The sequence below is a fragment of the Podarcis pityusensis genome, assembly GCF_964106645.2.
Source record: "Podarcis pityusensis genome assembly, chromosome: 3".
Taxonomy (NCBI): Eukaryota; Metazoa; Chordata; class Lepidosauria; order Squamata; family Lacertidae; genus Podarcis; species Podarcis pityusensis.
In genome coordinates, this window is record NC_138026.1 from 29,095,330 (window position 1) to 29,239,508 (window position 144,179).

The 144,179-nt window shown below is 42.9% G+C and overlaps 3 protein-coding genes across 4 annotated transcripts; 1 reads left to right on the top strand and 2 right to left on the bottom strand.

Annotated features, from left to right (window-relative positions):
- Positions 1 to 17,658: 17,658 nt before the first annotated feature.
- On the bottom strand, positions 17,659 to 60,517 carry NOL10 (nucleolar protein 10). The gene is made up of 21 exons (XM_080999095.1): positions 60,393 to 60,517; positions 57,965 to 58,010; positions 57,298 to 57,396; positions 54,811 to 54,888; positions 51,572 to 51,609; positions 50,632 to 50,768; positions 49,909 to 49,974; positions 49,270 to 49,330; positions 47,733 to 47,818; positions 47,478 to 47,556; positions 45,399 to 45,548; positions 39,749 to 39,815; positions 37,350 to 37,402; positions 29,030 to 29,156; positions 28,291 to 28,370; positions 28,106 to 28,204; positions 26,955 to 27,041; positions 24,870 to 25,043; positions 22,919 to 23,166; positions 19,050 to 19,152; positions 17,659 to 18,019 (listed from the first exon to the last, which is right to left on the bottom strand). Exons 1-21 carry the CDS (start codon positions 60,456 to 60,458, stop codon positions 17,900 to 17,902), a joined length of 2,064 nt encoding a protein of 687 aa, XP_080855221.1. The 5' UTR covers positions 60,459 to 60,517; the 3' UTR covers positions 17,659 to 17,899.
- A 3,871-nt stretch (positions 60,518 to 64,388) lies between these two features.
- On the top strand, positions 64,389 to 88,009 carry ATP6V1C2 (ATPase H+ transporting V1 subunit C2). 2 transcript variants are annotated; one of them, XM_080998479.1, is made up of 14 exons: positions 64,389 to 64,999; positions 66,738 to 66,877; positions 67,017 to 67,189; positions 68,714 to 68,781; positions 72,454 to 72,539; positions 77,670 to 77,764; positions 78,447 to 78,538; positions 79,634 to 79,732; positions 80,922 to 80,990; positions 82,390 to 82,482; positions 84,361 to 84,454; positions 85,709 to 85,806; positions 86,391 to 86,520; positions 86,713 to 88,009. In XM_080998479.1, the coding sequence occupies exons 3-14, from the start codon at positions 67,061 to 67,063 to the stop codon at positions 86,806 to 86,808; spliced, it is 1,149 nt and encodes a 382-aa protein (XP_080854605.1). In that variant the 5' UTR covers positions 64,389 to 64,999; positions 66,738 to 66,877; positions 67,017 to 67,060; the 3' UTR covers positions 86,809 to 88,009. The 2 variants fall into 2 exon arrangements, with proteins under 2 accessions (XP_080854605.1, XP_080854604.1); XM_080998478.1 differs by lacking the exon at positions 66,738 to 66,877 and having other exon boundaries at positions 64,390 to 64,999.
- Positions 88,010 to 88,189: 180 nt separating this feature from the next.
- PDIA6 (protein disulfide isomerase family A member 6) lies at positions 88,190 to 105,681 on the bottom strand. Its single transcript, XM_080998477.1, has 13 exons — positions 105,527 to 105,681; positions 102,628 to 102,769; positions 100,644 to 100,701; positions 99,028 to 99,154; positions 98,275 to 98,381; positions 93,021 to 93,157; positions 92,281 to 92,395; positions 91,822 to 91,962; positions 91,511 to 91,595; positions 91,331 to 91,403; positions 90,627 to 90,785; positions 90,121 to 90,217; positions 88,190 to 88,699 (listed from the first exon to the last, which is right to left on the bottom strand). Exons 1-13 carry the CDS (start codon positions 105,558 to 105,560, stop codon positions 88,625 to 88,627), a joined length of 1,350 nt encoding a protein of 449 aa, XP_080854603.1. The 5' UTR covers positions 105,561 to 105,681; the 3' UTR covers positions 88,190 to 88,624.
- Between the last annotated feature and the right edge of the window lie 38,498 nt (positions 105,682 to 144,179).

Below are 144,179 nucleotides of genomic sequence, written 5' to 3' on the forward strand. Positions count from 1 at the left end.
ACCGTTTATATGAGGAGAGATTTGTACTAAAATGCTGGTGAATTTTCATGAGGACGTTGTTAAAAAAATGCAAACTGATGTGGAAATGTGGAGGAATGAACCCGAGACTGGAAAAATGAACCAAAACTGACATATTCAATTCATCCCCCACACTAAAGGAGCTCTCTAAAAGCTTCCCATGAAACATTCTGAAATCAGTACTTAGGAGAGATTCAAAAGTTCTCCAAGAAGTGGCTGACAAGCACCAGCAGACCAATGCAAAGAAGCTTCCATGGTTGCAGATTGCTTCTGTAAAGAAATCCTAATCTCTTGCTTTCATGAGCATCAAAAGGCATAAAAAGGCTCTCACCAAATTCACCGAAAAGAAAACAGTAAATTAAAACTGAAAAGGAGAAAGAGATCCTGAGGTTTGGCTCAACTCTGTACACTGTACATGTATTAGCTTTGATGCATTATTAGAACTGAAATAACTTTCACCCGTTTCAAGGAAAAGGGTTTCTTTTTTCAGGCATGAGATCAAAGCGAAAGGGGCTAAAGGGTATTTTGGATCTCAAGCACAAGGAACTTTCAAACAAGTGAGTCATGATTGTTTATGTACCTAGAAATGTTGTGATAGAGAAAGCTCTTTTTATGGGGTGCAGTAACAACAGCGTAAATCAAGCATTAACCAGAAGTAGACAGCAAATTCTCTATATTTTTCAAAAGACCTCTACGGGAGCAGAATTTTAGGGAAGGCCCAAAGTAGTTCTGTTTTTAGTAGCATAAAGGCAGTCAGACAAGAGGCGCCACTGTATCTTTGTCCCAAAGCATAACAGTGTTTAATATAAAAGAATAACCAAAACAATACAAAGCAGCTGATCAAGCCACTTGCAGGAAAGTGGCCATGAAGTACAGTAGGTTGAAGCTCACATCTGACATTTGATTGGCTCTTCAAGTCCTTGCATAAGGAAGTAACTGGGCTAAAAAATTAACACCCATATACCGAGCTGCATGGGACTTGTCTACAAAGCAAGTCAGAGTGCAAAATTAATGTGTTCCCGTTAGACCAACAGTTCAATTTTCAACATACCCTTTGGTGACAAAACTTGCAGACCCATGAATCCATAGCAGTGTCCAGCTAAAAGTTCAGAGCCAATCAGTCTCTGACACCCAGCCGATTCTAAACACAACACTGCACGCCGAATGCCTCCACAATAAACCAATTGCCACTTTTCTTGAAAGGCCAGACTAAGTATTAATCATTTGTAAATTATCTTTTATTTTTAAGTATGCACATGTAAAACAACCAACTAACACCGAGACCATGCAAGAGGTAAAAAATATGGATGGCAAACTCATGACACATGGAGGGACTTTCTTAATTTGCTGAACATGAGGAAGCTTTAGATTTTCAATTTCATTTTAAAATGAAGGACACATGGAGGGGATGGCAGCTATTCCTTCGATATACAGTGGTATCTCTGGTTACATACTTAATTCGTTCCAGAGGTCCATTCTTAACCTGAAACTGTTCTTAACCTGAAGCACCACTTTAGCTAATGGGGCCTCCCGGTGCTGCCGTGCCGCCACCACACGATTACTGTTCTCATCCTGAAGCAAAGTTCTTAACCCAAGGTACTATTTCTGGGTTAGCGGAGTCTGTAACCTGAAGCGTATGTAACCCGAGGTACCACTGTACTGGGAGCCATTCATCATATACAGACAAAACATAGAAACAGCTATGAGAGATCACCGTAATTGTCCACAGAAGCTTCCCCTCTTCTTTCTGCAATTTCGTTAACTTGTTTGCTTGATCCCATTCTATCTTCCCCTTTGTCTTCTATCATTCATTTGGTTTTAGTTTCTTTAACTCATTGGTCTCTCACTTTCCAGGTGAATTTACTTCCATCTTTAAGCCTGAAACTATATCTACCCAGTTATCACTGTGTTTCTTTTCCTTCATTCCCCCCCCCTTGCATATATTTTATTCCTGTTGTCTTGGATATCTTACTACTTTCTAATTGATTGATAAAAATATTTATGTACAGCAATGTCATGAAAATATTTCAAAGTGTTAACGGAAAAATCTGAGGGCTCCCTTGGACAAAAAGTAAAGACACCAACCAGAGCAATTGGAAGCAAAACAGCAGCCTGTAGGCTTGGCCTTTATTGAACTGTTGCAACAGGGTGTTCCCCTCCCTTGCAGGAGAGAGGAAAAGACCCAGAAAGATGGTCTGCAAGACCTTATAAAAACTTTTGAAATTCCCCTCCTCCAGTTCAAGCCCACCCCCAGAAACATCATACATACATTACAGAAAGGAGGGGTTGACATCATGCATACATTACAGAAGGGGTTGACATCATGCATACATTACAGAAAGGAGGGGTTGAGGGAGGACTTGTGGTGGTAACCTGAGTGTCCTGTCACCTGGCTTTCCCCCTGCCCATGAGTCACTTCCAGGAGACAAAGGGGAGTTTGCAGTTTCCTGCCCCCAGAGGGAAGATCTGATCATTGTCCTTTGATTCAGTCCATGCTGAATCCACTAACATATGCAAGTTCTTTGTCATTTTGATTGTCTTCTGTCTGGGATTATCAGGGCTGACATAGCAACTGGGCAGGGCTCCTGTGGATGTGCTGGTATGCTGAAGGGATTATGGCTGACCAGAACCAAGCCACCCCCCTTTGATAGTCCTTGTCACATGGAGTAAAATAAAATGGAACAGTGCAAATCCGATGTATGGTTGATTTTCTATGAATTTATAACAGAAATGTGGCGTATGTAGTGTGTGAGTGTGAGTGTGTGTGAAGTTTGTGCAAACAGAATGATTGGGGTGGGGGGTTCCTGCTACAGTTCCCCCCTTCGGAGATAAGATTGCAAAGGTGGCTACTTTGCAATCCTTTTCTCCGCACAATTTAAGGTGATAAATATTAACCTGCTATTCTCCGTCCCAGATGCGTGTGCCCATGTGAACCTGAAAGGGACTTGGATATCATGCTTCTTAAGGATATTTGCATAGAAATATAATGGTGTAACAGTGCACATAGTTAGACATAGGATGTCACGTAAAATTAATATTTTGTTGCTCAGTTACTTGTGGTATTCTAGCACTTTGGAAGAAATATTTTCTCAATAGTGGTCTATGCTTTACATTTAGCAGGAAGATCCACTAATGACTGAAAAGTGCAGTTTGCTTTCCCCCCCGCCATTTTTGTGTTCTCAGGTGTCAAGGTAGCTCTTCTGTGGTCTCACATCGGCATGGTGTCGCAGTAGTGGCAATCCCTGGTGAATCCACTTAGGGCTTTCATATTTACTATGTTGCCTGGCACCCACCACAGCTGGCACAGGTTTTGGACACGTCCTGAGAGAAATGTCTTCGCCTTGGCCATTCCATGGGATTTTTTTATTATTATTATTATTATAGGCTCTGGTCTTGCAGTCATGGGAAGTTGCTCACTTGCAGTTTAAGGACCAAAAAGCTAATTGCAGCCTGGATACACTTGCCCAATTCAAACTGAGTCCAATTTGAATTTATGTGCCCATGGTTCTCAACCTTTCAAACCAGTCTGTTAAAGGAAAACCGTTCTTAAAAGGGCACTTGTCCAAATAAGTCAATTTAACTCTCTAAGGGATCATTCCTGCTAAACCAAAGCATATGCACCTTCATGTATCTTATCAGCTTCTCTTTGGTAAAGCGAGTTTTAGCACATTTTAAAATGGGTAGGGAAGTTGGCAGAGTGCCAGGTGGAACAACGAAATGTGGTTATAAATTTATCTAATTCTAAACATTGGACTACATAATAGCCTGATCTGTTAAAAAGCATAAAATGTATGAGAATCCTCCACTGGGGTGTAAGGAATAAGACATTAAACATAAAAACAATTTCACACAAAAATAGCCCCCCTTTTGTGGAAATAACACACTGTCAGACACATTTCAACATTCCTACGTAATAACACATAATACGAAACAAACTAATTAAATATCAGTTGCATATTTTGACACAATTGTGATCTTTTACGCATGTATCTTTTGAATCCTGGAGCACAGAGGCTTGAGGTTCAAGTGAAAAAATGTCCTTGTAATTCAACTCCTCCCCCCTTTGTCAGCCCCACTCCCCATCAGTCTATATCCTTTGAAAGAGATAGCTGTGGCCACTTTGAAACTTTGGTGTCTGTTGTTGTTGCAGGTCTTGTGATGGCGGAGAATGAGTTGAGGGGTTGTTGCTGCTTTACATCATTGTACATCTGAATAAGTGATATCCTGTAAGGGGCAGGGTTTTGGGGGCTTAAAGACAGAGTTAGGAAAAGGAGGGGGCAAAAGGCAAAAAGGATGTCCTTCGGTTTCTGTTGGAAGCTGCAAATAATAAAAATCTTAGCGAATTAAGCATTTCATTCATTCCAATATTATTATCACATTTTCATATAATTACTGTTATTATCTGCCAAGTTCGTTTGGTTTCCTTCACTTTGGAGAGAAAGAGAACTGTAAAAAATACAAGGTTAAAATAATAATGAAACACACACACTGACTTATGAGGAACGAAAATAAATAAATGCTAAGACACACAATTTTAAGAAATCTGAAGAAACAATGAAAATAAAAGAGTGTTTCTTGATGTGACAACATCGGCTAGAATGTTAATAGCAAAATACTGGAAAGTGACTTAATACGAAGGAAAAATGAATGGCAATTTAAAGTTGTGCAAGTACCTTGCACTAGCCAAAATGACAGAATTAATAAGAGATGCTCAGGCCAAAGGTAAACAAGTAACATTCCACAAACAATGTTTGGTTGTGCTTCGATTAACTTCATAGACATCATGGAGAAACGGATTAAATAAATGAAAAACAGATTATTTGTAACTTTAAAAAGTGTCAAAGCCACAAAGAGATGGAAGTCACTAATATAGCAGGGATTCAGACTTGTTTCACAGAACAGAAAGAAAGTTGCTGTGGGAGGGGGAAAAAAGGGACAAACACTTTGTTATCGGGGTTCACATATCCTGTTAAAAGGGAAAATTATTTCATGTGAGAAGCCTGTCAGGAAATGCTGTTCCTAAAATTCCCATTGAGGGGGGGAATGCTTTGATATTTACCTGTGAAAAGAATTTGGCATGTTAAGATTTGGAACCTGGAAAGCTCCTGACTTTTGATGGGCTAGTTTTTTTAACCCTTTTGTCTTACGTAGCCCCTGGAGCAAAGACACATTAAGGATGATTTCCCTCAATGGTTCCAAGTTTTTACATAAGGAAATTTGGATAAGTTTCTCTCTGCAGTTCTCGAAGAAAACCTCTCCCCCGCCTGTCAGGAAATGCTGTTCCTAAAATTCCCATTGAGGGGGGGAATGCTTTGATATTTACCTGTGAAAAGAATTTGGCATGTTAAGATTTGGAACCTGGAAAGCTCCTGACTTTTGATGGGCTAGTTTTTTTAACCCTTTTGTCTTACGTAGCCCCTGGAGCAAAGACACATTAAGGATGATTTCCCTCAATGGTTCCAAGTTTTTACATAAGGAAATTTGGATAAGTTTCTCTCTGCAGTTCTCGAAGAAAACCTCTCCCCCCTTACAGTTCCCCCCTTCCTCTCTCTCTCTCTCTCTCTCTCTCTCTCTCTCTTTCTCTCTTTAGCTGATCTAGCCTCTGTGCATGTGCAGAGTGATTGTGTCTCAGCAAACCTTTTATACTATTGAAAATGTTGCATCCTTTGGCTAAATTACGATTTGAATAAGGGAAGGGAAGGGTAAGGAGTAGATTTTGAAAATAGGGTTTGATTTTAAACAAAAAAGAGAAACTCAGCAATTTAAGTATTCACCAAAACTAGCAATTTCAGCCCAAGCAAAAGAGACTGCTTCCTTTATGTACAGGAAAGGGCTAATATCCCTCTGGCCATTCGCGGAACAATGCCACGCCCTTATATATGGGGGAAATGGCTTTTTTCAACATTCTCAGTCATTTCAACCTTACCATTTGCAGACAAAATTTTTTTTTTTTTTCTGCCCTTTATTTACAGGATGGATGGTCAAGGCTAATGCTACTTGACTATATGAATTTTATGTGCTTAAACTTTGAATAGACTTTTAAGTTTGATTTTTTTTTTTTTTTAATAGTAGACAAAATGATAAATAGTGTAATCACTCAAATGCTTGATATTACCAGTTGTGCTTCAAAAACATCATGGCTTTCACCTCTCTCCTCTTAAAACCAAAGAGCAAAGCTAGGCTGAATTTCAACTCATCACCTCACTAGAATTTAAGAATTACCCTCCAATGCTTGTAGACACATGGCCTTCCACACAGCCACAAATTGGGAGAGTTGAAAGGGACCCTGGGGTCATCTAGTCCAACCCTCCAAAATATAGGGTTCACAGCAAGATTTCGCAGCAAGATTTGTACTATCAAAGAGACATACAAATTTAAGTACAGATTTACAACTGGGAAAGGAAACATCTATGCTCCTATCATGTACTAAGGAAGAGGAAGATCTCGAGATAGTTTGAGTGAGTTTGCTTCCTTAGACTAACGAATGCAAGTTCCTATAGAAATATTTAAAGGAAGACTGAAGTGAACAGATTTGTTTTTCCCCCCCTTAACTTGCAGAGGAATAGTAAGCCTAATTTAGATTATTATTATTAATATTATTATTATTATTATTTTAATAACTGCACATTGGAAAGTGAGATGCGGGGTGACTTTAGGAAAGATTCCCCCCTCCCCTCTTTGCAGTTTCCTTTAAAGGAAGCTTACTTGGGAGTAAATTTACCTGGCACAGAAGTAAGAAGGGGAAGAAAACTGAAAGAGGCAGAATGAAACAAGGGGGGCATTTTCTAACAAAAGAGGCCAGGAAGTCTTATAGAGACTGATATCAGGAGCCTTACAATAACTCTTCTGTCCAACCAAATCAAAGTAAAAAACTGGACTCACATATTTTTCTTAGAATGAACACCATACTTTCATAGGCATATGCTTAATGAAATACATACACTGCATTTTAGCTTGGGAGAGCAGTTGGCTCAACTAGGCCTTTGCAGCAGAAACATTAGGTTAACTTCACCTTCCAAAATAGACTGGAACAAAGGTGTACTCACAAACTCAAAAGTTACAACAAAACATCATTTACCATTAGACTTAAAATCAGCCTCCTCACTTGAACTAGAGGAAGGAGGTGGGGTAATCCCCCTTTCAGAACACAAGTAGCACGTATACAGGATTTTACCACTTGGGAGGAAAACTCTCTTTTAGAGCCTCTCTCAAATAACAAACATTTGCACACTCCATTCTCCATTTTGTTTTGTTTAAGATTAATAAGTTGCAACATGGCTTCCTTAGATTTAAAATTTTGAAGCAAGCTTGCAATTTAAAACTATGTGCATTTGAGAACAGTCTGTGGATGCCGAGGCCAATGTAAATACAAACCCTTGAAATATTTCTAAATCTTTGAGTACATCTCTTATTCATTTTTTTATTTTTATTTTTTAAGAGAAACTAAGATCTCTAATGCGTGGGCTCTCAGGCTGGGCTGTTATTATATCTACTGCCTTCTGAGCACCATTAAGTTTACAGTTTCATGTTCCAGCTCTAGGCTACAGTTTAACAAGACAAACTTGACCATTTTTCCCCCTTTATTTTATTTCTATTTTTCTCTAATTGGAGATGACAAGCTGGAGGGGCATATTAGAATCCTCTCTGGGGCAAAAAGGCTTCATGGAAGCTTTGTTGCCAGGAGGAGTCCAGCTAGGGTGTTTAGTGGGCTCCCATTCTCTCATATGTTATTATTGGGCTTTTTTTCGTTAACGAAGTACGCTAAAGACAGAAAGAGTGGAAACACACACAAGGGAGGAGGGGCAATGGGAAAGAAAGGGGGGACAGAAAAAAAATATCCTTTCAGTGTTTGGAATCTCTTTGACTAACACAACTCTCACCTATCTTCAAGCTACAAACTCATTTCAAGAAATCTTATACATGAACTCAAACTTCAGCCACGGGACACCTCGGCCCGAGAAACTTCAACCACGGGACACCTGGCCCGAAAACCTTTACCACGGGACACCTGGCCCGAAAACCTTTACCACGGGACACCTGGCCCGAAAACCTTTACCACGGGACACCTGGCCCGAAAACCTTTTACCACGGGACACCTGGCCCGAAAACTTCAACCACCTCTTCTACCCTCCACAACAGCCTCCTGCCTAGCCTTTTGGACTAAGTTCAGAACTCCCTACTGGACGCTTGCGTAATGCAATGCCAGATCAGGGTCCGAGAAAATGAAGGTTTGGAAAGGAAACAAACGACCTTGCGTTCTCACATACCCGGGTCATCCCTAACAAAGGTCACCAGGCAGGAGGGGCAGCTTCATTTGCATAGTTAGGGTAGGTGGAGAGTAAGAGAATACTTGAAAGACTCCTCTGGACGACTCCGAGAGAGGAATGTCAGAGAAAAACAGTAAAAGAGCCACGCTTTCCCGGACTCAATTCCAAGACGGAAAACGGGGGAGAAAAGGGATAGAGAGATTAAGACGTTCCTGGACGACCCCGAGAGGGAACGTCGGAAAACAGCAATAGTACCCCAATTTTCACGGTCACCTTCCGCGTAAGGAATTGGGGGAAGGGGAAGGGAAAGGATTTGACGTTCCTGGACGACCCCGAGGGGGAACGTCAGACAGTAAGGTTCCGCAACCTCCCTGGCCACTTTCCGAAAGGGGAGAATCGGGGGAGAAAAGGATAGAGCTAAAACGTTCCTGGCCGACCCCGAGAGGGAACGTCGGAAATGAAAGAAGGAAAGTCTGGCTGTCGTGGAGATGTTCCTTTTCCACCCCCCTCCCAATGTATTTACTTCAAACCATACTCACGTTCGAAGATGTCCCCTGCGGATCTCAGGATCCTTTCCCCTTAGCCGGCTTGACCGCGCCTTTGCTTCCCCTGGTTGGGCTTTTGGTGACGATTGATTACCGCCCGCAAAGAGGAGGCAGGGAGAGGAAGAAGGATCTCTGGGCTAAGGTTGCCCAGTGGCGCCTGATCCCCTCTATCTCCCTCCTCACCTCTGCAGGAGAACCAAGTGTCCCATCTGGGGTGCCAACTGTTAACGGAAAAATCTGAGGGCTCCCTTGGACAAAAAGTAAAGACACCAACCAGAGCAATTGGAAGCAAAACAGCAGCCTGTAGGCTTGGCCTTTATTGAACTGTTGCAACAGGGTGTTCCCCTCCCTTGCAGGAGAGAGGAAAAGACCCAGAAAGATGGTCTGCAAGACCTTATAAAAACTTTTGAAATTCCCCTCCTCCAGTTCAAGCCCACCCCCAGAAACATCATACATACATTACAGAAAGGAGGGGTTGACATCATGCATACATTACAGAAGGGGTTGACATCATGCATACATTACAGAAAGGAGGGGTTGAGGGAGGACTTGTGGTGGTAACCTGAGTGTCCTGTCACCTGGCTTTCCCCCTGCCCATGAGTCACTTCCAGGAGACAAAGGGGAGTTTGCAGTTTCCTGCCCCCAGAGGGAAGATCTGATCATTGTCCTTTGATTCAGTCCATGCTGAATCCACTAACATATGCAAGTTCTTTGTCATTTTGATTGTCTTCTGTCTGGGATTATCAGGGCTGACATAGCAACTGGGCAGGGCTCCTGTGGATGTGCTGGTATGCTGAAGGGATTATGGCTGACCAGAACCAAGCCACCCCCCTTTGATAGTCCTTGTCACATGGAGTAAAATAAAATGGAACAGTGCAAATCCGATGTATGGTTGATTTTCTATGAATTTATAACAGAAATGTGGCGTATGTAGTGTGTGAGTGTGAGTGTGTGTGAAGTTTGTGCAAACAGAATGATTGGGGTGGGGGGTTCCTGCTACAAAAGTGATTTACAACAATAAAACAAAAAAACTGCAATAAAAAATATTACAAAGTTTTTAAATTTCTTTAAAAATTGCTCTTCTTCTCTCCGATCTGAATTTTATTCTCTTCAGTCTAATAACATTGCCCTTACTAAATTATCTAACACACAAAGAAAGTCAAACCCCTCTTCCTTCTCCTTTTCCTCCTTCTCTTGATAGTATTGACTGTTTTCTTTATAATAATCTTTTTCTGCTATCTTCCACAGAAACAAGTTTAAAGGTAAAGGTACCCCTGCCCGTACGGGCCAGTCTTGACAGACTCTAGGGTTGTGCGCTCATCTCACTCTAGAGGCCGGGAGCCAGTGCTGTCCGCAGACACTTCCGGGTCACGTGGCCAGCGTGACGAAGCTGCTCCGGCGACCGGCACCAGAGCAGCACACGGAAACGCCGTTTACCTTCCCACTATAAAGCGGTACCTTTAAAACAAGTTTAAAAAATGCTAAAATCCCTCCAGACCGGTGCTTTATTCTGTAACATTGTGTGCTAATGGTGGATTTGTGCTGGACTACCAACACATCTTTCTACTTCATTAGTTGTTCTGTGATGCTTCCCCAGTGTCACTACATTATTGCTTTCTGAAAGGTCACTCCTGCACTATAGTGCAACAAAAGCAAGCCAATACCTCCCACCCCCCAACCTGGAATGTTTGTGGTATTAAAAAACCCCGCAGGATTTCGGCAGGAAGCTACAGTTCATTCACCAGCTGGAAATGAAACCTTGCTATGTTTAAAAGTGCAGTGAGATAATAGGTTTTGTTTTTTTCTTGAATGGGTCAGTAAATCTTTGACAAAAACAAAAGTCAAGGATGAGATGAGCTCTCGTTAGAAAAATGAGATTGCAGGAGAAAGTAAAAAAAAAACACACCACGCAATCCCAGGATACTCCCCTTAAGGTCATTAGCTCAGGTTCATGAAGTGTGGCCACAGATTTTAAAAATACAAATTGCAAAAATACCTAGAACACACACAAGCAAAATATACGACGTGAGCACGTACCCAAAATATAATCCGAGTGCATTCACAGCCCGTGGGTTATATGTCACCCAAATCCACAACATATAAATAGGTTATAAGTGACCATGTATATTTTGGATTCAGCCGAGAGATCATAGGATGCAGCATAAATAGAGAAAGACCTGATCTGCCATGAGATGGACCCAATGCCATTGGAGATCCGCTGATACACCTGCAGAAAGCTCCTGTGGTGTAGACAGAAGTATTCCATTCCTGGTGGGGGTCAGAATGGGGCAATATGGGGGTGGAGGTAGCTGAGGTCCTCCTCCGCGGGTTTTCTGCTGGTTCCCTCACTGCAAGAAGCGAAGTTACAGGGAACCAGCCAGAGGGCCTTCTCGGTGGTGGCACCCGCCCTGTGGAACACCCTCCCTTCAGATGTCAAGGAGATAAAGAACTACACGACTTTTAGAAGACATCTGAAGGTGGTCCTGTACCAGTAAGTTTTTTGGCTGGGGAAATGCAGCCAGATGGGCGGGGTATGAATAATAAAATTAATAGTAGTAGTAGCTTTGGATCTGCAGACTCCCAAGCTCCCACATTCCCTGACATGCCCCTCCAGAAAAATATACTAGTGAGGATCGGGAAATCATCACAATGCACAGATTTTCAGGGGATCCTAGTTGTTGCCCCTCTTTTATTTGCGTATTTATATCCTACTTGTAAAGATGAGCCTTCACAAAGCGTCAGGCAGTAACTTAATGAACACAAAGCGATAATAACCTGCTTTATTTTTCTTTATTTTCATGCTGCCACAGGCAGGTATGCTGATTCGGTTTCAGATGAATAAATGCTAGCAATGGTTTTAGGAAACATATGTCCTCTTGTTGGAAATCCCCGTCCTCCAATACGGAATGCAGTTATCTTCCCTGGACACTTGGTATGTGGAAACATCTTGAGAAAGGAAGCGTGATCCCAGCTGAACTGATAAACAGCTCCCTTTACCTAATTTTTAAAATACACACACACTCACACAATCACACCGTCATCATCCCCTTCCGATAGGATTGCCAAATTTTTAGTTTCTTCCCTGATTTGTATATCCTGCAGATGTGTCTCCTTGAATTCCCCACTCTATTAAACTTTTGGCATTATATTAAAGGAAACAAGTATTTACCTGGACCAGAAAGCTAACCCCTTTTTTACATCAGTAAGAGCTGACCTAGTTTTTGCTGAGGAAGTAAGCCTCTCTCAGGGCTGCGCCACTTCAGACTGAAGGTGTGGCCTAGATCAGAGATACACAACCATTTCCTTGCCCCACATGCACCCTGCACATAGAAAAACGGTACGTCTGAGAGAAGGTTACACACTGGAACTTTCCTCCCAAACGTCTAGTTTATTATGTGCAGCAAAATGTTGCATGAAGGACAGTCCAGTGAGCCTCCACAGGCAGCCTAAATTGGTACAACCCAGACATATTTGCTACCTCTCTGTGAAAGCTAGGCCACAACTGGAGGCATCAAATGGACGAAATGTCGCACGTGAAATGCCAGAAATGAGCAGGGCATGATTTAGCCAAAGCTAAGCACATTTATATCCCACTGCTTTCAGTCGGAGAAAGCGACACATGTGCTTAACACTTCCATTGCAATTAATGGTGCTGAAAAAGCTTAACTTGGGACAGGCTCTTGTCCGCTGTACCTGCAGCACTTCAGTTAAGCCTGTTAAAAGCTGGAACAAAGCCTAAAATATACATGATTATTGGCCCATGGTTATTTGCAGCACAGTCCTGTGTGTCCTGCTAAGTTCAATAGGAATTACTTCTAGGTAAATGTGTATAGGATTGGCTGCCTTTTGGTGCCTCAGCTGCCACTGTTTTGCTCTCTTATCTAGTTCTTACCTTTATTACAGGGAATGGGGAACTAAGATCATGTTATGTAAAAAGAAAAATGAAAACATTTTTCCCAATCCCATCTTTATTTTCACCTCTCTACTTAATTCTGAATGGAGCTCCATCAATTTGTTGTTTTTTTTGTTTAATTAAATTCTGGCCAGATCAGTGAAATTCAAGCTAAATCTTATTTCCAGGCTGGGGTATGAACAAAAAAAAAAATGATCACATGTTTGACTCACATATTCTGCATTTCCAGTACTGTTAAATTCCTTATCCACTTCTGATGTCACCACTTGGTATGCTTGGTAGGCAGGTGTTTACTATGTTATTCCCTGAGCCCAGCGAGACGCCTCCCAAAAGTGATTGTGACTAGTACCCATTGAAACTGGTAGGCCAGAAGGTAGGAAGAGCAACCGTAGGTGGCGATAGAGCCAATGAAAGGCAGACTCACTCCATGACTGATTGTAAATAAGAAGGCAGGAAGGTAGGGGTTGCTGAGGGCAAAGTTTGATCTGGCAGTGCCCCTTTCCTCTAAAGGATCAGCCCCCACTGCTCAATGGGTTGGTTAGTTGGTTTTTGTTTGTTTGCTTGTTTTTTAATGGTCCAGGGATACAACTACTGAAACAGGAGTGAGGTATGCTTTCTTCATACTGATCATCACAGAAGGAAGGGCAGGAAGAAGAGGGAGAAGTCTCCCTGAGCATAAAAGCATCTATTCTTGCTCAGACTCTTCATTTGCAAACTAGCACCCAACCTCTTCACCCTCGTCTGTTGTCCTCTTAACCCTCTACAAAGGACAGTGAAAACTACCACAAGTTAATTTGTGACTTCACTGGAACACCATGCATTGAATTATTGAAGAACCACATCCAGTCTCCAAAGTGCTTTTCTATATGATGTGGTTGTGACACTTGTGATTTCCTTCCCTGCCATAAAAGCCGGGTTTCTCGTTTTTCAAAGAGTGGTGATCTGCAATTATGTGGCTTTAACTTCAGATAGATTCTCACATGCAATTTAATGCTGGAAATTTCCAAATGGCTGACATTAAAAGTTAGCAAGTCTGACAAGTTGGTGGGGAAGAGAACAGAAAATGCCAGAGCTGGATACTGCTGGTGGGGCAAGTGCTACTGCACTCTGATCTTGCTTTTGAACTTCCCATGGACATCTGTGTGTGAGAACAGGATGCTGGACTAGGTGGGCCTTTGGCCTGATCCTGCCGGCTCTCTGTGTGTTCTTATGATGTGTGTATTGTTCTGGTGCAAACAAAGGCTAATCCCTGGAAATGGAAGCATGGAGGCATTATCTGGCATAAACTGTGAGCTAAGTGGCAGCTGGAAAGGAGTATTTCATCCCCTCACGTTAATCCAGCCTTTCTCAACCTGTGGGTCCCCAGATGTTGTTGAACTACAACTCCCATCACCCCCAGCTAGCAAGGCCAGAGCTCAGTGATGATGGGAGTTGTAGTCCAACAACATCTGGGGACCCACAGGTTGAGAACCGCTGCCGGTTAATCCAACATCTTCAGGTGTGTGTAACATAAAGGTGCCGTTTGGGTGGGGCAGAGGGGTGGAGATTTTTCTCCTCACATTGACTCTACATAGTAGGAACGGTCTATTATTGTTTGCTTCTCATGTTTGAACCACAATGGTGTCACCGTCACCACAGTTCTGGCCCTACCATTAGGCAAAGTGAGGCAGCCATTTCAGGGAGCGGCTGTTATTCCCACCCTTCCTGAGTTGGTGCTCCACTTGTCTTGGTGCTTCTGTTTGCTTGTATCGGGATTATATGTGAAATCTGTGGAAATATCTGGAAAAATGAAAACAGAATGGCACTGAGCTCCAAAGGTGGGGGGTGGGGCTTATAAAGGAGGCACCTACCCCTTTCCCCTTCTGTAGTGATTCACAGGAGACCCATTCTGCTCCCATTTGCAAAGGGGTCCCAGGGCCTAATTTGGCCTGGAACAAGGCTTCTTATTTACAACAACCTCAAGGAAGATGCAGCTCTCTCTTTCTACAAAAGAGCACAGCTCCTTCCTAGCCTGCCACTCTAAGCAGCTTACAAGAGTCATCACACTATGGAGAGATCATGGCGCAAGGTGACAAAATAGTGTCTTAAGTGGGCCAGGCTGGTGCCTGATGCTTCACTGGATAGCTGCCTCACGTGGGTGCTTATAACATCACACGGTCAACCAGCCCTGTGCTTTTCTAGGTTACGGAATCACTGTGACCAATTAATCATGACTTGGAATTAAAGCAGATAACGGGTGATAATCCACACTGAGGAAACCATCAGAAAAGGAAAAGAGGAGGGATAAAGAGAAGCGAAACATGGAAGGAGAAGTGAAGCAGCAACTTGCATGAAGATGTTAAACACAGAACGTGAGGGTTATAATTTTTGGGAAGTATCTTAAGCACAAAGCTCTAATTGCCCATCAACATGCACAAGAACCGCAAAGCTGCATCATGACCGCTGATTTGACACAAGTGTTGGTGTTGGTTAATGCTCTGGCGGAAACAAATTCATTTATAAAAGGAACACTACCCAGAGTCTTGGGGCTATTTATAGCATCACCCAGAAGCATTGCAAACTGGGACTGAAAATAGTTTTAACGCCAGTCATTAACAATCCATCTCCCACATCACACTGCTCCCACATCACATAAAGGGGGCTTCATGCCCCTTTGTGGGAAGCTGATCTATGGGCCGTTAGTTCTTCCCACATAAACATATAATCATGGCCACATCAATCTGTTAGTCACAGATTGCCCATGGCAGCCAAGAATAAAAGCTATATTCATTGATACAAATCTATGACAACTATGTTAAAACTCTTAAATGCATGCAGAAATGAGCATTATGACTATTCACAAGGCTAGTAACTGATGATATCACAAACATCCTAGCTTGTTAAGTTACCGGTAATTAACTCTGGTCATCAAGTAAAGCCCAATGAGAACTGATCACAGACACTTTGTAGTTTTCCTCTTTGGAGTTCGTGACACAACTACATTTTTTAAGTTGTTGATGCTCATTTTATTTCACCCCGTCTTTTTTATTTACCTTCTTTTATTCAATTTGTTTGTCTTGTACACATTTGGATGATTTATTTTATGTGCTTCTTATTTTGTTTGCTTGGCGCTGGTCATTCACCATATCAATTAAATAAGATGTGATTTAATTTGAGTCACCTGCTAGCAGAGGGATAAAAACCCACTGGCACAATTCAACCCAGAGGTGATAAAATTGAACTTATCAACTGGTACAAAACCATTTAATTACAACTTGAGGCTACCTTTGAATTTCTTCTGATTTGAGAATGACCAGATTCAGGCCAGTGATCCGAGTGTTCTGGGCCGGCTGTGCTCTCCCTGCTGGTTTCTGATTACTGTTAGACAGTTACACTCTAAATAATGCTAACTCTGGTTTTCTATTTGCAAAGATTTGATTAAAAGTTTCTGATTGCAGTTAAGGGGGGAACCGAGATCTGTGTTAGCTGTGGCTAAGATAGTTACTATACCCTTTTTATTATTACCATAAATGTAGAACACACACAAAAAGCACATTATTTTAAGTGGCGAAAACAACACTGAGACCGTCATTGTCCCACAAGTTCTCATTTCAATGGTTTATGAAGAAAAATTTATCGCTCTGTAGATGTAACCAGTGACGTTACTTCTTTTATAACAGAAGTAATGTACACACAGAATGGTGAACACACATTTTTGAAATTACATGTTCCGATTTTTAGTTTGAAATCTCTTGCCCAGGGGCAGGAATGCCTTCTGAAAGCATTCTGGTACTAAGTGTCGCTAATAAATTCCAATAAATAATTCTCATAAATGTCTCAGCTAAAGGGGGAAAGTAGCGAAATGGAAGGAAAAGCACCCATTGCTTGATCAGCAACAATCCACAACGATGCACTATTTTTAAGGGAGCTATTTCATAATACCTTGCACTTTTAATAAAGACCATCTCTTGGCTCAAGGTGCCATAGGCGACTTCATGTGTGAAGTGAGCCTCTCTCCTCATGTGTGTGGGGCAGGAAATTGGTTCAGTGCCAAGGACTGCTCTGAAAACTTACCGTGATACAGATTGCTATAGCCCGTTTGATTACTTTAGCGTACCTCTTAAAAGACCTTGTTTTCATTCAGACTTTTTGCAGATATACTTTGGTGGTGGTGGCACATCGTAAGCGTGCAGGAAACCATTCCTGACCTGTGGAATTGTCTTTTTTCTTTTTTTTTATAAGAAGTCCTCCTGTTTGCTGACTCTGGGTCTAACATACACATGGATCGCTTGCTATCCTTCACTAGGAATGGAGAGCTGATGGCTTTCCCAGCTGTTGGTGGGGCTGCAACTCCCATCATCTCTGACTCCTGGTTGGGGCTGATGGGAGCTAATTAGAATAATTTATTTTTTAATACAGTGCCATCTATATGCGTGGAAGTTTTCAAAGACGAAATACAACAGGGTGAACTGAATGAGAGTGTACGTGACAAGAATGAACATGCAGAGAGGGAAAACACTGCGAGGCCATGGAGGATTCTGAGGACAATAAGCTTGGTACAGGATCCAGGAGTTAGCTAGGAAGCCATTGCAGGGATTTAAGGAGGAGTCACAAGACAAGAGTTTGAGAATTTGACTTCTCTTCATAGAATTGTAGAGTTGTAGGGGGACCCTGAGGATTCATCTAGTCCAACACCCCTGCAATGCAGAAATATGCAGCTGTCCCATAGGGGGATCGAACCTGCAACCTTGGCGTTATCAGCACCACGCTCTCACAAACTGCACTGTCCAAGCTGACGATAATTAATGATCTTTTTTATAGACTTCGGAATTTCTTGTCATATAATTCCCATTCCCACCCCTCATCATCTTGTTAAAAGACTTGGCAGATCAAAGTTTTTCAGTCCTTGAAAGCTGGAGTCTTTTGAAACAGCACATTATTATTAAAATTTATTTTTTTAAAAGGTGAAGTCTACTCAGCACAGGAATGGTTGTATCTGAAACAAACACCAGGTCTACGATCAGCAGTTTAGAAACATAAGTATCTCCATTCCAAATCAGCGGCTTTCCCTGGTTTTGTTCTTTCTTCGCCACCCAGTTGTGCCATGGACAGTTCTTCTCTGTCAAATGTAACTTGAAGAGTTTTTACTTGTGTCTATGAAAAGCAGAATTGTCCAATTAATGGAAGGGCCGCCCTCTTCCTCTTTTACTTTTGAGATGGCCAGCTGAACGCCTGAGTTTTCGCCTTTCTTGATGATGGTGTTTCTCTGCTTCCTGCTGCTTTTTCTGTTGCTCTGACTGAAAACAATGCAGAAAATACCCACGTGAATACTGCACTTCCAAACCATATTGATGTACCAAGAGAGATGGAGAAAATATTGCTTTATTCTAGTCAAATCCAAAAATGCCACAATTTACTAAGTGGTCACCCAAGAATTATTACTGCAACGTTTTTCTTGGGTGTATCAACAAGCTATTAACTCTATCTTCTAGTTTCATGTACAAGCACATTTAATTATATTTAATCCTGTGTACCCCTTGTTTGTTCTGATTTTTAAGAAAGAAAGAAAGAAAGAAAGAAAGAAAGAAAGAAAGAAAGAAAGAAAGAAAGAAAGAAAGGAAAGAAAGAAAGAAAGAACATTTGGGGGGAAATCTAATAAAAACAACCATAGATAGATAGATAGATGATAGATAGATAGATAGATAGATAGATAGATAGATAGATAGATAGAGATAGATGATAGATAGATAGATAGATAGAACAAGCTCATTTAAGGGTGCAATCCTGTGCCCCCTTATTTGGGAGTAAGCCTTATAGAACTGAGTAGACATGTACAAGATTATACTGCAAGGCACTTTGTTTAAAGACACCCGTGTTTCCATTTGTTCCCAATTTCCTTCTCACCACCAGTGTGTAGTCATCAGTAGGTTGGGGATACCACTAGAAAAATATTTGATGCTGGGTGGAACATTCTTCCGCCCCCAACTTGTGCCTTCAGTTTGTGCTAGAGCTGTGCTGGGTTCAAACTAACCCCCCCCCACCATCCCATATAAATGACTGAATAGAATTCCTAGCTTCCTAGGAGAGTCCTCCAGCAGCTTACAGAGATTCAGCAGCTTGCCTAGCTCACTGCTCCTACCCACAGCCAGAAGCAACGAAATAAATTATATAAAGCAAGTAGAGGTATGCAAATCTGCTGAAGTTGCACAACGCAAACACAGCCCAGCCCTTGAAACAATCCAAGTTGTACCAGAAGGCTGACTTAGCCCTTCTATTGCATTGCAATTAACACCGCATTAACGTGCACCATTAAGACTTTAAGCTTACCTTTTTTAATTTAAAGGTAACTTGTTTACTTCCTACTGTGGTGTCATGTACGCTAAGTGCACCAACTCTCTCTTCGAGCTGCAAACGATCTCCGAGTGTTTTTCTGCAGACAAGAGGGGGAAAGTCAGTTTCTTAGTATTTCTAGTCAGCATATTAAAAGCACATAGAGGGGGGAAATAACCACCTCTGTGTGCACAGAAGTTATTTCCAAATATGATCACTAAAATTTTTTCTGAACATTTCACTCTTATTTTCCCAAATATTACACACATACAAACATGAGATTTGTATGCTCCACACACACTGTATGTTTAAGATCCATTTTTACAGAATGCATAGGTGCTCCAGCAGAACTATTATATGCAAACAACAGTCTACAAAATACGCTTTAAAAACCCCAGAGCTCTACATAACCACATTTCTAATCTTTTATATGCCACATAAAATAAATCTCTTTTGTTTGGACAAAACGCAAAGCAAATTTTAGGTGAAAGCGAAAAAAGCAGGTGAAGCAGCCTGAAGCGTAGTTTATATATCAACATTTGTACCTCAGATAAGAGGATACATTAGCACTAAGCAATTTTTGCACAAATCTTTTAACAGGGGCTCTCACATGTAATTTATAGGGTACAAGAAGCTAAGACACTGCAATCCTGCATTTCCAAATCCAGATACAAAGTTTAATCTAGGAATACCCCTAGAATATGTACATTCCTGTTTCTCCAGATGAATGCAACCCTATCAAGAGCTGGCCATCTACACAATACCTAGATCCAAGAATCACCAAGAACACCCCCATGCTGCTATCTGAAAGCAGTGGAACCACAGTAACCCTGTGACCCTTACTCTTCACCCACAGAGCCAATTCAGTGAAATATTATAGCTGATGGTCTCAAAAGGTACTGAGAAGTCCAAGAGATTCGATAGGATCACACCTCCCAATTTCGCTCCTGAAGGAAGCAATTTGCCAGGGCGACCAAGGCGAATTCAGTTTCAAAATGGAGTCTAAAGCCATGCTGTGTGTAGATAATCTGTCTTCTCTACGAGCATCTGAAGTTGGCTAACCACCAACCTCTTGAGCACTTTGCTCAATAAGGGCAATAGTTTTGCAAACTGCTGGAATACTGGATACTTTGCCATTGCCACTTTCCCCTCGTTTTCTCCCCCTCCATACCGCTGTTTACTGTTCAGTGTGTGTGTGTTTTACGGTTGTTAAGGGAGAACTTAATACAGTATTAATAAAAGCTTGGAGCAACACTGAGTCAGGAATATGATAAAGCAACACCCAGTCTTATATAAAAGAGTCATAAATCTCTTCAAAATGCCATAATAAAAAGCAAAATGTCTAGCCATTAGGTGGATTGGGGAGACATTAAGACAGTCACGATTCGGGGTGGGGGGCTGAGCCCTGTTAGCACCTTAACAAATTTATTGTGCCATAAGCTTTTCTGGATCAGAGTCTACTTCATCAGATGTGAAACTTTATGCCACAATACATTAAATTAGTTACAGGACTTTTGTTGTTTTTGCTACAGCAACTAATATGGTGGCCCTTCTTGGAGATTGGGGAAGTTACGTTACATATGCTACAATGAAAAGAAAAAATATAGAAAGAGGCATATATATCTGGCATCAACTAGGTATCTTGAAGATTACCACATTTTACCATTCAAGAGTGGCATCCTCAGCTGGAGTAACATGATTTTATACACCTGAAGATGGGACTTTACTCTCTGAAGGGACATTCCATGCAGCCACTAGGTAAAGGTGTTCTCATTTGGCTTCCACTGACTTTTTTAAAAACCTAAGTAGACCACATGAAATTAATCTCCAGTTTTGCCAATACAGTGGTACCTCAGGTTAAGTACTAAATTCGTTCCGGAGGTCCGTTCTCAGCCTGAAACTGTTCTTAACCTGAAGCACCACTTCATGGGGCCTCCTGCTGCCGCCGCGCCGCCGGAGCACGATTTCTGTTCTCATCCTGAAGCAAAGTTCTTAACCTGAAGCACTATTTCTGGGTTAGCGGAGTCTGTAACCTGAAGCGTATGTAACCTGAGGTACCACTGTATAAAAATTGCCATGTTTCTCTTTCTTGCTGGTTTTCAGCCACAAGAAACCTGTGTGTTTTGCTTAACTTTTGAGACAGATATAGAGAACTCTCTAGATTTTATATGTTTTAAGAATGAGGAATCAGCCATTGTGTATTTCTTCATCCCAATATCCCTAGATGTAACTGGAAACCTGCACAGCTCGTAGCAATGCCTTAAGACTGATACTAAAATGCAGACTTTAATGGTTTCTAACACCAAGCCAGTTTTTCTACTTCCCTTAATAGCCAATTTGATGAAGAGTTCTAGAACTTGAAAGCGTTCTCACTATTTTGTGACATTATGGTTGGTCTAATAAAAGTAAAGCCCTCTTGTGAATCCTGGAATTATGACTAACCAGAAATTCTTCTTTTTGTGTGACAGGTTTCATGGACAGCAGACCAACTAATTAGCATCTAGTTTTTCAGGTAATTATTTGGCTAGCATAAGTATCACTTTTCCGGGGGAGTGGGGAGAGAGAGAGAAGGAAAGGCCCATCTAAGTTCAGCATTCTGTCACCAACAGTGACCAGCTAGATGCCTCCTGGGATGTTCCCAAGCAGGGCGTGTTTGCTCCCAGAGTTTGTAATTACAGGAAAACTATATATGGTGGTTCTGTTCTCGAGTACCATGGCTAACAGGCACTGAGACATCTGTTTTGCCGTGAATTTGTCTAATCCCCAAGCTAATACTCACCATTACACCTTGCAGCAATTAATTCTATAACTACAGTAACCGCGATATTCCCTATTGTATCTTTGCTATTTAAAGCAACCATATTCAGAAGCTGTTTTCTAGAACAGCCTAAACCTGTTTCCCTCAAAACATGCAGGTGACCTGAAGAATACTAATAAAATCCTTTCACTTAAAAGATACAATTCTTAGGTTGATCAAAGGTGCTATTATGATAATATGAAACAGAGTAATGTAAGATATTACAATCATAGGTAATAAGTTGGGGGTACACACACACACACACACACACACACACACACACACACTTCTGTTAATAATGATTATACTCCAATATAAATAATTAAATCTACTGAACTTTCTTCAGGACAAACTTCACTAAGAACTATTGTTTAATGCTAATAGCAAGTTCCTGCAGTAGACGAAACCAAGAGTGAAAATGGGGAGTCTCAAAATGTACTTATCTTAACAACAAAGGGGAAAAAAACTACCAAGCCCATGAGGTGAAAGACTAAAGGTCAAGCCCTGTTCTAACAAATGTATAAGCAATTCTAATCTCCAAGGGTTGTTTTTTTTGGGGGGAGGGGGCAACACTGGTAAGCTTCTGGTGTAGAGAAATTAAATTAGCCACCAGTTCTTGCAAAATTTTGGATATGGGTTGCAAAAATTTGATTGCCAATTATAAACAGAACAATATGAAGTTGGTTAATGAGGCAAGGGATGCAGCAAAGTTTGGAGATGTTCTTTAGACTGGTTCAGACAGGCTGACAGCTAGCTGGAAACTGGTCTTGTGCCCAATCAGCATGGGTGCACATTAGGGTTTAAGGGGCTGCAATCCATGCACAATTATACCACACACTGCTGAGTCTCTCTGAGTGTAGCCCTATGTTGTATTTTTAGACAGTGGACTGGTGTGTGTCCAAGAGGGGCACCTCCTTTGATCCTTCCCCAGCACCATGTCTGTCTGTAGAAACAACCATCCCCAGAAGAAATCAGTGCAACATCCAAATGAGCCTCTCAAACACAATTCAAGGGGAGGGGGTGGAATTAACTGCAAGCCCGGTGAATGAAACAGAGGTGTTAGCCTTACTTCATTAACTTTTGCCTTTTGGCGGTGTCCTTGAAACTTCTAAACTCTTCTCCAGCTTTAATCTCAAAGAACTTAGGTTCCAGGACTGTTTGCTGATCCTCCTTGAACCACTTCTGGTGTTTTAATTTTTCCTCTTGGCGTAGAAGTCTGCGCTGTTTCCTGACCTCTTCAACCCAACCTTTTTCATCATCTGAAGTCTCAGAACTTTCTGCATCACTTGGTTTTCCTTCTGGTTCTTCCTCTTCTTCCTGCAGACAAAAATAACTACTTAAAAAAAGAAGAAGAAGAAAAACAGCCACAAGCCACCCCTCCCCACAACACACTAGTTAATGTTCCTTAGAAGAACAATTTATCCAATTAGAGTACGTGACACTCTACAGATGCACTATTTGGAGAGGGCTATAATTCTAACGGTGGGGGTCGGGGTGGTTAAATGGCATGGAACACAAGGAAACAGAATGCATTTGCCACAGTGTTCTTCATAAAACTATTGATGTTGATACGTTATTAAATAAACAGTTCTAGATCGGATATATACAACTCTCAGAAAGATAAGGAGCAGAATAAATTTAATAATTTGGATGCAATCTTCATAGAAGAGAGGAACACACAGCAACAAAATCTCTTTTTGTCTAATATTCACTGATCCCACCCCCAGTCTCACCCCCACACCCGTAGCATGTGATTTAGCCTGGCCCCATTTGAACATCTCACAACAACAACCATTACTACTGGGTTACAAAACCACTTAGATCACAGTTACACAACTACCTATTTGCCTGCTTATAAGAGGAAAGGGACACTGGCAACCAGCTGGTAATAATTAAGATCTTCTGAGTCCAGAGTAGGCTTCTTCAGGAACAACTGAACCACTGCCTCTTTTAAATTAAATGGAACTGCTCCCTTGCTCAAGGAGACACTGAACACTTCCTGGACCCAGCTGGTCAACCCCTCCCTGCTCACTGCAACAAGCCCAAGAAGGACAGGTAGCCACAAAGTGGGCAACACTTGGTCAAGCATATTTGTCCACATCCTCAGGCCTCAAAAGCTGGAATTTATTTAAAGACACAAGACCAGATAGAAGTAATCCAAACATGAAAAAAGAGTTGGAGTAAAACCCCCAGCTTGACCATCATTCTCATGCATATTGAGAAAAACAAATCAAGAGTTGGTCCTGCTACATAGAGATTAGGTCAACAAAATGTTGGGCCAGCTTCCAGAGTCCTCAGCCTCCTCTGTCAAGGTAGCCTTGGCATGAATGCTGAGGTCTTTCAGGACCAACACCCTGCGGTCCTAAACATCAAATCAGAGATAACCTCTATCACTTCAGGCTGAGAAAGGCAGAATCTCTTAGCGGGCCCAATTGCTCAACATACCACACACAGAGTGGAGACTGTGACCCATCTCAACAGGAAATCTGGAGAGGGAGAAGGGATTCTTATACATGACAGAAACACCACCTCCTAAGCTTATCCTGGTACTGAATGGAGCATCCAGGTGAACACAACTGAAAGATCAACTCCACCTAACTCATCCACCCAGGTTTGGGTGATCCAAGCTAGTTCAAGCTCATCATCCATAATTTATTGAAGCACAGAGTTTTTAGTATGTATAAATATTCTTGCATGCTCATAGACATTTTAAAGCAGGGCTGACTTGCACCCCAAATGCAGTGCCTCTCATATCTGTGCCTTGCATGTTATCTGTGCTCAGAGTATAACTATGGAACATTCCGCACATGTTATGTGAGGGAGGCAAATACTCCCCTTGTTGGATTGCCTGGATGTGTTCCTTAAGGCAGGGCTAGGTTGAGAAAATAAGGCTATACGGAGTCCTATTGGGAATCCTCTGTATAAGGGCACTGAGCCCACAATGTGATTGGATGGTGTTCACATTCTTGCAAATGTATGTTAAAGAACAGAAGGCAAATCCTAAAACCTCACAGATTTACCTCTCCCAGGGTTTCTTGGTGCTCCAAGATCTTTAATTTCTGTTTCCTTTTCTCACTTATTTTGGAAACAAGTGGATTAAGCAGTCTGAACTCTTCACTCTTCTCATCCACCTGGAAATCTGGGTTCTCAAACATGACTTTGAAGCGATCATCATTAAGAATGCTAGGCATTTTCTAGAAGGAAACAGAACAATAACAAAGTCAAGAGCTGGTTATAAAACTTACAATGTTCTAACAAACCTGGTTTTCCATCGGGTTTCACAAAGCAAGAAGGCCTTCTGTGAAATAAAGGCTATATTTTCTTCACCAGAAGGGGAAGGGGAATAATTAAAATTGCCATTCTGCCAAGAGATTCCTTTGTCATTCAATGAGCAACACTGGACACCACACACTGAACTTCATATTGCATATAGCACATGTTTCATATACTGGACATAACTATTGAAGTTAAAATACCCCAAAAAAGTTTAAAAACATTGGATGGACACAAAATGTGACCAAGGATGACTCACCAACAGCATCTAAATACTTTTCACCTACCACAGAGCCAAGTCATGGGAAGGGTAGGAAATATTTTGGATGTCTAACTATTTTAAGCTGTTGTCTAGAAATGTGAAATCAAAATTTTCCAGACTTGCTTATGATATGATCACAAGCTACTAAAATAGGATGGCAACCAACACATGGAATGGAAAATACATCTGCCCCACAAAGGATGTCTATTGTAACTCTTCATGTACCTGTCAAACACACATGTATCCATGCCTGTTTCTGCATATGTGCATTTCTGCATAGCTCATCTTAAATATTTCAAAACGAAATGACATTTGAAAAATCTACAGCAGGAAGAAGAATAGCTATGTAGAACATATCAGTTAGACATGGTGTTGGCAGCCTGCACAGACTTTTTTGAGGAACATGAAAAGGATGGAAGTCGATGCCCACCTGGTGCTTGGCAACATGTCTGTGTGAACCATTAAACAGACATTACTGGAAAGTTTGGAACCAAATCTTTTAGTCACAGACACCATTAAATTAAGGAAGCCCAGTATGGGAAAACTTGGGCAGCTGGAATGTCTCACTTACAAACTTCAGCAAGCGTGGCAGCTTTATCTTTAAAGTGAGCTATATTTTTAATTAAGATTATGACGCTTTAATGGGTAGCCTAGTAACAAATGCTCATTTTTTATTAGTTAGGAAAATGCCATTTGACTGCTGCCGTTGGAAAAGCACTAACACCTGGGAATCGATCTGGTCCAACAGCATGTTTGTACAGCTGCCCAGAAAGGAAAATTCTTTGAGCAGCAATGGTAGGTCTAAAAATATGCAGAAAGAACAACTAAGAGGAATATTACTAAGGCCAGCTGCTTTATGGCCCATCGGGGAAACAGTCAGGTGCTGACGCCATAATTTATTTTACATTTAAAGTGAGAAAGCTGTAAAGGCCAAGTTTAAAATGTCAGACCAGCCAAGGACGTAATGCTTATGTGATAAAAGCTGTTGCTTCTCCCACCCACTCCCACCCTGCCTATCACAGTCATGCTGCCTAGGTTTTGACTTTCCTCTGCAGAGAAGTTGGGTTGGAGTTAATAGCGATGAAAGCAAACTCAAGCTATCATGCATGACAATTTGAGTTAACTTTTATCACAATATTAACTCCACATCAACTTCTGCATAGCGGGATGCTCTTGGTACTCTTGATAATTTCCTCAATTATACAAAATTTTGCCTTAGCTCAATGGTAATATGCTTAATAACAGGCTCAGATTAGAAATATAGTAACCTATTAGTACTATTCAAGTGCTGATTAACTGCAAACACGTTATGTTCCGCCAAGTCAAGTGAGCATATGAAGTGACCTTATACCTGACTCTTATAACCAGAGTTTGAACCAGGGGCAATCCCTGCAAGGGACATTCTCTGTCATGGCTCTACAGCTCCCCACCCAACTGCATACAGAAACACGCTTACCCTGAAAATAGAAGCAATGATTCAATTTGGCATGTCTTAATATCTGAAGGCCCCTCCCATTTTACTATTGCCGTACAAAAGCAATGGCAGAAACAGGGAAGGATATCCTCTTACCTTTTGCTTCTTTTTTCTTGCATTTTGTGGCTCTTCTCCTTCCTCGATCAACTTCAGTGCAAGCTCTTTATTAACCTTGGGCAGTTTCTAGCGAATGAAAGAAATGTTAAAACTATGGGCTACTGAACAAACTGCATTTAAGCCAAAGGACATTCTGCAGCCATGGTTTGTTTCAGCATACTCTGCTCTGTTTCCACTGCTGTCTCATTACCCTTAAGACTTTACGGTGCCCAAATACTGGCACGGCCTTCCATGTCCCCGTTGCCCTTTTTGTTGCTGGCTGCAGGACCAATGGTGTGAAAACCTTCTTGGCAGTCTTATAAGGCTATTGTCAAACAGCTACTCTCCCCTTCCATTCCTCCAGAAAGAAACACCCATACTCCTTTGCAGCTTGATTCTTTCATCAATTTACAATCTGTTTTTACCATGTATTTAGACTTTTGAGTTTAGTAAGCATTGCTTAAGTTGGTACCACCTTCTACCTGTTCCCCCCTACACTCTGTGCTGCCAGGGGCTTTTAATTTTAGTAATGCATTTTATTAATGCACACTTAAGCAGCTTCATCTGTTAGCAGCTTCATCTGTTAGTTGTAATGGCTGTCAGAAATCGAACCTCTTTTAAATTAGATGCTTTGCTGTCTTTAGATGCTTTGCAAGTATTTACTGTGGATATTTCTCCTCACTTAATTAGAGTTACATATTCTGACAAGATCTGAGAGGGTGTTGATCACATGTGACATCCAGCAGCATCCTCCCACCAAGGTGAAAGATTTCTGCTTGGGCAATAGTAACCTCCTTTCTTTTTCTTTTTCTTCTTCTTTTTCTTCTTCTTTTTCTTTTTCTTTTTCTTTTTCTTTTTCTTTTTCTTTTTCTTCTTTTTCTTCTTTTTCTTCTTCTTCTTCTTCTTCTTCTTCTTCTTCTTCTTCTTCTTCTTCCCCCTCCAAAGCTGCTCTGGAGGGTTTGGGGACCCTTCCCAGAGGAGATATGTGAATGTGCATGGCAGGGAGAGGAAAGGGGTCCGTGGAACACTAAATATCACCCAGTGTGTCTCAGGGCATCACAAATGTACAGGAATGTTAGGGTAGCTTCTCCATCACTCCATAATGGACTGTTTATGGAAACTTCCTTGAACAGTTAAAACTGCACCTTTACCTTTAGTTGCACTCTTTGTGCCCGCGTTTCTTCAATCTTCTGCCTAATTTTCTCTCTTCTGTATTCCTCATAGGCAAAAGGATTCACCATCATTTTTACCTGCAAACACAAAACAGTTAAGTGGAGAAAAGGAAAGAACTCATAAGATGCCCTGTTTCTAAGCAGCCTTATTTTGCCCAGTTCACCTTGTGATACAGTCGTATGTCCATGAAAAAGCCATGCATATATGCTCGGAGAAGTGGCGATCCAATCAGATGAGCCAGCCCTGAGGTGGAGAGGGGTGGGGGGAAGAGAGAGAGAGAAAGAGACACAGACAGAAAATATTAATGTATCAGGAAATATTTTGGCTACATCACAGAAGGTTTTTTTTTTTTAAGTAAAATAAAATTGGGGTTGTAATTTTCTTGGGGATGGTTGTACATAACCATTTGCAAAAATTTTGAAAGTTCCTAGTTTATAGCCTTCAGACATGTTCAGAACACTGGACAGACATATTGGAATGTATTTACACCTTCGCTGCATACAAAGGTTCGTCCATTTCTCCAACTACATTATTGGGAGTATGCCATGTGTGAAAGGACCCCTTTGAATGGGTTGCTTTTCCAACATGGGAAGGAAATGTACACTTAATATACGTTGCCAGGTGAAAAGCTGCAAGCTGTCATGTAAAATTTCTTGCTAGCTTGATGTAGGCTTTGTAGACAAAAGGAAAAAGACAAGGAATCATGTGTTGTACCCACAACTCCATCATGTCAAAAAGAGATGGGCTAGGACAGGCAAACCATCACTGCTCCCTCTCTCAGCAGCAGGAGGCAGCAACTATAGCAGCATGTAAACAAAATGAGTAACTGAGAGCAGAATTAATGAAAAAGAACAAGAAAGAATAAAGAAATTCTTGCATCTTTCAAGGCAGCAATACTGTACCTAAATTGTCAAGGTCTTTTCTTGTTACGAACTTGTAGTCATCATATACAGTTGTCTCTGGGTTTTCCTCCAGCTCTTCTGTCAAGTTATCAAGAAACGAGCACCATTTTGGAGCAGGACCTAAAACCTGTAAATGCACCAAGGTTAGTCGTAATCACTGTTTCTGTGACATTCCAACAGCTGTTATTACATAATTTGTCATTACTTTAACCAGAACACTGAACTTCTAACTTTGCAGACAAGAGGACAGCCAGATGAGTAAGCCTGTTAAGACTGTACAAGTCCTGTTAAGATGCAAGTCTGAACAGTGTAAGTGACGTACAGTCAAACCATTAAACTATAGTAATTGTGTGGTGAACTGTGGTTCAAAAACAAATACAGGGGATTCAGTCCACCCACTATATAATGGTGTTTCAATTTCTCCCCTAAAAAGAAAGAGAGAGATTGCCAAGTAATTAGTGAACCTAACGAAGCTGTTCCAGGATTTAAACATATGAAGGATCACGGAAAACTACAGCTTTGCTGGAGAAGTTGTGATAGTTGTAAGTGCACCCTGAACAGATACAAAAGTGTGTAGATACCATTTCTTAAGGCTAGGTGCATTAATGAAGGTATTCACACAGACATGGAAAATTCATGCAAATGGCTTTGCCACATATTGCTAAAAGAGCAACACAATTAAATTAAAAATAAAATTGATTTGTAGGTTTGTTTTTCGGTCGTCTACTAGACTCATGTAAATCCATGTCAATCAGCACAATATTTATTGCAGCACTCCAAACCATTTATGGTGATGAAGCGTTTGCTGATTTAAACTCCTCCCCCCCTTGCTGGAATCAAATAGATTCCAGTATGTGCAAGGTGTTGCAGGGGGTGGTAGGGAGGTCACAGAAGGTTTTCAGCTCCCTGATTTTAGAGGTCAGGGGGTCTTCCATAAAAAGTCTGCCATCGCAAGCCCACCCACCCAACAATACATATACAACTTTCTCGGGATCCCAGTCAAGCCTACATGCAAACATAGGCCCTGCTGGAACTAGGTCAGCAACTCTTTTTTTGGTAAAACCTTCTGAAGGTTGTGTGTAGATATAGAGACAGATAAAAGTAGTGTACATAAAGATCCTGTTCACCTGGTCAAATGCACTGCTTAATAAACAGATATGCATCAGCTTCAGACATCCACACATAACCAGTTTCTGCAAGCAAGTGAAAAACCCAGGAAACTGCAGGTAACCATAGCTTCCTGTTACACCCCAAACCGAGAAACTGTGATGAATGGCTTCTCAACAATCCAGAATATATTAAGCCATGGTTTTAAATTTGGTTTCAAGATTCTGGCTTGCTTGGAAGCCATTACTCATAGCTTCCCTGTTTGGATGCAAAAGGAAGCTACAATGTTAACTGCAATTTCCTGGCTTGTCTGAAGCTTGTGCATATCTTGACTGATTAAGCAAAGATTTGACCATGCAAACGTGAAGATTGTGGCACTAAATGCACATTTTCATTGTGCTGACCTTAAAGCTGATCCTCCATGTTTTGGAAATGCAATGTTTCATTCCCCTTTCCTCCACTTTTGAGACTGATGCTAATGACATTATATGCCGAAATACTAAAATTAAACACAGGGGACAGGTTGAATACCACAATAATGCATGGAATATGGATGAAAACATTGTATGGATTCATATAGCCCGGGGGGGGGGTCAGTTATGACCCCTGATGCCACACTACTGATGTATCTCAAAATTAGGTTTCCATTTCCTCCAAAATTCAGACCGACTGAACTCTTTTCCACTGTTGATATCAATCTCTCTCCCACTTCATGCGCACACAGTCACACCCAGTGAAGCTAGATTATTTGAGTAACCGGAGAATGCATCAAGGTAAACATCAAAAGCCCTCTCTCCAAGGGAAGGAAACAGGAAATAATGGCAAGTTCAGAATACCCAAAGCACCTACAAAATGGAACGTTAGAAGGTCTGCTTCCTTTTTAAAAATGTTATCAGTGGTGATAATTTAAGTGAAAACAAACAAGGAATTCTAAAAGGTCATGGTCACTATCCAAATACACTACTTGATTAACCAAAAAAAGTATATGTATCTTTGCTGTGCTGTACATATATGCTCTGAGTACAATGACTGAGACAATGTCCACTTGAACTACTGTATACTATGCGAACAACTGTTCTACATTGGGAAGGGGTGTGGATTAACAAAAATGTCAATATTATAACACGTGGGGAAAACAGTAATCACAAAATATTACAGTACTTTAAAAACAAACATGGTTTCTGGATATTGAATGTCAGCTGTTTCTAGTGGACACATTTTCCAATTCCGAGCTGTTTAAAAATATTTCCTTGTGATCATTAACGTTTATTTATTTTGTGCATCCACACAATGTTTGGGGGAGAACTACCAATGACTAAAGATGAGTTGCATTTATAAAACAGGCTGAGTTAAAAACTACTCATCCAAATATGCTACGTCTGTTAAATTTAACTGCTGACATTTCTTGCAAAGCAAGCTGTTGTATCTCAGTGGACCACAATTTATGGGATTTTTTTTAGTGTGTCGTTGGTGCAATCTTAAAAGAAAAAGGTAACAGGGGGTACTTGCACCAGAGTTGCAGAAAACTGCCACAACGGAGAGCTACGCATATAATGAAATGGGAAGATTCAGACATATCTTTGTCCCTTTCAGAATCAGAAGAATCTTCAGCCACTAGCCATAGCAATAAAATAAAATAAATAAAATAAATAAAATAAAATAAAATAAAATAAAAGTACTGAAGATAGAGGTAAAAACTTAACTATGCAAAATACATTTTGGAGGTTTGCATCAATAATCAAATAATAGATCTTATTCTAATTGCCCCTGCTAAAAACCTTTCAGTCTTTGTCCCTTTTTTCCCTTTGCTAAATATCCTTAACTGCCTACACAAAAAACCCCTACTCCTCATTCTTTCCATAACAACGTCCTTGACATTAAATCCACCCCACCCACAAATATCCTGCTATGAGAAAGTGCCTGAGCCAAGCATATTGTAGTTCTATTAAATTTATTTTTCAGCCTTATATGATAACCAGCACAATTAAAGCTGCCCATTCTAGCTTTATACTTTCTGGGTCACCCTTAGATCTCTTTGAGTTTGGTTGCATGTGTGTATTTTGTCCTCTTCCAGTCACTGCTAATTATCTAGAGATCAAACTTTTTTCTTTTTCTTTTAAAGGATTATGGATGCATTGCTCATCGTCTGAGCAAGCTGCTCCAAGGAAGAGGATGCATTAACAATTTGTCAGAAGCTGACAAAGTAAATTGCTCCTTAGAACTCTAAACAACACATAAAGGTCTTCCATAGACAATTTCCACTCATTTCCTTCTTGCCGGGCATCTTTTATTTCCCTTCTCTACAGCTGTCCTAAATAACCATCTCTGGAAGCCCTTGAGTGTCCCCATTACAAGATTCCTGCCCACCCCCAGTCCAAACACTTAATAGGCATTGAGACATAAAGGTTTCAAAAGAGTACATATGGCCCACATCCAGCTTGCCAAGGTCTTTCTTCCCCTTCTTCATGATAACCTGCCTGCAAGTTGGTAGGTCTGAAGTAGGCTACAAGCCATACATTGGCTCCCCAACCCAAGACTAAAGGGCGAAACCTTCTACAGACTCACCAGAACTCAATATTTCACAGGCATGCTAGACTGGCTTATTTGGGTCTTAAGTTATTCACATCCATGCAGTGCAATATCACATGTTTACTCAGAATATAATAGGATTCATTGTGAATAAATAACTTGCCAGAGTTATACAGGCCATTACCGACCATAGGCCATTTACATGTGGGAAATGGCACTGGATTTTTTTTAAAAGGCAGTTTTGCTGAGCTTTGGGTGGGGGGAAGAACCGGAACGGGGGCGGGGTGGAGATGAGAGAAGGATGTTTTGTTCATTATCTTATGCAGATGTCCCATAAAAAAAGGTGAGCAAACAAAAGTATAGTTATTCCACAGTAAAGGCGCGGGTGGCACTGTGGGTTAAACCACAGAGCCTAGAACTTGCCAATCAGAAGGTCGGAGGTTCGAATCCCCGCAACGGGGTGAGCTCCCGTTGTTCGGTCCCAGCTCCTGCCAACCTAGCAGTTCGAAAGCACGTCAAAGTGCAAGTAGATAAATAGGTACCGCTCCAGCGGGAAGGTAAACGGCATTTCCGTGCGCTGCTCTGGTTCGCCAGAAGCGGCTTAATCCTGCTGGCCACATGACCCGGAAGCTGTACGCCGGCTCCCTCGGCCATTAAAGCGAGATGAGCGCCGAAACCCCAGAGTCGGTCACGACTGGACCTAATGGTCAGGGGTCCCTCTACCTTTACCTTTAAAGGCCCAGTTTGGAAGCATCTCAAATCTCCAATACCTTTGTAAACAGAACAAGACCTTTCACTTTAAAACATTTAAGTGGAACAAATGAATCCCATGGGCAGTATGAGGTCTGCCCCTGAATGAGGCTGTTTGGCATCCCTTGGAAGTAAGGCAATGTAGCGTTTTTAACACTCTGCAGGCATAAGCAACCCATTTCCTCTACTTCCCAAACTCTAGAGCAGGGATGGGGAACCTGTGGTCCTCCGGATTAAATGCTGGACTATGGTTCCCATCATCCTTGACTACTGTCCATGCTGGCTGGGGCTGATGGAGTCCAACAACATATGGAGGGCTAGAGTTTCCTCATCCCTGCTGTAGAGCTTTCTACTGTCGTCTAGGCCAGAGTTATTCTACTTGAGCCAAACTGTAGCAGCCATTTATGAACTGGATCATATTCACTAATGCAGTGCCTCACTTCTAACAGCAGTATCTGTGCTTCACATCCGCTTATCGGGCGCACAGACACTTCCCAACGGAGCATCCAAATGTGTTAAGAGATTCTACCGGATGGCCCCCACAAAATTACTTCCCGAGTGTCACACATTGGATGGTTTCCGCACCTATGCCCACACGCGCGCATTTCCTTTGAGGCAACCTGTTTTGATGGGAAGTGGAGGATTTCCTTTGTTGTGAATAAGCCCAACGTGCTACTTTTGAGATTGAAAGTATTTATCTGAAAACAGATAGGAAACCCATGCTTCCTGTTTTGAGAAGGAAAAACAATCGTCCGACAGGTTACACTTAAAAATACTAGCAGAAAAACCACAGCCTTTCACTTGAAATCCATACAGTATTACTCTATGCAGACACAGATGCAGAAGAGAGACAGAGACCTAATATTGTATGAGCGTAATTTACAATGTTCGTGATATTTTAAAATCTGTATGAAAATGCCCTTAGGATACACCCATTAAATGGCGCGTCCATTAAATCCCACATCTGTACCTCCTTTAATAGTTTATGCAAGAATTCATCTAAGTTGTGGGTGGAAAGACTAGGGTTTTAAATGGGGGGCGGGGGGAGAGAGACATCTTGTGAAAACAGAATTTAAATATTGACTGTTTTGTACTTCACCACTATAGAAAAAGTACAACCAAACAATAACTGTTATCAAGCTTTCCATCAAGTGAAAAGAAGGAAGAGTTATTAACAAAGCCATCAGTGGCTGATACAACTTTTCCCCTGAACAAATTATTTTAAAAACAACCATGGTCCTTCTCAGCTTAGATCTTTTAAAAGCACAAAATAAAATGGTACAGTGGTACCTCAGGTTAAGTACTTAATTCGTTCCAGTGGTCTGTACTTAACCTGAAACTGTTCTTAACCTGAAGCAGCACTTCAGCTAATGGGGCCTCCCGCTGCTGTCGGAGCACGATTTCTGTTCTCATCCTGAAGCAAAGTTCTTAACCTGAGGTAATATTTCTAGGTTAGCAGAGTCTGTAACCTGAAGCGTATGTAACCCGAGGTACCACTGTAATGTCCTGCAATTCTCTTTCACTGCCCTATCATAGCCTTTCCCATCCTTAATATGAGCTTCACTCAAGGCATTTGGCAGTTCAGTGCTCTTGCAATACTCAAGAGATTCTTTCCAGAAGTTGCAGGGCTGTAATTCCCATCATTCATGACCATTAGCCATACTGCATAGAGCTTGTAGATATTGGGAGTCCAACAACATCCCGAGGGCCTGCCACACCTTCTGGAAGGCTGATTTCAGCCATTTTCCAGCATCCTGTTTATGGAAAACAATTCAGGTTTCCACAGCCAACATAACACAATACCAACCAGAGTTGTTCTCTAATTTTCAGATCATTACTTCCCCATGTTGTGCCCCGGAATGAAGTCCAAGAAACAAGTTGACAAAACATGCAACTAATTTGTATTAGTTTGTCTGCAGTTTCTCCCTTTTAATTTATATAACTGTGATCTTAAATTATTGTAAGGCATGTACACAGGCACTACATGGGCATGGCGGAAATCGCGCGATTCAAGGGAAAACCTTTCAGCTATGCAAATTAAAGTGGAGCTTTCTGCAACTTGAATCCACAAGTAAGCACCTTTATACTTTTGCACTTTCTAGCCGGGGTGCATAAATCAAAGTTTGAGGGGGGTTTTGTATCTGGTGTAGGAGGTGGAAGACTGGATTAAGTTACAAACCTAGGAAAGCCAAGAAATGCAAGTACGGCTGCAGGCAAAATAAATGCAAACCTATCTTGTGGAACTTGGGGGATTTCACAGCACTCCTCTTCCTCATAATCCTAAAGGGAGGCTGTGATTGGCTGCACTAAATTCTATGATATGCTTTCAAGTTCTATCGAAGTTCAGCAAAGTAAAAAAAAACCCCAACCCAAGTCATTAACCATTTACGTTAATGTGAACTGGAAATAAAACAGCACCTTCTTCCCTTTCTGCACATGCCAATTTGCACTTACTCTGTGAAACCAAAACTGAACGTGGTCTTTATTTTATTTTTCCTCCTCTCCTCTGGCATATTTCATTAAGGCAAAAAACCTATGCTTTAAAATATTACCTGGCCACAATTGCATGCCCTCAACCACGCTTTGGCCTTCTGCTTCTCAAACAAGACTCCCAGTTTATGCCACGACACAAACCACTTTTGAAACTAGGGTGGCTTTCAACACCAGTTTGTATTGTGGAATGGGAAAACTTGCAGCCTGGCCAGTGCAATGGATGATGGGAGTTGTAGTTCAAAACATCTGGAGGGCACCAAGTTGAGGGAAGGCTGCCTCAAGGCTTCTGGGATTAGTGTTTCTCAAGAACCACCTCCTGCATCCCATATGAAATGCAGCAGGTGGGGGATCTGAGACAGGCCTTTTTGACTATGATGCTCAAATTCCGAAACTCCCTTCCAAAAACGGCCATTTTGTCATGCTTGCTCCTCACACTGGCTGCATTTGAACACCATACTATGCCCATTTTATCTTGATGGGAGTTAGCCATAGCGAACCTTGGGCTCACCTGCTGTCCCCTCTCAGGCATGGTTGGGAGGAGAATGGAAGCTTCTGTGACCGTTTTTGATTAAATACATCTTAGTTTTATATTAAAACCTTAAACTGTGGTTATAATCTTGATTATGGTTTGTTGAAACAATCCAGTTTCGTAATCAGTCATTTGAAGCTGGCTGGTTTCTAACAAATCATAATTAAGATTAACCAGAGTTTTATGGCTTCAGAGGAAGCAACAAATTGCAACTATATATGGACATTTAACCTCCTTAATGTCTTGTGGCACACCAGAGGAGAAGGGTTATCCATGGTTTACCATGTCATCTGAACACAGATATTTGAAGCTTTTGAAGAAAGTCTTTATTGTAAGGCTCAGTAATAAATTGACCTTTATTGTAAGGCTCATTAATTAATTACTCTTTCATGAGCTTCTTTCTTTTAATTCTGTATACTGCTGGTTGCATTATCATTGTTTTAATGATATTTTCATTTTCTTGTTTTTAATTTGTGAGCTGTGTGTTTCAATAAACTATGATTAAAAAGTGACTGGCTTGATCCCAGAAGTAATATTTATGCAGGTCTTAGATGTGCTTCATTTTAACAGAAAACTGATACTTTCTTTCTCAGTGGTTTTTTCCAGTTCTGCTAATTCAAAACTAAATTGTAATGAGTAAAGAGAAAAGCTTCAAGGTTAGTTCAAAGCAATTCTACTCTTTTAAAACCAATATAGTTGCATTATTACAACAGGGTGAGAATGAAATGTATCCATGATAAATTTCTGGAATATACTTTTCAGTAGCAAGTTTACACCACAGACTCAAACATACGTGTTAAAATGTACTGTACAGTACAAATACAGAACTGTATTACAATCGAAAACAAAGCACAGGGCTATTTCTCAGTGTCCAGAGATCATAACAGCAGAGAAAATGTTTCCTTTACTTACTGGTATGTAGTAGATGCTCATTTTGGGGGCTTCATTGGCCGTGAACAGCATTCCTAAAGATTATAAGAGAATCTTGTAAAAGACAGGACATCCCCTCCCATTTTTAACTTTCAGAAATTTGAACTGAACACACTTGGTGAGAACATGAATTCCAAAGCTATTACTAAAAAGAAATCAGAGAGCACTATAGACATACCAGCTCTGAGCTCAGTAAAAGCTCCACTCTTTTGAGTGCCCAGAGCTGTTCCTGTTTCCTCTTCTTCTCTTACCACATACACCCTCACCCAGTCAAATGCCATTTTATTTTATTCAGAAAGTCAACTTTCCAGACCAATCCTCAATACCATCCAAGTATCTGAAATATGGGGGGTTAATTTTTGTTATCCCTAGAAAGCAACAACAGATGTAGTCCTCCCATGAAATCAGTAGCAAAATGACCACAGATTTTAAGGGAGCAGGAATGAAAATGGTCAAATTTTCTGTTGCAGAGTTAATTATTAGTAGCTCCAGATGGTTTATATGAAATCTAGTCAGCTCTTAAAAGCTCTTGTTCAAGAACGGATACAATCAAGTGGTATATAAATTTTATGAAATAAATAAATAAAATAGAAATGTAAGATAGGGCTACCATACATCCAGATTTTCTTTAAAAAACCTCTATAACTTTTGGGGTGTCCTGGTTTTTACTTTTTGAAATATGGCAACCATATGTAAGAACCCATATGTGCCCATCTGAATTGTTTCAGGAAATCTACCCAGGCATGTGATTTTAGTAAGTATAATTGTTTTAAAACTACTTGTTTTATATTTTTTAAACGTAATGTAACTGGTTTTTAATGTTTGCTTCTATTGGTATTTTTAATGAACACTTCAGATTGTGTTTTGTAACATATTTAGAGGTCTGTTGTTTGAATAAGTGATAGTAAGCAAATAAACTCTGCAGTTGGAGTCACTTTTTTCACCCTTCTGCTATGTCAAAAGAGTGAAGAGAAGAGGGTTTCGACGAGTGGAAAAGCACCTTTGAAATCAAGCCATTTTCTTTTATCTTCTACTCACAGGAACGAATGATAATTTTTTCCCAGCAGTCAGTGAAGAGGAGGTGAAAGGGAGGATTCAGTTTAATAATTATTTCAAAAGTTTCTAATAGTTCTGTCAAGAAAAGGAAAAACAACTTCCTAATGGAAGCAATATTCCCACAGACTGAAGGTGTGCACTCTTTGGGGCAGTGGCTGGATGCAGATATACGATAGGGAGAAATCTGAATTAAAGAGATTCCTAGAGCTCTTTTGTTTAAACACGCTAATCCTGATCACTGTTTACAGGAAGAGGGACACACCTATTAAACCACAGAGCAGACTAATCAGATTACATGAAGAAGCATTTCAGACTTGTTTGAATAACCTCCTCATTACTAAAATACTGATACCTGAAATTATGCTGAGGAATGAGATCTTGTAGGTGTTTCATGATGAAGCCAGAGGATGAAAGAATGAAACATCCAGTTTTGACAAGGATATGATTTTTATGAGAAATGAAGGATTTGGAATGTATGAATGAGCTGAAGTGTGCAAGATAAAACATTGGAGACACAACTGACCGCTTGCTGTTTCTTGGATATAGATATTTATTCTGACAGGAGCAAGCTTTTTAGACACGCACTATTCTGCTTGTTCCATCACAAGCATTTCTGCTTGCCAGATGGAACGATCCCTCCTCTCCACCCCCCACCATGCTGTTCTGGGGGTTCACCAGACCTGCCAGTCGATTTGGGGGTGTGGGATGTGAAGCCACATTGCACTAGCAAGAGCTCTTGTACTGACTTCCACTAGCATGCTGGCTCAGTTGAATCTAGCCCCTAGTCTCGTATAGGATTCCACAAACAGGCCTAGACATATTTCAAAACTTGCAAGGAGCAACCATACATACTAATAGCACTCTCAGTTCTCTTGAGGGCTGGTCCTTATGTAGCCAAACCAACACAATGGGGCAGTGTCAGCTGGTCTGGAGAAACTCCCGAGGTTTGCCGACGTTAACCGGTAAGGGTGGAACACAGCCTGTGGAGAGGCAGTGTTGCCACACATGCACACTATGCAACAACAGAGCCTTGCCCTGGCTGTTGGAATGAGGGGCCCATCAGTGGCACATGAAGTCTGGTGCTGGCTCTGGAGAAACTGTTTGGGGTGGGGCTGGGAGCCAGAAAACAAGGGGAATGGAATGATTTCAGGAATCCTGAACAAAAGCCCTCCATACTGCAATACTATGTTGCAGGTCCCCCTTCTGATTATCTACAACCCAACAGAGGACCAAAATCAACCACACCCAGGTAGGAAAGTTACCAGATGCAATCATGTTTGGACCAGCATGGTTACCTATCATCTGGTGAAGAATTTTCCACATACCTGAATTAGGATATATGCAAACATCATTAATATCATGTTCAGGCTCCAAGGAAGTGAATACCTTCCCCTGAAACAGAAAAATAAGCAACATAAAGGATTAACCCAGCTCTTTTGAAAGAGCCAGTTAGGCAATATAGTAACCTCTCCATTGCATGCAAAAAGCTCCAGGTTCGACTCCTGCCATCTTCATTTGGGCTGGAAAGGACTCCTGCCTATAACACTGGAGAGGTGCTGCTAATCAGTGTTGACGATACTGGGCAGCTTTCCTATGTCAATTAATTGTCTCGCCTATCCAAACAGATTCTGAAGGCAGCTTACTCCAATTGAAAAATACATAGGACCCACCCCCTTTAAAAAACAAGGTTTCAACAACCAAGCAAATATAAACAGTCTGAATCACTCTCACTTTAGCCTGCCTTTACTGAAGACATTCTCAAAGGAATCTTACATAATTTTCACCTGCTAATATTCACTGTTTGTGAAAGTGGTCAGCTCACATGAAAGTTTTATTTCCTGCATGGTAAGGACTGAACTGCAGAAGAGGAACTCTCCAGAGCAGAGCTTTCCAAACTGTGTGTCGCGACACGTTAGTGTGCTGGCTGCACTGTGTAGGTGTATCATGCGAATGCTCCCTGCGCCGGGGCTGGAAAGAGGTTAGTTTAACCTCTGGCTTGCTAGTAAAACTGAATTACCATGTCGCGAAACGATGCATGTCTAAAAAGTGTGCCGCCAACATGAAAAGTTTGAAAAGCTCTGCTCTGGCCAGTTATAACTTTTGCAAATAAGGTGTCATCAGTGGGTCCCAGAAAAAGAAAAGTAGAACAGGAAGGAAGACGAGGACAAAAGAGGAAGATGAGAAGGTGTGTGTCTATCCGTCTGTCTGTGCTGGGAGGCCCTGGGGGAGGAAAGGAGCAGAAGAGAACAGGTTTGATAGGCCCTTCTTGCATTTTGCACCAGTTGCATTAGTGGCAGTTTGCTGCCTGCTGAATAACATGGCCGTCATGCATTGCTTTACACTGAAAATGAGAGAATTTGGGGAAGAACAGTAATTCAGTGGTAGAGTTTATCTGCTCTGCATGCAGAGGGTCCCAGGTTCCATCTTCAGCATCTCTAGGTAGGGATGAGAGAGACTCCCTCCCTGCCTGAAACCGTGGAGAGCCACTGCTAATCAGTGCAGACAAGACAGACTGAGCTAGATGCACCAAAGATCTGGCTCATTATAAGTCACCTTCTTGCACTTCCAAAATGGGAGACGAAACACTGATATTATTCAACTCATACATTCATGATGTTCTCACTAAGAGGTCACCTGAATGTTAAACACCATTATAAAAACACAATATGACCAGAGCCCAAATTCCTGTAATGCGAAATGTGTACTACAGTCATAAGCATAAACCTTCATTGCAGGGCAGATGATGTTAAAAAACACACTCTTATGCCCCATCAATTTCAGTGAGAGAGTGAAGCGTATCAAACTTCTTCCAGTGAAAGCAGCAGGACTTGAGTGCTTAAGCTTTGGCTGGATCTTAGAGAGGACCTTTTCAGTGGCAGCACCCAAGCTACAGAATAGCCTCTTCAGAAAGGCTTGTTGTTGCTGTTTAGTCATGTCCGACTCTTCGTGACCCAATGGACCAGAGCATGCCAGGCACTTCTGTCTTCCACTGCCTCCCGCAGTTTCGTCAAACTCATGCTGGTAGCTTCAAGAACACTGTCCAACCATCTCATCCTCTGTCATCCCCTTCTCCTTGTGCCCTCCATCTTTCCCAACATCAGGGTCTTTCCCAGGGCGTCTTCTCTTCTCATGCCTGCTACCATCTTCTTTATGGTCTTTTCAGCAGCAAATGGAAGATTGTTTTACTCTCCGAGACTTCAAAAACCTCTGCTCTCACAAATCTGATTTTCTAGTCCCACGGATTGTGTGTGTGTGTGTGTGTATATATATATATATATAGAGAGAGAGAGAGAGAGAGAGAGAGAGAGAGATGTATTGGCGATTTGGCTCTACTGCTGCAAGTTTTTTTCCCTATGCTGCAACTGTTTTGAGATATTTTTAATATTGTATTTTATCTTTTTGAGCTGCTAGGAGACCTAGACTATCAGGCAGCCAATAAAAATACAATAAATAAATCAATTAATAATTTCATGGAGTGTATGGCTAACAATGGCTACTAGCCATGATGGTTATATTACCATCTGTGCTCAGAGGTAGCATTCCTTTGAATGCTAGTTGCTGAGGAGCATGAACACTGAGAGAACTATTGTGCTCACTTCCTGCTTTTCAGCCTCCCACAGTGAATGAGTCACTGTGAGCCTTTGGACCAGGCTTCCTCAAACTCGGCCCTCCAAATGTTTTGAGACTACAATTCCCATCATCCCTGATCACTGGTCCTGCTAACTAGGGATCATGGGAGTTGTAGGCCAAAAACATACGGAGGGCAGAGTTTGAGGAAGCCTGCTTTGGACTGATCCAACACGGTTCCTCTCATGCTCTTAAGCATCCTTATTTGCTCTCTAACACTTTCAAGATGTGGGCTACAGTCTTTTCCGTTCAGAAGGCAAAAATGAATGTTAAGACATGCAGTTCTTTAGCCCAGTGCTCTGCAGTTAGGATGCAGCAGTCTGCAACAGGCTCCATTTTATTTTATATAAACTTGGGCGAGGCCACCCAAATCGCTTCAGGCAATTTCCCGCTATAGCCATTTGGGCAGAAACGCTGAACATCCGAGTTCTATGAAGCCTCTTTGTTATATAAAAGACGACTGATGAAAAATAAAATGAGACATTATAAATGCTTATGACCTGCAGTATACCTGCACTTTAAGAGGCGCAATAAATATGATCCAGTTGCAAGTAATTCAAGAACTGAATTACTGAAGCTGTTCTTAAAATTCCAGGATATGTGCTTTGTGTGTGTGTGTTTAAGCACAGACATCCAAGCCATACATACTGCACCACTGGCATAAAATTGCCTTCCACTGACAGCCAGGTCCTGTATATTAAAAAGAAGGCAATCGGCTGATTATGTTGTTGCATATGTGAAAGAAAGAATGGAAATCAGGACCTTCATTGAGAAATGAAACAAGGCCCAAATGGTGCATGTTAGGTGGCTGGATTTGCAATGGAGTTGCAAACTGGGACATTTAAGAAACTTGTGTGTAATGGTGAGAGAAATGACTGCAAGGCTCATACAGTGGCCTCCTCCTTCTAACAGGTGCCAGTGAGGAGCCCCCCCCCCTCCAAATCGCAAACATGCAATCTTTAGCTGAGGTGGGACAAACTTCCTGCCTGCTGCGATAGGAATCGGCCTCATGCTTTTCGTGCCGTGTGTGGACACAGCCTTGCTGGACCGCTAAGGAAAGGACAAGTAATGGATTTTCCCCCCTTCCATGGGAAGTGTGTGGATTTCCCATTCCACTATAACATTTTCCACATATGTATCCCGGGGGGAAATCACTCCAAAAGACTCACGTAGAAAGGAAAAGAAGTTTGGTCACAACCAGCCCTGATTCGCAAGTGGAGAGGAGGGCAGAGGGAGGAAGGAGAGCGGCTGCTTTGAAGCGAGCATCATGTCGCCTGACCCAGTCATTCACTTCTAGGCATTACGGCTTCTGCTTCTTGTTTCCTCCTTACCTCACTTCCACCATCCGCAGCAATGATCTCCCATGTACCAGCAAAATGCACTGGCATTGCCTTTTAAGGCCTTTTTATTGTTTTATCACCTGTTGTTTGCTGCCACAGACTCCTTTGGGTAAATAATAAACTTGGTAAATAATAAAATAATGAATGCTAAATCAGGGCTGGGGAACTGATAGCCTTTGAGATCCTGTTGTTCTCCCAACTCCCATCGGCCAGGGATGATGGGATTTTGGAGTGCAGCAACACCTGGAGGACCGTAGGTTCTCCATCCCTTAGCTGAGTCATGGCTGTTGCTTGCCTGCTGTGAGTGGCACATGCTGGGACAGCAGCAGGAAGGCCCATATCCCTGGCTCAGACATGACATCAGGCCGATGCTGAGCCTCATTAGAGCAGAGGGAAAACCACACCAAAGTCCAGGGGTCAAACTAGCAAAGATTTATCATAACTGTGATAACCTATGTTGGAAATGTAAAGAAAAAGAAGGAACCTTTTATCACACGTGGTAGACTTGCCCCAAGGTGACAGACTTCTGGGAAAAGATTTATAATGAACTGAAAAAAAATTGTTGAAATATACATTTATAAAGAAACCAGAGGCCTTTCTCCTTGGAATAACAGGTTTGGAATTGCCCAAGAAAGATGTTAAATTATTTTTGTATGCCACAACTGCTGCTCAAATATTACTAGCTAAGAAATGGAAAACGCAAGAACTACCAACTGCGGAAGGATGGCAGATGAAGACGATGGACTTTTCGGAGCTAGCCGACCTGATCAGAATGAGGAGGAGTATCAGGAAGAATGGACAAAATTTAATGACTACTTAGTTAAATACATCAAGTTAAATTAATTGGAAAAAGCTTGGCTTAGGGTATAAATAAGTAATATGAGGATTTATTATGTATAATGCTGAATTGGGAAGAAAGACTGATGTTAAGTGATTAAGTTAAGATTTTAAGAACTTTGATTTGGAAAACCGTGAAAATGATATCCACTGAAATTCAACTAGGGGGATACGAGGAAGTCACTTAACAATGTTAAGAAGATTAGTTTTAATAAGGATATGATTTATATTTGTCTGTTTATTTGTTAGTGTGTTTTTTAATTTTGTGAAAATCAATAAAACTTTTTGAAGAAAATAAAAAGTCAGGGGTGGGCAGAGCAGCTAGGCTGTAGAGGCAAGGAAGTACAGACTTAAAGTGGCCATTGATTTGGAGGGGAAAGAGAGAGATCTGGCCTAAACCTGTTCAATGCTGAATCTTCAATGATTCAGCTAATTAAGCAGATAAAAGGGTACAAAGTAGTTTGTTTCCTTTTGCACTCCTCCCTTTTTTCCCCTTGTGTGGTTGACAGCTTCACCTCCCTCCTGGGTGCTTCCTTTCCCTCCCTGTTTAATTTCTGCCACCCCACCCACTTCTGCTGCCTTCCGCCTTGGTAATTAACAGGAGGAAGGGTCTTCCCCCACCTCCGCGCTTTTGGAAAACAAAAGAGCTGGATGCTCCCCCGCTGCAGGCAAGTCTCTGTAGGTCCTCTCTGCCACACACCCTTCCTCTTTTCGCCACTGATTTCCAGCCAGAGACAGTTAAAGGAACCAGCATCAGAGAAGGAGAGGCCAGTGGGAACACATCACCTGCCGAGGAAGAACAACTGCATCTGCCTTGCAGCCAGAAATCTCCTCATTTGGCACTCCGCAAGCCACTTTGAACTCTTGCAGGTGCAATTTGGAGAGACAAAATATATTGATTCTTGTTGCCTAGGACTGCATGACGTTCACATTCCAACACACAATTAAACACATCCTTACAAACATGCACTGGGCTGCAGTCTATGGATTAGAGTCACATGGAAGGGGGTTGGCAGAAAGTGACTACCCTTCTCCCAGCCCCACAAAGGCTTCTCCCAGGGGAGACACAAGTTTTTTGGAGTGATACCTCTGGAAATATTGGAAAAAAATTATAATGGAATGGGAAATCAAAGGAGAAACTCAAAGGAAAGACAAAAGGAATTTGACTTACTGTGTCCTTGTTCCATAGCTTTATGATTCTTGAATCAGCAGAAATAATTAAATCTAATGAATTGTGGAACTGGATTGATTTGATAGGCAGACCATATTGGTGATCCTTCACTATTAATGGGCTGCTTGATCGGAGGTCATAAAAAAGAACCTGGAAACAAGTAAAGGTCACTGGATTACATGTTCAACATTCAAAAGATATTAGAGGTCTAAAAATTATGTTAAGTTTTCAATAGGTGAATAATTATCAGATAAATACAGAGGATTTCCACAGTATTTCTGAAGAGGAACGAGTAACAGCATCATAGAATCATGAGATGTGTTTATTCTGTAAGAATTAAGCATGAGCCTTCAAACACTGAGATCTATAAAAAGAAAAGATCTCTATAGATGAATAGAGCAGAGAAGCAGTGTTAAGCTTTGTCCTGGTTTGCACATCATGGTAAGACAGAGCAAAATGGGTGTGATCTCCTCTTCAGGAGCCAGTACATTCACACTAAGCCATAGTTTGGCTTGTGTGAGAACGCAACTTTTAGCTTTTCTTAAGCATAACTCATGTTTAAACTTACTTAGCATAACTCGCATTTTTCAGCCTGCAGGGCAGCAGCTGTTGAACCCCCAGATCTGGCAAATTCTCATCCCACTGTATGCTTTACAAATCCCCCATTTGTATGTCGGGTGGTTGAAAAGAAGAGGTGTGTGTGGAATTGGTCAGGTTGTAACAAGCTAATCTTAGAATCATCCAGTTATGTCTGGCCTTGCAGTAATGTGCTACCATATTTTAATGTTTCAATATTTTAATGTTGTATTTTAATCTTGTTTTTAAGTTGTATTCATTCAACTTGTTTTTATTATTGCTTGTTAGCCGCCCTGAGCCCGGCCTTGACTGGGGAGGGTGGGGTATAAATAAAAATTATATTATTATTATTATTATTACCATATAAAAAACATTTCTATTTCATTCACTCTTAAACATTTGAAGAAATAAATGAATCCTCCTCTGCAATAATTAATTAAGTTGTTGTTGTTGTTATTAACACTGATCCATTATTTCCACAAAAACACCTCAAAGCAACTTGCAATAAAGAAATCAAGACAATGTTGCTATCAGTTCCCCATATGGGGAACCTTTCTAACAAGAGCACATAGAGAGCAAACCATCACCAAACTGGGCATGCAACAAATTGCTGTAGTTTTCCATGTATAACACGACTCCTACTTTTGGGAGCCCAAAATTAAGAAATCAGTATTTTAAAGTTGTTCACCTTTTTGACGAATTTGCCCAAAAAGTTGTTGAGCTTTTTGGGGGCAATCCATGGTGTGGGAACCTACTACTCCCCAGATGTTACTGAACCACAAGTCCCATCATCCCTGCTCATTGGCCATGCTTGCTAGAGCTAGTGGAAGTTGTAGTTTGGCAATCTCTGGAGAGCCACAGGTTCCCTATACCTGCCCTAAAGAAAAGCACAGCATGAAACAAATGAGCACGAGTTGCACTGGAACTGTAGCTTCCTTGGGAAGCTGAGGCAGGAGGCAATTTCAACAGGGTCCCCCATCACAGAGTGTCTCCCACTTTGATCACATGCACATGCAGCTCAAGATCGATTTGACACATTCCACAGAACGTATGGCCCACAATTTATATGCCAATAGAAGACCTGGACACAATCTTGCACACCAGCCCAGTTTGCACATAATGGTAAACCATGGTTAATGGTTTACGATGAACACATTCAATTGCTCTTGCTTTACTTTTACCCTCTAGCCAGCAGCAGCAACAAACCACAATACCCGGCTTAGCATTATGTTCAAACAAGATTTTGTGGTTCATTTCACCCAGATAAACTTTGGCTTAACCTCGTGGCTTGTTTGGAGTGAAACAAGCCACAAAACTTTGTTTGGATGTAGCACTAAGGCCCTTGCTAGAAAGAAGATCTCAACCATGTTCAGAGCAAACCGTTATTTATGATTTACATGTGAATGCCACCAGGGACATTTAAGAATCTGACTTAATGTAGCCTTTGCTCAGCACAGAAATGTAGCACAAAGCCCATAGCAACTAAGCTGACAGCATAGCTACCTGCCCCGTGGATGTTCCAACAGCCATATTCAATGTTCCATCAAACTTCAGGGCCGAAATAGAGGGCAGACCATCTATCCTGAAAGAATTTGAGAAAAACCTCATTCTAGTTAATTGCCATAATCACTAACGCTTAAGGCTCAGCAGCAACCAAAGGATGGTACGTAATTCTGAGAAGCTGCAGCATGTTAAAAAAAAAAGTTACTTAAGAAAATTTACTTAAGTTAAGAGGCAAGATAAATATATTTTCCATACTCCTTATCAGCTGTCACACTGCTTAAAGCGCAATCCAGCACCCCGACTCTGTTTCTTGTTCTAGGGTCCCAGCATTCCACCTTCCCCTGAGGAAAGCAAAGAAAATACCACTTAGTGCTTTCAAACAATTCACCATGCTTTCATCAGTTTACTCATCTGCCGTTCATTGAAGCCACTTATTTAGCATTCAGCCTCGAAAGATTGATTCCTATGCTTTCTGGTTTTTTTGTTGCATTTAAAAACGATCTGATCTTCACATACTTGCAATGAGCAATTCCTTATGTAACCCGGGGCTGGGGCGGGCTGGGGTGAGTCAACAGCTGGGACTACAGACATGACACATGTTGCAGCATGTGAACCAGCTCTATTACATACCAGAGCTGGCAGAGTCTGCTGCTGGGCTCCATCCAGGTTAAAAATTGGGGACTCATAGAAAACACAGATTCCCAGCACAGCCTCAGCAACTCCCCACAACCATCCACTTGCTTTCTGCCTTTTTGTCACTTTAGAGAAGACGCTGATGGAAGGCTCTCCCCGCCCCCCTCCCAATGTAAATAAGCACTTTGAAAAAGAAAACTTTGACCCTTGGGAAGATGGGGTGAATGTGCCCTTGAATGCCATGTATCCATGGCAGAAACAACATTGCAAGCATGGCAACTATTGCCTCGTTTTAAACAGGGCCCACGTTAAACCAAAGGACACAGACTGGCAGTAAACCATTGTCCCACCCTGCAATGATGCCATGCCCACTCCTCAAAAGCGTGCCTGAGCCTGCTCAAGCAGCATTGTCAATGGTGCACAATGCAACAGCATCACAACTCAACAAGAGAAGGTTTATTCTCCTGTCTTTTGTCCCCATCGTCACAACAACTCCGCTGCACCCTAGTGATATAGCACCTCAACGGAGCCTCACTGTTTTGACCTCCCAAAGAGCTATTCCTCTTCTTCAGTTGACATACCAGATGTCATGATGCCCAACACATCTTGTGTCTTTTGCACGCAGGATTGTTTTCCCTAAACCTACAGAGATATCTGTGCATGTCTACTCAGAAGTAAGTCCCAAGCAAATGAGAAAAGAACTGCAACCTCATATTCTGCTGCATTTTGGTGTATTTTTTTTTTTAATGCCTCCTGTAATAAATTGGCACAACAAAATGTTGCACTGTGAGATCTTTCTATGTAGGATTGCTGTCAGCCAGCCATGCCTTTTCTACAACAAACACTCCATTGCATTACTGTTCCTGCCACAAGGTTTTCCATTTTCTTCCCTCCAAAAGTTAATCTATTTTGGAGTTCCTCCCTTGTTAGAGTCCCCAGCCTTGAAATATTCTCTGAACTATTCCAATGTTGATTGGGTTCTTCCAAGCCTGATGTTACCTCCTCCTTTTTCAGGGAAGGAGCTATTTTGGCTTCAAAATGAGCCCCACACACAGAATGAATTTGCTATTAGTATATAGGATATTGCAGTCCTGTGTCAATGATCTTGTTTTTTAAACAGAAAATGGTGCTATATTTCTTAGTAAGGTGAAACATTTACCTCAACCGTGCCAGTGGCAAATAAACCATGTGCAGGATTTATGTCACAGACGTGATTCTCCCTAGAGGAGAAGGAAAAAGAAATTTAATGACTGACAGGGAGATAAAATATTAAAATAAGCAAGCTAATACCATCTGTGAAATGTTCTAAAATCAACCCAAACCTATAAGGCTACGAAGAGTAAATGCAATTTTACGTGCAGTGTTTCTTTGTTCAATCGCTATATTTTAATCACTATATTTTGGTTCTGTTAAGAAGTATAACTAAAAGCATAACTAACGGCTATGCAAATTTGAAACAAGGAACAATTCATCGCAGATAGCAGGTCTATTGGTTTATCGGTTGTACCTATTTAAAACTATTTGCCATCTTCTTCTAAGATACTTCAAAATATCCAATGAGGTATTTTCTCGACTGAGCAACTTAATGAATGGAAATATTAAAACCTTTGCTTATTAAAGTAGAGTAATTAAAGTAGACATTAAAATATAAACAGAACAAACACCCCCAATTTATAAGTGCAGTCTGCAATGCATTTGTGACACTCAGATTACAGATCTTATGACAATTTTTTAAAAAAACTATCCTGTGGCTCCACCTGCTGGAATAAGATGCACCTAGTGAACTGAAGATACTTACGAAGCATCGGTCTGTAAGGAATTCAGGTACCTTCCTTGTTCCAGATTTAGCCTGTATATTTCAGAGCTGCAACAACAACAACAACTGTACTTACACACTTCCCTTTCGATAAGAGTAAGTGACAATAAGTGTATATATTAACATTCATATAAATGCATGTATGTCTAAATATGCCCAAGTCATAAATAAATCTACTCTTTTCTTACATTGCAGCAGCAAGTAATCAATTCCAACCTCTCCTTCTCCCTATTTTCATTTAGTGTACAGGCAACACCCATTTTAGGCACAAATGTGCCAAACCTGGAAGTGACCTGGGAACGTCATAAAGACATCATTGAAACGTTACTAGAAGGGTGGGGCAGAACAAGGTGTTTGCAGGCTTTTTTCAACGGGTTTTTGGTTTCATGCAATTAAATGCTTTTCAAATGCCTTAAAATTCCTAAAATAAACTTAAAACCATCACTAAATTACAATAAAATTGAAATGGCCCACATATTTTTCAGAACTCAATTGCTTTTTAACAGAGTTTCTCAACAATTCAGCTTAACCACTTCCTACAAAATATTTCCAACAAAACTCATTTGTTTTGTGAACTACTCATTCAGAGTTCTCTCCCAATATATTTATGAATGTTTAGTAAATCTGCTTTTGTAGGATATTCATCATAAACACTAAATAAAAATGTATGCACAGTTAAGGAAGGAATCAGCGCATCTTAAATACCTTGCTCCTACGAAGTATAAGTCACATGATGGATAATGATATGAGAAATCTCTACCAAACTTTGGTATTCTTGTCCTGTAGTAACGGCCATGTTGGGAATGAAATTCTACGTATCTGTCACACAGCAGAAAGACTATCTGAAAAATATAGAGCACAGGATTGAGATCTGGAGGGGAGTAACTCTCCCGCCTTGCTTAACCTTTAAAAGTGGGGAATGATTATTTTCCTAGAGGCGTAATCAAGTGGGCTCAGATCTGGAACTGCTGTTCTGCAAATGTGTCCATTCTAGAGGAGGCTCCCACGCCTCAAACTAGATGCTTTTTGAGGCAGAAGTGAGAAGAGAGGCTATTTTCTCCAAAGCTCCCTCCACCAGACTTCTCAGTAGTGGCACCCTCCCTGTGGAACACCCTCCCTTCAGATGTCAAGGAATTAAACAACTAGCTGGCTTTTAGAAGATATCTGAAGGCAGCCCTGTTTAGGGAAGTTTTTTTCAGTCCATGGAAGTGCAACTTTGGATACATTTGACTGGTGTAAACAAAATAATGGCAGATCGATCATCCATGATACTAATTTAGCAACTATGTGAAGTCTGTTTCATGTGATCAATGACACATCAGGAGAGATATAACTTACACATTGGTAAGAATGTTTTAGTGCTACTTGAGTACTTTTTATTTTAAAAAAAAATGTACCACACTATGGAGGATAATTTTTTGGGTGTTTTTTTTTAAAAAACCAGCTAATTCCAGCTTTTCAACAAACAAACAAGACATTCAAAAGAATGTCAGCAGAAGATAAAGAGCAATTTTCCTTCAGGTTTCTGTTGCTCAAGGAAACGGCGGGTAATTGCACGCTACAGCAGATGGATCCTTTTAAACATTTTGAAATGCAAATTCTTCTAAAGCTTCCTACATGATATAAACATTAAAAGGAGACGTACCTTTGAGTAATCATCTGACAAAATATCAAACGTAATGACTGTGGAGATGAAAAACAATTATAAATAGGAGTCACTAAGAAACTCTTAAATAAACCGCACAACCTCAATTTTCATCGCACAATGCTCCTGTCTGTCTGTCTCTCTTCCTCCCTTAAAACCAAAGACAGAGTGTGTAATGAAACAAGCAAAACCATTAGCAATGCTCTGTTTGCAGTCTGCTGCGAGAACAGCCACCTGAGTGCTGTTTCTGTCCATGCCACTATCTCACTGGGATCCGAGAACCCACTGAAAGGGACAGTGATCAATTATTAAGTCCATCCTCTTGCCATAGGAGGAAGGTTTTCCGCTGTAACACATTTTGGGTTCAAAGGTCCAAGGGAAGTGTTGGCAAGCTATTGCAACCTCCATGGCTAACTTCTATTTGCCTTACAGAATCAGTAGCATACAAACCAGGGATGACCTTCCAGATGTTGTATCCCTGGCTATCAACTATGCTAGCCAGGGCTGATGGGAGTCCAAAAACATCTGGATGGCTACAGATTCCCCATCCCTGTTGGCTCCCATTTCAAGCAACACTAAGCATGTGATAGTGCACTCTTGGCAGGCACTATAAGCTGACCACCATCCATGCTCCAGGTAAGCAACAAACACAAGCCGATATAGTAGCACAATATCTTGCCAAGGACTGATCATTATCTCGATTTCACAAAAGTACAACCCCCAATACACTCCCAAATTTCTTTAGACTATACGTACTAATGTATAACTTTTTGCATTCATGCGTATACTAACATACTTTCCAAAGAAAGGCAAATGGCATGTGCTCTATTCTCAAAAAAACACCCTGATCTACATAGTAAAGGTAAAGGGACCCCTGACCATTAGGTCCAGTTGTGGCTGACTCTGGGGTTGTGGCACTCATCTTGCTTTACCAGCCAAGGGAGTCGGCGTACAGCTTCCGGGTCATGTGGCCAGCATGACTAAGTCGCTTCTGGCGAACCAGAGCAGCGCACGGAAACGCCGTTTACCTTCCCGCCGGAGCAGTACCTATTTATCTACTTGCACTTTGACATGCTTTCAAACACAGAAAGCACAATTGGGGCACACAGGATCTGGTCACTTAGCAAGCAATTCTGTACATCAGTCTTCTCCCGCCCGGTGCCTTCCAGCCCTTTTGGATTACAAATCCCATCAGTCTCAGTAAGCATGGTCAATGGCTAAAGATGGTGGGAACTGTAATCAAAAAGATCTGGAGGGCATCAGGTTGTAGAAGACTGCTACACACACTTATCTGTGAATAAGTCACTTCCGGGTTGGCGCCATCGCCGAATGGCGGACTCCCTCCGAGCTCCGGAGGGAGCCTGCTCGGCAGGGGCTGGGTCCTACCGCACCGGCGATGCGGGGACCCTTAAAAACCACGGCCACGAGGGCCGTGGACATGGAGACTCGGCTGGCACCGTCAGCGCCCTCCCGACTCGTGAAGGAGCCTTTTTAAAGGCTACGGATCGGGTGCCGGGGAGAAGCGTGGTGCTTTGAGTCCTCTGCTATCCCTGCCGAGCGCAGCCGCATGCCATCCGGCGGAGAGCGCTGACTTCTTCCATTGAAAATTCGGACTTTTTAACAACAACCCGTGAGTAATTTGGAAACTGGGTTTAAAAGGAGGAAAAAAAAGAATTTCTTTTTGAATTGGACACGAGCGGGGGGGGATCCAAAAAGGAAGTCAGTCCCCCCCCCTATTGTAAACCTTCCAAGACAAGGACGGGGAAACCAAGGTCCAAAAAGATTTGTATTGCTGATAAAAACTAAGAATTCCACGATGGGAAATTATAAGAACTGTGCTGGAGGACGAACTGAGGGAGAAGAAACGTAACCCCCCCCCCTGGGAACCGGGGTGATTGAAGAGAGAGCCTGGTGAAAAGAGTCGGAGATTTTGACAGCTGTCAAAGTAGCTGCCAAAGTCGGAAAGCAGAGAGGATTTTATTATGAGAACTTTGCTGGCTAAATTTGTTACAATTTGCTACAACTTTTTAAAACTTGGATACAAAATGGCGAAAACATGGATAACAATCGGACTTTTGGACTAGAGAAAACAAAGTTACAACAATCCCCCTAGAGGAGTTTCGGGACATTACAAAGATGGTCGTAAGTGGAAAAATACCATTGGAATTTACAGAACTGGTTATCTTCTGGGAAAGCTGCAAAACGGAAATAATATTTTGTCTACAGGGTGTTCAGCTAAAGGAGACAATAGAATTCTCTATTGAAGAAAGGAAGGGACTGAACGCAAGTTTTTGTTCCTGAATAACAATAATCCCTGCAGACTTACTAAGCTTCTGAATTAGAACGTTTCAGCAGCGGAACAAGAGGAAACTGGACTACAATTTGGAAAGAACAATGGGGGGAGCTTTATTAAAGATCTGAAGCTAAGTGTTTTAAAAAATAATTATGAAAGGAAAAAAACAAAAAACAAAAAAAAAGCCAGCAAGGAGTTGGGGGAAATAGGCGATTTATGGATTGTAAGAATTCCAGGCGGATAACATGGTTTGGTGGTCAGGGGGAAATTAAACCGGGGACAGAGGGGGAGAACTAAAATCCAAAGGCTTGTCAATTTCTTTTTTTTTTTTGAACTGGTTTTGTTTCATCTATTATACCTTTTATTTCTTATTTCTGATATTTCTATTATGTGGGGTGTCTTTATTATTAAAAAAAAAAGGGAAATTGTGGAATAAAAATGGGGTGGGCCCTGGGAAAGAAATTTTTGGTTTTTTATTAAGGGTATTGATGAGGAGTGTAGAAATTTTAAATTCGAACAATGGTCTAAACAAATTAAGTTTTTAATCAGAACTGAGAGCTTGTGGAGCCAACAACATGAAAAAGGAATATGATAGGGGTGGGGGAAGGGGGGAGTCCCAGAAAGTGGATATATGAAAATAAGGTTCTGAATGTATTTTAACTCTTACTTTCTGTATTTTTGAAAATTTTAATAAATATTATTTAAAAAAAAAAAAAAAATATCTGTGAATAAGTCCAGCTTTAATACTACTGAGTTATCGTTTGTTATGTTTGTTGGTTGCTTTTTATATTTTTAAAGTCACAAAGCAAGTTAGCTCAATAAATATTATAACATTGTACGAAGTGGGATTTCCCACCTAATAAAGATGCATAGGATTGCACCATTTTCTACTGCCCTGTTAATATGTTTTATATATTAGTTTCCATCATAATTAGGGTTTACTTACCATCAGCATCTATGCATCTTTCAAATTTCATCGATAACTGGTAAGTATCGTAACATCGAATCCTTGGTTTGTACGTCCCTGTTCAAAACACAAAATAAAATAGTGTATTTGACATGTGAGAAAATTTGCTTTACTACTCTTGAATTGATTTGTCTCACAGAGAAAATATGATTCAGGTCTTGAAAAAGTTTCTGACCTGGACATGAATGATTGTTCAAAAAGAGCTGCAACTCTGCACCTAGAAGTGTGTTTTTTTGTTCCTTCATGACAATAACACCTATCAATCAATATAATTTATTTTTAGGATTGTGGCACAAGCCACTTATACTTCATTCAATTTTTTAAAATTGTATATAAATAATTGTAATGATTTATATAGAAATACACAAATTCACAATGCCTTATGCTGCTGAACTCACAGGAATCCCACCTAACTTCATTTTTAACATGACCCAGTCCATTAAAAAACAAGATTCCTATTAACTGGACAAAATAGCACATTAATAGCAATGAAATACTAACCCTTGCCGAGTCTTATTTCAGAACTCTATGGAATTCTACAGAACAGACAGTTAAAATCCCTTACATTCTTTTGAAAATCATAGGAATCAAGTATGCAACAATGGGCCACACTGACAAGGTTCCTATGGGGTACCCTTCCAATAAAAGGGGGGGGGGAATACAGTCTTATTATATCCCAAAAGATGAAGGCAAAAAAAAAGCACATCGAACCAAGCTCAGATATAGATATCTAGCTAGCTAGCTGAATGGGAAAACCTCTATGTAGATGGATGCTGGCATATGTAACAGACGGATCAAGCAGCTGGAGCAGAACAGGTAACATTCAGCAGTTTGGGAGGAGCAACACATAGCCAAACCCTGCTCCCTTCAGTGTGTTATTTTTAGGATCCTGATTGAGCTGGGAAATCCTCTATTGCGCAGCGAGCCTCTACACGCAGAGGAGGTTACCCACTGAAAACCTTCACTCTTGGATTCATGGAAGACTCTCTAAACCAGGCATGTCTAAAGTCTGTTTCAGGGGCCTAATCTGGCCTGCCGGTTGGTTTAATCCAGCCCCTGTAGCAGTTTATTTCTTGGGGTAAAATCCCAAAAAAAGCTCAACAACTTTAATCATAAAGAACAACTTTGGTTGGCCCTCACGCATGTTCACTACATCAAATCTGGCCCTCTTTGAAAAAAGTTTGGGCACCCCTTGCTAAACCATGGGTAGGCAAACTAAGGCCTGGGGGCCGGATCTAGCCCAATCGCCTTCTAATCCAGCCCGCGGACGGTCCAGGAATCAGCGTGTTTTTACATGAGTAGAATGTGTCCTTTTATTTAAAATGCATCCCTGGGTTATTTGTGGGGCATAGGAATTCGTTCATTCCCCCCCCTCCAAAATATAGTTCGGCCCGCCACAAGGTCTGAGGGACAGTGGACCGGCCCCCTGCTGAAAAAGTTTGCTGACCCCTGCTCTAAACTATGCAGAGATGATACTCTGGAGGGATGCGATTACAACACGCAAGTGTTGTAAATGAGCAAAAGGGGCTAGAAGGTAAGTGAGATATGATATTGAGTCCAGACTCAGTTAGTTGTGCTTTGTTCCAATTGTAATCAATCTAATTTAAGTCATAACTAACTTGTACCACTGAACTGAAGGAGATATAAGTGCAACTAACAGAACAATCCCATACAGTGGTACCTCGGGTTACATACTCTTCATGTTACAGACTCCACTAACCCAGAAATAGTACCTCGGGTTAAGAACTTTGCTTCAGGATGAGAACAGAAATTGTGCTCCGGCGGCGCGGCAGCTGCAGGAGGCCCCATTAGCTAAAGTGGTGCTTCAGGTTAAGAACAGTTTCAGGTTAAGAACGGACCTCCGGAACGAATTAAGTACGAAACCAGAGGTACCACTGTAGCTCCCAGCCTTATGCTGAGTTTGGGAGGGGGTCACCCCCTGCCAGCTGCCAAACATGTTGAAAGGAAGCCCACTGCTGGGATCCCTGTCAGTAGGAGCCTGCAGAAACCCCAAAATGTGGTTGGATCCTGAAGCAATCTCACTACCATTACATGATGGCACTAGGCCCAATTTGGGGCTGATCATCCTGTCCCCATACTCTCTGCTGCTGTGAACAGTGGGCCTGTGGATGCTGCGGTAACACCATAAAGCCTTATCACTGGGAGGGGTGAGCTTGGATTGAGACATAACTTTTCTGAATCTAACTCATTGTTTGCAGGTCCCCAAAGTCCCATTTTAATACTACAAAAGGAAATTTTAAGCCCTCAAACAAAGATATGCTTCCTGCCATGCTATCCTTTGCCAGCTACTAGCTTTGCTGTCCAACAGAAGTTTCAATCTCAGAGCCCAGTCTTCCTCAACCATAATATATCCAATGCGAGAGTTACTAGTGCTTTACAACTCAGTGCAGACACACTGTTACAGCTAGCAGCAGACTGAAAAAACCTGAATGTTCGCATACTCACCAGCTGCCATCACGTACTGCCCATCCCGTGATACCTTGATCTTGGAGCTAACAGCAGGCATGTCAAAATCTTGGATAAGTTCAATTCTCCTAGAAATACCTTTAAAATAAAAAAGTTAAATGAAACATTGCCTAATCAACACATCACAATAAAAAGTTTTCAATTCCAAAAGTACTGCCAAAAGTACTTAAGGGGGAAAAACTGAACGTAGGGATGGGGGAAAGGGGTGTCCCAATCTTGTTGGACTCCATCTTCCTGTTGGGATTCCATTCCACCTTTTGCTGCAGACATGGGATTGTTGCGTGCCACATGTCTGTTTACATTCCAGCACAGATTGCTGGCGTGAGCGGAACTTCCACTCTGTATTGCTTTTGCTTTTCAGTCTGAGAAGATGGCAAGAAGAGATGCCATGTTTTCTTTTTCCTGATTTATGCCGGAATAGGCAATAGTCGGAGAGAATCAAAGCTGTAGTCCAGCACCATTCAGCGTGTCACTAGTTTACCATGCCTGGCTTAAAGTTTAGCATAAAACAAACTGTTCCAGCTTTAAGGCAAGATCCAAGCAACCCCCTTCCAGCTAAGCACCATCAGATGACTCTTTGAAAACAGAAATGGCACCCAAGCTAATCTTGCAGTGCCCTTTACATTGTACAATGAGGGTAACTCACCAACATCTTTCTTTTGCAGCGCTCTCTTCTTTCTATCAGAAAGCCACTGTAAGAAAAAGAAAAGAAAATAGAGGGTTAGTGTTAAATGGGCAAAAATATAAATAGCTGAGCCTGGTGAGTCCAAAGGTTCCCAGACCCCATAGTCATAATTTGCGGGTTGCCTTCTAATCTTATTTGATTTTGATCCGATCTTAAGATGTATTTCAGTCGATTGCTGAATTTTATGTTTTAATGTATTTATATTTTGATGTTAGCCTGGTTATGGCTGGGGAGGGCGGGATATAAATAAAATTTATTACTATATTATTAAAAACTCTGTTTATTAAAAACAGAGATGGTACTATATAGCCTTCAAAATAAGATTGATAATCAAACTATTATGCTCTATAAGCCCTATTTCACATATATTTAAGGAAGTTCAGCCAAAGAGCTCCCAGAGCAGTCCATATGAGGTTAAAAACAAAATGCAATAAATGCAAGCAAACAAACAATTATGCAGCAGGGTAGTTAAAAGTTCCAGTATTAAATCAATATAAAACAGAAAAAATCACTTTGAAGATGTGATAGGAATTTTGAGGTCTTAGATATATGGTAATGTTCATAAGTGTACCAACTAAGCACGTACATAGATCAGCACAGGAAGACTGACCTGAAACCATTTTGATTCCCAAACTGACCAAATGTTTTCCCTGCAAGGCGGGGGGGGGGGGGGGGTCCAGGGAGCCTTCCCACTGACTCAGGAATTGAGTAATCAGCATTTTAATGGGTGACAGACTATCAAGAAAGGCAATCAGATAATGGGTGACAGACTATCAGGGAAGGCAATCAGGAAAGGCAATCAGATAACCTGGCAAACAGGAAAAACATTCAAATTTCTGTTTTAGACCGCCTTTTCTGTGATGTAGGTATGATGTATCTGGGGGGTGGTCTTAGGTTACACCCCTTCTGTGATGTATGTATGATGTTTCTGGGGGTGGTCTTGATCTACAGGGTGGCAATTTCAAAAGTCATAAAGGCCTTGCACGCCATTGTTCTGGGTTCCTCCTCCTTTCCTGTGTGAGGGGAGCACCCTGTTGCAGCAGATCAATAAATATCAAGCTTACTAGCTGCTTTGCTTCTCAATATGCTCTAGTTGGCCTCTGTTATTTTCTCCTACCAATAGGGAACCTACATAAGGACTCTATATGGGCTCTTGGATACCCCGTAAGGGAAAAAGGGCAGAGATTTTGTTTACAACAAAGATGACTGTGCTGTAGCAGAGACCAAAAGACACATTTCATGGGCATGGTTTTGAATACGGAAAGGTGGCATGGCAAATCAAACGATGATGATGATGATGATCTGTGAAATGTGTCTTAGATTGAGCATTCAGATGTACTGCTGAACAGCCACTGACCTAGGCACCCAGGCACACCACTAAAATTCCACAATATAATATTTCACTATACATATAAATATGTATAGCAACCAGCTACAAACAGACACTCCCATTGGTCATGAAACTTTAAGCTCCCCAGCTGTTTTGCTCAGAAAGATGAAAGCAAGCGAACAAGCAACTGTTCCGAGCTTAGAAGCTTGTGCACACTAGGCAAATGTGAATTTTTTTTTAAAAAAATTTTGCAGCCAGCAGACCCAGCAAACTGAGTAGCCAATGCAGGAAGGAGCCGTTTAAAATAAAATAAATGACTGTCCGTCCAACATTAAGGGGAAAAAAACCTTGCAGGATTCTTTTCGCGAGGAGGAAGGGGGTGGGGAACCCACGTGCTTTAAAATTTGGTGTTATGGATGTGACTTGTGCCTCTTTATAAGGGTGCAGAAAACAGAATTGGACAAAATGACAGGAAGGATTTGAAACCTGCGGGACCAGAGATTTACAGAAGATTGGAAGAAGTATATGAATTATTTGAAGAGCAACTGTAATCAAGAAATTACGCTAGTAGGACTACAAGAAGTTTTGTAAGGAGAAATATACGAAGTGTTACAAAGTAGAAAAAGATAGAGATATTGGCTATGAGTTTGAAATGTAATAGGGAAGATAATAAATGCATACTGAGAGATTAGATTGGGAAATTTTCAGACAGTATTGATGGAAGTCAAAAATTTGAATAAGATGTAAAAGTACGTTTAATTACTGTTGAAAATATGTTTTTAAAAAACCTAATAACAATTATATATAAAAAATAAAAGGGTGCAGAAAGCAAGAGGTGCTTAGCAGTCGCTCGGGATCATCTACAGACCCCTGTTGGTACCTATGTACTTTCTGCGCATCCATCGGGAACTGAAAAAGGGGTGGAGGAAGAGAAGGGAGAGAGAAGGGAAGGCACGGGGTGCGTGGGAAGGCGCTCGCTCGTGGGTAGAGGAAGGAGGCGCGCGAGGGGGAACCGACGGGGGGGGGAGAGGCAGGCAGGCGGGGCTCCGGTGTTCTCACCTCAGGCAGGCTCCGTCCGGCGCTCAAGCTGTAGATCTTCACCTCGTTGAGGCTGGAGACCTGCATGCTTCTTTTTCCTCCTGAGCGACGGCAAGAGGCCTTCACTTCCGGGGTCAGAGAGGAACACATCCGGTCATAGAATTCAGAGGCAGGAAAAAACCCCTATATAAGCAGGAAGTTACACACTGGCAGTCTTTCCCTCCAACACATTTACTCCAGAGGAAATAGGGACTGCTCCTTTCTGTAATGGTCATTTTACTGTTTATGCTCCACGCATCTGACTGGGTGGCCTGGGCAGCCTCCAACATATGTTTTCTGCTTGGCAGGGGGTTGGACTCGATGGCCCTTGTGGTCTCTTCCAACTCTATGATTCTATGATATATAAAAACATAATAATACATTAAACATTTTAAAAAACCATCCCTATGAATCAGTCCTTTTTTCCCGGGAGTATACCCCTAAACATTTTGTGAATCTTTGCACTTTTGTCCATTGTACTGTATTTATTGCCTTCAGATAGCTTGGGGGTCGGATAACTCCATACCCTCCAGCATTTCTGCAATGAATATAGGGACATCGTAAGGAAAAATGGGACATTCCAGGATCAAATCTGAAACGGGGGTGCCTTCTCTAAATTAGGGACGTCCCTGGAAAATACAGACACTTGGAGGGTCTGCTATCACTATCACTATAATTGTATTATTATTAAATTTCATCCATCTGAGGATCACAGGGCAGTTTACAGTATAAAAACACAAAAATACATAATATACTAACGAAACAATAACACCACACTGTTTAAAAGGTCATAGATTTGTTTAATTAGCCAAAGGCCTGAGGGAAGATGAAATCTTTTTGCCTGGCTCCTAAAGATACATAAGGAAGGCACTAGGTGAGCCTCCCTAGGGAGAAAATTCCACAAGCGGGGAGCTACCACAGAAAAGGTCCCTTACACGTGTTGCGGCCCTCTGGACCTCTTGCAGAGGAGGCACGTGAATAAGGATCTCATACAGAATCAGAAGTGTAGAGAGTTGGAAGGGACCCTGAAGGTCACCTTTTCTGACCCCCTGCCTACAGCTGTGCCTGGAAGGAGGGGGGAGCTCAAACCACCAACCTTTGGGTTAACAGATGATGATTGCAGGGTCAAGGTCAGTTCATATGGGGAGAGGCAGTCCTATAGGCATAATAAGGTAAAAAATGGGAGCAGGTGGTGCTGTGGTCTAAACCACTGAGCTTCTTGGGCTTGCCGTTCGGTTGGCAGTTCGAATCTGTGCAATGGGGTGAACTCGCATTGCTCTGTCCCAGCTCCTGCCAACCTAGCGGTTCAAAAGCACACCAGTGCAAGTAGATAAATAGGTACCACTGCGGCAGGAAGGTAAACTCTGTTTCCATGCGCTTTGGCTTCTGTCACTGTGTCCTGTTGCACCAGAAGTGGTTTAGTCATGCTGGCCACATGACCCGGAAAGCTGTCTGTGCACAAACGCAAGCTCCCTCAGCCTGAAAGCAAGATGAGCACCACAACCCCATAGTCACCTTTGACTGGACTTAACTCGAAGCTACCAGCATGAGTTTGACCAAACTGCGGGAGGCAGTGGAAGGCAGTGGCATTCTCTGGTCCATGGGGTCACGAAGAGTTGGACACGACTAAACGACTAAACAAGAACAACAAAACCGTCCTGGGTCCTTTACCTTTACCTTATAGGCATAATAATTTAATTGGCCTGCTGACCTGCCTTATATATGGAGACAGACACTACAGCATCTCCCCACCTAAGCCCCACATGACCACAGGATTAGGATTTTCATCAAGGGAGCTTCTCTGGGTTCATATAAAGAAAATATTTGGAGTCACACAAAGCTGTATTTTTAGCTCCCTCCCTTGTACTCCCCCTCCTTTGCAGTGCCTTCTTTCAAATAAATATGTGTGGGGTAACATTATATAATAAACAAATGCACTGCTGAGCATGTAAGGGGTGCCTTTTCTTGCCCGCTGAGTGGAGTTACTGATTTCTTGAAATAAACCTCTAAAGAATTGGTCAGAAGCTGGGGCTGACACTCCAATGGTGGAGGCAGGGGACATAGCCAAGTGATATTTTGCTGGGTCTGGGGTGGAGGAGGCCTGTGGTTTTGGGTGGGTCTGAGAGTGGACCTCAATTCCATAGCCATTCATATTGAAAATTTCTACCAAATCAGTCCATTGTTCCATTAAGCCCAATGCGGTTGACAGTTTCAGGCAAGGGTCCCTCCCAGTCCCAGCCCTGTTTGGAGAAATCAGGGATGCAGCCTGGGTCCTCTAACGTAAAAAATGTGTGGTCTCCTTCTAAACGATGGCTCTTAAAGTGCACAGCTTACATAAAACAAAAACCAGCCGTGCTCTTAATCGACTGTAGACCACAAAAGCTTGTGCAGTAATAAACTGGTTAATCTTTGAGGTGCCACAAGTCCTTTGGTTTTTTTCACTGCAGTGAACCTCCACTGGAAATCGCCATTTTGTTAACTGTTATTCTCTGTACTGTTTCCAGCCAGTGGACAGTGTGACAAGCTAGGACCTGGGAGTACAGGCTTCTAGTCCCCATTTGACCATGACTTTGGGCCACTCAGTGTCTGTCAGCCTAACCTACATCACAGGATTTTGCAGTGATAACATGGAGGCTTGGAAGAAAGGGTCAGATATAAATGTAATAAATTGTTGGCATCTGTCTGTCTTGGGAGACAATGGAAGAGTGTGCCTGCAGGGGTGTTGCCGAACCGTTGGAGAGTTACAGCGCCTGCTGTGGCTGTAGATATTGGTATGGGAGAGATATGTTTTATCGCAGCTGGGGCAGATGAAGGTGTCCGGTTGTGCTGCTGCAGATGCACCATTGCATTTTTTCTCTCTGCGCTCCTCCCAGCGGTCATTCCTTCTCTGGTCACTGTTGTGGATACACAGCCTGACTGTCTGTCTCCAAGCGCTGCAGTCGTCTGCAAGGGATTCCCACATGCAGAGGTCAATGTTGCCAGCCTTCATGTCTCGTTTGCAAACTTCTTTGTAATGCAGAGTTGGTCTGCCAATGGGCCTAGTGCCTGAAGCCAGCTCCACGTAGAGCATGTCCTTAGGGATACTGCCCTCTTCCATTTTGTGGACATGACCAAGCCAGTGCAGAGGTTGCTGAGAGAGGAGTGCAAACGTGTTGGGAAAGTGGGCTTGGGAGAGCACATCTTTGTTTGAGACTCTGTCCTGCCATGTGATGCCCAAAATGTTCCTGACACAGCACACATGGAAGGCATTGAGGCGTTAATAAATAAATATTGTGTTGTGTCAAGTGCACTAGGCGTTTGGGGGTCCTTCCTGTGTGGAGCCCAAAATGGATCCCTGTAAATAGCCATGTACAGTGGTACCTCGGGTTACATACGCTTCAGGTTACAGACGCTTCAGTTTACAGACTCCATTAACCCAGAAATAGTACCTCGGGTTAAGAACTTTGCTTCAGGATGAGAACAGAAATCGTGCTCTGGCGGTGCGGCGGCAGTGGGAGGCCCCATTAGCTAAAGTGATGCTTCAGGTTAAGAACAGTTTCAGGTTAAGAACGGACCTCCAGAACAAATTAAGTACTTAACTTGAGGTACCACAGTATAGCTAACCACACTTCCATACGTGGTATTAAGTTCAGGGAACGTTTTTAGTGTGTGATGTCCTATTGCGCTTTTTTGTTGAGAGCCCCCAGAGTGGCTGGGGCAACCCAGTCAGATGGGCGGCATATAAATAATAATTTGTTGTTGTTGTTGTCGTCATCATTAGAATCACCCACAGTTTTGCTTCCTTGAATAAGTTTGCACACCATCCACATTTGTGTGTGCCCACCACACATCTGAAACCTGACGATGGGACAGTTGCGGGGGGGGTAGAGTTAACCCGTGGCAAGTGCCCCTTAAATTGATACGCCAGATAGGGGGGATGGGGAGGCGGGAAAGCTGCGGAAGGGGGCGGGGCGTCCAGGTAGCACCTCCTGGGTGCAAAATAATCCCCGAGGCTGCTCAAGACATGCAGAGCTCGGAGCAGAAAGAAGCCCCGCCGGCGACTATTGCACGCGAGGCGGTGGAGGAGAAGGCGCCTCCGAGCTCCGCCCGCTGCGGGGGGCTCAGCGGGCCGGCCGTTGGCCGGGAAGGGGAGCCGCCAGCCCGTGCAAATACGCGAAGGTCTTCGGTGGCTAAGGCGGCAGAAAACTTTATCCGCGGCTCTTCGCCGCCGCCGCCGCCGCCGCCCTTGAAGGTGGTTTGCACGCCTTTGCGCAAAAGCCTCTGCGTTTCGCTCGGCTGAAGAATCCTATTGGGAAAAGGCTCCGGTGGGCTCAGCTTTGGATAAGCTCCGAGGGGGGCGAGGCGTCGTGGGTGGACTCCCCCCCCCCGCCCTGCACCTCCGTCTATTAAGTTAAAACAAAATATTCGTGTTTAAGATAGCTGCTTAATGAGAATAGAATGCTCTAATTATCGGACGTTGGGCGCTTGTGTGTGGCTTTGGTCGTTCTCTGGCTCTTTTCCTGAAAACAGCCGAGGTGGTGATGATGGGAGACAAATTGAGCTCCAGCCTTTCCGAGTTTGAAGAGCAACAATGAAAAGCGAAATGTAATGTAAGTTGCAGCAGTGAAACGGTGTTGTTGTTGTTGTTTAGTCGTTTAGTCGTGTCCGACTCTTCGTGACCCCCTGGACCGGAGCACGCCAGGCACTCCTGTCTTCCACTGCCTCCCGCAGTTTGGTCAGTGAAACGGTAGCCAAGCATCAATAGAAAAAGTTATTAGGTAGGGCCTTAAGGTTTGGAGGGAAGGGTGGGGTTCACAGAGCTCCTAAAAGGTGAAGTTGAGAGGCAATGTGCAGTTTATAATGCCAAACTGGAGATGAAAAGGGTCAAGGTTTAATAATAATAATAATAAATAAATAAATTATTGTTTTATTATTATTTATAGCCCGCCCATCTGGCTAGGTTTCCCCAGTCACTCGTGGGACACTTCCAGCAGAATATAAAAAACATAGGTAACATATGTTTAGGTAACAAAATGCAAAATCCAAAGGCTATACAAGGGTGTCCTTTGTGATTGGGGGAGGGGGTTCAGAACAGGAATCCTTACTAGGATAAATTGAATATTGAATTGTTGAAAGCAACACTGTTTAAAAAGTATTTGTAGTACGTAGTAGGTTTATGTCCATTAAAATTAAGTCATTTCCCCCTCCTTTTTAGTGCCTTTGATATGTATTCCTAGAGCAGAAGCTAATTTATCTGATAATGTAATACTTGATGTGTCAAACGAGTAAGTTGGCTACAGGTGTGTTCCTGATGAAAAACCACCTGTTCCTGATGTTGTGCTCTTGACGATTGAGCTAAAACCTGATGGAAGGAGGAAACTCTCGGCTCTGTCCTTCCTAATGGTACTTTAGTGATGTTGTGTGCATGTAGTTAGCTTGATTTTGCTTCAGTTAACAAAAACAGGTTTAGAAATGAGTGCTGGGCATGCCCACTTGGTGACAAGCATCATTTATTATTTGCCTGCCATTTATCCCGAACTTTTAAAGATGGAATTCATTTTTATTCTTGGCTGACTTGGGCACTTCTAGTGAAAAGATGAGATAGAAATGTTGCTAATAAAAAATACCTTATTTGATTACACACCTGCCCTGTGAGATGGGTTGCGATCATACCTGTTTTGCAGTTTGGGCAAGTAGGCAGCAGGGCTTCTGATCCAGAGTTAGGGATACAGGTATGTAAGCCTTACTTGCACACAAGGAGACTGAGGCAAGAGCATACTATTTTTCATTTTTACTGTACTGTTTTATTGTGTTTCATTTTTCATTCTTATTGTATTATTGAGAAGTTTGCCACTGAGTTCTAAATCTGGGACAGAAGAAGAGTGGGCTCCTTTAGTTTTTAATTACTAAATAGACCCCCCCTTTAAGATATCTGTTGGTTACATCTTGTACATTATTTTGCTCACTTTTTTGCCATTTTCAGTTTCCAGTGCCTAACCTTCACTAACCTCTTGCCTGAGATGAACAGTAATAGAATGTCAGTGACCTAGCAGCAGGTATCTTTTTTCCCAAGAGTAAAGATTGGCTTACACTTACATTTTCTCACAGTGAAGTTTTAAATGTCCTAAAATATTATTTGTATTTTAACTTGAAGAAAAGTCTAAAAGGTTTTCCAATCTTCAATGCCATTTTGAGAAGGTTTCCCCCCTTTTTCTTACTCTGATCAAAACCCTTTAGCTTGCAGTCCATGATAGGTTTATTTTAGAATAGTTGTACAGTACTCCAATCAGTGTGACAGGACTTAGAATTTGGTTTTATTACTTTTGCAAATGTTGTGGATTGCTTCAGGCGTCGGTGACCTTGTGACTGCAGACTCCTCCCCATGGACCAGATGAAACAACCCAGAGCAGGAAAAAAAAGGAACCACTGTACTGCCCTATGATAACATTCAGGGAAAGGTCACATTTAGTCAAGATCTGGATTGAAAGGTGACTAGGCAGAAATACTAATCGTCTTGCTGCTTTTGAAAAACTTACTCTACATCGAAGATAATTTCCTCTGACCTGATCTATTGTGGGGCTTTTTTGCTCCAGGGTGATTTTCTTTTTCTTTTTCTGGTTACCTTAGTTTTTGGCTACAGTGATTTAAGAGTGAAGGGAACTGCTTGCACCATGTCAGAATTCTGGTTAATTTCGGCACCTGGAGATAAGGCAAACCTAATAGCCTGGGACAGGATGAACACAGTGACTGCCAAAGCCAACCTGTCCTGCAACAGCAAGTTCATCATCCCTGACCTCAAGGTAAAGATGGGAGAATGGGGGGGGGGGGGGGGACTCAGAACAACAACATGAAGAAAGGGGCAGGGATGGGGCAGATTTTTCTTCTTTCGTGACATGGCTCTGTGCTGCAATATTAAAAATGACTATAAAGGGTCAAGCAAAGATTATATACTTTGTTTTTGAGGTGTCTTGAGATCAGGAATGGAAGTGGGAAGCCATTTTTGTAAAAGCTAATCAATGGATTAATTCTTCATTGGGGGGGGGGAGATTTTAAACTTTCCATCAGAACTGTCATCTCCGGGAAGGCTTGAAAGCCTTTTGGTAAATAATAAAGTTTATGGGCAACTTTTGACTGGTCAAAGCCCTGAGATGAGCAATGTGCAGCCCTCATATATGTTTGCAAAACTGACTTCCATGAGGGTTTACTCCCAGGTAAGTGTTGCAGCACAAACACTTGCATAACAGTAAATGCCGCCAAACTCAGTTGAACTTACTTCCAGTAAGATTGGTTTGTAAAAGGTCTGTTGCAAAAGGTTTCTATACATGTTGAGATTAAGTCCCATTTAGTTCAATGGGAGGCTTCTTCTAAGTTAAGCTTGTTAGCTTTTGTTACATTAATATAGCTGAAGCCAGTTTGAATCTCCTGAATGTTTGAGCTCAACTATTTGCTCTTTTAGAAAGAGGATTGACTAATTTGCAGAAGTATTCAAATATCTGTTGGTGGTTAAAATTGGCTATGTTCCTGACAGAGAAGTCTGATCTCGCCATTCAATATGCGCTATGACCTTGCTGTCTAGATGGTCTCAAATTCATGTGTGGATTTTTCTGTCAATTGGCAAGCTTCTTTCGTTTGACGAGCACTCATCGATTTTCACTTTCCTTGCAGACGTAGACATATTAGAAGGCTATAATGTAAGCATGCAACTATGACAGAAATGCTTGTTCATATCTTAAAAACAGCTGTTCTGTTTGTAACAGGTATTTTTAATATAAAAAAGAATAGAAATCATCAATTTAATTGAAAGAATTGCTCCTCTACAAGTAAGGATCATTCATCTCTAAGGATGAGAATTCAGGCTATAATGCTATACATACTCTCTCACCTTGAAGCAAGTCCCATTGAATTTAGTGGGACTTTCTTCTGAGTAGATATGTATAAGACTTGGCAGTAAAGTCAGTGACAAAACTTGTACTGACTTTAGTGGCTCAGGGAGACAGTGTTTTACATTATGAGCAAGAAGGTTTTAAGGAACTTAAAAACTGGGAAGAATTCCACTATGGCTTTTGATCATGAGACAACAGCATAGAATCTTTTCCTGACTTAGAACAGCCTTTTAAAAACTTCTTTAAAAGTAGGTTTTGAACTATTGCAACCGTTTTCCACTGGAGGAAAACGTTCCCTTGAATTTCCCATGAATATACTTATTTGATAGCAAGAAATTCTCATTTGCTAAAGAAAGGTCACTTTGAAAAATTAAATGTCTGGTAAAATATGCCCTGCGGCTGACTAGCTTAAGCTTAATGTGTTTGTACTCCCTTCTGCAGGTGGGGACCCTGGATGCTCTCGTTGGCCTCTCAGATGAGTTGGGGAAACTTGATAGCTTTGCTGAAAGGTAAAATAGAACTTATTTACTACACACAAAGAGCAAATGGGTGTTGTTTTTACAAGACACAGTGTTCCTGTGTCAACCTAACGCAGGCATCTTTAACCTTAGCCTTAGGATTCAGCTAGGGTAAGTAGGTGTGGCTTTATTTTCTTTAGAAAAGGATTACCCCTAAATAAGGCTTGGTCCTGCATTTTCTCCTTCATCCAGCAGTTATACAGGAAACGTCAGGGATTAGTGCAGGTGGTGGACTTCACATTGGGAGTAGGTAGACAAATCCCTGTGAAACCTGGTACTTTCCCTCCTATATTCTGTGTTCTTTGCAGTGGCATGGAACTGGGACACTTCTGCACAGGCTGGCTCTGGGCAAGGAAACAGCATTTTCCAGCCACATGGGCAGGGAAACCCAGCCAGATGGGCGGGGTATAAATAATAAAGTTGTTGTTGTTGTTGTTGTTGCATTTTGCAATATAAACAGCCCAGTGGTTACAGCAATAATCCTCTTCTTCTTTCGCCTCCTATTTTGTTTAAAGACAGTATCCACTGGCAGGTCTTACCTCCCAGAAAACGTCCTCACATTCAGACTCTACATGTCTGTAGGGCTGCCACTTCTTGTCGGGCCCTGAGGGGCGGAAATATTTTGTCAACCCAGAACCGCAGTAGCATGAACTGGTGTCTTCTACTTTGGCAAAAGCCAGTTGCCTAATTCAGTTAGCCAGAACTAAAGCACAGCACTGAGCTGGAGACGGGTAATGTGGCTTGAGTAGGCCTGAGACAGATTTGTGTATTCCAGATACCAAGGTTGGCTTTGCCAGTGAGCAGCCACTAGCGAAATCCAGTTCTTTGGCAGTGTGTGTGTGTGTGTGCGCGCGCGTGCGTGTGTGTGTGCTGCCTGACCCCTTTCCTGTTTCCAGTTGAAAAGTGTGAAAGGAGGAGTCAAGTAAGCAGGATGAATGAATGAATGGAAAACCCTGACTCTACTTGCTTGCTCCTTTGTGCGTCACCGTTTCCCTTCCCTCTTCTCTCCTTGTTAGCCTATTTAGTGGAAAGTATACTATAGCCTGCCATTTTTCTCCAGGCTTTCAGGCTATCCTGAAGAAGTAATGGAGCATTCGGAGCCTGTTGCTAGGCAACGAGCCCCGATTCTCCCCCCTCCCCAGAGAGGAAGGACACCCTCCACACTAGAGAGTGAAGAAAAGAGGCTTGGGTGTGGTCATGGAGCCTTGAGGAGCCACACAGAAAGAAAATTGAGACACCTTACCCACAGCTGCCACCTTCTCATTGTGGCTCTGTAGCAAAACTATTTTCTGACTGGGATCCTAATACTGTTAGGTGCCAAATTTGGATTACAAATCAATGACATTTAGATGCCTTTTTGAAGGCAATTATTCCAGCAGGTCTTTGGCCTGCTTGCCTTATGATTTTATCATCTCCCATGATGGCAGTTGATCTGAAACTATGCAAATGAGCCAGGCCAGGCGTTTACATTTTTGCTCCGCTGAAATACCCTGCTGGCAGAGCTGTTATTGGATCAACACACCGAGAGAAGTGCAAGTAAACCTAGCTAGGCAGCAGAAACCTGTCAGCACTGCTTCTGGCCAGGACAGCAGAGAAGGGGCAAGAGTTTTCAGGGTCTATTGTTTCCATGTACTTTTATTACTTATTTACACAGGGAGACTGGGTAATTTTCCATGTCACTATAAAGCAGCATTTGGCATTCAGATGCCTTTCTGCCTGGTCATTCTTGATTTGTTTCCTTATCAAGTGGCACGTTCCTTTTGCAAACCCATTTTAAAAATTGCTGGGGAAAGATGTCGGCGAAAGCCAAGGGTTATGGGACAACTGGCAATCAACATAAATCTTCAGAAGGAAGGCTAAAATGAACTCTTGACCTTGGGGTTCCATTTATTTATCGGAGTCCCATTTATTTATTACATTCTGCCTTTCATTCAGAGATCTCGGTATATTTTATTCTAGCTTCAAAATGACCTTTCTGAGGGATACTGATTGGCTCAAAGTCTTGTTTTGCCCATTGTAAAAACAAAAACATGATAACTAAGGCTGGCAAGAAGATTTGGTCTTGTGCACTTCTGGGATTTTTCTTTTCTTTTCAAACAAGATGTTCATGCACAGGTACAGAAATACCTGTGGTCTTGACCAGAACAGAAAAAAGTACTAGAGGATAGGGGAGGCATAGCCAGGATTTAAGTTTTTACAGGGGCAGGACTTTTGTGGGGGGGGGGGGAGGACTGACCTACCGTATTTTTTGCTCTATAAGACGCACCGGACCACAAGACGCGCCTAGTTTTTGCAGGAGGAAAACAAGAAAAAGAATATCCTGAATCTCAGAAGCCAGAACAGCAAGAGGGATATAGAGCAAAAAATACGGTATCTGTGACTTGATTGGTCAGTTAAATATTTTTATTTATTTACTTGATGGGGGGGGGGAGCTGCCTCCTCAGCCCTGGCTAGGCCCATGGCTGAGGGACGGACAAATACAGCTCAGGTGATGATGTTGGGGGCTGGACTGAGGCAGAATGATGGGGGCCATCCCCCTCTTCTCCTGAACCTTTCCTAGAACAGGAGGACAGTATAGATTTAGAACAGGGGTTTGCAGAAGGGCATAGTTCAGAGGCTGCAGTAGGGAGAAGTTGGGAAATATTGGGAGAGGAACAACAGGAAGAAGCACCAGGGAAGAGACAGCGGACAGACTCAGTGTCTTTGGAAAGCATGCCTGACCCCCCCCCCTCCCAGGACCAGGCGAGCATTGAGGGTAGTAGAACAGAAAGCTCAGAGGCAGAAAGCTCAGATTAGCCGACACAGGGGTGACGTAGAATAGTAGAGACCTAGCGGGGTGGGACTTGGAGCAACGCCATTATCTAGGAGAAATTGCAATCCTACGTCTCTCTCTGTGAATATGGAATAAATTACTTGATAAGAACTTTCTATTGTTTATCTGCTTCTTGGCCCCACTGTGGGAGGGATCGGATTCTCCGAAGCCTGAGAGGTACAGTACAATCTGTCACACTGCACCCACTGGTGTGGATGGCAAGTAGTGAATATTCATAACGGGTGGGGTGGGGACAGGAACAGGAATGTGTGGGAGCCAACATGCCAAACAGCAGAGAAAAATCAAAATCTTTACGACCTGTTTGCAGTATAAGGTGCCACCTAGGACCTCTGATAGAGCACAGGTTACAAATACAGTGGTACCTCTGGTTACGTACTTAATTCATTCCAGAGATCCGTTCTTAACCTGAAGCACCACTTTAGCTAATGGGGCCTCCCGCAGCTGCCGCACCACCAGAGCACGATTTCTGTTCTCATCCTGAAGCAAAGTTCTTAACCCGAGGTACTGTTTCTGGGTTAGCAGAGTCTGTAACCTGAAGCATATGTAACCTGAGGTACCACTGTAACTCAAACTCAAGCCCCAGCTGTGCTTTTCTTATCATGATCCTGCACTGATGGGACAAGTCAGGCCTTGTATAGTTCTGTGTGCAACTCTACCTACTATGAAAAGGAGCTGAAGAATTGGCTACTTGGAGCCATCTGAGGATATGGACCTGGTGACTGTAAAAACATTCGCTTTGAGCATCCTGCTGTAAGTTTTTTTTAAAATAATGTATTATTTTTTTTATAACTTATTTGACTTATCTTAAAGGCTTCTCTCCTTGCCTTTAGTGTAATAAAGAAAATTGCCCAGTATATTGGAGAGGTTATGGAAGACTCAAAAGACAAAGTTCAGGAAAACCTGTTGGCAAATGGAGGTAGGTCCTGCAAAGTATATAGATGTGGGGGGGGGGGGGTTGTTTTTTGTTTAATTGCTGCCGCTTTTCATCCAGTTTCCAATGGAAAAAGCTGGACTTAATACATCCATATGCTTACGAGTTGGGTTGCTACTCCAGTTTTAGAAAAGAACCCTTTCAGATAGTCAGCAGCCTCTGTTTCTACCGGCATCAGGGAACATCATTTTTGCTCTTTGGTGAGATGTAGGTGGCGTGGTTTGGTTTTCTTCCTCCTCTGGTTGCTTGACAAAGGGATCTTGTGACTATTCCATCATGAGTTCAGATTTTCAGAGGTGGCTATTAGTCACTTCCTCCCATCATCTACTTCTTGCTAATAGCATGGAGAAATATGCCATAATCACTCTGCATCAGAAGTGGGGGGAACCTCTAATCCACAGGCCAGCCAAGGCCTACCACTGGTCCCATTTTGGTCCATGAGGCCATTTTTTCTCTCAAAATCACAGCCACTCGGCAATCAGCTGATATCACACTGATGGGTGGGTGACATGAGCTGTTGGCCCGTGGGCTCATTTCTGTGTTGGCTGTACATGCCAGTGCCCTGCAGGGAAAGGGGCACATGCAGCCAGTGCAGCAGGATTTAACCCACAGCTCACGGGTTCAGGGTTAAATCCTGCTCAGTTTGACAGAATCCGTTGCTCATCCCTTACTCATCAGAAAGGGGTTTGGGTTGAATGTTTTTACCCCCACTTCAGAACTTCGAAGTGACAGATCTCCTGACATAATTGCGCTGTCAGGTGATTGCCCTCTCTTCAGACTTGGCCCATGAGACCAATCCTGGGAAGGATCTGGTCTATGTAGCCCAGTAGAGCAGGGGTGGGGAACCGATGTGCTTTTATTGTGCTGTATTATATTAGATTATATCTGGCAACTGGCAGCATTTGAGGCTTGATGAGGAAAATCGGCCTGGGTGTGCAATAAACCCCGAAGATGCAGTATTGAGAGCCATGCAATCAGGTAGAAGATCTGCAAGACTCATAACAGGAAGTTAATTGCATCTAATGCGATTTTGGTTGGTGCTTGTGAGCGGAAGCCTTTGATGCCTAATCTATTCAGTTTCCATTTTATTTCGCTTAAAACATTAAAAGGTGCTAAGTTAAGGGGGGGAAAGGAAACAGGGTTGAATTATCTAGGCTTAATAATGCTTAAAGCAGACCTACCGAAATAGTGGTGACTAACTTTAGTCGCATTCAGCGCCATTTTTATAGAAAAAGGGGCACCGGAACTCACCGTGAACACCTTCCCCTTGTTCTCTTAGAATGGCAATGGTGCCCAGCTGAGAGGTGCCGGAACTGAGTTTCGGCTGAAAAAGAAGCCCTGGTTGCATTGGTTTTAATGGATCTACTCTCAGCATGATGGGAATTTAGATCCAAGCCAAGATCTTTAGTCTGTTAATAGACAATGGATGGAGCAACCAGATCTGTCTTCTGTAGTTTCCTTTCCCCACTGGCTAATCAGTTATTCGGTGGGAACAGAAGAAGTACTAATTCCAAAACACTTTCCCCCATCCCAAACAAAAGCTGTTTCTAGGGATCAGGACTGGTGTTGGCACCTGGCATTCTTGGTCACACTGGTGTCTTGTCCCCCCTTAATTTCCCCCCATGGCCTGGCACCCTAAAACAGACTAGATGGTTGGATCAAAAGCACCTTTTAATTTTCCTTGATGACCCTGACCTAACACCCACTTGCCTTCCCACATCACAGTAGGGGAAATTAAGAGAGTGACTAGACCTGGTTGCCTGGTTTTGCTTATAGCATGACTACCATAACCAGGTGAGCCTGCCAGGGACCAGTTTGTTCAGGGCTAGCTGAAACCTAGAGTTGCTCCCGAGTGGGATTTCAACTTTTAAAGGCTAGAACATAACCCCACTCTTTTGACATCCCTCTTATTGTATGCAGTAGGCTTAATTTTAAATCTAACCTGTCTTTTTCATGTTTAATAATCACAATTACTATATTTCAGGAGCAAAGGCTAAACTGCAATGTCTAAAGAGTATGTTGAGCATGGGTGATTGTTGTGTTCTTGCAAGCATGCGCTGGTGTGTTTAATGAAAGAGTTGACTCCACATCTGGTTGTAGGGGTACAGTGATCAGGTTACGATGGATTTCTCTAGTAACAACCTCGTAGCTCGATCACCATCTCCCTATGACTCAGATAACAGCAGGTTTGACAACCTCCCCTTTCTTTTCACACTTTTCCGGGATATATTTTTCTTTCTTTCCTTCTAACCACTTGCTGCATGTAAAACAAGAGGATGTAGGGACTATTGGATTGTGTGAAAACTTCCTATGCATGTCTGTTTTCAGGGGCGTTGTTAGGGTGGGGCCCGAGCCCCAGGACCTGGATCTTCTAGCCCATTAGTCTTCAACTTTTGCAAATCTGGGACCCGCCTTTTACTCAAACAATACGTTTCAGGGAACCCCCTCCCAACTTTTTAACCATCTATTTGTATGGTGGCAGTACTGCTGTTGGGACCCACTTTAGATCACGCCACAACCTGGTAGTGGATCCTAACTCACCAGCTGAAGACCCAATTCCTAGCCTTTCCTGTTCCTGTCCCCCTCCCCTTGCTTCGCTTACAAAGTGGGTGTGATGCAAAGCACGGGGCAAATGAGACTCTAGCTGCCACCATCTTAATTGCCCCAGAGGCAAATTAAGCATTGTCAGAAAGAGTCAGAGTTGGGTTTCCTGCCCCACCTGGAAGTGGGATAAATTTGCATTGCTGCATGAAAATTAGCATATGCAAATTTATGCCATAGGCCAAGTCTTTTAGATTCCTAGCAACGCCTCTGTTTGTACTCGTTGGTCCTGTGCTTAAGACTTCAAATGTTTATCCTCTCAAGACTATTTTGTCTTAGCCCGATTTTTTCCGCTCAATAGACTAGTTTATTAGGCAGTCACCACTAACTGGGGGCCAAACTAGGCATGGCAGTGGCTGCAAGAAATGGCTGTGGTGTGTGGGTGTGTGCACACCTTATCCCCGCCCTGGGTAGCCTAGAGAGTAGATGTCACAAAATTTTGTGTCTTTTCCTTTTATTGGCTACCATTGGCCCAGGGCAGGCAATGTGGGCCATTGTCATGTGACCTGGGGTAAGTTCAACCTGGTATTACAAGGGGAAGAAGAATTAAATGCGCAGCTGTTGTTTTTGATGGCAGCTACACATTTAACATCATGCCTAGTTTGGCCCTGCATTTGTGGCAATAAAATCCAGATAGGAGCTTACCTGGTAGGAGTTTTGCTGTTGACTTTAAAGGGCTATACCACAACTTTGCTCTCAGGGTGTGAGTCCAGGTTCTCTCCACCACTGAATTGCCTCTTGTATTCCTTTTACATTTTTTAAAAAAAATCTCCCCTGTGCATCAAATTCATTCCTTACCTGCAAAAATGGCCAAGGTTGTGTGCTATATTATAGGTGCCAGCCAATCAGCACCGTGCAGGGTGAGCATCTCTGGTGAGCATCGTGAGTGCACTTACAGAGCCTAACAAACCCTACTTCTTTTGTATGGGCTGCTACTTGTTCTCTTATGCTTGTATTGGCTGTCTCACATATACTTTATGGAACGGTGATAAAGATGGTACCTGCTGATTCCAGGACATTCTGCATGCTCTTTCTGTGTGCATGCTACACTTTCCATACCCATGAAACCTAAGACTGTAAGGTGACTCTTTCGAAGACGAGAGAAACTCTAGGGAAGGAAATTCAGATACTCCGAGGGGAACAAGTTTCACGTCATGAAAGAGGAAGCTGCTGAAAAGTGCCGGCTCTGACTGTTAGAAAGAAACAGCATTCTTGTGGCAGAAGCATAGCAAAAAAACTAGACTTCCGTTAAGGATGTGCTTTTTAAAAACATCCTCTCCTAAGATCAGCAGGCTTTATATCAGTTTTGCATTACTTCACTAAGGTGCAAATTTTAGTAAACACGCAAGCCAAGCTCAGCATCAGTGCAGGATATCCAGTTTAAAGTCTGACCCACATTCATGTTGAGTTGGGTGTATGGGACGGGGGGCAGGGAAGATGAGGAGAGTATTACCGGTAGGCATTCAAGCGAGTCAGATAAAAATTAAAAAGCTGAATAGCAATAGACTATTCCCCATCCCCAAGCACTAAGCATAAGTCACAACCAATAGGTGACCATTGGAAGTTTTTCACACCAGAGCCCCATCACATGCCCATTTTTTTCCAGATGCAGTCTAGATTGTTTTTGGGCGAAGGCTAAACATTTTGACAGCAAACAGGAGTGTAAAAAAAGCAGTAAAAATAAAGCATCGGAGAGGTTTCCCATCACACATTATTAGTGCAGTTAGATGATCAAAACCTGCTTTCCAGTGTACTCTCCCATCACAAAAACCCACAATTGCACAAAAAATAGAAAATTGCTTGACAGATTATGTTTCAAGGACTTAATCTCAAAGCAAAGTTTCAAAGGATTAATGAACAGAGGAGTTGTTATATTTTGCTGGGGGGAGGGAAAACACCCCTCAATATCCACATATTTTACTTTTCAAACCAAGTAAGGTTTGAAACAAAAGACCATTCACACACTTGTCAATTGCCTGAATGGTGGTCACATTTAGTTTGGCCCGTAGGCAAGTCTCTTTCGGGAGGGAGTTCCAAAACTCTAGGTGCCACAACTGAAAAGTCCCTACTTCAAGCCTTTGCTGATGGTACCCATTTAGGATACAGTCCATGCCATCACAAAGTCAGCAGCAAAACTCCTATATAGTTAAGGTTTAAAGACTTAAGCTCCCTTGGATTGGAAACCATCTGTGATGAGAACACTGCCTTTAGCAGCTGAGGCAGGTGTTACAGGATAGTTCTTCTGAGCATTGCTTTTTTAATTCATGCAGAACTTTTATTTGAATAGCTAATCTACACACCGTGTCTGAAAATGATCAAGTGAGTTGAAGATGGATTTTAAAACCATCCACTTTTATATGGTGCCTAATAGCATTGAAAATATGGAAATGATAGCAAAAGCCAGGTGTCAGATGGAAACTGTTAATATGAGATCAGCCCCTGAATGGAGAACAATTCATCCTGGTGGTTCTTCTTCTTCTTCTCAACTCATTGGAGTTACTCATATCTTTTCAGTTGACTTGATCAGTTATCTGATGAGGTTTGAGTGGGACATGGCTAAGTATCCTATAAAACAGCCACTGAAGAACATTTCAGAAGCATTAGCAAAGGTAATATGATCTCTTTTGGAAAAGCACCCTCACAAAAGCTAGTTTTCAGGACTTACAATAGATATGATTATTTTCTTATCGGAAGCAGTGAGAGTTTTGTGGATTATTTCTGCAGAAACAAATCTGGGCAACATATATATATATATATATATATATATATATATATATATATATATGGGCTATGAGTTTGATATTAAAGCAGGTTATCATACTATATACAGCACAAAAGCCAAAAGCCAAAGCAATGGCTTTTTCACACTGGCAAATTGCAGGAATCAAAGAATCTTTTCCCTGCATATGTTTTCTTCCTGAGAGGAGAGAGGGATACTTCCTTCTTAAGATATACATTTGGACCTAAGAAATCTCATAAAATCATGAGTACCTCTTGGGTCTAGGTGGTAGTTTTAAACAAATAGCTGTTTTATTCTGTCATTTGTAAAATTAATAATTGATAATTATCTGCTCCATAAAGTTTTGAGAATGACTGAAATACTGTTTGAAACACACTTGCCAAGGTGCTGTGTGCGCTGAAAGCTTGATGGTGGAATCTAGCCATATTGGTGAATTTAGCAATAAAATCCACATTTTGTTGTAGTATTTTGCATTTGTGGTATGTAAAACTGTTAACATATGCAGAGTCAGTTTTGCTCAGTTGGATTTCTCCCCCTCCTTTTATATTTAGCAAATTACACAAATAGAAACAGATATGAAAAACCGAGCAGCTGTGTACAACAACATCAAAGGAAATCTTCAGAATCTGGAAAGGAAAACGGTGTATGTATAGCATTTACATATATATACTTATATATGTATAGTGTGTGCGTGTGTATGTATGTATGTATGCATGCATGCATGCATGCGTGCACTGCATCTAAATATGTATTGGGCAATATTTACTTGCCATGATGATGCCCCAACATGTCAGTGGATTTAGCTGTACTAGAACATAGCCTTACAGACAGGTGTGGCTCTGACAGTGGATGTGGAGATCACACAGGGTCCCCAGACGTTTAACGGTCTGTTGATCCCTGTGCCGCCACTGTGCTTGTTTCCCCGCTGCCACCAACCAGTTACTCTCTTGGTAAAACACTGAGTCCAGACAGTTGTTAAAAGTGAACCAAAAAACCCCCAAGTTTATTTTACAAACATTAACAAGTTTATGGTTTCTCCGATAATATTCCTGTCAGTACCTTAACTTTAATTTCTTTACCGGCCTATACCTTCCTAATACCTTCTGACTGATTATCTCAACTGTTTGACTGACTCCTCTTAACAAATTCTCTCACTCTCTCTCACACCAGACTAGCCCAACCCACAGACTTGACTTATTTGTCTCTTCTAACTCCAGACTGTCTTCTCAACCACCCTAACTCTAACTCTCTCCAAAAAACCCTCTGTGCTTATACACAGTTAACTCTGCCCCCTGGGTTCCCGTTGGTTAGTCATTTTACAATTAGTTAACCCTTTTCTTATGAACCCAGTATGACGTCACACACCTAGGAGGGCAAACGCCACAGTGGGAAAGCAGGATACAAATTGGATAGATAATACAAAACCATCTAGATTCAGGTTAAATACATTTCAAGGAATGGTGAACAGCAAGAGTAAATGCAAGCTTTGGGGAAGTTGAAGGGAGCCCAATTTTTTCCAAACCCACAGAGCAACCATAATTTGATCTTAAGTTGTGGGGAGGCATGGGGGCACAGTGTGTTCTGAAGTCAGGAAAACATTTCCTTCCCCAAAACTCAAAGCAGTGGCTCCTTTTTTAGTTCTGATACAACAAACACCACTGTCACTAGTAAACATTTGTAAAGAATGAGCAGTAAATGCACGAATCTCATCATTTTTGGCTTTTGTATTTTCTCTTAGGGGAAATCTTTTGACACGTACGCTAACGGATATCGTGAACAAAGAAGACTTTGTGTTGAATTCAGAGTATCTCATCACTCTCCTTGTTGTAGTTCCCAAGTAAGATAAATTAAGTCCATCCGCAGCAGGCTCAGTGTCATCACACTTAGCATGTTTATAGAGAAATTAAAGTACATACGATATTGCATTATCTCAGCAACCCTCGCAAGGAAGGCCACTATGACTGCCATCCTCATTTTGCAGATATGAAGTTGAGAGAAAGTAGAAACTAGCCACCTGGAGAGTTCATGACAAAGACATGTTTGAACCAGGATTGTATGGGTCACTGCTCAGTCTCATAGCCACTGCCCTGAACTAATTCACGTAAGCATTTTGGATTTAAAATGTGAATGCAGTGAGAGAGACCCTGAGCAGATGGAAACCAGGATTTGTTTGTTTCAGTGTTTTAATTCTTGAAGATAAAAGGTGTTTGTAGAATTTAAACTCAAAGCAGCAAACATACAGTGCTCCTACATGCGTGTAAAACGGTGAAGGTGTTGCTAAAAAATGAGAAATAGAACTGGGTGTTGTCAGTATATCAGCCCGTATTTCCAAACACCTTTACTCAACGGTTTCATGTAGGTGTTGAAAAGCGGTGGGTGATGGGTGGGCAGATATCAATTGGGAAAAGCCCATGGATGTCACAAGGTCTATTAAATTTGGTATCGCTCAGGCTAAAGGGGCACCTGTGCGAATGGCGATGCCCCATCTCCTAAGACAATAAATGTTGGGGTTTCTAACAGCTCTTGAGACCAACTCCTGTCAGCTTAGGCAGAGATACTGTTTAGGCAGTGGGGTGGACAGCACACCTGCAGAATCCCTATACAAAATGATACGACCTCTGGACCCTGGAAAAGGAGACGGAATTGTGATGGACTGTGGCAACCCTCCCTTCCTGCTTTTTCCTGCTTATGGCAAGAGATAGACCTCACTATCCTGATCCTCCCTGGTTTTGGAGATGCAAGCCAGGCCAGCGTGTTGACTCCGGGTCTAACCCCAGATGCTAGCTGGTTTCCCATTCATCAGTCTTGCATGAAAGTGTTAACACTCAGTGAATTCCAAGCATGCTAACCATAAGGACCCTGTCTTGAATTTGGACCCAATATATAATACTAGGTAAGATACGTAAGGCTTGAGGTTCCAATGTTGTTACTATGAGCAAGGCAGCCAGTCATACAATTTTGTACTAAAAGTCACTTTTTCGTTCATACAGATGCTACCGTATAAAATTTAATCTTCCTCGTTTCAGATCAAGCTATGTACAATGGCAAAAAACGTATGAATCTCTCTCTGATATGGTGGTTCCTCGCTCTACGAAGTAAGTGAGATTTCTGGCTCATTTCTCTGGTCAGCTTTATCTTAAGCCTTCTCCTCATACTATAGATTCTGACGTATAAGACGACTTTTTAACCCCGGAAAATCCTCTAAAAAATCAGGGGTCGTCTTATATGCCGAGTATGGGTTCGCTGGGCAGCGGCAGTGGGCGACGGGCTCTGCGCTGGGAGGAAGCGATGCTAAGCCGGTTTTGCTGGGCAGCTTCCTCCCGGCACGGAGCGGAGCACACTCTGGTCTTGGGAGGGTACTTCCCTGGCACAAACAAAAGAAAAATAGTGAGGGGTTTGTAGATGAGTGACTGTCTTTGGATTTTTCTGGTGGGTGTGTTATTTCTTGTACGTATCCCTTCTCCTGTGAGACGCGGGTTGCGCTGTGGGTTTAACCACAGAGCCTAGGGCTTGCCGATTGGAAGGTTGGCGGTTCAAATCCCTGCGACGGGGTGAGCTCCCATTGCTCGGTCCCTGTTCCTGCCAACCTAGCAGTTCGAAAGCACATCAAAGTGCAAGTAGATAAATAGGTACCGCTCCAGCGGGAAGGTAAATGGCGTTTCTGTGCGGTGCTCTGGTTCGCCAGAAGCGGCTTAGTCATGCTGGCCACATGACCCAGAAGCTGTACGCCTGCTCCCTCGGCCAATAAAGCGAGATAAGTGCTGCAACCCCAGAGTCGGCCACGACTGGACCTAATGGTCAGGGGCCCCTTTACCTTTTTATCCCTCCTCCTATAGGCTCTAGGAAACCAGTCAGTAGGAGCCCGCCCCCTACTTGTTTTTTTTATCCTGATTTGCTTGTGCTGTGTTTTCACACCTTCTCATTAATCAAATTAATTCACTTGGTTCCCACTTGGTTCAATGCATTTCTGCATCACTTTCCAAGCCACAAAAGTCTGCTGGTGCTTGCTTACTTGCTTGTTTGTTTTTTTTGAAGTGGGTTTGTTGCGCTAGGGTGGCAGTTTTCTTTAATCCACTTTAAATACCCAAACCTAAAGTTCTGGTATACTCTAATCCCTCTGCAAAATACACGGACTGGAGGCACCCTCAGTTCACTCGTGAAGATAAGACTGGAATTAGGTGGCATCAGGGCATTGTGCTATCGCCTCCTCCAAGGCCTTTGACAGCTGCTTGTTTTTCTCTTATTAGTGTCCCTTGCTCTAGTGATGCTTTGCTTAATGTGATACATGTCTGTTTGGTATGCTCCTGATCTCAAGAAGAATGAAAGTTGAAATAGACATATAAATAACATAAAATGCCTGTAGTGTGCCCTAATTAAGAGCCAGCTCTGCTCATAATAAGATATTTTTGTTGTTATTGGCTCTTCTGGGTGCCGAGTGTAAAATGGCAGAATAATTTTTTCAACAAAGAAATGAACGTTTTCTTTTTTGCACAGGATGATTACTGAAGATGCAGAGGGAGGACTCTTCACAGTAACTCTGTTCCGAAAAGTGATTGATGACTTTAAAGCCAAAGCAAGAGAGAACAAGTACTGACAACTTTTCATTCGTAATGCCATAAGTCAGAATGCTTAGCCTTATTGGACAGAAGCTAGGAACATGCATGCTTAATAATTACCGTATTTTTCGCCCCATAGGACGCACTTTTCCCCCTCCAAAAATGAAGGGGAAATGTGTGTGCGTCCTATGGGGCGAATGCAGGCTTTCGCTGAAGCCTGGAGAGCGAGAGGCATCGGTGCGCACCGACCCCTCTCACTCTCCAGGCTTCAGAAAGCTATCCGCAAGCCTTGCAAGCCCGGCGGGAGTTCCCGCGGGCTCACAAGGCTTGCGGGCGGCAGCCTGCAGCCCGAGCATGGGGAGCCCTCCGGAGGGCGCCCCGTGCTTCGGGCGGGTGTCCGCAAGCCTCGCACGCCCAGCGAGAGGTCCCGCCGGGCGTGCGAGGCTTGGGGCGGCAGCCTGCAGCCCGAAGCACGGGGAGCCCTCCGGAGGGCGCCCCGTGCTTCGGGCAGGTGTGCGCAAGGCTTGGGGTGGCATCTCCCCCCCCCCAAAAATGAGGTGTGTCCTATGGGCCGGTGCGCCCTATAGGACGAAAAATACGGTACATGAGTCCTTCTGAATTCTTTGCTTAACTAGTTTCAAATCTGTTTAATTGCTTTTTCATAAATGATATTAATTGTATGTAGGCACAAATAATGGTTGGGGGTAGAAAGGAGAAAAACCTAACTCATTCTAACCAAGTATATTTGTATTGCATAAATAGGAAGTTTGTAACAAATGTGTTTAGGCTAACACATGAAAGTGTATTAAAATGCTATAGCTCGCAATCAAGGAACATTAGGAGCTGTAGCTCTGCAAGGGGGTAAAGATGTTGATCAAAATTTTTTTAGCATTTACACAGATTTACGGAATTCTGGAAAGGCAAGAAATCATGGAGTAAAACTGTTTCTATGTCACTTCCAAGTACGGTAGAATCAATGTGTCCTGTGGCAATTTACCTGCCAAATTTTGTATGAGACTGTACAATCAGTGACTCCATTCTAAGTTCTAAGGAACCAATGGAAAAAAATCAGTTGCACCTATCCAGGGTCTTGTTTTGTTAAAAGTACTTTTCACCCCACTCTTTTGAGCCAAAAATGGCTTCCAGAGCGTGCTAAAATTAATTAGAACACATTCCCCATCTAAAAAAACAGGCCACTAAAGGAAAATCACTTGGAAAGGCAGGGAGGAGGCAGGTTGCTCCTCCTTTGGTTAGAACTATCATGCTGTCCTTCCTGAAAGCAGGGGTCAGTTGCCTTTGGTCCCCCTGATGGCAGAGGCCACTGTGTATTACATTTATTCATTTCAGTTCTAGTTATAATGCAATCCTATGTGTGCCTACTCAGAATTAAGTCCCACTGTGTTCAGTGGAGTGCGCTCTCTAGTGAGGTGTGTTATAGAATTGTACCTAAAGGGTGCAATTAGAACCCCACGTACCTGGCTGTAAGCCCCACTGAATTCAAGGCAAGTTATTTCTGAGTACACATGGTTAGGAATTTAGTAGAGTGTGACCACTATCTCTCAACAAACCTCACAGAGCTGTTGTGAAGTTAAAGCCATGCTGAGTTTTCTGAAGTCAGTTTCCCCTCTTCTGATGCATCCTTGTGGGTGTACAGACCCATTAGAGCAGAGAAAGAAATGCATGCTAATTGCAAGAGTTCCTGGAAAGCTTTTGTGATAGGTCTGACGTGACTTGCGTGCTTAAGAGGACCTGCTGCGCCAACATGGCTTGGCATAGCTTTTTAATTCGTAATATTTGACATGTTGCACAGCTTAAAAACGCAGGCAAGGCAGGCAAACAGAATGCAGAGGTTTCAATAAGACAGAGCCTTCTGAATCTCAATCTATTCTCATTTGCTATTTGCTTCAAGGTTCATGGTGCGGGAATTTTATTACGATGAGAAAGAGCTGAAATGCGAAAAGGAAGAAATGAGGAAGTTGGCTTCTGATAAGAAGCAACAGTATGTGAGTACACAAATTAAGTTCATACCCCTGTCTTTTCTCTTAAGTATTGGTTTCTAGGTCGTAGGTTAGAGATACAATGATTGAAGAGACCTTCCTATATTACCCAAGGATGACAACTCTCATGCCAATTGAATACCCTAAGTGTATGGTGGTGGTATTTTCAGTGAAAGAATTGTGCAGTTAACTGGATGTCTTTCCACAATATAATGATTTTGACAGCACATTTCCCACAACTCTCTGAGCTGTGTTCTGGTTCCCTCCTTTTCCTTCACTAGTTCATCAGTTACTGTCTTAAGCACTGTGTGTGATGTTGGTTCCACAAGCATCACACCTACTTGTTGGTAGTTCCTGTGAATTCACTGGTGATAGATGACACAGTTCCTCCCACCCATCATGACTATGCTGGAGCTGAGCTAAAATTTCTCAGTTTTTTGTTGTTGTTGAGAAAATGTGAAATTTAGGGTAAAATGAGAACCTATGCTACTGCTAATCCTGGGCAGATATTTCCTCGGGAGAAATTTGGTGAAATGATTCTTCCCTCTGCTCACAAATAGGCTGAATAATATTGAGAGGCCATTTCATTCCCTTTGGTTGTTGCTGAAAGGCTTCCTAACATTCAAGCATAGGAGCACTTATTTAATTTAAAGCAGGAGCAAGACAGCGCCTCCATCATTATATTCAATTGATTCAAGGCAGGGGTACTTCTCCTTCCTAGAAGTGGAACAAATACCTCAAAGTGAAGCCCTGCTCTTGCAACAATACATGGAAAAGGTTGCTAGCATTCAGAAGCCGTCCAATATATGTTTAGGCCTTAGGCCAGGGCCCTAAGAAATTTGTGACCTTGCAGTTGTTAAGATGCCAACTCTCATGCCAGTGGACAGGAATGATGGGAGCTTCTAGTTCAACACGTAAAGGCCACAGCCTCCCCACACGTTTTAGGAAGCAAATCCATACCCCCCCCCCCAATCATGATAAACTAAATTCATGACAAATTGCTACCATTTAATGGTATTTCACGTTCTTCCATTTTACCTGACCTAGTTATAGAACAAGAGCATTTGCAGGGACGAGAGGACTGTCCCCTATTAGGTATATCAATATATTGAATAAAGAACTACAATTTCTACACAGTAATGTGGTGACTTAAGCCATACAGATCCCCATAGCAGAGTTAGGTGGGCGTCTTAAAAATATTACAGTGTGTCTCTAAACAAATCTAAGTACGGCGTGCCGCTTTTGTTTTTCCTCTCAAAGGGTCCACTACTACGTTGGTTAAAGGTGAACTTCAGTGAATCATTTGTGGCCTGGATTCACATAAAGGCTCTTAGAGTTTTCTCAGAATCTGTCCTCAGGTAGGTTGCACTCGAAAACTTTCTGCATTAAAACAGGTAGCACTCTCAGGGACTCCACCCCCTAACACAAAAAGGACCACGCATACAAAACTAGAAACAGGTAGCTTGTTCCATAATCAGTAATAATATTATTATTTTTATTTATACCCTGCCCATCTGGCCGGGTTGCTCCAGCCAGTAAAAAAGTCAACAGAAATAGTGGAAGTAGACCAGATTTGTGGCATCTCTTTATTATTATTGTTATTATTGTTGTTATTATTAAAGCCTTCAGATGCCATTGGCTGAAGCCAAGTGAAAACCAGTGGCTCTGGGGAGCCAAGACAGACTTAAGGAACAGAGAGGGAATTGAACACTCAGTCATTTTATGGAAATATTAACTCCTCGTTTTCCCCCAGGCTTTTTATTTGGAAAGGGTCCCGTCCCCCATTTATTACTGATACACCACAACTGATAACCATAAACCCTTACTGATCTACTGGTGGATCACTGCATGATTTGCAGTTAACTACCTTCCCCCACTTTTCAAAATAGTTGTATCAAGTTATCTGCTTGACAGTTTACCACATTTCTTTCCATTTATAAAGGTATGGCCTACCAGTGAATTTCCAAGCAATGCTAATTCAGCCCAACAAGAAGTCCACAAAGAGACTGAGAGACGTCCTTAATGCAGTCTTCAAACATCTGGATGAAGTAGCAGCAGCCAGCATAATGGATGTAAGTGTCTACTGAATGAAAAGTGCCATTTCTGCTCTGTGAGCGAATCACAAAAACGGGGTGGGGTGGGGGTGGACTAGATGACCCTTAGGATCCCTTCCAACTTGCAGTATAATCTTATTCTCACCTAACCCCTAATGTACCTACCTGGGCAGCTTGGCACTAGTTACATTGTTGAATCTTTCTCCCCAGACTTCTATGGACATTCCTGGCTTGCAACTAGGCAATCAAGACTACTATCCTTATGTCTATTTCAAGATTGACCTCAGTATTCTTGAGTGCAGCTAATAATTGCCTGACTTGGGAGCATCATTTATCCTCTAGCATTTTAGGATTTGGTGGTTCACGAACAATGAAACTGATGTGGCAAGCACCTCTACTCCAAGCTGCTTTTTTAAGAACCCAAGTTCTGAGGGGACTGTGCGATAGGCGCCTTTTTTCATGCAGGAGGATTAAATAACTATAAGCAAGTATTCATTTGTAGTTCCCAGGCTTTGCCTGCTTTTACAGATACAGTAATTTTGCCCTCTTCCATTTTGAAAGTATTAAGATTCTGGAGCCTCTTCTGATCATGTTAGAAAACATGCTTCACAAGGCAGTTGTGTTACAGTTGTATTTATTCTTCTTTTTTTGTAAATTAAAGTTCTGAACCAGGATTTTAAATAAAAATCAAGCGGTATCTGATGGTTAAGGTGATAAAAGTGCTCCTTAAATCTGTAACATTTGGAATCAGTCAAAGGTACAAACTCTTGCATGAAAGTTAACCAGTAGATCAGATTCTTAATTTTGGGGATGGGTGAGCTGTTTCAATGTAGGACTTGTAATAAATAAGATACTTAATCCCTCCACTAATCTAATGTGTGGTGAAAAGGAGAAACTTGGCTGGCAATAGATTAATAAAATACAGGGCTGGAAAATCTAATCCATTTTGACAGTTTGGTGGAAGTAGTTTCTCTGACAAGGGCAGAGTATATGTGTCCCCTCTTACAGCCAAGTTCAAGATTAATTCCTAAGTTGAAGTAAATTTGTAGCACATACTATAGCAACCTCAAGGTAACAATTAAGTGTGTACATAATTTAAGAGTGGCAATATTGACGTTAATAAACTTCTCAAAGGGTAATTGGCAGAAATAATACACAAAAGAGATAGGTCTCTATAGAAAGGCTGTCAAGTATTTCTTACCGGGAAGTTCTGTACTTCTTGCGGAAGGAAACATTTGTTTTAATACTGGAAACCTAGATTCCTTTGCGCAACCCCTCTGAGGGAAAAAAAAAAGCCAAATACTGTACATCAAATCAACCTGGATTACCTGGTTCTGTATCAGACAATAGGAACCCTTTTCTTCCTGTGAAATAACCATTAAGCAGTCACCGCAGATCAGCGCCTTTTCCGTATCGCCAGCATCAATGCAACATTACTCCTAGAAGATTCCAACTCCAAATAACATCCATTTAAGAGTTATGCCTGCAACAGACATTCCCCCCAGGACACCTTGAAGCAATATGGTGCTTCTGTAAACCTGTAAGGCTCCAAAACGGTGAGATGAAACTAAAGTATCCTAAGTAAAATAGCTCCTCTGGTGCTGTTAAGCGCTTACCGAGTAATGACACCAGAAACACTGTGCTGCTTATCAGAATATAGTGCTGCATACAATGTACAACACTGACATTGTTTGTCAAAAATATTTGTTTTATTCTTTCATTGAAACGAAGGCTGGCATAACCTAGATTTTTGAGGGGGAGGGGGAGAGAATTAGATCACGTTTTAAAACTAGTTAAACAAAGTCTTGGGTCACGGTCAACCACATACCAGCTGGAGAAAAGCTAAAACAGGAGTATTTCAATGAAAGATCAGCGTCACCCCCCCGCAAATATCTGTTGCACAGGATACAATCAATTTTACTCGATACAAAAAAAAAATTCACAGAATTTTAAAGATGGGCTTTCTTGAGAGGCACACAGTTCACTTGCAACAGTGCTTACGGTAGCGGGCCGAGGGGGCTTCTCTCGGCAAAAAGGCCACTGGAGTATCCGTGGGATGCAAAGAGATGTTCCGTCAAACTACTGCTCAAAGTCTCTCAAGAAACAAAGTGTCTTCCTGCTCTCACAATTCGTCCTTCTGGGTATCCCAGTCGTCGAGATCTACATCACTGAGATCGATATCCTCTTCGACTGGCAGCTATAAGGCAACCAAGCAGAGTGTGAATCAAGTTTACAGGTATCCAGATGCATCAACTGGTGTCTCCATGTGCTTCTTTGAACAAATTCAGAAACCGTGTGCTCGAACCATGACAGGAAGCTCAAACGCACATGGCCAACACACAAATAAGACTCTTATCTATGCCAGCCATTGTTGCAGGAGACTTCTTTGCTTTAAAACAAAGGTTTAGCTACCTTTCAGTTTGTGCACCTCGACCAACACCCTTTTTAAATGTGTCCTCAAATTAGGGGATATACTTATGCAATTTAACTAGAGCAAGAAGAGCCAAAGTGGTGCCTTTATGGCATTGTGGGCTACAACTCCAACCATCCACTTGCCATTGGCTATACTGCCTGAGGCTGATGGGAGCTGTAGTCCTAAACAGCTGACCTGCACCACGTTGGCAGCCCTTGAACAGACAGCTCTCACTCATACACAAAGATGTATGCAGCTCATTAAAACTTTGATATTGGAAGGTGGTTCAGTCTTCCTGTGAACTTGCTTCACTCTCAATGCCACCAGCAAGTAGAAAACGCTAACCAGAGACATTTATAAACTGAAGTTAGCAGGTATACGGTATATTGAGAGAGTACTTTTTTATTTAGCACAGTGGTTTGTTGCAAGAGTTTTATTAGTAGAGCATCACACAAAAGGAAGCAGGGAAGTTGCCAAAACCATCTATAGCAGTATATGATTGGAATGTAAGACCAAAAGACGGGCGGAAAGCTTTAAAATAGAACTGCAATCAAAGAAATATCAGAGAGAGTGACTTCAAGTGGGGGAAAAAAAGAGGTTTTCTGATGAGCTAAACAGCAGGAGACGTGGCAATACTATAGATCAGGCATGTCCAACAGGTCGATTGTGGTATTAAGTAAAGTGATCGCTTGTGTGGTCCTCACTGATCCTCAAAAAAAAGCTCAACAACTCTGGGGCATCCTTCCCCTAAAAAGGGCAATGACAATGGGTAGATCACAGCCAGTTTTTTTATACTGGGAGTAGACTGCAGTCTCTTGGAAGTTGGATGTGCCTGCTATAGATGAATAATGAGAATTGGGATTTTAGCAAAGTCTATGACAATGTAGTACTCCTTCAGATGTTGTGGACAACAACTCCCATCAGCTGCAGACTGCATGGTCAATGGTGACAGATGGCTCGAGTTGTAGTCTGGCAACATATGGGGGGCACCAGGTTGGCTATCCATAGTCTACGTGAAGACAGAACAGATGTTTACAATGCTATTAAATCTGATCTGGTAACGGGCAGCCTGGGGGAAGACACCCCAGAACGCCCCATCCAAAATCACAAGCTATGGAGTGGGTTCCAAAAGAGTACAGTTTATCCCCAAACAAGCACTAAAACAAAATGCTCTGATGCGCAGAGTTCAAGAAGGCACTTCTTACCTCGCCATCTTTGCCGTCCCATGGCTCTACTGTGTTAACTTTTGGAAAAGCCCCTCCACCTACAGGTGCTGTGGACCCTCGACCAACGGAGAGTTCCCTAAAAGGAGAAGGTTCCGTCATGTTTAGAATTTGCTTTTGTTTTTTTGAGTGGGTGAAAAAATACCAAACCATTACCAAGTCTGAGATGGCATAATTGTTTTCCACCACCCAGTGGGCAATATATGGTCTCCTCATTTCATTTGCTGCACCTAAAAAATGGTTACCTAACACGCTCAGAAGGTTTATGCAAAACCAAGCACACGTAACCTTTAAAGGGTTGAAGTAAAAATTAGCTCCGATATAATGGGAAAATAAAAGCAACCCTAAGAATGATTTTCAAGTCCAGTAGCATTCTTCTACCAATGCAAAACAACAACTTGTGTCCAAAACTCAAGGGGGAAAGGCATATAGTTCTTGCCGTTTGGATACCATCAAATGGAGCAAAACGTATGCAGAGATTTCCGTACCTTAGGAACTCGTTAATTCCTTGCTCGCTGAAAGATCCTTTCAGCAGTGCAAATTTCATCTTCCGAGCATTCACGGCTGCCATAGCTGGGTAGCCAAACCCTCCAATTCCAAACGAGTTTTCAAGATCTGACTGAGCTCCAGCTTCCGTCCACAACCACCTGGGGGGCAAAAAACCCCACATCACTGCCATTGTACATGAAGGTCAGTTCACATCTGTATGCCTTAAAAAAACTAGTTTTTCCTTCCTTTGCTTCGACACCTTGGTTAATGCTCGTGAAATGGAACACCAAAAGCAGGACAAGGGTGAGGGAGGGAGGGAGGGAGAGAGAGAAAGCTGGCTGGAGTGTGCAGGCATACCATCCAATCCTAATCCCTGACCCCCTGAACATAGGAAGCTGCCTTATCGTGAGTCAGAGCATTGCTCTATCTTGCAGTGTACTGACTAGCAACAGGTTCTGCTGGGTTTCAGGCAGGGAACTTTCCTGGTTCTAACTGGAGATGCCAGGGATTGAACTAGGACCTTCCATATGCAAGGCAAATACACTGAGTTATTGCCTTTCCCACGTGTTACATTCATAATAATAGCTGCCTTTGTATGTCTGAATGGGGCACGTTCTTTTGCAGAATACAAATGACCCGTCCACTAAAAAAGTAACGGGTCTGGCAGCATTTCTTCCCTTCTATGCGTTTTGATGTGACTTACCCCCACATCTTCTTTTTGTATTTATCTGCCAATTTCAGCATGACTTCCAGGTAGGAATTTCTACCTGCGGCTCCTGTTATGACAAGACGGGGAAGGGCAAAAGTGTTTGAGGCACTTATTACAAACACGATTTGGGGTGGGGTGGGGACAGACAACAAGCTTTTTCTCGCTTTTATTTACCTGTGTCAAGAATATGGGGCAAGACGGAAATGATGCACAGCTGGTGAGCATCGCAAGTTTGTTTCAGAACATCTTCATTGATGATCTGAGAGGGAGAGAAACACACAGATGCCTCATCACCCATGAAATTACTAATGGTTAAAGCAGGCGTGGGGAAACCTGTGTCACAGGCCTAATCTGGCCAAGCACACTTCTTTATCTAGCTCCATCACTCTCCCCAAGACATGCTCCCTTGTCCCATCCCATCCTGCAATGAGTTGGCTTACATGGCCTGTTTGCTTCATTTCATCAGATTATCAGGACAAGAATACCTCTAGGAGTTCAGGCGGTGGAGCATTATCTGAGAACAGGTCTAGAGCGCGAGCAACAATATCCGATTTTGTCCTTCCACCTTCGTAATCGACGGGCTCTTCTCCCTTCTGGAAGACCTTTATTGTCGGGAACCCACGGATCTGGGAGGTTTCAAATGGTAACAAATCAGAGCCACAAACCTGACAAAGCAGCGATAGCCACTGGGAGGCTACACACTTTCTACATAAAGCTGCTTTCCTGCATAGCAGGGACGACGTCCGAGCACATATACCTACATTTAAAAAATCATACTAATTCCTGGCTGTGCTCTCACTCTGCTTTTGTTTTAAAATGCAGTACATTAACTTGCTGAAGCAAAGTGCTTATCAATAAAGTATCTTTTAAACTCCCCCGCAAAACCCTAATTGAGACAACTTTCACGTATTTTGAGGAAAAGAACACTGCTCTGCTCAACTCACCCCATATCGGCTTGCTAACATCTGGTTCACTGTAGCATCTACAGCAGCCAATTTCACTTTTCCCTTTGTCTGCTCCTTCACTTCTGTTGCAGCTGCTGCCCATTCTGGCTCTAAACTGTGGGAAGAAAGGTGGGGTTTTTGCATGTTTGTTCCTTTTTTATTTTATTTTAAAGATCACTACTAATTAGCAGCGGCATCCAAAATCTTAATATTTTAAAGCACCTTTTGTCACAACTGAAATAAGAGTGAGACTAAACCAGGGGTAAAAGCAAGGGGGGTCCCCTCAGGAGGTTGTCAGACTCCACCTCTACCACGAGTCCCAGCCAGAATGGCCAACGGTCAGGAATGAGGAAGAGTTGTAGTTCATAAATGTCTAAGGGCCACAGGTTTCCCACCCCTGCTCTGTAAGCTATGAGCTTTCCAGACTTGTTTGTGGAGAACATGAGGGTAACTGGCACCAAGGGGACTGCACTGAAATCAAGAGAGAAAACCCCAGCATAAGGGAAGCAGAAGATGTTCATCATTTTCAGCTGTCACAAGCTGAAGAGCAATTTAGGCTGCAATCCTTTACACTGTCCATGCGTTCAGTTCCACTGCAGCAAGGTTCACTTCTGAGCAGATGCGATACATAGGATTGTCCTTACACCGGAGTACCGAATAAACATTTCAGACACCCGCCGATAAATTTTGAGTCGTACTTTGCACCTGTAGCAAGTAAACGGCGCCTTCAATCCACTTACTTTTTGCAATGCCCGCACCAAGGAGCATAAAACTCTACCAGCCAGACATCTTCGCTGTTCAAGACGTTCTTATCGAAGGTGTCGTCCGTCAGGTCAATCACATCCTTTTTGCCCGAGCCACCGCTTTCCCGGCTGCTCTGTAGTTCAAAACACAAAAGGACTCAAATTTAGTTTGAACGCCTTTGCTGCAGTCTAGCAGTAGTCACTCCACATGGGCACATGGGAGTTGCAATTGCAAGCTACAAGTCTGTGGAGCGCTCTCTGCATGTGTCTATGCCAGGGCAGCCAATGTGGGTCCTTCCAAGTGTTGCTGAACTACAGCTCCCATCATCCTTGGCCACTGGTCATGCTGGCTGGGGCTGATGGGAACTGTAATCTTAACATCATCTGGCAGGCACCATGTTCGCTATCCTTGGTCTATACAGTGGTACCTCAGGTTAAGTATTTAATTCGTTCCGGAGGTCCGTACTTAACCTGAAACTGTTCTTAACTTGAAGCACCACTTTAGCTAATGGGGCCTCCTGCTGCTGCTGCGCCGCTGGAGCACGATTTCTGTTCTCATCCTGAAGCAAAGTTCTTAACCTGAAGCCCTATTTCTGGGTTAGCGGAGTCTGTAACCTGAAGCGCATGTAACCCGAGGTACCACTGTACTCTATGGCAGTCCAACGCGTCGATAGTGAGATGGATCTTGGTCGATCGCACTACGGTGGTATTTTTTGTGTGTGTCCTCTTTCCTCCTCAGAAAGAGAACTTTTGCCTCCCTCCCCTCCCCCCCAAACCTTAAAGTCTCTCATTGGCTCTTAGTCACGGCACTGCCATCCCCGCTTGTATTCCCCATTAGTTGGCAGCCGTGCCACTCCCAGAAGAGCCTTGCGTCTACAGCCATGCAGTCTGCCTTTTATTTGCTGCCATCGCCATTGGAGGCGCTCCGGCCCCAAGGAAAACGAATCGGCTTTGTTCCCGGTGTATTGGTCTTCGACGTCTGTCGATCAAGCGCCACTGATGCTTATCACTGGAGAATATATGTATGGTCAAGGCTGACCTGCTTTAATAACTTGCGTTTTATTTCTCCGGGCTGACTGCCAGGGTGACCAAGCACTGCCAATGATTGGCTGAAAATGAGCCTCTTCTAGCCGCCTAGCAGGTTAGGTTGCGAGGCCTCCACCCCCTCCTTTTCTACGCTTATTTATTTATTTAACTTGAATGACCTCGGAGGGGTGAGAGAAGGGAACGCTTCCTGAAGTCTCATGCCCAATAGCAGATCGGCCACAGAAGGAGTCAAGAGAGGCATCGACCAATGGCACTGGAGTACAGTTAGCACTCTGCCAGCCAATCAAATTCTGCAGTGTTAATCACTGTCTGGATTTGGCAAGGAACTGGATTGTACCATTCACAGATAAGGGGGTTCTAGGCAGCGGGAACAGTGGACTGTTCCATTCTCAAATTAAGGGGGGGAAATTTAAGCACAAGCGAAAAAAGAAGATCCCGCAGAAGCGAATGAAGGATGGAAAAGCTGAATTGGTTTTCCTTCTTGTCTGGGTGTCTGGTAGCTCTAAGGCTGTCACACTTTCCAAAGCAGGTAGCATTCTGTCTCGCTGAGTTAAGACGATAAAGCTATATACACCATTATTATATTATCATCACCAGTATTACTATTAATAATGATTTGCTAGTCGCTGACTGCAAACAGGTCTCTTAAGAAATTTACGAGAGATGAAAAACCATAAACAGCAATTGCTTGGCTTGGGAACCAATACATGTCATTCTCATTTCCGAAACCTGGAAAGGGAAGATGTGATTCCTTGCACTTTAAATGTGAGGCGTAGTTTCTTGTTACCGTCTTTGCACAGTCATAGTTTTTAAATCAATTATTTCAGAAGGCCTAGGCCCTATTGTAAAAAAAAATAAGTGCCCAAAAGAAGTCCAAAAGTTATCATTTTCACGACGAATGGGAAATTGAGTATTCCTTTGTGATGGTGAAAGACAAGTGTAGTTGTTTAATTTGTAACGCCTCAGTGTCCTTACCAAAAAAGGGTAAGTTGGAACGCCACTATAATGCTCTCCACTGTAGTAAATTGGCTGTTGATTTTCCACTCAAAAGTGAAATGCGTAAACTTAAGCTCAAAGCACTTAAATCAAAATTAGCTGCTCAGCAACAATTACTAGCAAAATCCAGCTCACATTCTAACAATGCAACCATTTCATCCTTCAAGGTGAGCAACCTGATTGGTAAAAATGGCAAACCTTTCACCGAAGGGAGTGTTTGTGAAATAGTGTTTTCTTGCAATAGCTGATAATCATTTTGAAGGTTTTAAATATAAAAAAGGAGATCACAGCTGCTATCCAAGATCATCGAGAAACACGGTTGTGCGCTGAATGGGAAAAAAAAATGTGTAAAAATATAAATGAACATCTGTTGAAAGATGTATCCAATTGCGTTGCTTTCTTTACGCCAAGTGGATGAATCTACAGACATCAGCGACACGGCTCAGATGCTAGTTTTTATTCATATGATTTTTGAAGATTTCGGCACCAAAGAAGAACTACTTGGGATGGCTTCTTTAAGAGAAAGAACTACAGGTCAGGAAATATTGAATTCTTTCTATTCCTTCATCCTTGCTGCCATCACTACTGATGGAGTAAAAGCCATGAGAGGTCAGGTTAATGGATTTATTGCCTTTTGTCGATAGCATGGCGATTTCCCTGACTTCCTTGCATATCACTGTATCATTCACCAGCAAGTTCTGGCAAGCAAGAGACTGAATGCAAAGAATGTCATGGACATAGCTTTTAAATTTTAAATTCAATTCGTGGAAAATCACTTCAAAGGCAGCTTTTCAATCTCTCTCTTGAGGAAGGGCAGCCAGAAGTAATTTTACACACAGGTGGCTCAGTAGGCACAAATTTTTGCTAAGATTTCACAGTTTGTTGAAAGAAATAATATCCTTTTTGAAGGAGAGGGGAGAGGAGTACGCTCAGTTAGAAGATGAAGCATGGTTGTTTGATCTGGCTTTCCTTGCAGTTTTCACAGGTAAACTTAGTGATATGAACCTAGAACCTAAAAATAAATGCATTAGAGACTTGATGAGCATAGTTTCATCCTACAGAACCAAATTTAAGCTAATGATGGCTGACCTTACAATCAATACCTCTGGTCACTTTTCCTAACATGCAAGACCATCTGGGGAAAAAATCCTGCCTTTGTTTTTCAAACAGAGAAGTATGTGATCAAAACTGGTTCTGTTATTCAGGAGTTCAAAAAGAGATTTGGTGACTTCCAAAAAATTGAATAAATTGTAGAGTACATGTCATTTCCATTCAAATCCGATTTGGACACTAAAAGAAATTGCAGTCACTATCAGTAAAAATTACTCATTGCGCAAACTAGCTCTTGAAAATGAGATACTAAGTCTGAAAAATGACATTTTTCTGAAGGCCCATGAAAGAGAAAAATGATTTTGGAGGTTTGTGCCTAGACAAAAATTTCCTAATTTGAGAAGATGCAGCGAAATTCTACACTCATGTTTTGGTTCAACTTATTTGCATGAACCTGCATTTTCATATCTAAAAATGATGAAGAGTAAGCAACGTTCCAACATGACAGATAAACACCTTACGGATTCTCTGAACTGGCTCTCACCCAGGACTCACATGATATCTAACATACGGTTAACAAAATGCAGACCCAGGCCAGGTGTCATACTAACAACGGAGGCAAGCAGGTGTTTAAAAAAAAATATTGATTTATAGTATAATGAACGTTTCAGGTTTCATGGAAGCTACTATCATTTCTTATTATTTCTCTATCATAAGTAAAGGTAAAGGGACCCCTGACCATTAGGTCCAGTCGCAGACGACTCTGTGGTTGCGGTGCTCATCTCGTTTTATTGGCTGAAGGAGCCGGCGTACAGCTTCCGGGTCATGTGGCCAACATGACTAAGCCGCTTCTGGTGAACCAGAGCAGCGCACGGAAACGCCATTTACCTTCCCGCCAGAGCGGTACCTATTTATCTACTTGCACTTTGACGTGCTTTCGAACTGCTAGGTTGGCAGGAGCAGAGACCAAGCAACGGGAGCTCACCCCGTCACGGGGATTCGAACAGACGACCTTCTGATCGGCAAGTCCTAGGCTCAGTGGTTAAACCCACAGCGCCACCGCTCAGCCAAATATTATGTGTTTAAGTTGAGGAATGACAATGGGAGAGTGTGGTAGATCACTGCCGGTTTTTTATACTGGGTTAGTAGATCGCAGCCTACTTGGACATGCCTGCTCTATGGCATCTTTACTATTTAATTGATTTACAAACCTGCTTTCGTTCCTGTGTATTTTAACTAGGTTTATATGGCCACCCAACAGAACGTGTTCTCTAGGCGGCTCACTTAAGACAAAAACAGCAGTATCAGAATTGTAGAAAGCGGCACAAAATGGTTCTTTTTGATAGAAAAAAATAAAAATAAATGGATGCAAAATAAAACAAAAAACAACATAAACGATAAGCCTAGATCGCAAAACATGTGAGTTATTTGAAAGGTATAGGTTAGAGGTAGCCAATGTGGTGCCACTCCACCCACGGCCATGTCGCTGGGACTCCCAACACCAACCAGCCCCAGCCAGACTGGCCAATGGTCAGGGGTGATGGGGAGCTGTGATCCACCAACATCTGGTGGGTACGATTTTGGCCACCTGGCCCAGGTGAATAACTGGTTTTGGAAAGTCCATAAAGGTGACAACTGATGGGACTTTTTACCTTGCAAGCCTTGAATGGGCGATGCCACTAAGATCCAGAAGCATTTCAATTCCATCCCTGCCGCCCCCCCGTCTGCTATTTCATTCTTTGCCAGCCATCGATCCCAAAACACACTTTTATTTCCCCCACTTAACCTTCTGCCGTCGCTACTTCCCACCAAACTGTATTTTGATACTTATACAATGTGCCACAAATACTTCACAAGCAAAGACCAATCCTGCTAGTTACTCCTCAACGTGCATTAAGTTTGCCACGTGTGATTATGTTCTAGTTTTAAATGGGCAAACACACTGCACTGCTTTGCACTTTACAACAGCTTACCTTCCCAGACTTATTTTTTTAAATTCTTTTTAAACCTATAATTAAAATCCTTATACACTAAGCATTTTTTTTTTAATGCAGACCAATCCTCACCAAACTGCTCTCCAATTATAGCTTGAGGGATGTGCCTAGAAAACACATTCACGAAAGGAAACAATCTGTTGCTTCTTTCTGCCTGGACGTACCTGTTTTCCGTAGCTTTGGCCACCTCCTCTGCCACTAAGACGATCTTTCACCATTGACCGGACGGCACTTAAAGCAGCATCAACGATAGCATCGCTTGTCCTGCCCCCTAAGAACGTAAGAGAAAGACGGCAGGAATGTTTAGACTGGCTCCATGTCAGATTCTGTCAGCACTGTCTTGTGATGTGATGGAGCCTTCCAACAGTCACCAAGAAGGCAGTAAAACTGCAGTGCTGCGCTGGGAGAAAGCACAGATGCCAGAAGGAATGAGTCACAGATGAGATGCAGTGGAACATCCTGCCTCCTTGCAAGTAGGCTTGAAAACAGCCTTCTCTCAAGCCCAGTTACAATAAAGGAGGGTCAAAAGAACACAGTTGGGGAGGGAACAGCTACCCCTTCCTCTCTCAGCTGTGACTCCCTAACTACCACGCCCACTTCTGGCGATTTTAGTATAAGAAAATGAGAAGGTGTGATGATTACCTTTACAATACATGGCCTGATTAGTTAGGAAACAAGAGGGGGCTATAAGAAGTTTCATTTAATATGCTCATCAGTGTTTCCCAAACTTGGGACTCCAGCTGGGGTTTTGGTTTTTTTTGGACTACAATTCCCATCATCCCTGACCACTGGCCCTGCTAACTGGGGTGATGGGAGTTGTAGTCCAAAAACAGCTGGAGACCCAAGTTTGGGAAACACCGAGTTAAGTGTATAAGACTCAGCAATCCTAGTAAAAACCACCACTTTTACAGAAGTACCTTGGTAATCTTCTGGTCTGTTCTTGTTGGCACCAAATATCTTGATAGTGGGGAATCCTCTGACACCATACTGACCACCTAGGGAATTATGTTTATCTGCATCCACCGCCCCAACTTTCACAATACCCTGCAAGAAAGAGACTTTCAGATGAGGTAGGATTGATCCACTTGAGAATGAAAACTAAGCACCACCTTTAAAATGGGGTTGAGAGGGGTTAATAGGGTTCTATGTAGGATGTCACACATTAAATTTTGCCCAGATGAATGTGGTAAGTCAAGGAATCTGCTCATGAACACACAGTATGTGCTTAGCTTGAACATTAATAAAGCTGATTTCAATAAAGGGCTATTTTTAGTTCATAAGAGAGTAACTTTTACCAAGTTCCAAAAATGAGAATTAGAGCTGTATGAAACTTATTCTCCATTTAAATGTAATCAGAGGAATGATGAATTGATGGGGTCAGTCTTGAATTTTAGTAGGTGTTAACCATCCTGATCACAGGATAACATGATGGAGAAGATCTAGAACAGGCTTCCTCAAACTCGGCCCTCCAGATATTTTGAGACTACAATTCCCATCATCCCTGACCACTGGTCCTGCTAGCTAGGGAACATGGGAGTTGTAAGCTAAAAACATCTGGAGGCCGAGTTTGAGGAAGCCTCATCTAGAATAATATAGGTATTGCTACAATGATGCAGTTAAGGTAAGAAGAATGTAAGATGAAATAAAAGTACAGTGGTACCTCTGGTTGCGAACGGGATCCGTTCCGGAGGCCTGTTTGCAACATGAAAAGAGTGTAACCCGCAGCGACGCATCTGCGCACGTGCGGGTTGCAATTTGCCGCTTCTGCGCATGATGTCATTTTGCGCTTCTGCGCATGTGCGAGCAGCAAAACCCAGAAGTAACCCTTTCCGGTACTTCCAGGTCGCCGCGGGACGTAACCTGAAAGAACGTAGCATGAAGCGGACGTAACATGAGGCATGACTGTACTGCTTAGTAGCCTACAGTCTTGGGGGTGGCCCACTTCAGACAATGTAACAACTCTAAGGAATTATGGTTTATTGTAGCAAGAACAAGCAACAAGCTAAAGCACTCCCTTCGCTTCTCCTTGCACACCCAGCAGCAAAGGGGACTTCCTAGTTTTGTTGAGCTGCATCTGACTCGGGAAACTGTGGTTTGAATGCTCCCTTACAAACCAGGGAGCTCTCCTGTGTGAAACGGGACATCGCACACGCCACTTTTGCAATCGCAAAACTGTCAAGTTAAGGCTCCAGAGTGTTTAAAATGAAGATTGCAAAACAATACGCTTGTTCAAAGCAAATAAGAAACGCGTGTTACAAAAGGCAGCCACCTTCCAAACACCAAGAGAGAAAAAGGCCACAGCAGCGCCGTAGGGCACGTGCTTTGCCAGGTCCATGCCCCGGCAGGGCTGCAAACATTCCTGTCCAAAACCCTGGAGAGTAGCTGCCAGTCAACACAGACTGGCCTCTCCCAATCTCCAAATGCCTTGGACTACAACCCACAGCATCCCATGCTAGCATGGCCAATGGAATCAGGGACAATGCCACCAGGTTACAGAAGGCTGCGCTAGAAATGTCATGTTGCGGTTACTCACTTTCAGTGCTGTTGCAGCTTTCTTCCATTCAGGTGTCAGTCTTTGGCAGTGGCCACACCTTAAAGGGGAAGAAGAAAACACACACACACACAGATTTAAGAACTCTTTTGAATCCAAGGTGCACAGGAATCCAGCCACTTAGAATATTTTGCAGGAACAGGGAACACAAAGAACATTCATTGAATTTCAAGCAACACCACAGGTTTCCAATTGTTTTATAGTTTGGTATCAGTGTGTCCGTGGCAAGTGGAGACACGGAGTGTGGGTGCAGCAGGAGCTGATGTGGCAGGCTGGTTTTTGTGTCTGTCTTTAGTGTTGATAAAGGGGGGGGGGGAGCAAACAAAACAGCAGAGGCAGCTGGGATGGCGCCATTTACAACCACCTTATAAATCAGGTGTGTTGCAAAGGTTGAGAGGAGAGATGGCAGCAGGGCCAGCTCTATGAAAAGCAGCCAGTTGAAGGGGATGCCAAGCCAGATGGTAAAGGAGGGGGTAAGAATGATGAGGCTTGATGGCTACAGAAACAGAGATAGAAAGAGAGAGAATGAAACCCAGGCTCCGTCTGGCCTCACTATTATAGTCAGCATGACCTTGACAGAAAGAGACAACAGAACCAGTTTAAACCAGCTGTACTCAGCTTCTCAGAAGGAATAACCCAAACATCAGTAACCTTCTGCTTGCTTCTTTCACACAGAGAACGTTGTGGAATGCGGAAACAAGTTTGCTGTAGCGCTGCGTGCGATAGTCAGTGTTCTTATTCAACCCCCCATAAAATGCTCAACATCTCAGGCCCCCCTAAAAAAAGCTCAACAAGTCTTGTCCCCCCCGAAAGTTCAACAACTCTGGCCAACGCCCCTGCCTAAAAAATGCACTCTCCTCCCTCCAAAGACAATGGGTAGATCACTGCCAATTATTTTATGGCACTGCCTCGGCCCAGTACACCTGAAGGAGCGTCTCCACCCCCATCATTCTGCCCGGATGCTGAGGTCCAGCGCCGAGGGTCTTCTGGCGGTTCCCTCATTGTGAGAAGCAAAGCTACAGGGAACCAGGCAGAGGGCCTTCTCGGTAGTGGCGCCCGCCCTGTGGAACACCCTCCCATCAGATGTCAAAGCGATAAATAACTACCTGACATTTAGAAGGCATCTTAAGGCAGCCCTGTTCAGGGAAGCTTTTAATCTGTGATATTTTACTGTATTTTTTGTTTCTATGGAAGCCGCCCAGAGTGGCTGGGGAAACCCAGCCAGATGGGCGGGGTACAAATAATAATAATATATTATTATTATTATTATTATTATTATTATTATTATACTGGGAGTAGATCGCAGTCTCTTGGGAGTTGGACATGCCTGGTCTAGAATGACCAGAACCCTCCCTGCCATGATGGAGAATGCAGATCAAACCCTCCTGGCTCATCAGGTGAGTGAGGAAGAGGCAATGCAGGGATCAGCTGAGGAAGGGGGTGCTCTGTGCTTTATGTGTGGGTGATGTCATGTATTCATGGGGTGCCCCACCCATTGCGAATATGCAGCCTCCAGAGGAGTGGCTAAGGGTGATTATAGCTGTCATTCTCGGAGGAGGCCAAACCAACTGTTGACCTATACATATGCTCAACATTTGTGGAGGAAAAATGATACCACTGGCCACACCCTGCAAATATGATGCACTGGCTGTATGCAACTAAGAACTCTAAACAGACAAGGTCCCCATACACCAACTCTCACTTTTTATTGGTGTGCAACTGGCCACTGAGGGAACATGGGCAGCAAGAAAATGAAGACTGAAAGTTGCAGCCCTGCTCCTCACTCACACATAAGAGCTTGATGCCCTTCAGACATTTTGGACTACAACTCCCATCGGCTGTCTGAGGCTGATGGGAGTTGTAGTCCAAAACATTTCAAGAGCACCAAGCTGGTGAATGTTGGTGCAGACGGAACACACCCCAACAGTAATTATTCGCCAGAAGATGTGGCTCAATCGTTACTCACCATGGTGCATAGAACTCTACGAGCCACAAACTGTCGCTGTGGATGACCTCTTTGTGGAAGTTTGTAGGGGTCAGCTCTATAACATCGTCGCTGGGAGAATATAAGCCGTTGACAGCAAGGAAGAACGAGCAGCTTACCATTCCTATAATGCAAAATTTGAACAAAAGTCAATATCCTTTCAGAGAGACAAGCATCACCCTTGCTGCTTTTATGGCAAAGAGAATTCATGCGTGTTAAAGCAAGGGGGAAAAGTGATGCCAGAGAGCACCACCAATCCCAACAGGAGAAGAATTGTTATTAGGCTACGTGACACACCCATGCCCCACCTTTGCCATTAATTTGGTGCTGCCTCTCTCTTCACACAACCACAGTCACCAGAGCTCAAAGCACAAGGGGGGCTTCCAACTGGTTTGTGTCACATACATTGTGTGCCCTTTTACAGGTTAGCAGGTCTTGTACGCGGCCTGACAACACATCATTCTATAGTTGGTGCTGTACAGAGATAATTCTCCTGATGGCTTATTCTTTCATGGAGTCCAAGTCAGGGTTCTGTAAAGACTGGATTCACTCCAGCTCAGGCTGCAATCCTCTTAAGACACAACAGACATGCACAGATGTGTGTTGTATCTCAAGCTTCTTGGAACTCAGGGCACTAAGCACTTCTGCTTCCAGTGTTGACTGCACCAACCGGCACAATTTATCACACCACATATCATTTCACCAGTATGCATTTGCAGTGGCTTTATTCCAATAAAAATGGCTGTTAATTAAAAAACTGTAGTTCATTAGTAGAATAATATGCCTAACATGCCTTCCTGCCTTTCTTTCTTTTTTTAAAAAAGGACAGCAATAAAACTACCTCTGACTTAAGCAATAAAACTCCTAGCCCTTTTGCAAAGCAAAGCAAGGTCTGGTATGGTTTCAAATTGGATGGAGAACCATGTGTTGAGATTCCTGCACAGCAAGGTATTATCCCTTGGGGGTCCCTTCCAACCCTACAATTCTATGTTCAGCACCACATCCCGTTTGAAAAAATCCAGTCTTTAGTACGTATGTATTAGTAGAGCCCAGGGTAATTGTTTGCAGCCCAATAATCCTGCTCATCAGCAGTTGTAGCTGGCCCCATGAGCACGATTCCAGGATAAAACAGTTAATGGGTTTCACATGAGTGAGCTACATGGACAAATCATTCCAACATATACCAACCAACAGGTCATTTTATGAAGACCTAAAAGAACATTGCCTGCTAGCATTAATCTCTTCCAAAACCTGAGTCCAGAAGAAAAGAGTGGGGTGTGGGTGTGTTTAAACATGTAGCTGTTATCCACAGCAAAGCAGACTGACCATCCTTGTTCTCTCTATTCTTAACTAGCAAAAGGTCTGTTTTAACATGTGAAAGAAGATGCCTTTGCAAAAGCAGGCAGCATCAAGCCATTTCCACCTCACCCCCCTTTTTAACAAGATCTCATCACAGAAAATTGGAATGTATACTCAAGAGCAGGGGTAGGCAGCCTAAGGCCCAGGGGCCGGATCTGGCCCACGGATGGTCCGGGAATCAAAGTGTTTTTACATGAGTAGAATGTGTCCTTTTATTTAAAATGCATCTCTGGGTTATTTGTGGGGCCTGGCTGGTGTTTTTACATGAGTAGAATGTGTCCTTTTATTTAAAATGCATCTCTGCGTTATTTGTGGGGCATAGGAATTTGTTCATTCTCCGCCCCCCCCAATATAGTCTGGCCCACTACATGGTCTGAGGGACGGTGGACCGGCCCACAGCTGAAAAAAGTTGCTGCTCAAGAGGCTCACAGAGGTTGAGAGGACTTATATCAAAATAAGACAGTGCAAGCAGGACCAAAGCAACAATTATGTGGTGTGCATCTTGTCTACTGGCTAGAGCACCCTTTCTCAACCATCTGGGTCCCCATATGTTGTTGGACTACAGTTCCCATCATCCCTGACCCCCCCCACTAGCTAGCAATGATGGGAGTTGTAGTCCAACATCTGGGGATCCAAGGTTGAGAAAGGCTGGGCTGGAGTATTGACCGTGGCCTAGGGAGGCCCAGGTTGAAAACCCTGTTCAGCCATGAAGCTTGCTCTAGACCACCCATCAGCCCAAGCAGGGGTAGGCAGCCTAAGGCCCAGGGGCCTTACAGGGTTGCTGCAAGAATGAACAGGTATGGGGAGAAATCATGTACGCAACCCTGAGAGCTCCTGGGAGGAAGGGTGGGACAAAAAAAATGCATATAATACATTACACTCATAATCTTTCGCAGCAAAGCCCTAGATCAGGCATCCCCAAACTCCGCCCTCCAGGTGTTTTGGGACTACAATTCCCATCACCACTGGTCCTGTTAGCTAGGGATGATGGGAGTTGTAGTCCCAAAACACCTGGAGGGCTGAGTTTGGGGATGCCTGCGCTAGATGGACCATTGGTTTGACTCTGTATTAGGCAGCTTCCTAGGTTCCTGCTCTAAGGAAACCCCCAACCAGCAGCAAAAATTGAGAAAGATGCAAAGTCTCTCTTCTTCTAAAAGGATACTTGAGCTTTGTTTCAAAACGTAGTTCAAAAGAAAGCAATTTGGCGCACCCACTCCCATGATCCAAAATATTGATCACTCCCATGATCTAAAATATTTATCACTCCCATGATCTAAAATATTTATCACTCCCATGATCTAAAATATTGATTCTGGGCAGGGTATAGAAACCACGATCCGTTTTCAGCCTGGACAATAGAGCTGGCTTCTTCCACCCACCCCAAACCACAGCCGCCCAACAGGCCTGGGCTTCCCCCATATCCTATTAATAAGCTTGCAACGACCCCCACCCTCCCCGACCTTGCTATTAATTAAAGCTCCGGCACCTCTTTCCTCCCCCACCACCCACGCGCGCCCCTTACCAAGCAGAAAGCGCCTCACGCCGAACGCGCCCATGTTGCACTCTTAACAAGCTCCTGCGCTCTCTCTCCACGCTCCTGCGACTTCCCCTCCGGTTAAGGGCACCCAAAGCTTCGCCGATTCCAGCCGTGGCCGCCGCTCATTGGCGCTCCCGACGTTCCCTCTTTTGCATAGCCAATGGGAATCGGACGGATCAACGCCGCCGAGAGAAGGTTCGGCAGGGAGGAGCTAACTCCGTTCGGGAGAAAGAAAGAAAAGAAGAGCCGCGAGGGGGAGGAGCCGGCGCGAAGATCCGCTTCCTCTAAGCCATAGAGATAAGGGAAGGAGGAAGGCGCCCGTCGCCACCTGAAAGCGCAGGGTTCTTTTCAATGGTGGTAGTGGGGTCCCCCCCTACGCTGTGGGTTTCTGGATCCCGCGACAGCCCCTATCTACATCACTGTTGGCATCAGTATGTTAAAGGACGCCTCCTTGGTCTGTTTTTGTTTGGGGTCGGCTCCAAGTGCAGCTGCAAGATCTCTTAATCAGGAGGCTAAATCCCATTATAGTGGTAGTTACAGGTAGGTAGCCGTGTTGGTATGCCGTCGTCGAAACAAAATGAAAAGATTCCTTCCAGTAGCACCTTAGAGACCAACTAAGTTTGTTATTGGTATGAGCTTTCGTGTGCATGCACACGTATCTGAAGAAGTGTGCATGCACATGAAAGCTTATACCAATAACAAACTTAGTTGGTCTCTAAGGTGCTACTGGAAGGAATTTTTTCATTTTGTTTCCATTATAGTGGAAATCTCCTTTTCTAGATGAGGTCACACTCCCTTAAGGAAGGAGGGTTACTCCTTGGCCCACCGCCTTACGTATTGAGCATCGGATGGCAGTGGTGCATTTTCACAGTACTTGTCACATTTGCACCAGATACTGGCTTCCTCGCCTCAAAGAAGCATAGGAACTTTCAAAGTGTGAGATGGCCCTGGGTCTTATATACCTTAGGTGCCTTAATACATATACAGTGGTACCTCGGGTTAAGTACTTAATTCATTCCAGAGGTCCGTTCTTAACCTGAAACTATTCTTAAGTACCACTTTAGCTAATGGGGCCTCCTGCTGCCGCTGCGTTGCCGGAGCACGATTTCTGTTCTCATCCTGAAGCAAAGTTCTTAACCCGAGGTATTATTTCTGGGTTAGCGAAGTCTGTAACATGAAGCGTATGTGACCACTGTACCACTGTACTGTACAGGGTGTTCAAAAAGTAAGTATTACACCTTTGGACAATGTACTACATATGGTAGGTGTATAGTTCCTTTTCGAACACCCTGTTTATCTTCTAACACCTTATGACGTTCCAGTGGGGCTCTCTGCTTGTGGTTCTGTTTGCTCAGCCCAGTTCTCAAGCAATACACACCAAAGTTTTTTCAGTGGTGGCTCCTTCTGTCTTGAACTTACTTTCTAGGGCACTCCGCAAATACTCCTTCCTTATGTGCCTTCCATCGCATGGGCGTAACCAGGATTTTTGTTAGGGGGGCAGCATTTTGTTGGGGGGGAAAGAACTTTTGTTAGGGGGCAGAATCGACGTGATTGTTCAGTTAGTTAAGTATTTCTATCGTTTTACTTGATCAGGGGGCAGCTGCCCCCCTCCGGCTATGCCCATGTTCCATCGTAATCCTATATACTTCTTACAGAAGCATTCGTTACCTGATGGCATCTTACTTGATGGATTCCTAGTTTTTTCTTCAGATCTATTAAACATGTTTTATGTTTACATTTTAGGGTTTTTATGCAGTTTTGTTTTAATTCTGTTTTCTCTGTATGTTGCTTTGAGCACAGTTTCTATGGGAAAGCAATAGATAAACTTAATCAATGGGTGGTTTCCAAGCCTAGCATTGAAATGACACTGAACTGGGCTTTAATTTTGCAAATGTACAATGAGCCTTACTTTATTTTTAGTCGTAAAGTGTTACAGCACTAAACAAAAAACAGAAAACCACGGGGTGGATAAACCTATTTATTTGTTTTTAATGTATGCAATTGCAAAAGCTAAATGCATCCCAGCATTCAGTGTGTTTTGCAGCAGAAAGACATATTTTGCCTGAATTGACACGTCATCCCTAACAGATTTCCTTCTGTACTAGAGGGAAAAGGTAATTGCTCTTTGGTTGACTGCAAGTGGTGGGTGGTAAGTTCAAAAGCTGCAGCCCTGGAGCAGCAAACAAAGAACACCAAAAGAGTAGGAACTGGTTCTTTGCATTTCTCCTGTAAAACTGCCAGAATTGAAGGTGATTGAGAGGTTAGATCAAGTCTTAACAATTTATAAACAACAGGTGATTCCCATAAATACCGATTCCCATAAATACTATTCTAAAGCATTTGAACCACATGAAACGATCAAGTCAAACATTTGTTCCATTAAGCTTGTCTGCTCTGACCACGGCTTGGATGGCACATAATGCTAAACCAGGGTTAAGATTAACCATAGTTAAACATAAGTTGTCAGACAATCACTTGGTTTATTACATCACAGAATAGTTAAAAGTACCAGTGACAGCAGATGAATCTTGAGAGAAGTTTGTAAAAATTTTTGCTGTTCTCCACTTGTGGATCTATAGCTATTGAGTGATGATGGTTCCTTAACCATAGTTAAGGAGGAGCTTCAGGTTTTAACATAACACTAAGCTATGGCTAATGTTAACTAAGGTTTGTAAAGTGACAAGTGACCATTAACCATATTTAATAAACAATAGTTAAACTGCTGGACTGGGTTCACACATAATGCTATGTTATAGTTTAACAAACCTAAGTTTAATAAACTGTGGTTTGGTGTCATGCGTGAACTTTCTCAGACCTCCCATCTCCCTAGCTGGAGGGGCTGGGGGCTGAACTTGCAGCCTCATTCATGCAAGGTAAGTGCTCTGCCACTAAGCTATGAGCGTTCTATTGCCATCAAAGCGATTAACACATTGTGGCCACCAGAAACAGCTGCATGAGCTTTGTAACCCACAAATCCCACTTCAAAAGAAAATACTTGTCTTAAAATGGAGAAAAAATGAGGAAGTGCTGCTCATGAACAATCCATTACTGGTGGCAGTGGGCATGTGGAATGGTTTAAAATAGTCTCTTTTCCACATGGCTATATATATATATATATATATGCAATTAAGTTTCCAATTAACAGCACACAAAGCATGACAAAGGTAACTCCTGGTTGACAACATCTTACTTGTTAAGGGTGGTAGATAATAATAAAATAATAATAATAATAATAATAATAATAATAATTTCTTATTTGTACCCCGCCCATCTGGCTGGGTTTCCCCAGCCACTCTGGGCGGCTTCCATAGAAACCAAAAAACACTAAAATATCACACATTAAAAACCTCCCTGAACAGGGCTGCCTTAAGATGTCTTCTGAATGTCAGGTAGTTGTTTATCACTTTGACATCTGATGGGAGGGCGTTCCACAGGGCGGGCGCCACTACCGAGAAGGCCCTCTGCCTGGTTCCCTGTAGCTTTGCTTCTCGCAATGAGGGAACCGCCAGAAGGCCTTCAGGGCTGGACCTCAGCGTCCAGGCAGAATGATGGGGGTGGAGCCGCTCCTTCAGGTATACTGGGCCGAGGCCATTTAGGGCTTTAAAGGTCAACACCAGCATTTTGAATTGTGCTCGGAAACGTCCTGGGAGCCAATGTAGGTCTTTCAAGACCAGTGTTATGTGGTCTCGGCGGCCGCCCCCAGTCACCAGTCTAGCTGCCGCATTCTGGATTAGTTGTAGTTTCCGAGTCACCTTCAAAGGTAGCCCCACGTAGAGCGCATTGCAGTAGTCCAAGCGGGAGATAACTAGAGCATGCACCACTCTGGCGAGACAGTCCGCGGGCAGGTAGGGTCTCAGCCTGCGTACCAGGTGGAGTTGGTAGACAGCTGCCCTGGATACAGAATTGACCTGCGCCTCCATGGACAGCTGTGAGTCCAAAATGACTCCCAGGCTGCGCACCTGGTCCTTCAGGGGCACAGTTACCCTATTCAGGACCAGGGAATCCTCCACACCAGCCCGCCCCCTGTCCCCCAAAAACAGTACTTCTGTCTTGTCAGGATTCAACTTCAATCCATTAGCCGCCATCCATCCATCCATCCTCCAACCGCCTCCAGGCACTCACACAGGACCTTCACCGCCTTCACTGGTTCTGATTTGAAAGAGAGGTAGAGCTGGGTATCATCTGCATATTGATGGACACCCAGTCCAAACCCCCTGATGATCTCTCCCAGCGGCTTCATATAGATGTTAAAAAGCATGGGGGAGAGGACGGAACCCTGAGGCACCCCACAAGCGAGGGCCCAGGGGTCTGAACACCCCTCATCCCCCACACCACTTTCTGGACACGGCCCAGGAGGAAGGAGCGAAACCACTGTATAACAGTGCCCCCAGCTCCCAGCCCCTCTAGACGGTCCAAAAGGATGTTATGGTCGATTGTATCAAAGGCCGCTGAGAGATCCAGCAGAACTAGGAAACAACTCTCACCTTTGTCCCTAGCTCGCCGGAGATCATCAACCGGTGCGACCAAGGCAGTTTCAGTCCCATGATGAGGCCTGAATCCTGATTGGAAGGGATCCAAATGGTCCGCATCCTCCAGGCGTGCCTGGAGTTGTTCAGCAACCATGCGCTCAATCACCTTGCCCAATAATGGAAGATTTGAGACTGGGCGATAGTTGGCCATACTGGCCGGGTCTAAAGATGGTTTTTTAAGAAGCGGTTTAATGACCGCCTCTTTCAGCGGATCTGGGAATGTTCCCTCACAGAGGGAAGCATTCACCACCCCGCAGAGCCCATCGCCCAGCCCTTCCCGGCTTGCTCTTATTAGCCAGGATGGGCAAGGATCAAGGAGACAGGTGGTTGGTTTCACGCGTCCAAGCAGCCTGTCCACATCCTCGGGGGTAACGGATTGAAATTGATTCCATGCAACTTGACCAGACAGGGCTCTAGCACTCTCCCGCCCCAGCCCTGCTCCCACGGTGGTGTCTAGCTCCTTCCGAATATGAGTGATTTTATCTGCAAAAAACTTTGCAAAATCGTTGCAGGAGATCTCGGGGTCTTTACAAGGCCCTGGTGGTAAAGGTGGTTCCGTTAAATTGCGGACCACCTGAAAGAGTCTCCTGCTACTATTTTCTGCAGATGCAATAGAGGCGGTGAAGAAGGTCTTCTTCACCGTCGCGATCGCCACTTGGTAGGCTCGACGTTGAGCTCTAACCTGTGTCCGGTCAGATTCGGAGTGAGTTTTCTGCCACCGACGCTCTAGCCGTCTCAGCGATTGTTTCATCGCTCTCAGCTCCGAAGAAAAACACGGGGCTGTCCGGGCTCCATGCAATCAGAGAGGGCGCTTCGGAGCCAGACAGTCAATAGCCCTGGTTAACTCCGCATTCCAGCGGGCCACCAGGGAATCAGCTGAAAGGCCATCAACATGGGCTAAAGCATCCCCTACCACTCTCTGGAAACCATTTGGATCCATTAAGTGGGGGCGGAATTAGTCCCACCTCCCTGCAGAGGGGAAGGGTCGTGGAGAAGTCCAGTTCATGTTCACATTATTCAAGAAACCTGTATGAGTTTTCTTTGGGGAAGCTGAAACAGTGCGATTTGGCAAGATCTGTGTTCGGATTCATCTGGGAGTAGACAAACCATTATATCTTGTGTAGACCAGTGCATTGGGACACATGGTGAAATGACAGTTTAATTGTAGCATAGGCACAAAGTAGAGAAAACAGTAAATAATTTACATAAATGAAGCCAGTTCCACAGATGCATTATCTCTATGTCACGGCAGTATGCATACATTCTAAAGAGGTAGTGGTAATCTGCTGAAATCTTAAGTTCAGCTGTGAGAAAATAATGTTCCATAGGTACCTTCTGACTTGATGATCTTTTTATTGGTAGCACACCAGTAAGAAGAATATTATGCTGTTAATTTGCTTTCCTACCTGCAACTGTATGGAAGTTGGTAATCTGCTCACATAGTCTCTAGTCTGAAGACCGTGAACAGCTACATACACTCCCAGATTTGAATACAGCTGCATTTTATCTTGACAGATCTGTGCCGATTGCCCTGATCTTATTTTTCCATAGAAGTGTTTCTTCAGAACTCCTTGAGTCAGCCGTTTCATTTAAATTGCACCAATACAGAATTGTATTCTTGTTCACTCTTGATTCGGTTGAGCAGGTGTGGGGAACCTGTGGCCATCCATATGTTGTGAGACTACAGTTCTTTCCATACCTGACCATTGGTCAGGCTGACTGGGGCTGATGGACGCTGTTGTCCAACAATCCAGCTGAAGAAAGGTGTGTGGAGGGAGCAGTACCTGTAGTCATAGGACCTATCAGCAAACCGTTACACGGAGAACAATTCTGTAGGAACGTAAGAACGTAAAACCTCAAGCGGGACTCAAACACGAGAGCCCTCTCCCCTCCTTCACTACTACACCCACTCCTCAAAAAAGGCATTCAGGAAAAAAATTGGTTGTTGACCAAGTGCTGTAGGCTCGTCTCATTTTTCATCTACAGCAGAATGTAAGTTATTAACAGTCATTAGACTTCTGTGCTCTCCAGATGAAAAAAAATCATTGTTTTTCTCATCACTGTCATTGCTACAATCATTTTCTTGGAAAGATTTTTTTAACTTTATCATGTTGGCATTTCTTTAAAAGCAGGTATCTGGTATCCTTTTGATGAGGTGGAATGAACCTCTTTCCATCCTTATTGGACACTCTCGTAAAGCGCCGTACCAATTGCCGAAAGCCAGCTCTTCACGTTTTAATTGCTAACTCACGAAAGCCAAATGACACAAATTGGCACATATCCTAAGATGTATTAAGTTTGTCCCGGTGCAAGCCAGTAATATTTCATCACAGGTAGCATTGTGGAACATCCAAATAGGTTCGAGGTCACAACTACTGGCTCAGCATTAACCTGTAAGAAGTTTGGTGGTTTTTTTAACCCCCATTTGGGCGATATTTGGACCATGAACCAGCATGGTTTATCTTCACCCAGCAGCTGGGACTGTGCCGTTAGTTACTAATATGAAAGCACACAAGCATGAAATACAATTTTTTGGTTGTGATAATGCTGTTCTTTCAGAAGATTGGAATTTTTAAGACCCCAAGGTACTATTTCTTTCCATTTCCAATTCCATGCACCAAGTAGGTCCCAATGACTTGTTTTCTGGCTCCACATCTCTGTAGTAAACACACAACACAGGCCTGGCTTTGATGCAAGAGGAGCCTGCAGTTTTATTCATTCATAAACCTGTACATCTGATTCAAGCAAAATATTGCATTTGTTTGTGATCTTCCATTTCTCTGCTTCCAGGGACAGCTCCGGAGACAGGTTTGGACTTGCGGCATCAATTTTCCCCTGCAGGGGTGGGAGATCAGTTAGGTTGATCCTCTCCCAGAAACTGATAGAATCTGATAGATTTCTGACTGCTCTGGGGTTTTACCCCCCAGTGGATAGAGCTGGTTGAGGTTGTGGTTTCACTATGGAATTGCGAGGCTTGTAGGGTCATTGACACGATTGCTGCTGGTGCCATAGATCCCACTTTACTCCTTGGTATACGGAGCAGCTGAGGTCGATGAAAATGACCAATTGAGGGCTGCAGCAGAAGTGGTATCGATCTTGCTCCAGAGCCAACTGAGCACATGTTCAGGCTTGTAAACAGGCCTACCACAAGGCTGTGGGTTTAGCGTCCATTGTGTTTTCAAGAAACCACCAAGAAGATTGGCTCTCTGTCATCCAAAGAATGGTCATTTCTTACCAGGGGTGTGGAGCTCTGGAGCACACAGCGTCTGCCTGTAATTGGGTGGCTAAACTCTTCAAGAATGAAGTTACTCAGCTCTGCAATTAATTTCAACGCTAATATTGTGGCAGCGGCAGCCATGGAATTCTACTCAATATTGATCCAGAGTAGATTCCAATGTATAGTTAGCAGAGTAAAAACTTAAACATATTACAGTGGTACCTCAGGTTACAGATGCTTCAGATTACAGACTCCGCTAACCCAGAAATAGTTCCTTGAGTTAAGAACTTTGCTTCAGGATGAGAACAGAAATTGTGCAGTAGCAGCAGCTGGAGGCCCCATTAGCTAAAGTGGTACCTTAGGTTAAGAACAGTTTCAGGTTAAGAACGGACCTCCAGAATGAATTAAGTTCTTAACCCGAGGTACCACTGTACAAGATCCGCCCAAAATAGACCAGAGGCAATTATATTTCACCCAGCAGATCTTTACTGCTACTGAAGGCAAATGAGCTTAATGGTCACAAATCCAATACATTCAGGATTGACACTGTCCATAAGTATGCTGCAACTGGATTTCTTAACTTATAGTTAAAATAACTTATAATTATAAGTCTAAACCTTAGCACTAAGCATACTATGTACAGAACACCACACCAGAAGGAAAAGAGATAGGAAGAGAGAGAGAGAGAGAATGAAACCCAGGTTCCTTCTGACCTCACTATGATAGTCAGCATGACCTTGACAGAAAGAGATAACAGAACCAGCTGTACTCAGCTTCTCAGAAGGAATAACCCAAACATCAGTAATCTTCTGCTTGCTTCTTTCACACAGAGCAGCTTTCAGAACTCTCTTGAATTAATTAGAATAGGAAAGACCTCTACACATCAATCAATACTTGATCTGAGCACAATTTAAAGTGTTGGTGCTGACCTTTAAAGCCCTAAACAGCCTTGACCCAGCATACCTGAAGAAGCGTTTCCCCCATCGTTCAACCCAGACACTGAGGTCCAACGCGAGGGCCTTCTGGCCGTTCCCTCACTGCGAGAAGTGAGGTTACAGGAAACCAGGTAGAGGGCCTTCTCAGTAGTGGTGTCTGCCCTGTGGAACACCCACCAGATGTCAAAGAAATAAACAACTATCTGACGTTTAGAAGACATCTGAAGGCAGCTCTGTTTAGGGAAGCTTTTAGTGACTGATGTTTTAATGTATTTTTAATCTTTTGTTGGAAGCCTCCCAGAGTGGCTGGGGAAACCCAGCCAGATTGGGGGGGGTATAAATAAATTATTATTATTATTATTATTATTACTACTACTCAACCCATCTCTCAACCTAACCTACCTCACAGGGTTGTTGTGACCATGTACCTTGAGCTTCTTGGAGGAAAGGTGGGGGTATAAATGCAATAAAAAATAAATGAAAAGCGGTGCACAGTTGCATCTTGCCATATGATGGAGAGGATGCCAAAGTCTTTTACACTTATACACACACTTTTTCGCTAACACACCCAGAAATGCTAGAGAGCAACTATTGTGAAAACGCAGCCATTTTCCATAGCAAAAAGGACACGCACACAGACGGGGACACACACACACACGTGTTGTTGTTTTGTGTGTGTGTTTTGTTGCCATTTCCAGAGGCTCAGCGCAAGGGGTCACAACGCCAGCAGGTGGTGCTGTTTGATTTGATTCGGCAATGCATAGGGCACACAGATGTTGACGATGAATATTACAGGAAGGAATAATTCATATGTTACTGATGAAGAGTGTTTGCTGGAAAACTGCCCCCCTGCCAGCCACATTTCCTAAAGTGCCCATTGGAAGACATCACAATTCAAGCATTCCAGGAAGCGCAGGAAGCTGTGGAATCACCAGAGACCTGTGGAATTTTTAAAGTTAAAAGCAAGAGCACTGCATGACCATCTCATAATGTTATTAGCACCAAAGCAAAAAAAGGCAACCTCTTTGCAACCACACCCACCTCAGAAAATTTCACTGAGTTTCTCTCTCATCCCCTTACCATTTTGGGGAGGTAATTTATTTCTTCCCCCTTGAATGGTCAAGAAAAATAAATAAATCAACCAACAAGATCAGTTCAGTCCTACTATTTAATGTTTTAGATAATGTAGTGTAATAACCCCATGCCATTATTTATTTATTTATAACCCACCAACTGACTGAAAATAATAATAGTAATAACAGTAGTGTCCAATAAAATCATTCAAAATTGTAATGCCACAAAAATGCAGAACCAGAGACCAATAACAACAATAAAATTAATTCTCAAAATGACAAAACAGGAACATAAGCAGGCGAACAAATATAAAAATTATAGGTGCCTATCTGATTTCAAAAGCATTCCACTATGCTAAAAGCCTTAGCCTACGCAGAAAATAACAGATACGTGTTGTAATATTAGCACTGTGTCTGTCAAAAACCTGACAAACAAACTTACCAAGCCATGTGCTGACATTCAACAGTGTGCAACAATCTGCTCCAAAAGGGGACAATACCCAACTAGATTTCATAGGTCTGAACTACATCCAAGTTTCTTTAGGCTCCGTAGAACCATCATTATTCACACTTGATATATTTGTAGAATTCAGCTATATTCGGGTCGAAATGAGAAGTTCTATGAGATCCATACCAATTTTTGAGCTCGGGGGGGGGGGGGGAGGGGCTCAGACAATATAGCAGAAGTAAGCAGCCACCTTTCCCAGCCCACCCAAGTCCAAGAAAGTAAGCCTCAGAACAAAGCACTATCAAACCGGGCTTAAGTCTCAGAACAGTAGGAAGAAATACAAAACACAAAAAAGGGACAAGTCTTGTTTCATTAGTTAGTTATCCACGGGAATTAAAAGTAAGCTATACAGTACAATCCTAGACATGTCTAAGGTAAAGGGTCCAGTCATGGCCGACTCTGGGGTTGCGGCGCTCATCTCGCTTTATTGGCCGAGGGAGCCGGCGTACAGCTTCCGGGTCATGTGGCCAGCATGACTAAGCCGCTTCTGGCGAACCAGAGCAGCACACGGAAACGCCGTTTACCTTCCCGCTGGAGCGGTACCTATTTATCTACTTGCACTTTGACGTGCTTTTGAAGTGCTAGGTTGGCAGGAGCAGGGACCGAGCAACGGGAGCTCACCCCGTCGCGGGGATTCGAACCGCTGACCTTCTGATCGGTAAGTCCTAGGCTCTGTGGTTTAACCCACAGTGCCACCCGCATCCCTGACACGTCTACTCAGAAGTAAATCCCAATAAATTTCACAGGGCTTACTCCTAGGTAAGTGGGTATAAGGATTGCACTTCTTAAAACTTAATGCGGCAAGTTGCTGTTGAGAGTATTTTGGGGAAGTGTTTTGCAAAGCAGTAGAATTAAGATTAGGACAGGGTGGTTGATCAACCACGTGGCTTTTAATGGCTTCCACTTAAATGATTGATTAGATTATTATTATTTTTAAAGTACATATTACCAAAAGCTCAGTAAATGCGCCTTTGTGAATAATTCTGGATAAGTATTATATAACTTACTTTGAATGAGCTGTTCTGCATAGTTGTAATGACTGTATTTAACAAATCCTTATTACAACAATATCCCAGATCCAGACTTGTTCATTTCTCTTTAAAAACTGCAGTGGGTTGTGAATGAAAGCTGCTTTTGTGAACGTTTAAGGCTCTTGATGCTTAGTTTAGAGGGACGGTCTGTCCTTTTCTCCTTGGCTAAAATGCCATCCTCTGATGTGGCTTTAAACGAATTCTAACCTTTCTCTAGTCACCTGAGAAACAATTGCTTCCACATAGACTGTGAAGTTCTCACTATTCCCTTAGGAGGAAAGGTGCCAAGAACAGAGTCTTGCAAATGGCACTAAATTGTACCTTTGGGACTTGTAAGAGGGCAGAAATCCCCTCAGACGACCTCTAAACAAATGCTTTGAGTTTGAATCTCCCAGAGCATTCTTTTTGCAGGAACCAGCCTCACTTCAGTCTTGCTGAGGGCATTTATGGCACTACAAAGCTCCACCCACACTGCAAATGTACAATTTAGTCAACATTTTGGTAAATTATGGCCAGGTCTCAGGAGTTTCGGAATACAGCTGTGCTCATGGGCTTATCTCTTCAACCCTAATTCCTGGTCTCTTTGGTAACATAGAAAGCTGCCTTGTATCAGGGTCACACCATTGGGTCCACCTAGCTGAGTACTGTCTATACTGATTGGCAGAAGCTTTCCAGCTTTTCCAAGAAGGAATATTCCCGTACCTTCCCGGAAAGGTCAAGGCATCTTCTGCATTGTTATGTACTGAGTTGAATAGGATCCAAAATGCAGCAGTCTGATTGGTTCTAGAACAATAGGATTCAGAATGCAGCAGTCTGATTGGTCCTAGAACAATAGGATCCAGAATGCAGCAGTCTGATTGGTCCTCAGGAGCCACCCAATCCAGCTCCAGGTGGAAGGGAATCCGCAACCTGATTGGCCTACAGGAGAATCCCGGAATTAGCCAATCACGTGGGGCCCATTGTGTAAATAATGTATATAAAGCAGACATTCTGGGGGAACTTCCATTCCTCCTCACCACTATGAGCTGAATAAAGAGCATGAAAGCCACTCGCCACTCCGAGTATATTTCATGGATGCAAAGCAGATGCTCTACCACTGAACGACAGCCCTTGCCCTTGATACAGCCATCAGTATGATACAGTCGTACCTTCAATCCCGAATGCCTTGCGAGTCGAACGTTTTGACTCCCAAATGTCGCAAACCCGAAGTGAGTGTTCCGGTTTGCGAACGTTCTTTGGCACCCAAACGTCTGACGTGGCTTCTGCAGCTTCCGATGGGCTGCAGTTAAAAAACAAAACAAAACAAAATCTTAAACATTTCAAAAGAAAACATTGCTAAGTGAAGCCAAATATAAAATGCACATTTAAAACAGCATAATTAACAAGAGAATAAAATATTATAAGCATGACACGGCTGTTTGGCAGGCACAAAAAGATGGGGCAAAAGAATCCAATAATTAGGATTTGTTGTCAGGCATAGCGATGTCCCTCCGGTCTCCCCAGGCCTTTGGGGAATATACTCCCTGGGGGCGATCTGCTCTGAGTGAGCTGGGATTTATGGGAATTGGAGTAAGGTTACCAGACATCCCCGTTTCCTGGGGACAGTCCCCAGATTTACAAATCAGTCCCCTGACAAAATCCTATCATTTCTACTGAAGTTGAAAAGTGTCCCCGGATGCATTGAAAAAAATCTGGCAACGTTAAATTGGAGCCCAACAATAAATGGAGGGCACCATGTTGGTTGTCCCTAGATAATAAAACCCAGCTACCAAAATGTGAGCTGGAGAGAGCAGCCCATCGCTGTTACCATTCCATTTGTGCAATCTTTCCACCCCCCCTTTTTTTGAGGACCAGCTTTCTGCCAAGTCTACCATGCAACTAGCTGCTCATGGTGGAACACTCAATTCCTAGTAGACATTTGCCAAATGGCTGATGGGAAGAGGGTACCAAGGCCACTTCTCCACCATGTGAGGACTATACCAGCCCTGACAAATGTATGGAGAAACATATTATTGGCCTCCTGACATTCTGCAGACTTCTGGGATAGCTCAGTTGGCAGAGCCTGAGACCTGCAAGGGCTTGGACCCTAGTGGTCTTTTCCAACTCTACAGTTCTATGATTATGTCCCTTCTAAGGTCTGAAAGCGCAAATCCCAGCCATTTTAGTGAGGAATTATTTGCATAGGAGAGGAAATAGACTGTGTCTTTAGTCATGAACACTGTGGTCATATTCATACCATAAATTCAAAGCACTCCAATACCACTTTTACAATCCTGGCTTCCCCCAAAGAATCCTGGGAACTGTTTGTTAAGGCTGCCAGGAGTTGTTAGGAGACCCCCTCACAGAGCTATAGTTTCCAGCAACCTCAACAAATTACAATTCCCAGGATTATTATTATTATTTTTTTGGTGGGGGAGTCATGATTATCAAAGTGGTGTAACATAAAAGTGCTTTAAATGTATGATGTGGATTTGACCAAAGTGTTGACGTCAATTAAACTGCTCCACTGTGAAGGAGGATCTGCTGTTATTCATTTGCAACTGAAGGAAGCTATAGTGCTGGATCCAGAAAGCTGGAAAAGCAGAGAGTGAAAAGTAAAAAGAAGAGGAAAAGAAGATAAGATAAAATGCTAACGGAAAGGGCAAAGCAATTTTTAACTTTCAGCCAGAGTAAAAATAGGGGGCTAATTAGCAGTCTGTCTCCAAGGGGAACATCTTCAGCACTTGGGGGGAAAAAATCCATTATTAGACGTTATTCAAATCATCTGAAGGCTAACTGGGAAAATTACTTATCGTATTATAGATTCCAAGGAGAGGCACTGGTACTACTGGGGCAAACTAGTTAGCACACCCTATTCGTTATGGGCCTTATAGCTTTGTCCTCATGTTTATGAATTAATATCTGGGTTTTGTAATCACAAAGCTGCCTCAACTGGATCGCACTTAGTGTTATTACACCTCACCCTGCCCATAGCAGTCACCATCTTCCCCCTGTTCAAGCCGTTACTAGGGAAGTATAAGAAATATGATTCAGTTCACATTTAAAGGCACTTCTGCACCTTCCGAAACTTGCGTGATTTTGCAATTCCATATACCTTGCAGCTGAAGTAGTTGAATATATTTTTGTATTCTTGAGTTTTGTCATGGCTTAAGGCCAACACAAACGCACAGGAACTGAAGTGATTTTTATTTTAGCACGTTCAGTATTGAAAGAAATGCTCTCCAACTGAGGCCTAGCTCTCACTGAGTCAGCATAAATGGGTTTGGATTACACCTGACTACATACACCTTCCATACCAAAAAATAAAAAGGAATCCTTGCATATAGAAAACTAGCACATCAGGGAGATGGATTCTAGCTTACCCCTCTCCTTGGCAGTGTACTGTTTTTGTGTGTGCAGATGGTGCTGTATTTTTCCAAAGAGACTCTTCATGCTTTAAAAATACCATCGAAATGCCCAGAGTACATCTACCACTCTGTAAAAAGACAGACTTGTGTTGGATATGCTGAACTGATCTTTGCCTTGAGACCTAAGACCTTCTTATTTTGCAACAAATTATTCCCCTTATATGTTCTCGAATCATGTAGTGTTTGCTGAAGGAAAAAAAACCTCCTACTTTCCCCCTGAGAAATGATGAACCTCATTCAAGCCCATTAAGTGAAGCGAAAATAGATACGCTGTATTGAACTGTAAAGGACAGGAATTAAAACTCCTATATGCTTCCAATACAGTGCAATCTGCTCAGATAGCAAACAGCATATGAGCCCTATTTGTAACAGAGGAAACTGTGAAAGGGTTGTCACCATCTCATTTCTTTCCAATAAACACTTACCGATAACTCTCCTTTGGCAGTTGCCTGACATAGCCCTCAGCTCATTTTTGAGCAACGTCTTTGGGTGGCAGGAGTGTCAGAAGTATTTTCTAAAGTTCCCCCATAATAATTATTTCATTAACCACCTTTCAAGACCCATTAGTGGAAAGCCAGGCTAGCAATATTTCAAAGTACAGTAATGCATACTTTTAAATCCCATTTATTTAACTATTAACAGCAAGTTAGATGCCTGTAAAAATTCTCTAGGTGACATGCTCCTCTATAACAAAATCCGAAGTGGAAAAGGACATACCGTATTTTTTGCTCTATAAGACTCACTTTTTCCCTCCTAAAAAGTAAGGGGAAATGTGTGTGCGTCTTATGGAGCAAATGCAGGCTGCGCAGCTATCACAGAAGCCAGAACAGCAAGAGGGATTGCTGATTTCACTGTGCAGCGATCCCTCTTGCTGTTCTGGCTTCTGAGATTCAGAATATTTTTTTTCTTGTTTTCCTCCTTCAAAAACCAGGTGCGTCTTGTGGTCTGGTGCGTCTTATAGAGCCAAAAATACGGTACATATAGCAAATGTGAAATCAGCAGAGATATCAGGAATGGTTTAGGTGATGTTTTGTTTTTAAAGATCTGAAAGGGAAAGTCATCGGCGTGTACATTGTGCCAAACAGATAATGCATAAAGCGGCCCTCATTTTGAGCCTGTCTTGTTTGAGTTTGGAAGTAAGTTTGATCTCAAATCTGACCTATTCGTTACTAATATGCACAGTCCTTCAACTTCAAAAAAAATTTTTTTAATAGCAGCATGCAATTCAGAAATACAAAACTTAGGCCAGCTGCACGTCAGAGGATAGAAAACGAAAAGGCATTTAATGGTTCTTTCTTGACATATTCCTGATTGTGTGCAATGTGGTTATTTTAACTGCTTTTTTTTTTTTTTTTTTTTTGCAATCCCCCAGAACAATGTGCTATTGGTATCATTGCCCTGACTAACTTTGGAGTTGGCTGTCCTCAGTATGCTGTCCCTCTCCCTGCCTAATATATCCTACAAATGTCAGCATTCTTCCACTCTGGGACCTCAGATATCATTAGATGACAAACCCCATCATCCCCTTAATGACTGACCCAAAATTGAAAAAAACTCTGCAATACAGGAAAGGGTTTATGGCCTAAACATGTCCAGAGTTCTCTGCATCGTGGAGCAGCTCCCTCATAGAGCTGAAGTGGTACTCTTGTCAGCGTCACAGATGTGAAAAGGATTCCCTGAAGAAAGGCAGAAAGTCTGAAAACACTGTTTTAGGATGAAGTTTCTCTAGGCACTATTGCTCTCCAGAAAAATATTGCTCTGAGTAGGAATGGGCAGATGATAATAAGCTGGTGCCTTTTGGGGTGCTGCTACTGCGAGCCTCTCCATAAGTAGGCTCAGGTTGTATATATGTTCAAATAAACCATACATCATAAAGACACTGTAGACTCCGTTGTGCCTCATTCCTGAAGGAAAGACAAACCCGGGTTAAATGCCAAGACCCTGGAATCTCCTGTACCGCTCATTGGAGACAAGAGATTGGACTGTACTGTTAGGACACTGTCCTATAAAGGGGCCTAAAAACCTTATAAAAAAATATAATGAATGAATTAATTAATTTACAGGGTTGTTGGGAATTGTTGTATGCCTGGCTTTTTTTTAAGGATATAAATATGTTAATTTTTATAATACTATAAATAGTTTGATTGCCTGGTACCCACCAAGCCATGCAGAATATGCCATCCTTCTTATTTATTTTTTAAATCACCAAGTACATATGTAATAGCTTGCCTTTATATGAATATAAGGGGTTGGATGGTACAGAGTAGACTGTGATCCTAGTTGACAACATAGTTGTCTCTGGTAAAAAGCTACCAAATTTAAGAAGCTATCTCTAGTAAAATATGCACAGCGGGTTTAGAAAGTTTACAACCCGCCACAGTGCATGCTCTCTCTCTTTGCCTCTGTTGATCACTTCAGAACTTTTTTGGGTAGAAAATGATAATGGAGAGTATAAATTTAATAATTCTAACCAAACCAGCCATGTATGGTGACCCACCGGGGCCAACTTCTGCTCTTAACGTTTCCTCAACGAAGTGTCCCAAGGTGGGCACCCCCCCCCGGTCATAGATGGACCTTTTCCTTTAAAAAAGGAACGCAGCCATTTTGATTTCCCAAAAAGCCCTGGAGCAATGATGTGGGCACCATCTGCTCTGGTTGCTCCTCTCTCCCACTTTCCTGACATAAAGAGAGAGGGGGAAAAACACTCACAGAGTATATTCAAGTTATGTCTTCATAACAAACCAGAAAAAGAAACGGATTGCCAGTTACTTGGTGTTACCAACAGTGGCTTTGAATGATCCGTCAAACAAGGCACTGCAGGATACAGCAAAGCTATAATTCTTATGTTGCCTGGCTTTTAACTGCTCTGAGGAGAGATGGTTTTATTCCTCCAGAGTTGACTCATTTCTATTTCATATTTTTTTTAAAAAGGTAAAACAAAACCCCAGACAAATCCAGAGTGATCTGAAGAGACGCAAATTTTTTCTGGTGACCGATGGGAATCTTTTGCACACTCACAATGATTGCTCAATCCATTCTGTTGTAAACTGTCCAGTTCTAAGGAGATGACAGGCTATGTTATGCAGCTCCCATTAAATCTATAACCAGAGGCCAAGCCAAGCAGCTCCTAGAGATCATAAAACCATTAGCAAAGATTAACTGCAGTTGCTACTGTGGAATTCTTAAATAACCCCAAGCATGCAAGAGAGGGGCACCATTGCTTCCTGGTATATAGATACAGATATATATATTAAAAAACACAAAAACACCAGAGTAATCTACATTAAATATTCTACCTACATTGCATATCACTGAATACTAGCTGCTGGAAATAGCTGCTGAGTAGAGTTGTTACACTTAGGTCTTGCTTGTAGGGTTGCCCTATGCCCTATGTCCAGAATTTCCCTGACATAGCCATCGGAAACAGTGTCCAGGTGGAAATAGCTAAAACAGGCATATTCCTAGCTAACAGGACCAGTGGTCAGGGATGATGGGAGTTGTAGTCTCAAAACATCTGGAGGGCCGGAATTTGCCTATGCCTGAGCTAAAATGTCAAGGAAAATCCGGATGTATGGCAACACATGTCAGCAGTGTAATTTTTGGCGATTTTCTTTAAAAATAGCTCAACAACTACTTCTTTTTCACTTACAGGCTGCCCATAGGCATCTGATTGGCCACTGTGACAACAGGATTCTGGAATAGATAAGCCTTTGCTCTCAGCTCATACAGCAGGGCTCTTCTACTGTTTTTATACTCCAGAACATTGTCTCTAATTTCCTTGTCTTTTATTGGGGAGGATTGTCCCATTTTGCAATTTAGAAAGAAAATAAAAATTCCATGAGAAGTAATTTATTACAACAGAAATGTGTGGTAATAAAACACACACACATGCCAGGAAAAGAAACTGACATGGGGCAATTCAAAGAGCGGCTATTCAAGGAGGAATTGCTCACTGATTCCCCAGTGTGGATAAAACCTTCAAATAAAGTTTAAAACACATGGGAGCCCTCAGCCCTAAAGATCCTTAATAGCAACTTGCATGTCCACATCAGAAAGGCTGAAACTAAATTTTATCCCCACCCGCAAAAAAGTCACCACAATCAGGTCCCAAAAAAAACACACAAAAAAAACCACTTGGAAAGTGAACTGTTAAATTCATGTTGTGCAAGTTCTATAGCCTAAAATCAACAAGGATCCTGACATACTCAGGAGTAGGAAGATGCCAGGTTTATTTTAAAATTTATCTTTTGATTTTAAGTGTCAAGACACATTTGTCTCATATTTTTGTTATGAAAAATAAATCTTTGCAATCACCAAGAAAGTGAAATGAATTGCTTGAAATGAACCTTGTGTTATTCACTGCCTGGGGAGAAAGGCCTTTCGTATAAACAGGCTTTGGATAACACTGGCAGAATTGACAATGGTGCAATAGCTGGGTCTGTTTTCTCCTGATATCAAACTGCCTTCCTGATGAGGGGAGCTGATTCTGTTCATCACTGTAACAGCTCTGAGGGCCATCTGCCGTTCAGCAGGGTGAGAAGCAGCTAATGGCTTGTTTGACCCTCCCTTGGTGAATCAAAGGCTACACTCTGTTCCTCTGGTAAGCCAGAGGGAGGATAATTTCAGAAGAGTGCGATGCACTTTAACAGGAAGGTTGCCTTCTCCTGGCCTCTGGAAATTACACCAAGAAAATGAGAGACATTTATTTCCCCACTTTCTAAAAATAAAAGCCAGCTGGTTACAGGTAAGAAAAAACAAGTCTGTTTCAAAACTCTTTGACATTACAACTGCCTGCCATTTTTACCCCATTTCTGATCTATGTTGTGCGTTTCCTCCTCCCCTCATGAATTGAACACAAAGCTTTCATCAGCCTGGTGCCCCCCAAAGTTTGTGGACTACAACTCCCATCAGCCCAAAGGTCGCTGAAGGTTCCATATTGAATGCAATATATTCCACTGGCATTACAATGACATACTCTCCCGGCTGTAATGTGAGTCAATTGCTCAAGTAGAATCCTTCGTTATAAAAACACGTCTAACGAAAGCCTATCTCCAACAGGAATGCCAGAGCTATTGGCGTCACTACCTACAGGAAATGCTGCCAGGGTGGAAGAGGGAGAAGTGAGGCGAATATTAAAGGAGGTAAACACGAGGAAGGCTATGGGCCCGGATGGGGTGGCTGGCAGGGTGCTAAGAGATTGTTCGGACCAACTGGCAGGAATCTTTACGAAGATTTTTAACCAGTCTCTGGCCCAAGCCACTGTTCCACCCTGTCTGAAATCTGCTACCATTATACCCCTGCCAAAAACATCAAAGATAGACAGTCTGAATGATTTTCGCCCTGTGGCACTGACACCCATTATAATGAAATGTTTCGAAAAACTGGTGAGGAAGCACATCTTATCTTGTCTGCCAGTGGGACTTGACCCTTACCAGTTTGCGTACAAGGCAAAGAGATCCACAGAGGATGCTGTGGCAATGGCTTTACATGCTGTCCTGACTCATTTGGAGAAGCAAGGGAACTACGCGAGACTGTTATTTGTAGACTTTAGTTCTGCATTTAATACTATTCTTCTGCATAGATTGGTGCCCAAATTATTAGACCTGGGACTTCCACCATGTTTGTGCAGGTGGATATTAGACTTTCTATCAAACCGTTCCCAAAGGGTCAGGTTGGGTTCCCACGTCTCTGCGGATCTCATCACGCATACGGGGACGCCTCAGGGGTGCGTGTTGAGCCCGCTTTTATACACGCTCTATACAGCTGACTGTGCCCCCAAATACCCCACTAATAAGATCATTAAGTTCGCAGATGATACAACGGTGGTTGGTTTAATTACGGCTGGAGAGGGGGAGACGGCCTATAGGAAGGAAGTTGAGCAGTTGGGGGAGTGGTGCAGGAAAAACAACTTACTGCTTAACTTAAAGAAAACAAAAGAGATCATTGTGGACTTTAGGAAATGTAAATTGAATATTCAGCCACTTATTATTGAGGGGAAGTGCGTGGAACAGGTCTCAGTTTTTCGATTTCTGGGAATGGAGTTGAGAGACGACCTAACCTGGGGAGAGAACAGCAAAGACCTGGTGAAGAGAGCACAGCAGAGGTTATATTTTCTGAGAATCCTCCGGAAAAACAATCTCTCAAAGGACCTGTTGATGGCATTCTACCATTGCACTGTAGAGAGCGTACTAACTTATGGTCTGTGCGTGTGGTTTGGGAGCTGCACGGCCAGGGAAAAAACAATGCTATCCAGGGTTGTAAAGACTGCAGATAGAATTATTGGGTGCACTCTTCCCACCTTAGATCAAATCTATGCTGCCAGGTGCCATAAGAAAGCGGCAGAGATAGCACATGATAGTACGCACCCCGGAAATGATCTCTTTCAGCTTCTGCCTTCTGGAAGAAGGTATAGGGTTATAAAGGCCAGGACTAGCCGCCTGAAAAACAGTTGCTACGCTAATGCAATTCTGGTTCTAAACTCAGCATAAGGGGTTTCTGTAGTATAGTGTGTTTTAAAATAGGGTTTTAGAGTTTTTAGGGGTTTTTTAATGTTTTATGTAGTTTTATGTAGTTTTATGTAGTTTTGTGGTAGTTTTATGTAGTTTTTATGTAGTTTTATGTAGTTTTCAATTTCATTGTTCCGCAAGGGACAATGACAATAAAGATAGCGTATCGTATCGTATCATCTCTATATTTTTATTCGGCGGATGCTTTCATAATAGCTTGCCTCCTGACTTTGACTGCATGATTAAATTCAGCATGTAAGGTATGGCATTTAAATAAAAAGGGACTTAACTCTAAATGTCAGCTGGATTCAGAACATCCTAGATCCTAAGGGAGCATGTAAATTTGTGGTCCTCAACTGTTGACTGATACCCAATTATCTTAATGGAATGCAACTGTGGAATTCTGAGTTTGTACCATCACCTTCCTTGGGACCAACCCAGCCATAATGCATAATTATATCAAATGTGCTTTTTAGTCCATTGTCCCATGGGAGCCCCAACCAGGAGTTTCCCTCCATAGGCAAATTCCTTTGGGAGTGCAGTAATCTTCACCGGGACCACAGCAAGGGGGAAAGGGCTAAATTCACCCTGCTTGCACAGTATGGTTCTGATGCCATCCACCTATGCACATTACATACAATCCAGTATTTAATCCATCAAGCTCAGTATTGTCTCTAAACGGAATAGACAGGACCCTCCAGGGTTTCACACAGGGGGTCTCTCCAAACCCTACCTGAATCTTTTACATGCATGATGTGCTGCACCACTAAGCTACAGGCCTCTATGTGTACAGCACCCTACCCCCTATCCTCAATACTGGCCTTTTAAGGTATACTGCTTCTGGAAATTGAAGTTGTATTTCAGTCTGGTGTCGAGAGCCAGTGTGGTATAGTGGTTAAGAGCGGTAGATTCGTAATCTGGTGAACCGGGTTCGCATCTCCGCTCCTCCACATGCAGCTGCTGGGTGACCTTGGGCTAGTCACACTTCTCTGAAGTCTCTCAGCCCCACTCACCTCACAGAGTGTTTGTTGTGGGGGAGGAAGGGAAAGGAGAATGTTAGCCGCTTTGAGACTCCTGAAGGGGAGTGATAAAGCGGGATATCAAATCCAAACTCCTCCTCCTCCTGTCTAATAGCTGCTGATAGAACTAACCTCTCTAAATTTCTTTGATCCCCCCCCCCTTTTAAAGCCAACTAACAGAGGCCACCAGCACATTTTGTGGCAGTGAGTTCCATAAGTTGGGTAACATTTTCCTGCCCAAGAGATGTAAATAGAATAGTTATTGAGGACCTCACTAGTAACTGTATCTGAGAAATATTCCATATTTCTGATGTTTACATTTACATATACATCATAGACTGGCCACGTGTTGGGTTTTTTTCCAGCTCAAGAGTCAAAGAAAGTTGTTAGACTGAGGCAAGAGATGAGGGAAGACAACCATATCTGAAACACTTTTCCTCTGAAAAATATAATCTTGCTATTTAGGACAATGTTGTTTTTTCCTGGCTGATTCATACGGCTCTCTTGTGAACTGATTGCAAGGTTATCAGTAATTACTGTCAAATTAATGTATCCAGCTTGCTCTTTTAACCTCCATTAGCTATATAAATATGATGGCAAAGCAGGAGCCTAGCAGCCTATAAAGAGATGAGAATTCTGAGGATGGCAAAATAAAGGTTTTATAAGGTCCTTTTGAGAGAAAAAAAATCAAAATCTAATACATAGTAGATTGCAGGCATCACACTGGCTCCCTGCAGACTTGCACATCAGGGATCACTTACTGGAATAACTTCTTATTCCGGTTTCCCCTTTTCTCCAGAGCAATTTCCCATTGTTTCACTTCTCGCCACTAGCCATGATTTCACAGTACATGTGCAGCAGCAAAACTATGGTTCATGGAAATGAGATTCCCTTTGAATCATGGTTTGCAAATTCAGATTAAACCATGGTTTCGAATCGGATTTATGAGAAAATCATGGTTTGCAATTCATGGAAATGAGATTCCCTTTGAATCATGGTTTGCAAACTCAGATTAAACCATGGTTTTGAATTGGATTTATGAGAAAATCATGGTTTGCACTAACCATGGGTTTTGGCAGTACATTTGTAATATGAAACCATAATGCACAGCAAGGATGGAGAGAGGGAGAGAGAACAAACACTTCTCACAATCTGCAAACCAAGGTTTGCAGGGAACCAACATTAGATTTGTCCCAGGTTTATGTATGAAAAGCTTACTATCAGCTCTATTATAAAATTGTCCACACATTCCATTTCATGATGGTTGCTCCCCATCCCACCTGTTGTTAGATTCCCAATACCAACCCACAGAGGATATTTAAAACTATGAATCTTCTTTTAAAATAAACTGAGGAGCTTTTGCCTAATGAAAGTAAGGACTGGAACACAAAAGGCAGAGTGAACACAGCTGTTTCCACCAAGGCTATGTATGTACACATTAGTGCAGCAAAGTCATAGATTTTATTTTCAAAATAGTCCAAGGTGTTTTGACTAGTTACCAATTAATGTGAATGGGAGATAAATCCTACAGAGATCTCTGCAGGCTGTTTTTTTTTTGGTCTATCCCCTGAAGAAGGCCTTTAAACAATAATTTGCTCAACATGTGTTGGGCTGTTTAGAAAATAAAATCCATTTTTTTCCAGCATATTGAGGCATATCCTCTTTTGCTTTGGAGTTCACTTTGGGTACTCTCTGGGTTTTGCATTTTCTACTGTTTTTTAATGGAGCCAGAAAAGGAACATCTACATGGCAGAAGCATTGGCAGTTGAGCGGACACCTTCTGGCTTGCAGGGAAGTGTGCCCCAAGGGATCACACCAGAAGCAGTCTGTCCTCCAGCATTGCCAATATGTTCGTAGATGTGTAACATTCCCCCCCACATTGTTACCTGGTTCTTTGTGATGTAATCACTTCCGTGTTCTTCCTGATGACACAGGCATTTCTTTTAAGTTTTGCGTGTGGAAATAAGGAACAGGATAGCACAGGAATCGCAGCCTGAGCATAAACATTTTAGAAGTGCAAAAAGTAAAGCATGGCGGCATGGCATCATCGTGCAACTAACCTTACACTTGAGGGGGGAGGGCGGATTTGGGATGACGAAAGCACAGAGAGCAGAACAGGTGGCGTAAAAGGATGGATGCAATAATGCAGGAACAGTGAGGAAGCATTGCAGAACAAGGGTCATGATGTTTCACTTTCTTCAGCTTTAGCTTCCACCCCTTATTTCAAACATCTGCCTGTCATTTACACACCAGCACTGCCGCATAATATGTAATGGGTGCTCTTTATTACCCAGAACATTCCTCATAACATAAATGTTGATTGGGCATGCCTACACTGAAATCAGCTTTTGCTAAATGTTTTTTTAAAAGAAACTTACTTTTAGTCTTTCTCTCCAGAGTTGCACCGTTCCATTTGGAACTGAACTGAAATTACACTGTTTCCATGACAGATTACTTCATAGCGCTCTCACAGCACAAGCCACGCTGAACTAAATGATGTTTGTGCCTTAGGCTGTAATATTTGAAGTAATTACTGTTGTTTAACATCAGTGGAACTAATATAGAAGATAATAGATACACGGACGATTGTCTACTTCCACTGCAGCCCAAAAAAGGGCTGTGTAGAATTCCCCCTTAAATTGTTCCAGTTTGTGGGAGGCAAAAACTTCAGCAGTATAGGAGGTGCTACTCCTTATTTTCCGCTACACATATTTGGCTTGGGCATGGCAGCTGGAATGCCCACTAAAAGGAAATGATATTGGCCTCCACAGATATGGAAACGGCACTTGAACACTATGCAGAACCCTACGAACTTGAAATATTTGCATCCTCCTTGCCAACAATTCTGTTCTTCCCCGAAAGCTTTGGTTTACAAGCTGGAACAGATCCAAGAAACTTGCAGCTGCTGAAAATGGGCATTTCCTCTTCAGTATTAAATTACACCACTATTAATCATTTGCAATATAAGTTGGATCCATCTTAAAAGTGACTTCATTAATACAGTATGTTCTGACTTGCTCATATTTATAACTCACCATACCACAAGGGAGCCTAAGGACAGTATATACACACACAGGGATTATTAGCTAATCTGTTTTTCCAGGTTTAGAGGGAGTGGCAGGGGCAAAGTCACCCAGGCCACATTCACAACATATTGTCGTACACCACCCCAATCTATGAGCGGTGCGAGATTCCAGGGGTTCCAGACGTTTACCCAGAGTTTGTGTTTCCTTTTGGAATAAGGCACAAATATCTTTATGATATATGGCTTATTTACACACACACACACACACACACACACACAATCTGAGCCTACAATGGAGGGGTTCAAAGCATTAGCAGACGTGAGTGGGGAACGTGTTCAATCCACCTGAGCAGCCATTGGGGTGGGGAATGTATGAGTAACCCTTTAAAAGAAAAAGATTTATTAAGTGCTAAGCACATGTTTAAGAATGATTGCACACCTATGTCACCCATGTCACAATGCCTTTGACATAAGCAAAATGCTTAACATCCGTATTGGATCGGGATGTAGATTGGAAGTGTTTAATTAGGGGGAGTGATAGAGTCCTAGAATGGCAGTGACTGGAAAGGTGTTTTCTCATATCTTTTTTTAAAATTAACATTATAGTGTGATAGCACTGTAATACTTCGGTTTAAGCAGCATTTTGCTAATACTGAAGATTGGATTAGAAGTGTTCAATTAGGTGAAACACCCTAATGTTGCTGAAGCAGCAATGACCAGGTGGGATTTTATAACACTAAAACATTGTTTCATTTGTGAGGCGGTGTTTCCCTAACATATTAGAAGAAGAAAGAGGAGGAGAAGCTAGAAAAGCATTCCACTGCTAAGCACTTAGTTTAGATGTATCGCTAACGCACAACCGCTGTTGATCGTTTTCTCTTACCTATGCCATAGCCTAACGAAACTGCACAGTATTTGAACCAACCCCCTTCAAAATGAAAGGGAGAGCAACGTGTTTCAAGGTCGCTGATTATAGTGTTTTATTTCTCAACAGTTTTCAGCAATACAGTCTTCAGTACTTGTTTTCATGGCCTAACAGATGCTGCCTCTGTGTAATAATTATACCTTTGTTAACGAATGGGAAGAAGATTTTAAATGTCTGTTGCCTTTTATTCTGAAAGCATTTATTTAAAAGTGCCATTGATTCTGCTTATTTTTTAAGCTACATGATCAGCAGGATTACATGGTTTAGTTGGAAATAGGGCAGGGTTTTGGTTCGCCATGCAATTTGGAGCAACCCTCCCCATTTGGCACCTGCTGGATCATGCTCAGATAGGAATACAGACATGTGGATTAGATTGGAGCACAGTTTGTCACGATTTACATTTACGTGAGGGGGTCCAAAGGATTCCCAGATTCTTTCTTTCCTTTAAACAACAGAGGCAGCTGGAAAGCGACTCCAAAGCACCTGGAAGCAGCAGTGTGTTATGACATGCAACCCCTTCCTGGGTAACTGTACAGAGCAAAAGAGGTCTGCTCCCAATTTCTGACGGGAGCCACTATCTTTCTTTCCTCCTGTACCATCCCTGGTGGCTTACAGGCCACTTTGTAAGTTCTTCAAATCAGCTTAAATCTCCTTAAAGTGTGCAGAATTTTAAGGACCTTTCTGAAAAAAAATATGCATGGAATAGACTTGCCTGGCTACTCGTATGTTTAGTCCATCCCTAGGTGTAGTTGTTGCTGGACTGTATCACCTCAACTGGTGGTGTGGTGGGCTCATGTATTTTCCTTCTCCCTGCCACACTAATTTTCTGCGTGGGAGAAGGTTTTCCTATGGGATCAAAATTGAACTGGCAACCCTTAGGGATGGGGAGCAATGTGATTCACTTCACATTTAAAGGAGAACTTACTTGCTAACCCCAACCTCTCTCACTACCAAAGGAACACAGGTGAATAGCAGAGAACCTGCACAAGCGACGCTGACACAAAAACCCACATATAGTCAGTAAAATAGAAACATCGCCATGCGACCCCACCCTCACTCACCTTTCCCCCACTCCACCTCTTTCTCCCTTTTCTTCCTAATGTCTCAACAAATGAAACTGATCCATAGAAAATGTTATTTGGGGAGAGAGAGAAAAGAGAGAGAGAGAGAGAGAGAGAGAGATTGCACATACTTTTGTAAACAAATAAAATCTTTAATAAAAATACATTTTTTTAAAAAAGGAGAACTTACCAAATCCACTTTCTGAAACACAGCCATCTTTCAAAATTTACACTTCGCTGAATTTTGCAATGTACTTGGGTCCAGTCAAGCAACGTGTACTAAAAATGCATATACTAGGGTGTCAGGGACTATCTGGATGAGGAAGAGTGGTGGCCGTTGCCCACCCAAGAGCCCCCCCCCCAGGGATGACACAGATGATAATGACTTAGACCCTGGATAGCGGTGGTGGGACACTGGGGACTAGTTTGTGGAAGGGAAGAGCTGGGAGGTGCTAGAAGCAGGTGGTTTGAGTGATAAATGGGGTCAGGAGAAGGAGGGCCTTCTAGGACAGGACTGGGTGCTGAGAGTCTCAGAGTGAGTGTAGACTTAGGCAGAGAGGAGTCAAGAGGTTGCCCCTGCTGCCTGGCAGCTGGATAGTCCCAGTCCTGCTGGGTCTCTTCCTCTCCTGACACCCCACTCAAGGAGAGTCCTGCATGTTACTGAGCAACAGGCCAGACAAACCCAGAGGAAAAGTTCAGCCCCTCGCCACAGTCTACGTTTACTTGGGAGGGATCCAGAGTGAGAGGCTAGAGGGGGAAGGCAGGCCAGTGGTCAGTTCCAGCAACATCTTCAGTGAGGTAAGATGAGCAAGAGAAACTCTGCTGTGTTGTTTACTTTCTATGAATAAAAGCTTAATTGCATTCAGTGTCTCAAGTTCTTTCCTGCCCTACGGATGACCTGTACTCACCTGACAGCTCCTTGACAAAGTGTGCATAAAAATGCATTTATTAAGTGAAAACAACATATAGAAAAGCATTATACATGGGGGAATTGCTCTGCGAAGATGCATTTATAGTGGACAAAAGTGAATTTGAAAATGTGTATGTAGGGAGAAATTCACACACAAAAATGCTGTTGAATTTTCATGAGGACTTTTTTTTTAAAAAATTGCAAAAAAGTGAAGAACTGAACTGAATACTGTGTAAGATGAAGCAGTTGCTTTGCAGGCTGAATGTCCAACTCAAGAGCTTCATGGTACAGGATTGAGCACATTTGAAAGAACTAACTGCTTATATTTGTTGATCCAAGCTTACCCACATACCACAGCAGTTATTACTAATAATGCCAACAGCATTTGCTCATATAAATGCTTGACAAAAAGCAGTTGCTGTTTCTATGAGTCTAAAAGTGCAAAGTGAGATTGCTGGTGGAGAATGCAGAAATGCATCTGACAGAACAATGAAGAAGTCAATATCTAAACAGCTAATTTCGCCTAGTATGAAGGACCTTCCGACTCTGTCGTCTGTGCTATATAAATCTAGCCTGGAATGACAGTGACTTTGAGGTGGAATTCAAACGCTCCTCTGCTTTTATAGCAAGGTCACATTGTTGGGGTGTGATGTTGGCCGGCCGTAAATGAATCAGCTGTTGCTGGTGCCTGGGCAAAAAGCCTCAAGCTCTGAAGCCAGTGGATGTACCATGCAATGATGACTGGAGAAACCAGGCAGGCTGGTGTAACTCAATCTGGATGCTCATTCAAAATGTTAAATTATCTTTGCAAAGGGATAGAAGGCTTAGAAGGATTTGCAAGAGGCTCCCCTGGGCTGTGACCTTTCTTTTTCCTGAAGAGAGGGGCAGCAGCTGGCTCCTGCTTTGGGGAAGGAGGTTGGGAATGAACCTGAAGATGAACTAGAAAACTAGAAACCATTCTACATTCTGCCGCCCAAATGAACTTTTTTTGCGTTTAGCTCACCCAGCAATTATGGAGAATATTTTCAGGTGCAGTTCAGAGATTTTTGAACTTCATTCAAATGAACTAGTTCGTTTCAAGCACTGGACCTGACTAGCAACCACATGGGGGGGGGGGTTCTTTAAATTAACTATCAGATGTGGGGGTCGAATAGTCATTGGCACAGCGGCATATTCAGCAGGAAGGTCTAAGCTATCCTTCCTAACTGTGATATCAGTACAGTGGTACCCTGGGTTACATACGCTTCAGGTTACAGACTCCGCTAACCCAGAAATAGTACCTTGGGTTAAGAACTTTGTTTCAGGATGAGAACAGAAATCATGCTCTGGCGGCGTGGCAGCAGAAGGCCCCATTAGCTAAAGTGGTGCTTCAGGTTAAGAACAGTTTCAGGTTAAGAACGGACCTCCGGAATGAATTAAGTACTTAACCCGAGGTACCACTGTAAATTCCCCCTGTCCTGGCACCGCAGTCTCCTCCATGCTATCTGTGGCATGGTGGCAATGATTTTTTTTTACAAAGATCACAGCTCAACCCTCCCTATCCTATGTGCCACAGTGCTTTTGACTACCCCTGCAACACCTGGTAATTTAAGTTTTAAAAAATGTTATTGGTGTCATGTTTAGTCAGACCTGAGAATATCCCTGACTTGGCTGATAGTATGTGAGAGTCACATACTGCTTTCAGTCCTTTTTGAGAGAAATGGGAAATCACCCCAGGGAGAAGTGAGCACCCTGCTCTCTCTCGCTCTTTTTTGAAGAGGGTTGTTTGCAAGGTAATGTAAAGAGCTGTTTCCTATATCCACTCTTTTTTTTTTAAAAGAAAATATTAAAAAATTCCAATCAAACCTAATGATATATTCCAAATTATACAAATTATCCAATAATCAAATATTGTGCCTAATTATCAATTATTATTGGTTTTTAGCTAACTTCTCATGCTTCCAGATCGAATGAATCCTTATCATCAAACTGCATTTCAAAATATTACAATAATTCCCTTAATATCCACTTTTTTTTTTTTTACCTTTGAGGGACTCTGAGCAGCAGCAGAGTCATACTCTAATAAAGGGAGTGGGAATTTTCTTCACCAACCAGGGCTCCCCCCCCCCCCACAGTCAGAACTCGCTGAAACTCAGTTCTGGCACCTCTCAGGTGGATGCCACTGCCATTATAAGGGAACAAGGGAGGCGTTCTTGGTGAGTTCTGGCACCTCTTTTTTCTAGAAAAAATAGCACTTCTGAGACCCACATTCCCTCCTTGGAGAATCTTCTAGGGACTGCATGCTAGGAGCAGTGGGCGGGGCCAGAAATGAAAGTGGGTGGAGCAATGGATGTGATGTTTACCTTTGTACTGAAGACTGTGTTCCAGCACCACAAATGTCAAGCATTTCTACATAGACACACACATACATCTCTGCATCCTCCCATCCAGGCAAACAAGGAAGCCAAATATGGCAGCGCCTACAAATCATCCCATAAGGTATAGCTGGGCTTGAAAAGGCCTCTTGGAGCAAACATAAATGTTACAGCACTCAAGTGCAACCATCTAGCATGGGTCCACGTGAACATTCTCGCAAACCAGCCTTCGGTCAGTAGTACTGAAGGGAGAGGAGAGAAGAGGGGGGAGGTAAAACTCCATCGTGTTTTAGCTACCTCCAGCTAACAATTGTTTCAGCTATGCAAGATAGCTCTGCGGGCAGGCAGTGGGTTTCCTGTCTGGCCTCCTACTTAGCTGAAGCTAAAGAGGCTCAGCTCGGCAGGCCGGTAGTGGTTTTCCTGTCTGACTTCTCACCTCAGCTGTGCAAAGATGCAAACATTTATGCGAAGCAAACAATATGCAAAGGTGGGGGAGGAGGGCTTAGCTAGCCTAATAAGGTAATAAAGTGTATCTCTGCCTGTTGATTGGGGAGCAACTGGGGGCCAAGCTTGCAGCTTCAGTATAAGAATGCTCGGAAGACAATAGGGGCGCGGCCAGTCTTTGGAAGCTATTCCACTGGCTGACTCTGCGCAGATTTTGCAATAAACCTTTTTCTCTGTGAAACCCACCCTGGTGTTTGCTTGACTCCTTCATGCTAACCGCAAGGGCACGAGGTGACTGGATCCGGACCCCTTAGGTTCAGATATCCTAACATATCTGGTGCATTGGCCGGGAACCCACCTCTCCTGCTGGTTGAGCTTGAAGGCCAGGCTCGAATGGACGAACAGCTTGGATCGGCGTAGACGGCTCCAGCGCGCACCCGCCAGTTGCGGGAGGAACCCATCACTCCGTTCCTGAGTGGAGACGTCCGGTCGTGGGAGAAAAAGGATCGGCCGAGGGAGGACACAGGGTGTGTCTCAGGATATAGAGGTAAGCTCTTGGGGAAAGAGAAGAGCTTGAGATCTGATCAATCTCACCTGGGTGTGGCAATAACGTGCCCCCAGGAAGGGTTGGCCGGGACAGTGGGGTCCTGTTGCCAGTGTGTGGAAAGGAAAAGGGTGGAGGGTGTGGAGGTGGACTGTGTGTTGTATGGCCAAATACTCCAGTGAAAGGATGAATGTGTGAGAGGTCGGGGCTTAGCGTCTCCGTGGCCAAGCGTGTCTAGGGCTGTGTGGTTCTTGGCAGCGTGAGCTCGTCCAAGCCACAGTCTGTAGCGTGTGAAGTGGGCAAGGTGCTGATTTTGGCTAGGAGCGGAGTATTCTGGTAAACATGGGTTCAGGAAGCAGTAAATGTACCCCTTTGGAATGCTTCCTGAACAACTGGAAATTGGCCATCAAGGATGATGATTGGGGGTTCAAGTTGAAGAAGCAGCGGCTTAGGACCCTTTGTGAAGTGGACTGGCCGACGCAGGGCACTGGCTGGCCGTCCCAGGGCAGTTTTGATGGACGGTTGATCAATCCCTTGTGGCAGAGAGTAATTGCAAACCATCCAGATCAAATTCCCTATATTTCCACGTGGAAAACCAATGTGGATAAAAACCCCCCTTGGCTGCAGGCTTGCCGAACTGCTCCACCACGGGCAAGGATCTGTGCTGTCCGGCAGCAGAAATTACCTCTTGTTGTCCAAGACACAGAGGAAGATGAGTTAATTGTGAGGCCACCTCCTTATACCCCCCCAGCACCGGCACCACCACCACAGAATGATCCACCCCCGCAGAATAATCCCCAGGATAACCCCCCGAACCCAGTCGGTGGCAGCCTTATCAACCCAACCCCTGAGGATAAAAACCCCACCAAATCAGAGACAGATAAGGAGGATGAAAGTGACGATGATGAGGAGGATGAGGAAACACTGTTAAAGATGTTGGAAGAGAAGGTACAGAAGGGGGAGAAGTGGAGTAAGAAGCAAGACAAATGGATAAAGGACTATGTAGACCCCTATAAAGACCAAGTGGATGTTAGTCCCCACCTTTTAGAAGTGGCACGTTGTGAGGATGGGCGCTGGAAGAAGAAACAAAAGAGGTGGCTGGAGGCAGCACGTAGAGCCACCACCCACCATGAGAGAGAGAGAGGGAAGAAAGATCAGGCTACAGCCTTGATGCCCCTCCGGGTAGTTTATGACCCCCTGGGACCGCCAGGGGAGAATGGGGCAGCAGCACCACGCACCTACACAATCCAACATGTGCCTTTTTCAACTGCTGATATTTGCAATTGGCGCAATCAAAACCCCTCCTTTGAGGAGAACCCAGCCAAAATCATCAAACTTTTTGAAGGGATCTTTAAAACTTATGACCCTACCTATGATGATGTTCAATATCTTTTGGACTCTCTGTTAACAACGGAAGAAGTCCGGAGGGTCCATAGTGAGGCAAGGGCGCATCTGAGGCAGTTACAATTAAATGATAACCAAATAAATGATGCCTATCCCTGAGCCACTCCTAATTGGGACTATCAGGATCAGAATGCTCGGACCGCCCTGGCAACATACAGGAACCATGTACTGGCGGGAATGAGGAGGGCAGCTAGGAAGCCCACTAATTTGGCTAAGGTGGCTGAAGTGGTCCAGAAATCAGATGAGTGGCCAGGGGGTTATTTGGAGCGCCTGAAGGAAGCCTACCGGCAGTTTACCCCTCTGGACCCGGACGATCCTGCCAATGCTCCGGTCGTTAAGGGAGGCCTGGCCCACCAAGACTGAGCGGTCATCTGAAGTTGCTAGGTGTCTGCTCCGGGAAATCATTCCCCGCTATGGCTTGCCCCGCTCCATAGGGTCGGACAATGGTCCAGCTTTTGTGCACAAAGTATTGCAGGAGATAGCTAAGCTCTTGCAGATAAATTGGAAGTTACATAGTGCATACCGACCCCAGAGTTCTGGAAAAGTAGAGAGGATGAACAGGACTTTGAAAAATCAACTGTCCAAATTGACACAAGAGACAGGGTCCAATTGGGTAGCGATGTTGCCCCTCGCCCTGCTCCGGGTTCGAAGTCTCCCATCCAAGCGAACCCATCTCTCTCCCTTTGAATTGATGTTTGGGAGACCTGTTCCCTATGTACGCATGATTTCCCCCACCCCGGTTCAGGATGTTGAAACAGATCATTATGTGCAGTCACTCTCCCGCACTCTTCTTTCTCTCAACAGGTGGACCCAGGCTCGTACCCTGTGTGTGCTGGTCGAGCCCCTACACCGTTTCGAGCCAGGCATGATGTGTGGGTGAGAGACTGGGCCCAAACTCCGCTACAGCCTTGCTGGAAGGGACCCTATACTGTGCTTCTCTCTACACCCACTGCTGTCAAGGTTGCTGGCATCGCTCCTTGGGTCCACCATACTCGTGTGAAGGCGGCATCATCAGACTGGACTGTGTCTCCTAACCCGCAAGATCCTCTTCGGCTGACCATCTCCAGGCGCCCGACGGACGACTGCCCTGCTGCTGTCACTCCAGGAAGCTGATAGCTCTACGCACGGCTGAAGAGAGAGGATGGGAGGGGTACCCAACGCCAGTACCCCCAACGTTCCTGATAGCCAAGCCCTTACCCACGCCCCTATCATGCCTGATATGTGGTGGGAGGAGCCCTGGACTCCCGGGGCTTGGTGGGCTTGGGTTCTGTGTATGCCCCTGATTTTCTTGATGCTTTTGTATTTCTGCTGGCACGAACGCCCCCGGGATGGATGGGGAGGATATTCACTATGGTTGCAGGCCCCTTGGTGCTTTTAGTGCTTCTTTGCTTCTGTATTCCCTGCTTGATGCAATGCATGCAGAATATGATGGAGAAAATGATGTCTCGCATGATGGGCCCCCGTGTGATAGCTTACCTGAGGGAGTATCGCCCTGTCCCTGTTGATGCACCTGACGGTGATCAAGAAGAAGAGGAGGGAGTGAAGGGAGAGGAGAGAAGAGGGGGGAGGTAAAACTCCATCGTGTTTTAGCTACCTCCAGCTAACAATTGTTTCAGCTATGCAAGATAGCTCTGCGGGCAGGCAGTGGGTTTCCTGTCTGGCCTCCTACTTAGCTGAAGCTAAAGAGGCTCAGCTCGGCAGGCCGGTAGTGGTTTTCCTGTCTGACTTCTCACCTCAGCTGTGCAAAGATGCAAACATTTATGCGAAGCAAACAATATGCAAAGGTGGGGGAGGAGGGCTTAGCTAGCCTAATAAGGTAATAAAGTGTATCTCTGCCTGTTGATTGGGGAGCAACTGGGGGCCAAGCTTGCAGCTTCAGTATAAGAATGCTCGGAAGACAATAGGGGCGCGGCCAGTCTTTGGAAGCTATTCCACTGGCTGACTCTGCGCAGATTTTGCAATAAACCTTTTTCTCTGTGAAACCCACCCTGGTGTTTGCTTGACTCCTTCATGCTAACCGCAAGGGCACGAGGTGACTGGATCCGGACCCCTTAGGTTCAGATATCCTAACAGTACTATCTCCTTGCTGCATGGTTGCGAACATGGCCTCGGGGGAGATGTCGGCAAATAACAGCTCTGCCTAATTACTTATCTGAAGATAGACAGCTCTTTCATATCAACCATCACGTCACAGAGAACATCAACTTTACGTTTCCCAAGAGAGTAAATTTCCAGCATCTGCCTAGGGCACGGCTAGAGATGCTTTTGTTTGTTGAATTAATCTTCTAATGATGACATTCGTAATTGCTTCATGGTAAAACAGAGGAAAACCATCACACGCTATGTATTCATTAGCAGAAATTGCCGGCCTGTAGATAGGATATCCGCTTGATGGGGCAAAATGTTAATGGAGAGAAAGGCGGCAGCAAAGGGAACGTTAAAAGGCAAAAATAAAAATGCAGGTGGTCCAATTAGTAGCAAAGTAGCCTTTGCCAAACTTGTGCCCTCCATATGTTCTGAAATTTAATTCGCATCAGCCCAAGTCAGTAGGTCTTTGGGCTCATGATGACACTTTCCATCAGCTGCTATAAATTGTCAGGGGTATCCACCACCAAAATCCTCAATAATATCACGTGGCTGCAACTGACATGTGAATGGTGTACATTATTCAGCAGTAAAAAGGACAAAAGGAGAGCCCTGATGGATCAGAGCCCATCTAGTCCAACATCCTGTTCCATAGTACGTAGCCCACCAGATGCTTCTCGAGAGGTTGACAGGTAGGAACACGGGCATCAAAGTGCTCTTCAGTTCATGTTCCCCAGTTAAGTTTACACGTGTGTTGTTTAGAAATACAGTCCAGGTTCCCTATTAGTTTCACCATATCAATAGCTGAAGTAGTTCTGTCTCAGGTTCTGCTGACAACTTGTTTCCACAGGCTAGGTCTCCCTCTAAATACTTGTTTGCTCTAAAGTTGTTATAATAAAACAAGATTTTGCTTCGAACACCTGCCTATATTTTTCACAGCCCATGAAGAACCTTAACATGTGAAATCTGAGCTTTGTAGTAAAACTTCTACAGACCTCAGTGGTGGCATTCAAGCTCTCAAATTTCAGTGGTGCCTGGGCGACGCTAAAATTCGGTGCCTCCTTTGCCGCCTCTCACGCTTCGTTCTACAGTATTGTTTTGGCACCCCGTGCATTGCGGCGTCTGGTGGAGCCACACTGAAACTGCCTCTGCAGATGTAAGCAGCAACTGTCAGATTGCTATTGCAAAAGCCTCGCTCACCACGTGGCAATGACAAGACCAAGCCACCACATTGGTGAGGATGCGAGGTTGGGTCGTTTGCTGCCCTGATTGCATTCAGTCCTTTAAAAATGAAATTCCATTTCACCACGACCAACAAATCCCATCATGGAGTGCTGTTTTGTTATCGGAGGGACAACAGCAAACCCAGCAAAAGGGAAGTAGATTGTTAACAAGTACAAAGTTGGGGGTTACAAACCTCAGAAACTGAAATCTCGAGGCACACAGCTCAGGCCAAACAAAAATTCAGAAACATCATCTACGTCAAGTTTGCTGGGGAGGGATGAACTGGAACTTTCTGGTTGATAGTACTTTTTTTTGTAATCAACTTAACTTCCCCAGTGTCTCATGAGGGTAAAAGGGTTGTAGAGGGGTGGGGTCACTCACACAAGCCCTGTCCCCAATAGCGCCCCCCAAGCACATCCCCTCCCCCAATTCCACTACCCTGATTCCAATCCCTTTCCCCAGTAGTTTTTAAAGAAGAACATAAATGTCAGGATATCTGACTGCAGCTCTCTGTCTCTATCTAGTTTTGCCCACTCTTTAACTCCAGGGTTGGGGGTTCGAACCCCACGTTGGGTGAAAGATTCCTGCATTGCATGGGGTTGGACTAGATGACCCTCAAGACCCCTTCCAACTCTACGATTCTGATAACTACCCTGGGTGGCAAATTATCAACCAGCACCTGCCTTTGTTACAAAATCCAGTCTTAAGACAGTGAGTCCATTTTAATTTTGTTTATTTCCTGAAGAATGATACTGACAGCTCAGGATTGGATGTCAATTCTCATTTGGCTAGCAAACACTGAATCAGTAATTCTAAAGCTTTGGTTTTAAAATGCTAGTTGTGTTCTACAAAGTGCTTCAGGTTTGTCTATTCTGGGGTTATAATTATTCCCTCCACTAGCCATGGCCAATTGCATATGAAATGCCATGAAATCAGAGAAACCTTAAGGCGCATACATAAAGGAACTTGTGCTGCCTGCTAATGTGTGATATTTTTGGTCCAGTACTTTGGATTTAAAGTGTTATGAGGAAACTAACCCTGAAGCTGGAGGAAATTCAGCCTATGTGAGAAATGCAGCAACCAACTTAAAATTCTTTCTAGAAATGTATGCGAATAAATACATATAATGTAATGAATATATATATAACCAACTAACAATTTAAAACATAGGAACAATATATAGTGGCAGGCCTTCTGCACACAATACAGTGGTACCTCAGGTTTCAGACGCTTTAGGTTACAGACGCTTCAGGTTACAGAGTCCGCTAACCCAGAAATAGTACCTCGGGTTAAGAACTTTGCTTCACGATGAGAACAGAAATCGTGCTCTGGTGGCGCGGTGGCAGCGGGAGGCCCCATTAGCTAAAGTGGTACCTCAGGTTAATAACAGTTTCAGGTTAAGAACGGACCTCCGGAATGAATTAAGTTCTTAACCCGAGGTACCACTGTAATATACAGTGGTACCTCTAGTTGCGGACACAATCTGTTCTGGGGTGCTGTTCGCACCCTGAAAAGTCTGCAACTAGAGCAGCACTTCTGTGCAAGCGCAGAGCACGATAGAGAGCTTCTGTGCATGTGCGAAGTGCGCTGAATGCCTCTGCGTGTGCAGCAAACCCAGGAAGTATACACATCCGGGTATGCTGCGTTTGCAACCCGAAAATCCGCAACATGAAGGGAACGTAACAAGAGGTATGACTGTACATTATGTGCATTCTGGCTGTATATACACCACATATTTAAAGCACATGACATACCTCAAAGAATTCTGGGAATGGTAGTTTAAGGGTACTGGGGATTGTAACTCTGAGGGGCAAACTAGTTTACCCAGAATTCTTGGGTGGAAGTCAAAGGAGGAAATAAGATCCCTGATTGACACAAAGCTTACTGGGCAACCTTGCCTGTTTGTCTCAACCTTATTTACCCCACAGGGATCTTGTGAGGATAAAGTGAGAGGGACCATGTATGAATGCTCTGGATGAAAAGTGAGGCAAATGTATTAGATTGACAGACAGAATAATATATATCTGCCAAGAAGAAGATTAATTTGCCCTGGGGAAGAAAAAAGAACGTTTTTTTAAAAAAATCCATAATTACAGCACATTTTCTTTATACATCTATTTCTACCTATAGCTATGTATCTTTGCAAATAACTGGTACTTCCAGATGAAATTGTACATTTAATGGTATGAGTAAGATGCAGAAATGTTTTAGGAAGTATGCACCATATGTTTCATGCCTTGCTTTTTGCTTGATTTATGGAATTATTTATAGGACCATGCCATAATTAATTATTTTGTTCAGAGCATCCCACAAGTGACAGTAATTATCCAGCAGTCTAGCTTTTTCTTTTACATTTTTTCAATCCCCCACACTGGTAAATTTGATATAAAAAAAGAGGAAAGGGGGGTTGGATCTCTCCTGTGCAAGGAAAACTATG

What these genes read in the sequence shown, in the direction of transcription:
- ATP6V1C2 (XM_080998479.1), top strand. Translation starts at nt 67,061, where the DNA reads ATGTCAGAATTCTGGTTAATTTCGGCACCTGGAGATAAGGCAAACCTA. An exon ending in TTTCAGAAGCATTAGCAAAG is followed by an intron (nt 77,765 to 78,446) that starts GTAATATGATCT and finishes TTTTATATTTAG; the next exon opens with CAAATTACACAAATAGAAAC. An exon ending in AATCTGGAAAGGAAAACGGT is followed by an intron (nt 78,539 to 79,633) that starts GTATGTATAGCA and finishes ATTTTCTCTTAG; the next exon opens with GGGAAATCTTTTGACACGTA.
- PDIA6 (XM_080998477.1), bottom strand. Translation starts at nt 105,560, where the DNA reads ATGGGCGCGTTCGGCGTGAGGCGCTTTCTGCTTG. An exon ending in TGTTAGCAAGCCGATATGGG is followed by an intron (nt 91,963 to 92,280) that starts GTGAGTTGAGCA and finishes GAAACCTCCCAG; the next exon opens with ATCCGTGGGTTCCCGACAAT. An exon ending in GGAATTAACGAGTTCCTAAG is followed by an intron (nt 90,218 to 90,626) that starts GTACGGAAATCT and finishes TTCTCCTTTTAG; the next exon opens with GGAACTCTCCGTTGGTCGAG.
- NOL10 (XM_080999095.1), bottom strand. Translation starts at nt 60,458, where the DNA reads ATGCAGGTCTCCAGCCTCAACGAGGTGAAGATCTACAGCTTGAGCGCC. An exon ending in TTGGAACATCCACGGGGCAG is followed by an intron (nt 45,549 to 47,477) that starts GTAGCTATGCTG and finishes ACTTGTTTCCAG; the next exon opens with GTTCTTTTTTATGACCTCCG. An exon ending in AAAAGGCAAAAGTTAATGAA is followed by an intron (nt 19,153 to 22,918) that starts GTAAGGCTAACA and finishes TCTTGTCTGCAG; the next exon opens with AAAAACACTCGGAGATCGTT.